This window comes from Thamnophis elegans, chromosome 2, assembly GCF_009769535.1.
Source record: "Thamnophis elegans isolate rThaEle1 chromosome 2, rThaEle1.pri, whole genome shotgun sequence".
Lineage (NCBI taxonomy): Eukaryota > Metazoa > Chordata > Lepidosauria > Squamata > Colubridae > Thamnophis > Thamnophis elegans.
The window spans coordinates 173,854,864-173,999,042 of record NC_045542.1 but is presented as its reverse complement, the minus strand read 5'-3'; the positions used below and the strand labels follow the sequence as shown (position 1 = coordinate 173,999,042).

The 144,179-nt window shown below is 44.1% G+C and overlaps 3 protein-coding genes and 1 long non-coding RNA gene across 4 annotated transcripts in view; 1 reads left to right on the top strand and 3 right to left on the bottom strand.

The window, feature by feature from the left end:
- Window positions 1-9,445: 9,445 nt before the first annotated feature.
- On the bottom strand, window positions 9,446-12,506 carry LOC116502962. The gene is made up of 3 exons (XR_004254632.1): window positions 12,423-12,506; window positions 10,515-10,639; window positions 9,446-9,644 (listed from the first exon to the last, which is right to left on the bottom strand). It is a non-coding gene; the product is annotated as an uncharacterized LOC116502962 (long non-coding RNA).
- A 46,171-nt stretch (window positions 12,507-58,677) lies between these two features.
- On the bottom strand, window positions 58,678-101,055 carry LOC116502614 (vomeronasal type-2 receptor 26-like). The gene is made up of 10 exons (XM_032208484.1): window positions 100,747-101,055; window positions 99,458-99,649; window positions 99,086-99,143; window positions 95,906-96,032; window positions 86,149-86,440; window positions 82,812-83,600; window positions 81,083-81,281; window positions 74,157-74,295; window positions 67,151-67,233; window positions 58,678-59,432 (listed from the first exon to the last, which is right to left on the bottom strand). The coding sequence occupies exons 1-10, from the start codon at window positions 101,053-101,055 to the stop codon at window positions 58,678-58,680; spliced, it is 2,943 nt and encodes a 980-aa protein (XP_032064375.1).
- Window positions 101,056-105,315: 4,260 nt separating this feature from the next.
- On the top strand, window positions 105,316-125,788 carry LOC116504724 (putative zinc finger protein 66). Its single transcript, XM_032211930.1, has 6 exons — window positions 105,316-105,399; window positions 118,388-118,942; window positions 119,134-119,254; window positions 119,388-119,470; window positions 122,124-122,253; window positions 123,511-125,788. Exons 2-6 carry the CDS (start codon window positions 118,532-118,534, stop codon window positions 125,187-125,189), a joined length of 2,424 nt encoding a protein of 807 aa, XP_032067821.1. The 5' UTR covers window positions 105,316-105,399; window positions 118,388-118,531; the 3' UTR covers window positions 125,190-125,788.
- Window positions 125,789-137,484: 11,696 nt separating this feature from the next.
- Window positions 137,485-144,179, bottom strand: part of LOC116504473 (zinc finger protein 660-like) — an 8,291-nt gene continuing 1,596 nt past the window's right edge. The window contains exons 4-5 of the mRNA XM_032211486.1: window positions 142,026-142,155; window positions 137,485-139,621 (exon numbers count right to left, since the gene is read on the bottom strand). Of these exons, the coding sequence (XP_032067377.1) occupies window positions 138,264-139,621; window positions 142,026-142,155 (1,488 nt within the window). The 3' untranslated portion in view covers window positions 137,485-138,263. The remainder of the gene's footprint in view (window positions 139,622-142,025; window positions 142,156-144,179) is intronic.

Here is a 144,179-nt window from a genome sequence, read left to right as displayed (position 1 = left end):
GTTATCTTGTGGTGAGAGAGAAACTTTTTGCTGGGGCTGCTGGCGCTCCTAATAAAAGAATCATGGATTTAAATACTGAGGGTTTGTTGCGTTTAGGGAGACGGATCAGAACAGTCAAGTCTTAGTTGCTAAAAATCAGAATTTTTTTTACTGGATTTTGTTCATTTAGCTCTATCAAGAAACCATAAATATTTTTCAGAAAATTTGGTATTTTTTTAAAATGTGGTCAAAACAGATTTTTTTTTTTAAGTGTTGGTATAAATCTTCCATCATGGAATCATAATTTAGCAACTCTACTTGTCTCTCTTAATGACAAAATAAAAGAATAGATGACCAAGGACGAATCGTTATCCATATCTACCCAGTTTTACAAGAAGGATTGAAAACCATTTGAGTACAATTTTAAAAAGTTTTTATCACTGTTTTCAGGATTTTATAAATGATCTCTTTAATTATTTGTTTAGTCGAATTATTTTTGATCTGCTCTCAACCATGTGGTTGAGATTCTCAGTCATCCAGGTCATGGTTGTCTCGAAGGTGCTTTTTCCAAAAGGCAACTGGACTTTCTGGTGTCAACTCATAAAGCATTTTCATGTCTGTTATCAAATTGCCATGGTGAGGAAAGGGGGGGGAGCGCATTCCACACATACCTTTGGCTAAAGTCAGGTCTCAGATTATTACAGCAGCCGTGAGGCATGCACCTATTGGAGAATGTGATTTATGACACAGACTGAGGGGAGGGAAGAAACAGCAAAGGTCAGCCATACTTTAAATGAGGTCAGATGTGACTGCAATGGGGTATTGCCGAAATGGTGTTCCTAATAAATGACTGGATTTCTTTTTAAACTTGGCTTGAGGTTCATGAATTAATTAGGTCATCTTTCAGAAACCTGACATCTGTTTTTTCATCCAAGAAGCTTCTTCAGCTCCGGCTGGATGGTGAGGAATAGGAGGATTTATACTCCTTGCAGAGAGTTGGTCATTTGCATTCTTTTAGAAAGTCATTGAGTCCACCTGGAAATTTAGCAATGTGGCCTCAATGACTCTCTAAAAGAATGCAAATGACCTGCTGTCTGCAAAGAATATACATCCTTCCATTCCACACCATCCAGCCCAGAGGTGGCATTCAGCAGGTTCTCACCAGTTCTGGACAACTGGTAGCAGAAATTTTGAATAGTATGGAGAACTGGTAAATAACACCTCTGACTGCCCCTGCCCCCATCTATTCTCTGCCTCCTGAGTCTCAGCTGATTGGGAGGAAATGGGGATTTTGCAGTAACTTTCCCCTGGAGTGGGGTGGGAATGGAGATTTTACAGTATCCTTCCCCTGCCATGCCCACCAAGCCACACACACAGAAACAATAGTAAAAATGTTTGAATCCCACCACTGATCCAGCCACAGTTGAAGACGCTTCTTGAACTTAAAGTACCTGATATCACTTATCAAGGATTGCTTTCGCGCAGTATTGGAAGAATGATAGTATTCCACCAGAGCGATTAGTAATCCAAAAAATATATGATTGTGCAGAATTAGAGTTATGGGGAAAGGATGATTCGGAATACTATGCAGTATGGGAGAAATGGTATGAATGGATAAACAATAGAAACAAGAAATGGAAATGTACATAGTGACAGAATGTTTGGAAATAGAATGTATATATTGTATTGAATATTGATTCCAGATCTGTTTGTTTATGTGATAGAGATATGTGTGGGGGAAAATGTGCAATTAAAAAAAGAAGCTTCTTGAAAAAGAAGCAAAATATCTTCAAAGAAAAACCAGAAAGTCCAGTGGCATCTTGAAAAAGCACATTTGGGATATATGTGGTTGATAATTTTCGATGAACTTCTGTTTTTCATTTTTGAAGATAATAGTAATTATGTTCTCCTAACTAATTATATTTGCATATTAGACAACTGTAGAAGAAAGAGTCAAACGTGATAAGTTAAGGGAGAAGGAACCAAGGTTTCTGCTTTTAAATTCCTGGATATTTCCATTCTAGTTCCATCCCTTTCTGAAGAAGAATGAGTTTTGCAATTTTTCCCAGGAGAAACTCTACTTGGATCAAAATGGAGATGTAGCAGCAGATCTGAACATCATGGGTGTGGTGGTTCTCCCCAATGACCATCCCATCAAAGAACAACTGGGGAGTTTTGAAGGACAGAAACTTGTAATCAACCAAAATGCTCTTTCACATCTAAACTTGCTCAACAAGGTTGGGGAAATATGAATATCTTTATTTTCCAAAGATTTAGGATGTCAACTCGCAAAGCATCCTTGGCCTGCTCTTGAGTTGCCATAGGCAAGGGGGATGGGGAACTGACGACGCAGTACGGCACTCACAAACAGAAGTACATTTCATGCATATCTTTCTCAAGGCTGTCTCCCAGGTTATCCGCAGCAGCAGGGGGGGCATGATCTCTACAGCCTGTGAAAGTGCTCCATTGGAGAATGTGATTTCTGATGCACCCTGGGGGGAGGGGGGAAACAGGGTCATAATTGGGTCATAAATTGCATGGGGTCAGAGTTGGCTTCACTTGAGTACGTGCCAACATGTTGCTCCTAATAAATAACTGGACTTCTTTTAAGCTCGGCTGAAGACTCATGGTTTAATTGGGACATGTGTCAGAACCCTGACATAGGGTTCATTTAAAGCAGGCTAGGCCTACTATCCAAGAAGGATCACCTTCACTTAGAATTAAATGTGGGGTGGATAAAACTTATAATATTGTTCATCAGATCATCATACTTTAAAATCACACATATATAAGGAATGGAGGAATTAATGTTAATAAGGTCCTGAGAAGAAACCCACAGGTTGTCATAAATCTTCTCTTATTTTCATTATTCCAGAATTTATTAAACAGAAAAAGTCCTATATTCCAATGTAATATGTAATAAACAAAATAGAGGAACTAAATGAAGTCCTTGTCAGTAGTTATACCTCCTCCAACCATTTGGAACTAACAAAATTTCATATTTACCTGAGAGAAATCCAAAGACTATTTGCTAATGTCAGTGTCTATCTCCTTTTCCCAAGGATGGTTAATGCTCAGATATTTTCTTCACTATTCCTTGTTTTTTCTGCTTAGTCTCTTCCTGAGTCCAAATGTGTGGGAAAATGTCAGCCTGGATTTGTCAAGAAGGCTCGGGAAGGAGAGCCAGTTTGCTGCTATGACTGTGTTCTTTGTCCAGAGGGAACCATCTCCACTCAGGAAGGTGGGTAATACCAAAAAAAAGGCAGATCTTGTGGAAATGGGTTAGAACCAGAATAGAGTTGGAAGGGACCTTGGAAGTCTTGCAGTCTATGGTGTCAAACTCAAGGCCTGGGGACTGGATCTGGCCCACGGGGCTGCCCTGGAAACAGCGAAAAACTGGCCTGCAGTGCCTTTGCCAGTGAAAACGGAGCTCGGGAAGACTGCAGGCAACTGGAGGCAATCGCAGGGGAAAACAGAGCTCGGGAGCCTGTTTTCATTGGCAGATCACTTGGGTCACCACAGGCACCCCTGGCATGAGTAACGTTCAGCTGGCTGTGCCCACTCTGGCCAGGCCTACCCTGGTCCCCCCAAGGTCAAACACAACCCTGATACGGCCAGTGCCGGATTTTCCTATAGGCTAACTAGGCTTCAGCCTAGGGCCTCAAGATCAAGAGGGGCCTACATTCAAATTGTTAGCAAAATTAAAATTACACTATTCTAAAAACAGTGAACACTAAAACACTGAACCGAAAATAAGGAGAAATTCTACGCATATGACTAATAAACAAACATAAAAATGCATTGGTTAAGATCGTTCCAGCGCCGCGGCAGTTGGGGAGCCCGCCCACGTTCCCGGCACCGGCGGTCGGGCGAGAGGCACGGCCGCTCCCAGTAGCCGCCCCGTCGATGAGGAGCCCACCAGCAGCCAGGCAGGTGAGGGCGAGGGGTCGAGCCGGGCAGCTGAGTGCAGCAGGGGAGGCGGCTGGCCTTGCTGCCTTTGCCGCAGAGTAGAGCCTCCCTCCGTCTGGAGGCCAGCTATATATATTGATATATATTGATATATATCACAGTAATGATGTATTTTATTGTCTCTCATGTAATTTACAAACTTAAAAATGGGAGGTGAAAGGGCCTCATAAGTGGAATAGCTTAGGGCCCCTTTTCATCTAAATCCGGCCCTGGATGCAGCCCTTAATAAAATTGAATTTGACACCCCTGTTCTAGCCCAATCTCCTGCACAACCAAGAGACTTGACTTTCCATACAGTGTGTGAAAGTGCATGCTAAAAGACATAGAGATTCAATTGTTTCCCTGTTTATTTTGAAACTGCGTAATTTCTTATGTAAAGGAAAGTGTTTGAAAACAACCTCTCATATAAGAACAAGTAGACCATGAACAGTAAAAAGCATATTTATTTTAAAATACATTTGTATATAGACTTTTGCAAAAGATTCTCAATCATGAAAGATAGAAAGGAATGTTGGATAGGTCTGAAGGCATGGCTTAAATACATTTTGGAGTAATAGCCCACCATCACCTCTTACATATCTGTGTTATATAGCAATAGCAATAGCAGTTAGACTTATATACCGCTTCATAGGGCTTTCAGCCCTCTCTAAGCGGTTTACAGAGTCAGCATATTGCCCCCAACAACAATCCGGGTCCTTTTGGCTATTCAACAAACATTCTCCAGACCAAAAATCCCCTTGTAGAATTCCCCCTTGTCCTCATGTTACCATAATAGGACATAATAGGATCATAACAATGATAGACAGTTAAGGGTGCATTTTGTTGCATCCATATTGCTACTGTTCCTAGAAGCCATTCCAAATTGTTTGCTGAACTAACTTGTGAGTCCACTATAGTAAGAAGTGCAATATGGCAAGACTCAGAATATTTGACTAGAAAGATGAATTGATTCATTATTAACCTCTAATAAAGTAGTTTTGTATAAAGGTTTTGCACATTTCTCAGGAAATCATCTGGGTCCTAGGTCCTCTCCCAATTTCATATATTAGCTATGTATATACAATGGGAGAGTGTATGTATACACACATACACACATGCAGTAGCTTAGTGGCTAAGATATTGAGCTTGTCAATCAAAAAGGTTGGCAGTTTTGCAGTTTGAATTCCTAGTGTCGCATAACGGAGTGAGCTCCCGTGACTTGTCCCAGCTTCTGCCAACCTAGCAGTTCGAAAGCACGTAAAAATGCAAGTAGAAAAATAGGAACAACCTTTGGTGGGAAGAAAACAGTGTTCTGTGCACCTTGGCCATTCAGTCATGCTAGCCACATGACCACAGAGATGTCTTCAGACAGTACTGGCTCTTTGACTTTGAAACAGAAATGAGCATCGCTGCCTAGAGCACCGCAACTAGCATGTAATACAATACAATGGGAGAGTGTATATACTGTATATATGTGAATGTTGAAGAAATATTGCTTTTTTGTTTTCTCAGATACCCAAAAATGCATCAAGTGTCTGGATGATAAATATACAAATGAGGACCGAGTCCAATGCATCCCAAAAGTCATAACCTTCCTGAGTTATGATGAATATCTGGGCATCATCTTGGTCTCTTTTGCACTACTTTTGCTTCTAATCTCAAGCCTTGTTTTAATCCTATTCATCAAATACCTAGAAACTCCCATTGTCAAAGCCAACAATCGAGACCTGTCTTATATCCTCCTTGTCTGCCTCCTGCTTTGCTTCTTATCTCCTTTTCTCTTCATTGGTCAACCAAGAAAAGCCACCTGCCTTCTCCGACAAACGGTTTTCAGCATCATCTTCTCAGTTGCCATTTCTTCTCTCTTGGCAAAAACAATCATGGTGGTACTGGCCTTCCTGGCCACAAAACCAGGAAACCGAGTGAAGAGATGGTTGGGGAAGAGCTTGGCCAACTCTATCATCATTTCCTGTTCTGCTGTCCAAGTTATCATTTGCTCCATCTGGCTGGGAGTTTTTCCCCCATTCCCTGACTCTGATATCTACTCCCAACATGGAGTGGTCATCCTGCAATGCAATGAAGGATCTGTTGTCCTTTTTTACATCACCCTTGGGTATTTGGGTTTTCTGGCTTCCATCTGCTTCATAGTGGCTTTCCTGGCCAGGAAACTGCCTGGGGCCTTCAATGAAGCTAAGTTGATCACCTTCAGCATGCTGGTTTTCTGCAGTGTCTGGGTGACTTTTGTGCCCACCTACCTGAGCACCAAGGGGAAATACATGGTGGCTGTGCAGGTCTTCTCTATTTTAGCCTCCAATGCTGGACTGCTAGGCTGCATCTTCATCCCCAAGTGCTACATTATCATTCTGAGGCCAGACCTGAATACCAAGGAGCAGCTTATGATCAGAGCCAATGATTTTGCTTGAAATAATTAAAGGACAGCAGGAAAATAGTGTCCCCCATACCGATCCATTAGAACCACAATTTGGCCACTAGGATTTTTTGATCTACTGCAGTGATTCACTTAAAAATGTGGCAAGAAAAATCATAAAATGGGGCAAAACTCACTTAGCAAATTTCTCATTTAGCAACAAAAATTTGGGGCTCAATTGTGATTGTTAGTCGAGGGCTACCTGCATTTTTTGTTATCCCTAAGCCTTGAGTGCAATGGCTGAGTGGTTAAAGATGCTGAGCTTGTAAACTGGAAAGCTGACAGCCTGGATGTCAGGTTTCCGAAAGATGCCCTAATTAATTCATTAGCCTCGAGCCAAGTTTCAAAAGAAATTCACTCATTTATTAGGAGTATGGTTTTGGCAATACCACTTTGCAGTCAGATCTGAGCCTCATTTGAATTATAGCTGAACTTTACCCCTGTTCCTTCCCTCACCTCAGTCTGTGTCATAAATCACATTCCCAAATGAGGTGCACCCCTCACAAGCCTGCTGTAGTAATCTGAGATCCGACTCTAACCGAAGGTATGCGTGGAATGTGCTCCTCCTCTTTCCTCACCATTACTATCTCACACCGGGTCTGAAATACACACACCACAAATCAGAGTGAGCTCCCATTTCTTTCCCCAGCTCCTGCCCACCTAGCAGTTCAAAAGCTTACAAATGTGAGTAGATAAATAGGTACCATTTTGATAGGAAGGTTAACACTGTTTCATGTACCTCAGCAAATAGCTACATGACCATGGAAATGTCTTCGGACAATGCTGGCTCCCTCAGCTAAGAAACAGAGATGGGCACCATTCCCTAGATCAAATACAACTGGACAGTGGAAGCCTTTACTTTTAACCCTCTTAAACATCTTTCAGATTTGGAAAAGTTGGCTTTTCCAGCAAGCCGCCCTGGCTTGAACAAAATAAAATAAATGATTGATTATTGTTAATTTTAATCGAATTCTTTTAAATGTTATTGTTAATCTTAATTGGGTTTGTTTTTTGGATACTCTATCTAATTTTTTTTAACTTTTGTAATATGTGTTTTTTTTTTAATGTTGTATGCCGTCCTGAGTCCTTGGGAGAAGGGTGGCATATAAATCCAATAAACAAACAAACAATCAGGATGGTTCAGATCCAGTGATGGGGTTCAAATAATCTAACAACCAGTTCTCTGCCCTAATGATCAGGTGGGTATGTGTGGCCAACTCAACCTCACTCACATAGAGGGGCACCTTGCCTGGCCTCTCCTTGCTACACCCAGCCCCGCCATTCCCCACCGCTCCTTGCCACGCCCCACCTGTCAGGCCTGCAGTCATCTTTTGTTTTGGATCTTTGGCCTGCCACACTTTCTATTATTCTACTATGCATTTTCTCCGAAAACATAAATATTATGAATTCATTTATTTTATTACCACACAGAATGCAGAATAATAAAGTTGGAAGGGACCTTGGAGGTCAACTAGTCTCTTCTTAAAAGCCTCCAGCAATGGGGCACCATTGTTTCCACCCATTGCTTCTTGTCCTGCCCTCAGGTGCTTTGGAGAATAGCTTCACTCCCTATTCTTTGTGGCAGCCCCTGAGATATTGGAACACTGAAATCATGTGTCGACTGTCGGTCTCGACTGTCCCATAGACACAGAAAACAAGAGGATTTGGTATACCCAGCTTGTTGCCCGAGCAGCATGCATAAGACCTTCAAGACCCCACACACTTGCCAACCATGGTCTTCATATTTAAGTTTACAAAGAACCAATTCCACGTTCTCATAGGTTTCCTTCAAGTTTCACAAAGTCTGTAATATTCTGCTGTTACTTCAACACTGCATATTCACCACAGATGAAATAGAAACTGCCTGGGAAATTAATACACTTTTGCAGAACCATAACATAACGGTTGAAGAATGACGAGCTAACATGAATTGCGATGAAAAAGTGTGAACAGCCTAGAACCAAGAACCTGATGATGATTCGTGCACAAGTGTGGCATGCAGTAGAGAGCAGCTCTGTGTCTGTACAGGAGACGTCACAGTGCTGGCCACACCGCCTGCACTGACCAGAGATGCTGCTATCTACCCTGTGTCTCCCTCCCACTGGATTCTTCAGGAAAGATTAACCCCTTCTGCCATTAGAAGCACAGACTTAAAACTTGCTTAGCTTATGTATATATTGCTGATCATCAGATTTACAGTGCTGTATTTTTTTTTACATAATTCGGACAAAGCCTTTAAGGGGGGGTTGCATTTTATATCTTAAATGCACTTATGTGAATTAATTAATAGTAATTTGGACTTTAAATTTGGTTAAAAACCCATAATATAAAAAAATACCAAAAATTAAAAAAAATTGATAAATTTGAAGACAATTTTGCATGTTGTGGCAAATCTTGACGTCTAGGAGTTTTTTCAATATTTTATTTATTTTCAGCACACCAAAATAATGGAAATTAGATGAAAATAATCAAACAGCTTTTTAGTCACAAACCTGTGACTCCTTTTCACGATGTCTGAACCAGGAAGATGACACTCCTGGCAACAATAAATTCCTGCTTTTCAGCCTTGATCCGAGTAACTCAGCGGCATCTTTGGGAAGATTCAAGTCTCTTACCAAATCATTCATATCCTCCTGAGAAAACAATTTTGGTCTTGTATCATTTTCTAAGTCAGAATGTGATTCGTCATCTGGTTCAGGTATGACTTCACCTTCATCGGAGCTAGGTATCTCTTCCAAGGTAGCAGGGGGCTTGGGTACTGGTATATCTGTGCTATGGGGGATGGGACGAATTGCTGAGTGAAGATTGGGGTATGAAATGGACTGCTTCCATTTGGAATTAAACCCTTTCACATCGCATGAACAAAAGTAACAGTCATCACTATGGTTCTTTTGCTCTCGCCATACCATAGGAATCCCATAACGGAAAGATTTTTTCTTACCCTTGAACCAATTTCGGAGGTCCTCAACACACCGTTTGCACACTTTATGAGGCACCCAAACTTTATCTTGATCTCTAATTTTTAGTCCAAAATATGCAAAGTATACTTTTTTCACAAAGTCTGTAATATTCTGCTGTTGCTTCAACACTGTATATTCACCACAGATGAAACAGAAACTGTCTGGCGAATTAATACACTTTCGCGGAGCCATATACTGAAGGTGGTATTCCTCGTGTATCTTTGAGCTCCACTGGTATTCAGAAGTCTCCTGTCCCACTTCTTCCTCCAATGTTTCTGACATCGCTATATCTAGTTTCTGATCGTTCACAATTTCCTGCTCATCTCCTTCTATGGGGGGAATGAGTGAGAAAAAGAAAAAGAATATATATATATATATATATATATATATATATATATATATATATATATATATATATATATATATATATATATATATATATATATATAAAAGAAGTGTAAATCTTTTAAGACCTTTCACACAGGAACTGGGTGGGGCACTGAAGATCAACTTCCATTAGTTAATCAGTTACTTCTAATGGGAGTTGATTAGCATCTGCAAGATTCTCTTCCTTCATTGTTAAAACCAGTGATGTGCAGTGAGGTTTATGGCTGGTGAGGCACTGACGTCATCTACCCAAGATGCTGAGGAACAGAAACATTTTACATTTACAAAATATAACAAAGACATTTCAGTACTTCAACCAGCATACAGGTAGTCCTCAACTTACAACGGTTCATTTAGTGACTATTCAAAGTTACACCACTGAAAAAAGTGACTTAAGACAGTTTTTCACTTATGACCGTTGCAGCATCCCCATGGTCACATGATCAAAATTCAGATGCTTGGCAGCTGGTTCATATTTATGATGGTTGCAGGGTCCTGGAATCACGTGATCACTTTGTGCGACCATCTGACATTTTGCAACCTTCTGACAGTAGACTAGCAAAGTCAATGGAGGAAGCCAGATTCACTTAACAACCGTGTTAGTAATTTAACACCTGCAGTGATTCACTTAACAACTGCAACAAGAAAAATCGTAGAGTGGGGCAAAATTCACTTAACTGTCTTGCTATGCAAAATAAAATTTTAGATTCAATTGTGGTCATAGGTTCAGGACTACCTGAAACACGATAAATGATCATCATGAAGGGAGGACTGTGACATCTTTGAGCTTTCGATCTTTGATAGTCACGTACCTGGTGATCTATCTTGAGCGTCTTCCTTCCAAGAGGTCTTCCTAAAAAAACTTCACCCGAGAAGGAAGCGATTGTTCTCCCTTTGCTTCGCTTTGGTGGGGTGGGTCCACCTGACTGGAGCCTCCCTGCTCACGAAGACCGAAAAGGAAAATTAGGGGGCTGGATGACAACAAACGGAAGATTCCTCATCTTCCGTCACGGACAATCCATCCCCACCATCTCTAAGTCCCATCCATCCCAAAAAAAATTCTAAAATTCAATGATTGTGTAGCTCCCCGTTGAACTGTGGGAGTTGGTGTTCTCTGAGCTTGGTTGTTTTCTTGCAGCTGTTTCATTACCAAACTACCGTATTTTTCAGAATATAAGATGCACCTCCCCCCCCCAAAAGATGTTGGTGTGTCTTATACACCAAATACAGCCATTTTTCGCAGGAGCCCCTCAATGGCCGTTCCTGACGGACACCCTTCGGGAGAGTTCCTCCTTCCACGATCTCCTGCCGGGCCTGCTGGCCAAGCTTTTCCCGGCTCACCACCCTTTCTGCTTTGCCCGCCACATCATTGGCTTCTATCTTCTCTGGGAGAACCAAACTCTAGGAAGTCCTCAGAATCTGTGATGTTTGTCCCTGACGGACCATCCTGGCAGAGGTCCTCCTTCCAGGATCTCCCTTCCGGCCAAACTCTTTCCAGCTACTTGCCACCTTTTCTGCTTTGTCCGCTACATTGTTGGGTTCCATCTACTAGGGAGAACTGAAATCCTCCTGACCACCACTCTCCTTCTTCCCCCCCAAATCCTGATAGACCCCCACGCTCCTTCTCCCCCAAAATCATCCTAGACCCCCCACTCTCCTTCTCCCCCAAAATCATCCTAGACCCCCACTCTCCTTCTCCCCCAAAATCATCCTAGACCCCCACTCTCCTTCTCCCCCAAAATCCTCCTAGACCCCCATTCTCCTTCTCCCCCAAAATCCTCCTAGACCCCCACTCTCCTTCCCCCCAAATCCTCCTAGACCCCCACTCTCCCTCTCCCCCCATATCCTCCTAGACCCCCACTCTCCTTCCCCCAAATCCTCCTAGACCCCCACTCTCCTTCCCCCCAAATCCTCCCAGACCCCCACTCTCCTTCTCCCCCAAAATCCTCCTAGACCCCCACTCTCCTTTCCCCCAAATCCTCCTCGACCCCCACTCTCACTCTCCCCCAATATCCTCCTAGACCCCCACTCTCCCTCTCCCCCCAAATCCTCCTAGACCCCCACTCTCCTTCTCCCCCCAAATCCTCCTAGACCCCCACTCTCCTTCTCCCCCCAAAATCCTCCTAGACCCCCACTCTCCTTCTCCCCCCAAATCCTCCTAGACCCCCACTCTCCTTCTCCCCCCAAAATCCTCCTAGACCCCCACTCTCCTTCTCCCACAAAATCCTCCTAGACCCCCACTCTCCTTCTCCCCAAATCCTCCTAGACCCCCACTCTCCTCCCCCCAAATCCTCCTAGACCCCCACTCTCCTTCTCCCCCCAAATCCTCCTAGACCCCCACTCTCCTTCTTCCCCCCAAATCCTCCTAGACCCCCACTCTCCTTCTCCCCCCAAATCCACCTAGACCCCCCACTCTCCTTCTCCCCCAAAATCCTCCTAGACACCCACTCTCCTTCTCCCCCCCCAAATCCTCCTAGACCCCCACTCTCCTTCTTGCCTCCCCCTCCCCACCCCAGGCCCCCAGCCAGGCCCGGGCAGAGGGGCTTCTGCCGGAGGGATCCGGGTCCAAAGGGGGCTCCGCAGTCTTGCAAGCAGACACGGGCCCTTCCAACTCCCCCCTCCTCTTTCTCCCGCAGACCCCTCCAGGGAGGGCGGCCCTCCAGCAGCACCTTCCCCCACCCCGTCCCGTAGCTGATCATGCAAAAGCCTCGCCGACCCACCTCCGGAGGGATCCGGATGGCAGCCCCGCTTTCCGCGTCCCCTCGCACGCCCCGGCTCCGATCTTTCGGGGAGGCGCCCCCCGGGATTCTCCCTTGGCTAAGGGGTTAAAGGCAGGAAGCGGGGCGTCCTAGAGAGGCGGAGTCGCCCTTCCCAGCGCCTTCTCTTCCTCCCGCCGCTGCAGCCACATCTGGCCAACGGCCACCAGGTGGGCGCCGCCTTGCTGATCCGGGGATTTCGCTCCTCTTTCAATGAGCCTTTGGGGAAGCCGCTCCCCCCCCCGCGTCACTTAGGGTAAGGGAGGGGAGGCAGCCGTGGGGATTCAAAGAGCCCCCTCCCCTACAGCCCCTTCCCCTCTCCGCAGTGGGGGCATTTGGTGAAGAGGAGGCTGGCTTGAGGAGGGGGCGGGAGGAGCGCTTTCTTTCTTCTGCTTTTCTCGCCGCCACACTGTGCATTTGTCACACGTGAAAGAGAAGAAAGGGAGGTGGGAGAGAAAGAGAAAGGATGGAAAGAAAGGAAGAGGAAGGAAGAAGAAAATGAAAGGAAGAAAGAGAGAGGGAGGAAAGTTTGAGGAACACGGGGAGGGAGGAAGAAGGAGGGAGGGAGTGGGGGAAGAAAGAAAGATAAAGGAAGGAAAGAAAGGAAGGAAGAAGGGAATGAAAAAAGGAAAGAAGGAAGAAAGAGAGAAGGAGGGAGGGTTGAGGAACATGGGGAGAGAGAGAGGAAGGAAGAAAGATGAAGGAAAGGAACAAAAGAAAGAAGAAAGAGAGGAAGGAAGAAGGAAAGAGAACGATAGAAAAAAGAGAGGGAGGGAGCGTTGAGGAACACTGGAGAGGGAAGAAGAAGGAGCAAGGGAAGGGGAAGGGAGGAAGAAAGAAAGAGGAAAGAAGGAAAGACAGAAGAAAGTAAGGAAGGAAGAAAAAAGAAAAGAACAAAAAAAGAGGAAAGAGAAAGAAGGAAGGAAGAGGGAAAGAAAGAAGGAAGGAAGAGGGAAAGAAGAAAGAAAGAAGAAAAAGAAAGAGGGAGGTAGGGAGGGTTGAGGAACATGGAGAGGAGGGAGGAAAAAAGATGAAGGAAATAAATAAATAAAAAGAGTAAAAAAGGAGGGAAGGAAAAAAGGAATGAAAGAAGAAAGAAAGAATGAATGAAAAAGAAAGAGAGAGGCAGGGTTGAGGAACACGGGGAAAGGGAGGAGAGGGGAAGAAAGAAATGTAAAGGAAGGAAAGAAAGAAATAAAAAGAGGAAGGAAGGAAAGAAAAAAGGAAGGAAGAGGGAGGGAGGGTTGAGCAACGGGGAGGAGAAGAAGGAGGAAGGGGAGGGAGAGGTAGGGGGAAGAAAAAAGAAAGATGAAGGAAAGGAAGGAAGAAAAAAGGAACAAAAGAAAGAAGGAAGAGAAAGAAGGAAGAGAAAGGGAGGGAGGGTTGAGGAACACAGTGGTGGAGGGAAGACAGAAGGGGGAGGGAGGGGGAAAGGAATAAATACTGGAATATTTAAAATGGTGCTAGAACTGGAATTGGAATTCTGCATCCAGTTCTGGTCGCCACAACATAAAAAAAGATACTAAGACACGTGCAGAGAAGAGCAACCAAGATGATTGGGTGGGGCTGGAGGCTAAAACATACAATGAACAGGCATTGGGCCTGGCTAGTCTAGTGAAAAGAAGGGCCAGGGGAGACATGAGAGCACTCTTCCAATATTTGAGGGGCTCCTACAGAGATTGGGGGTGTGTGTGTCAAACTATTTTCCAAAGCACCGGAAGGCAAGACAAGAAACGATGGAAACTAACCAAGGAGAGAAGCTACCTAGACTAAGGCAAACTTACCTTAAAGTTGTGGGTTCTCTATCACTGGAGTCTTCCAGTCCAACCCGCTACCCAAGTAAAAGACTCAATACCAGTGATGGCGAGCCTTTTTCGCCTCGGGTGCCAAAAGCATGCGTGCTATCGTGGTGGTTCCTGTGGCCACCCCATAATTTAACACCCCCCTATTGAGACATGCCTCCTGCGCATGCACACAGCACCCCCTGCTTCCCCATGCATGCGCGCATGGCTTTCTTGGAGCCTAGAGAGGGAGAAAATGTGGAGGCCCTCCATTGGCCAAAAACGGCCTGTTTTCCAACTTCTGGTGGGCCCGGTAGGCCCATTTTTCACCCTCCCCAGGCTGCAGGGGCTTTCTAGGAGCCTGGGGAAGGCGAAAGCGATCTCGTCTCTCTCCCTCCCCCAACCCCCGGAGGTGCTCCGGAGGCCAGAAACGGCCCATTTTCCAACTTCCTGTTTGCACGTTTGGCAAACAAAAGCTTCAGGAGGGCGAAAAACAGCCCAAACTGGAAGTCTCTGGCCTCCGGAGGGTGAAAAACAGCCAAAAATCAAGACCGAAAATTGTATTCTATATTATGAAATTGGATTAAAGAATGGAAATAAAAAAGAAATCAAAGTATTGTCTTAAAAAAAATAAAGAGAGGAAATTGTACAGCAGCTGCCAAAAAAGCCAACACAGTTCTAGGCTGCATCAACAGAGGAATAGAATCAAGATCACGTGAAGGGTTAATACCACTTTATAAGGCCTTGGTAAGGCCACACTTGGACTACGGCATTCAGTTTTGGACGCCATGAAGTAGAAAAGATGTGGAGACTCTAGAAAGAGTGCAGAGAAGAGCAACAAAGAGGATTAAAGGACTGGAGACTAAAACATATGAAGAACGGTTGCAGGAACTGGGTATGTTTAGTTTAAGAGAAAGAAGGACTAGGGGAGACATGATAGCATTGTTCCAATATCTCAGGGGTTGCCCCAAAGAAGAGGGAGTCAAACTATTCTCCACGGCACCTGAGGGTAGAACAAGAAGCAATGGGTGGAAACTAATCAAGGAGAGAAGCAACTTAGAACTGAGGAGAAATTTCCTGGCAGTGAGAACAATTAATCAATGGAACAGCTTGCCTCCAGAAGTTGTGAATGCCCCAACACAACAAATGTCTTTAAGAAGATGTTAGATAGCCATTTGTCTGGAATGGTATAGAGTTTCCTGCCTAGGCAGGGGGTTGGACTAGAAGACCTCCAAGGTGCCTTCCAACTCTGCTATTTTATTGTATTGTATTATCTAAATTCCTAATTATCACATCATAAAGTTGTTTCCTAATACTAATATTCTAAAATATGTTATATCACCAGAATTGCCACAATCTATTAATGAAGTATAATGATATGTGGAAATGACCTTGGGGACAAGGGGAAGAGATGCTGCCTAAAACATAGATGACCCCCCCACTTGGTCAAGGACCTTGGAGTACTCATATCAAATGATCTAATTGTCAGAGTTCCCTGTATCTGCATTGCCAAAAAGGCATTATGAGTTGTTAACCTAATCTGCTCTGATAATATTGTACTGCAAACTAAGGCATACAAAACATTTGCTAGACCAATCTTCAAATACAGCTCCTCTATCTGGAATCCGCACTGTATATCGGACATTAACCCGATTGAGAGAGTCGAGAGGTATTTCACGAGAAGAGTACTCCACTACTCGCAACCGAATACCTTAGGCCACTAGGCTTGTAATTTTGGGCTTGGACAACCTAGAATTACACCACCTACTGTCTGACCTAAGCGTAGTACACAAAATTATTTGCTACAATATCCTACCTGTCAATGACTATTGAGCCAAGGTGGCGCAGTGGTTAAATGCAGCACTGCAGGCTACTGCTAGATCAGCAGTTCAGCGGTTCAAATCTCACCGGCTCAGGGTTGACTCAGCCTTCCATCCTTCCGAGGTGGGTAAAATGAGGACCCAGATTGTTGGGGGCAATATGCTGACTCTCTGTAAACCGCTTAGAGAGGCCTGAAAGGCCTATGAAGCGGTATATAAGGCTACTGCTATTGCTATTGCTATTCAGCTTCACCCGCAATAATACACAAGCACACTATAGATACAAACTCAATGTAAACCATACAAAACTCAATTACAGAAAATATGACTTCAGCAACAGAGTGGTCAAGGCCTGGAATGCACAACCTGACTCTGTTGTTATATCCACAAATCCCCAAAACTTTAACCTTAAACTGTCTACTGTTGACGTCTTCACCCCATTCCTAAGAAGTCAGGAGGGGCGTGCATAAGTGCACCAGCATGCCTAATGTCCCTGTCCTACTGTCCCGATTTATTTCTACCCATTTCCTGTGTTCTTATTCATGTTTATTCTTATTCCTGTTATCTTGTATGTGAGTGGCAAACTCAACAAAATAAATAAATAAATAAAGGGGTGGAATTCACAGTTGCAAAACAGGCATAGGACAAAATGTAGAAAGGATCCTCCCCTAACTTTTCAGGCTGTCAAAAGTGGCAGATTTGTCCTTGCAAAATTCTCTTACGGTATTGGGTATCAACATGAACTCTCCTTTAGCTACGTCTGGTATAACCTGGGCCCATAACCAGTGTTAGGTAAGCCCCCTGTTAGTGTCCGTGCAGAGAAGCGTAGTGAGAGTGGTATAGAAGAACGCATAAACCAGCATACGGAGACACTGAATTGTGAAGCAGATAGTGTTTTACTTCGGTGGGAATAGAGGTATGCAGAGCCCAATTCATACACGGTTAAGACAGTTAATCATCAACGTTCGCAGTTAAGGGACAATCCCACAAATACAGTCCAGAACCATATAAACAGTTCAGTACACCAAAATCATTGCAAAACTCACAGTAATTCACACTGCTCAATACACGACACATCTACAACCATCATCCAACAATCAGCATCTAACAATCAGCCTGTCTCCATCTTATGGCCGCTTGAGGAAACAGCAACCAATCACATTTACAGAGGTAATTAAAGATACAATATTACTATCATGGTTTATATATTGTCAACCCAACTGTTAGATTACATTCCTAACAACTGTAAGCTCCTGAATCAAGAAGTGACATACTGTATTTTTCAGACTATAATTAATCTCCCCAAAGGGGTGAAAATGTCTGTGCATCGTATACACCGAATATTGTTGAAGCACCACACACCCCCTGGCCACATTTTGGCCTCTACAGACCCCTTTTTCAGGCCTTTCTTTTGCCCATTTTGGAAGCTTTTTTCAGACTGTTTTGGAGGCTTTTTTCAGCTCACTTCGGATGGGGGTTTTTTTGGCCCATTTTTGAATTTTTTGTGGCCCATTTTCAAGATTTTTCTTGGCCCATTTTTTGAGGCTATTGTTGGCCCATTGAACAACTTGAACTAATATCTACGATTGGGCAATTGGAGCATGTTGAATGATAACATTTTTCATTTTTCTACATTTCTCCTTGTTGTAAGTTGCTCCTTTGTATTCATGTCTGGCCTCAGAATAATAACATAACACTTGGGGATGAAGATGCAGACCAGCAGACCAGCACTGGAAGCCAAGATGGAGAAGACCTGCACAGTCACTGAATATTTCCCTTTGGTGCTCAGGTAAGTGGGCACAAAGGAGATCCAGACACTGCAGAAAATCAACATGCTGAAGGTGATCAGCTTGGCTTCATTGAAGGTCCCAGGAAGATTCCTGGCCAGGAAAGCCACTGTCAAGCAGATGGCAGCCAGGAAGCCCATGTAACTAAGGGTGATATAGAACATGACAACAAACCCTTCATTGCATTGCAGGATAATTTCTCCAGGCTGGGAATAGAGGTCAGAGTCAGGAAATGGAGGAGAAACTCCCAGCCAGATGGAACAGATGGTAATTTGGGTAGCAGAACATGAAAGGATGATGGAGTTGGCCAAGCTCTTCCCCAGCCATCTTTTCACTCGGTTTCCTGGTTTTGTGGCCATGAAAGCCAGCACCACCGTGATGGTTTTGGCCAAGAGAGAAGAAATACCAGTTGAGAAGATGATGCTGAAAACAGTTTGTCGGAGAAGGCAGGTGGCTTTTCTTGGTTGACCAATGAAGAGAAAAGGAGACAAGAAGCAAAGGAGGAGGGAGACCAGGAAGATGTAGGAGAGATCCCGGTTGTTGGCTTTGACAATGGGAGTCTCTCGATATTTAATGAATAGGATTAAAATTAAGCCTGTGATTAGAAACAGGCATAGGGCAAAAGTGACGAGGATAATTCCCAGATGTTCTTCATAGGATAGGAAGATTATTCTTTTGGGGATACATTGGACTCTGTTCTCAGTTGGATACTTATCTTCTGGGCACTTGGTGCATGTTTCAGTATCTGGGAAAACAAAAAGTAATGCTATTTTTATCATCTGAAATGAAGCCATTCCTCAATTCAAAGAATTCAGAGGTTCCTAAGGATGCAAAATGGAAGGACACTTCAAAACTGACAAGTAGAAAAGAGATTTCCTTTGACAAAGTAAGCTTGGTCAATTGACGATATCCTTCTATATCTTGCTTTCTCATCCTTCAAGATATTTTTGTTATTTCTACCATTATGGAAGAAATTGGGCATGTTAGGAATATAATCAAACGGTTGGGCATGATGAAAATTAAGTACAATCAAATAGTCATGTTTCAATGTTTCTCTTTTAACATGCACATTGATCAAAATACTCTGGATGAATCCAGCACCTTTTCCTCTGCTGTCACCCACCTTCCTGAGCTGAGATGGTCCCCTCTGGACAAGGAACACAGTCATAGCAGCAAACTGACTCTCCTTCCCGAACCTGTTTGACAAATCCAGGATGACAATTTTCCACACATTGGGACTGTGGAAAAGACTAAGCAGAAAATCAGGGATCATCAAAGAAAACAATAACAAATTATTGATGGGAAACGGTAGTTACATTTATTAATTACATATTCTATTAGTGTGATTAAAATAGAATAAAATTGTAATGAAAGAAGAAATCTGTGACTGATTTCTTTTAGACTGCATGTCAGATCTGCCATTGTCAGCTCTGCATTTTACTGTCATCCTGTCATAAATTGTTAGAGGGGAGAGGGGGAAAATTGGAATATAGAGATGAGAAATGAGAGGGAAGAGGGGTGATAGGTTTGATGGAAACAAGAAGTGCTTCTGGTGTTCAAGGTCACCTAACTTGGGAAAAGAATGTGAAACTCTACCAAGTGGAGCCCATCTCCAAGCTGTTCCTGTCAGCATCACTCCATTACATAATTAGGAAAGAAAGACTAAGAGATTCCATGGGTTGGAAATCAAAAGTACTTTTACTAATTATAAATGGTAAGCGAGCAGTTGCGAAGCAAAGTCTACTTAATTAGGCGCGAAAGCGATTGATATATAGAATAGTCCATTCCCCACCCCTTAGGATCATAGCTTCAGGCCAATCATAAGTCCTTCAAATGTCAGGTGTGAGATAACTTCAAAAAGACATCATGAAGATGGAATGTCGAGGCCGTTGGTCTAGGCGGGAAGCAATCACGCATGCGCTATCCAAGCATCTTGTACATCCTAGAACATTCCTCCAGCACATCAATTAACCCCTCCCAAATACCAGCCCTCCCTCCCCGTTTCATGGCAGCTGAAGCAACAGCAAGGCAGAAGCTGACATCCGGCCGTCCCCCGGAAAAAGGCTGTTAGGCCTGGGAAAAAAAACAAACAAAACAGACAAACAACAAAACACAAAAAGAAGAAGGGGGAAAGAAAATTAAGGCTTGTCGGGATAAGCAGCATAAAACTTCTGAAGCAGGCGGGGAGCACGAACATGGGATTTATCAACCCATTCCATGTGGGAGGGAGGAAAATGCTTCCAAGCCAGCAGGTATTGGATGCGATTACGGTGCTTGCGGGAATCAAGAATTTCACGAACTTCGAGATGACATTCCCCATCGACTAGTAACGGAGCAGGCGGAGGATCATCAGGGGGACGCAAGTGGGAAACCCGAACAGGCTTGATGAGGTTAATGTGGAACACCGGGTGGATCCGGTTGAGGTGTTTGGGCAATTGTAAACGAACAGAAACAGGATTGATGACCTTCACAATGGGGAACGGGCTGACATATTTGGGCCCCAACTTCTTTGATTTCTGCGTAGTGTGCAGGAACTTTGTGGACAAATACACCAAATCCCCAGTCCGGTATTCATAGGGCTGAGAGCGCTTTTTATCTGCTTGTTTCTTATGGGCCTTATGTGCAGCGTCCAAAGTGGAGAGGGTCAATGGCCAAACTCGACTGAGACGCTCACTCCAGTCCGCAATTGAAGGAACCTGCGGTTGGTCACGAGGCAATTCAGGAATAGGAACAAAATCCTGACCGTAAACGACCCGAAAAGGGGTGAAACCCATGCTGGAATGAACCGAGTTGTTGTAGGCCACCTCAGCATGTGGTAACAAGTCTACCCAGTCATCCTGTTGATAATTGATGAAACAACGTAAATATTGCTGAAGAACGGAATTAGTACGTTCACAGCCGCCATTAGTCTGAGGATGGTAGGCGGAGCTAAGGCCCTGGGCGGAGCCAATGCGTTTGAGAAATTCCTTCCAGAAATTAGATGTGAATTGGACACCACAATCGGAGATAATACGGTCGGGCACTCCATGCAAATGGTAAATGTGGGAAATGAAAAGTTTAGCCAATGCCTTAGCGGAAGGAATTTTGTGGCAAGGCACGAAATGAACTTGCTTGGAAAACAAGTCAGTGACCACCCATATGACCGTATGCCCCTGGCTTTCGGGGAGCTCAACAATAAAGTCCATAGAAATCTCCTTCCAAGGGGCAACCGGCCGAGCGACAGACTGGAGCAGTCCTTGTGGTTTCCCCGGCGGTCTTTTGGCGGTGGCACAAACTGGGCAACTGGCTACATAAAGTTCAATGTCCTTTTTTAAAGAGGGCCACCAGAATTGCCTCTTCACTAGATGTAAAGTTTTGACGAATCCAAAATGACCCGCCAACCTAGAATCATGTGCGCGACGAAGGACCACGAGTCGTAGGGACGCGGGGATGTACAATTTGGCGCCAATCCATGGCAGATCGTCTCTCATAGTGTACTCGTCCCGATGGTTCAGGAACCAGTCGTCGTGAGGAAGCGCTTGTTTGAGGTCAGAAAGAAGATCTTGAGGCACCTCCTTTTTTGCTCGGGTCTGCTGGCGCGTGACTACTGGAGCCGCTAGGAGCGGTTGGACGATACTCAGTTTAGAGCAATTATATTGAGGTAGTCTGGACAAGGCATCTGCCATGAAATTTTTTTCCCCCGGGATATACTTAAGTGTGAAATTGAAACGGTTGAAATATTGGGCCCTTCGCATTTGCTTGGGGGATAGACGACGTGGCGTTCTCAAAGCTTCCAAATTCTTGTGGTCAGTCCACACCTCAAATGGGTGTTTAGCGCCTTCTAGGAAATGGCGCCACGTGGCTAGGGCCCAACGGACCGCGAAAGCCTCTTTTTCCCAAACCGCCCAACGTCTCTCCGTGTCAGTGAGCTTTCGGGAGGTGTACGCGCAAGGTTGTAGGTTACCTTGGTCGTTGGCTTGCAGCAAAATGGCCCCCACGGCGACATCGCTGGCATCAGCCTGGATGATGAAAGGCCAGTCTAGGTCAGGATGCTTTAGCACTGGCTCAGCGGCAAACAGACGTTTAAGTTTTTCGAACGCCGCCTGGCATTCCATGTTCCAGTCTAGAGGCTTATTAGGTTTAGGTTTCGGGTCCCCCTTCGACTTGAGCAAATTAGTTATAGGAAGAGCAATTTTAGCAAAAGAGGGAATGAACTGACGGTAGAAATTAGCAAAACCCAAAAATTTTTGTAACTGTTTACGAGTTTTGGGCGCGTCCCATTCAGTGACCGCCCTCACTTTCTCAGGGTCCATTTCAATGCCGTCTGGTGAGATGCGATATCCAAGATAGTCAATTTTAGTTTGGTGAAACTCACACTTAGACAATTTGGCATAAAGATCAGCGGCACGGAGTTTTTTCAAAACAGTGCGCACAAAAGCGACGTGTTGGTCATATGTGCGAGTATAGATAAGGATATCGTCCAAATATACGATAACTCCTTTGTAGAGGTGGTCGTGCAAGATCTCATTGATTAGTTGCATGAAAACTGCAGGAGCCCCCTGTAGGCCAAAAGGCATGACCCGGAACTGGAAGCAACCAAGAGGGCAGTTGAAAGCAGTCTTCCATTCATCTCCTTCCTTTATGCGGACCCTATAGTAAGCTTCCCGGAGGTCCAATTTAGTAAAAATGCGGCCCTTCCCTAGCTGGGCCAACATGTCTTTCATCAACGGGAGTGGGTAGAGATTCTGAGTTGATATAGCATTCAGATTTTTAAAATTGCAGCATAATCGAAGAGAGCCATCTTTTTTTTTCACGAAAAAGTACAGGGGCAGCCACTTTGGGTCGAGCCGGTTCTATGAAACCACGTTTCAAATTTTTATCAATGAAAGTCCGCATTTCCTCCATCTCCCTGGGTGACATGGAGTAAATTTGGGGTTTTGGCAGTTTAACCCCGGGTAAGATGTCTATGGAGCAGTCAGTAGGCCTGTGGGGAGGCAGTTTGTCGGAAGACTTTTCGCTGAAAACCTCCTTAAGGTCCCAATACTCTTTAGGAATTTTCTCCTCTCCTGCAATCCTCTCCTGCCCTCTAGCGGCCACTTCAGGAGTGTCAGTCATAGGTTGCTCCGGAGTGCCCTCCCCCACTGGAGGCTCCTTTGTGCGAATGCGCAAGTGGCCTGTTCGCCAATTTATGTGAGGGTTCCACTTCCGGAGCCACGGTACACCCAAAATTAGTGGTCTGTCCATGCCAGGCGCAACCACAAAGGAAATTAGTTCAGTATGGGAACCCATCTTCATCTCCAAGGGCTCCGTAAAGAAATGGGCGGGTCCCCCCCTTGCAATGGATCCATCTATCTGGCAAAACACAATTGGGGTTTTCAAAGTGCGCAATTTGAGGCCCAATTTTTCCACCATGGCTGGATTGATCATGGACCGGGAACAGCCCGAATCGAGCAAGGTGGCTGGTTGAGCCTCAGGGGGAACTTTTAACTCTATGGGGATTAGCAGGGGCCCTTTGTTTGGACTCACCCAGTGAGGCGATGTGTTGTCATCGGAGTCCTCAGAAGAAGAGGAGTTGGCGTTCGCGTCTCCCTCCAACGCCTGGGCGAAACGGGGGGGCTTGGAGTCCACAGCGAAAGCAGCTTCCTTCTTCTTCTTGTCAGAGACTCTGCCAGACTTTTCCTCACGTTTGGGAGGGGGTTGGGCGGAGATGGGCAATTTAGCACGACAGTCGGGGGCGGTGTGCCCTAACTTCCCGCAACGGAAGCATGTTAAGGGTCTGGAGAGGCCTGAAGGAGGTCCCCTCCCCTCCCCCCGTCGTTTGAAGAGCGATTTTTCGCCTGGAGGGGGGGGTGGACTTAGCAGCTTTCTCCTTCCGCTTCTTTCTTTCCTCTTTAGCATAACGGAGCCTGGTTAAGTCGAGTTCAGCATCCGCTGCGTGTTCAAATCAAGTGATCAAACGTCTGGGCAGGTTATGATTGACACATTGCTGATAAATATCTTCATCTAAGCCCGAAGCAAATTTGTCCAAGAGGGCGTCCTCCCCCCATCCTCTCATGTATTGTGACAGACACTGAAATTCCTGGATGTATTGGGCGACAGGTCTATCGTCCTGCTCAAGGGTTATAAATTTCAATTTGCTCCGCTTCTCCGTCAAAGGGTCATCAAAACGTTGTCGGAAGGCCTCCATAAATCGGTTGAAATTCCCCAAGAGGGGGGAGCCAGACATATGTAAAGCCGTGGACCACGTGGCAGCTTCACCGTCCAAGGATAAGAGAACCATTCTGACTCTCATGCCATCAGTCTCAAAATCACGGCCATAAATTTCCATGTAATTAAAAACTTGCATAATAAAAGAGGCCAGGCTAGCAGAATCACCATTGTATCGCACAGGCAGGGGAGGGATTTTTGCCATCCGGTGCCTTCGGGGAGGTGGGGCCCCGGGTCCAGCAAAACCTCTAGCCACAGGGGGTGACGCAGGCCGAGGGGGAGGGGGTGAAGGCGCGCGTGGGTATTGTTGCTGCCAGCTCCTCCAGTCTTTTTCATCTTCCCCACTCCTTTCCCCAAAATACCTTTGACCCCAATAATCAGGTAATTCACTCCTCTGGGGTTTTCTCACGGCTCCCGTCTCCAGCGTTGGTTGTCGGGGTTGCCTTTGGGTGATCCCTGCATTCCAGCTTGTCTCTTCTTCTCTTTGTCCCACCGAAGTGGACCATCGTGGGGGAGGGAGGGTCAGGCTGGCTGGAAATTTGCAGTTGAAATAAATCTTCATGAAGTGAGAGGTCGGGAGGCCCAGGCTCGTGAAGCGAAAGTTCGGGAGGCCCGGCTCCGCTGGTATCCACATCGCAAGCGGCCCCCTCCTCTTCCCTGATCGGTGAAGACATTCCTCCCTTCACGGTAGACGTAGATCTCCTGGAAAGGGTTTAAGTAGACTTTGCTTCTTGTCAGCATCACTCCATTACATAATTAGGAAAGAAAGACTAAGAGATTCCATGGGTTGGAAATCAAAAGTACTTTTACTAATTATAAATGGTAAGCGAGCAGTTGCGAAGCAAAGTCTACTTAATTAGGCGCGAAAGCGATTGATATATATAGAATAGTCCATTCCCCACCCCTTAGGATCATAGCTTCAGGCCAATCATAAGTCCTTCAAATGTCAGGTGTGAGATAACTTCAAAAAGACATCACGAAGATGGAATGTCGAGGCCGTTGGTCTAGGCGGGAAGCAATCACGCATGCGCTAGCCAAGCATCTTGTACATCCTAGAACATTCCTCCAGCACATCAATTAACCCCTCCCAAATACCAGCCCTCCCTCCCCGTTTCATGGCAGCTGAAGCAACAGCAAGGCAGAAGCTGACAGTTCCCAAAACACCTAAATGACATGCTATTTGACAGAGAGGGACCCAGGGGTAAGATGCTACCAGTTCGGACCAGTTTGCCTGAAACAGTAGTAAAAAAAAATGCTACCGGTTTGCCCAAACCGATATTTCCAACAATCAGCTGTGACACGTGATTTATATTAGCTAGAAAGCAGGATTTCCTGCTTTCTAGCTAATTTAAATCGCATAACACAGCAGATTTTCCCCCTTGCTGTTCTACTTACCTTTGCAGGCATGCTTGGTAGCAGGCTCTGCCCACCCACCCAGATGTTTTTAACGCTCTGTGCATGTTCAGAAGATCCTGCGCATGCACAGAGATGGGGCATGTGAGTGGAGCGAGCTCACACATGCTCACATTTGCGAACCGGTAGTGAAGGTAAGTAGATTTTACCCCTGGATGGACCCATCAATGGGGGAAGGCTGGGGAAAGAGGAGGAAAATGTAATGTTTTACATGGGAACTTCAGATCTTGCCTTGCTTTTGCTGTAACCACTAATCCTTAGTAAAACAACCTATCACTTCAACCAAATGAGGTTAACGTTCTTTACTTCTTAGGGATCTAGCTGGGGCAGTTCTGACACTATATAAAACGTTTCAAAAGCATTGCCTTATAAAAGTAATCTAAAATTATCTCTCAGCTAAGGTGCAAAGAAAAATTTCTTACAAATTACCAAAGACGTTCTTTGTTTCTTTTTATATTTATATATTCAATTCATAGGGCCGCCATCCTGATGAACTAAAATTAAAACTAAAACCAACTGTCTCAGGGGTAGGTTTCAGCAGGCACTACTGCCGGTTTGCTTCTGTGCACGCCATGCACACGCTTGATGCGCACTATACAATAAATATTGTTCTGCACATGCGCCGAAGTAAAAAACAAGATGGTGGTGCCTATGGTGCTCCAGGAGAACTAGTTCAGGGGCATGTCAGGCCTGGTTCCAGTGACCCAACCCACCAAACCACTACCAGTTTGGCCGAACCAGTCCAAACCGATAGGAACCCACCACTGGACTGCCTATTTTGTAAAATTGAAGTGAGATGAGATAGAGGTGGGGTGATGAGAACGTGTCCCTCAAAAAGGGCAAGCCAGGATCTTTTGATGCTGCACATTAGCTCACTGGAATTATAAGTGTTCTACTCCACATTCAATTCTTTGTGAAGGTTATCCACCTTGGATAAGGTGGATAACGACACACTTCTCTCTTACTCTTTTGTTGGGAAATAACCATGGCTTCAGCAGCTTTAAAGGCTGTCTCGTGACCACCAGCAAGAAAGGCTTTTTCCCAGATCATCAAAGACTTTGCGATATCTCTGGGATCAGCAAGATGTACCCTTCCCTATCACCATCTCTCCAGGACGGTTTAGGTCCAAAAGGACCGTCCAGCGACCAAGGTATCGAGGGTGATCTTGGAGCTACAAGATTGCCCATCGTTTCGCACCATCTTAGCCCTGCCCCTCTCCTTTCAATATTTCATGCACCTTGTTGAGTAACTTTAGCCGTGAAAGAACATCTTGGCTGATAATAAGTCTCTGCCGTTCAAACCTCCCAAGTTGCAGTCTGAAGGAATCCTCCTTGGGGAGAATCACAATGCTCCAGATGTCCAGATCTGCTGTTATGTCTCCATTTTTCTCCAAGTAACATTTAAACGTGGAAACATTGCAAAACTCATTCTTCTTCAGAAAGGGATGGAACTACAATTAAAACATACAGAAAGAGCAGAAACCTTGATCTCTTATCCCACCTGGTCTTTTCAACCTTTGAATGTTCTCCAATTGCTTAACCTGCAAATATTCTTAGGTCATTCCACCTATGGATTTTCTACAATTGTCTAACTTGCAACTCTTCTTCAGGAGAACAACAGTATCTTCAGAAATAAAAGCCAGAGATTTGCTGGCAAACATTGTCAGCCATGTTTTACAAAATATATGTTGACAAAATATGATTCACAAAATTTCTTAATCATCAGGAATATTCCAGAGAAAATAGATTCATAAACTCCTTCAGAATAAATGGGTGATTATGAGAAAGAATGGATTTATTAGGAGGAAATTGCCAGACCAATCATCTCTGAAATAGACCAGGCAGGAATCATGACTAGATGAGCGAATTCAATTTTATTGGGAAGCGACGTTAAGAGAATTTTGCAAGGACAAATCTCCTACTTTTGACGGCCTGAAAAGTTAGGGGAGGATCCTTTCTACATTTTGTCCTATGCCTGTTCTGCAACTGTGAATTCCACCCCTTCATTTATTTTTTATTTATTTCGTTGAGTTTGTCACTCATGTACAAGATAACAGGAATAAGAATAAACATGAATAAAAACACGGGAAATGGGTAGGAATAAATCGGTACAGTAGGACAGGGGCATTAGGCATGATGGTGTACTTATGCATGCCCCTCCTGACCTCTTAGAAATGGGGTGAGGTCAACAGTAGACAGTTTAAGATTAAAGTTATGGGGATTTGTGGATGTAACAACAGAGCCAGGTTGTGCATTCCAGGCCTTGACCACTCTGTTGCTGAAGTCATATTTTCTGCAATTGAGTTTTGTATAGTTTACATTGAGTTGTATCTTTTGTGTGCTCATGTATTATTGCGGGTGAAGCTGAAATAGTCATTGACAGGTAGGATATTGTAGCAAATATTTTTGTGTACTACACTTAGGCCAGACCGTAGGTGGTGTAATTCTAGGTTGTCCAAGCCCAAAATTTCAAGCCTAGTGGCATAAGGTATTCTGTTGCGAGTAGTGGAGTACTCTTCTCATGAAATACATCTCGACTCTCTCAATTGGGTTAATGTCTGATATACAGTGCGGATTCCAGATAGATGAACTGTATTCGAAGATTGGTCTAGCAAAGGTTTTGTATGCCCTAGTTTGCAGTACAATATGATGGGAGCAGAAATTTTGCAAGGTTAGCTCTGGCATTTAGATCATTTGATTTGAGTACTCCAAGGTCCTTGACAGAGTGGGGGTCATGTATGTTTTAGGCAGCATCTCTTCCCCCTGTCCCCAAAGACATTTCCACATATCATTATACTTCATTAATAGATTGTGGGAATTCTGGTGATATAACATATTTTAGAAAAGTATTAGGAAACAACTTTATGATGGGATGATTAGAAATGTAGTTAAAAGAGCACTGGGTGATATAGCAATAGGACGTAGACTTATGCCGCTTCACAGTGCTTTACAGCCCTCTCTAAACAGTTTACTGAGTCAACATATTGCCCCCAACAATCTGGATCTTCATTTTACCAACCTCAGAAGGATGGAAGGCTGACTCAACGTTGAGCCAGTGAGAATCGAACTGCTGACAGTCTGCAGAATTATCCTGCAATACTATATTCTAACCACTGTGCCACCACCGCTCTTATATATAATAAATTAAGATATTAAAATTTTCTTTGAAACTGTACTCAAATATTTTTTTCATTTTTCTCAATAAATTAGGTAGCTATTGGAAGAGTGCTGCATCCTCTCTTCTCCAAACTTCCTAAAGGGGTGCTAAACATCCTAAAAGGAGGAGCAGTTTTAGAATTGAGCCAAGGAACCAAACTTCAGTTTTTTTTTTCACTGATTGTCTTAATTCAATTTCTGAGTAGCAGCACTTTGCCTTCCGCAAAGCCCTTAAAACCTGGCTGTTCCAACAGGCCTGGGGCTAAAGAACTGTTGCCCCCGTCTCGAATGGTATGACTGTTGTGTGTTTTAAATTATGTATTGTTCCGTGTCATTTTATTTTTTGTTTCTATCCCCCTCCCTTGGTTTGAGTTGTGAGCCGCCCTGAGTCCCCTTCGGGGGAAAAGGGCAGCATATAAATAAAATAAACATTCAACATTCAAACATTCATTAAATGAACTTTTCAGTCAGAAAAGCTTCCACCAGGATGCCTGCAGTCACCTCATTGGTCTCATTTAAGTGTCATTCAAATTTTAAAATGTAGAATTCTATGATGCTAATCACAAACCTATAAATACAGGAATTTATTTAACCTGCATGAATCTTTTTCTAAAGTGATTGGTGTTTGATATTAAAAAATTAAATGAGGGACTTGGTAGCTCAGTGGATAAAGACACTGAGCTTGTTGATCAGAAAGGTAGGTCCAATCCCTACCATGTAACGGAGTGAACTCCCGTTACTTGTCACAGCTTCTGCCAACCTAGCACTTAAAGGAAGCATGAAAAACACACAAGCAGAAAAATAGGGACCACCTTTGGGGGGAGGAGGTAAAAGCATTCCATGTGCCTTCTGTGTTTAGTCATGCCGGCCACATGGCCACGCGGATGTCTTCAGACAGAGCTGGCTCCTTGGCTTTGAAAAAGAGATGATCACCACCCCCTAGAGTCAGGAACAACTAGCACATCTGTGCAAGGGGAACCTTTACCTTTACCTTTAATATACAAAATATAGGTCACAGTGCCTTATGTTTGTAACTGCAAGCCCGGAGCAATTAGATTGACTAAACCTGATGTCCTTTTGTGGCACAAGTAGGTTGACAAGGTTAGCCTCCTTCTGTGTTGGATTCCACCTAAAAGGGAACTAAGTTTGATGGATCCATATTGGGATCCCATACCTGCCATGGATGCAGCCTTGGGGCATCCAATCTCTCTTCAACCCCCTTTCTTCTCCTCCTCCAAGATCTGGATGAATATGCAGCGTGCAAGGCATGGGCCAGAGTCTTAATGACACTGTAAAAATGGTGGTAAGTTTTGATCTTGATCCTGTTCCTTTCCTCTTGGGTCTCCAGTGGTGCTTTCTGCGTACATCTTTTCTGGCCTTTGATGGAGAAGATGTGCTTTATAAAAGAACAGTGAAAAGATTGGACTCCAAATGGTGGCTCTACAAAGAAATTGGCTTCAAAGGTGTCATCTTTCAGCTTTTCTTTTCCTGAAAAAGAAAAGGTCCAGACACTATGGATGTACTTGAGAAGTTTGTGTTTTTTCATTGTTCGTACTCCAACCATTGTCATGATCCAGACTTTCCTTTCAATGTATCCAGGCAAAAGTCTAAATGTTAAATGGAGAGGAAGAATTATGTCCCAAAAGGAATCAAGTTCAACAAACAGAAAGAAGACATTGACTTGTCTCCAGTTAGAGAGAGCATCCCTGAGAGATGCTATGTGTCTAGTTTTTGAGAATCTTTGTACTATCACAACATAGATCCCGTTCCTGACAAGCATAGGAGTGAAAGTCCTCAGGAAATTGTCTCCCCCCTCTGTGTCCGGAGCAAAGAGACCAATCAAGGTCCATCTGAAATGGAGGAGCAGTTGAATAGTCGCTGGGAAGAGGATCCTGTTTTTGGGGAAAAGTGGATGGTAAAAAGGCAACTGGCTTTTATCATGCAGAGACTCTGAAAAAATTTCAAAACAGATCTGAAAAAGCAATGAAAAGTTCTGTGTTATATTTCCAGTCAGATCAATTCCAAAATATTATCCTTTAATAAATCCAACTTGGCTCTCGTGAACATCTTAGAATAGGTTATTGGCAATCCTTAGCCATGACACCTTAAATGCTCATAGGGAAAATCAGTTCTTGAATTCTAAAGGGAACATACAGCTGAACCCATTACTCAACCACCACCGCCACCCAGTTCGCTTTGCCTATAGAAAAATACAGATGCAAACCTGAGGGACTTTGTAAGTGCCTACTAATGTCGACATCTGAATGGAGATGTCACTGGCAGCTCCATCAATAAGAGCCAAAATGTTGTCCTTCCTTCCACAGCTGTAGTTGGGAACATTGGCTTCCCCAACAGAGAACATGTCCAGCACGGCATCTGAAGTGCCAAATGTGTTCAAATAGTTGTCATGAATGTTGTAGCCAAGTGTGAAATTGTGCAGGAGTTGGCGATCCTTGTTGATTACTTGGATAGCAAAAATGTAACGTAGTATTCTTAGCTTGTCCAAAGGTAAACTATTACAAAAATAGGTTCATCTTATTATTATCATTATTGATAGCAATAATAAAATACTCTTTTAAAAATTTAAACTTTTGTTTCCAACAGATCTCAGAGTATTAAACCAATTCTGATTCAAACCAGAGACAAATTATGTTTATCCATTACCATTTTATTTTAATGACTGTTGAGAAGATGAGATGAAAATTAAGAATAACAAATACACCATTATTTATAGCAGTACTAATGTTCACCTTCCCAGGAACAAGAATTCAAAATCAATCAATCATTAAAGCAGAACCATCAAAGAAGAAAGAGGCAGTTACATAATTGACTCAGAATAGCAGTTCTAGAAATAAGTCATCCTTTATTTGCTGTAGTGATCAGGTATTGAATGTGAATGAGCTGTTGTAAAAATATTGAAACATCTGGACAGATGTTAACCTATAATCCTTTCAATCCCTATTTTAGACATTCAACTGATGAACTGGGGTTTTGATGTCATCTGCACTTCTTTCTTTTTTTTCAAATCCATCTTTGGATTTGCTTCTCTTCCTCAAAATGAGGCAAAAGAGGGAAGCGGTGGAAATGAAAGCAATTCAAGAAATTTGACAGATCTTGCAATTTAAAAGGAAGTAAATAAGAAGGAAAAAAAGAAGATTGTTACAAATGCAGTAGGAGGGGATGCAATAGCATCACACTGAACGACTTACAATTGTGTCTGACTATAAGGAACCATGTTGAAAGACAACATTGTACGCGATATTTTTGTTGCAGAAAGGACTGCATTAATGAGATGGTCTCCTGGCCTGTAATAGCTCCATGGTCTTTTTCCATCCTGGTGCTCCAAATGTAGTGGGCACTTCATTTTTAGTTTCCCAGAGACAGGCTGGGACATCAACAGCAGTAGAAGCAGAAGCAGGAGGTCCATTATTTTTGGAGTTGAATCAATCCTGTGTCTAAACAGGCACAACAAGAGATTTCTAAAAAGAATCAAAGCTCTTTCAGAATATGGAAATCCCAATGACTTTCCTAATTCAGGCATAGAGAAACTGAGTTTCATACGGAAAGGCGAGAAAGAAATATTAAAGGCCACAGTCTCTCTCGAAACCTTTGCTACACAGAGCATGACACATTTATCCTTTTCTGATTCAATATCCCTTCCATGATGTTTTACATCAATAGCAGTCACTGGAGAAGCAGAAGATGGTGCTAATTACAGCCAGAACCACCTTTTCCTCTTGGGACACCGAAGTTCTTTGGGACAACCAATACCAAGGGGTACCAGAAAAAAAACATGTTATTGTCAAATCACAGATATATTCCCAGGAGGCAATTCTGTAGTAGTTGTGATATTTCCTGTCAAGACATGTAACGCTAGGGAAAAATAGTTCAATACCCATGGAATAAACTTCTGTTGTCCATAAACTATGTCCCTTGTCTACAGAATCTGTGTTGTGGCCCACCAGTGGAGCTAGCAACAGATTTGGACAGTCAGGAGGTTGGGGAGGAAGATGGGCCAGTCCTGGAGTCTGGGAAGGCTCTGATGAGGGCTCTGTCTCAGAGGCTGAGAGCGGACCAAGGCCGTACGCTAGTTATCATCTGCCTTCAGAGTCAGACATCAGTGAGGCAGACGAACAGATAGAGCCTGTTCCCAGTATGCACATGCACACGTTGCCATACTAAGGGAACAGCTAAAGAATAGGGGTCAACTTAGGAGTAAGGCCACAGGTGGACAATGAATGCCCCCCCCCCGAGGAAATAAAAGAGGAGCAAAAGAGGAGTGGAGTTGCAGGAGACAATTACTTTGCTTAATTGGTTCATGATTCTCCAAGACTCCTTGCCAAGTTTTGCAGATATCAGCCTGGCGGCCCTCCAAACCAGATAAGGTCTGTGACTGTAAATCCTCCCCTGAAAGACTTTGCCTATTGTGAATGAGCACAATGTGAATAGAATATTATTCTACTCCATGACACTTCAAAAATTCCATCTGAAGACCTGTCCATCATCCTGATCTTCTTTGCCCTATTGTTGTCCTTTAAAGGCTTTGTTTTAACCATACTTATTAAATATCTGAGAACGTCTATTGTCAATGCCCACATCTGGAATCTCCCTTACATCCTCCTGGTCTCCCTCAAATAAGCCTCATGTCCTCCTTCTTCTTCATTCAGCAACCCTCCTTTTTAAGATAGTGTTCAGTATCATCTTTTCAGTTGCCATGTCATCTGTCTTGACTAAAACAATCATAGTGGTGCTGGCCTCAGGATCAGGGAGCAAGATAGGGAGACAGTTGGGGAAAGGACTATGTTCTAAAACAGGAGAGATTTTGAGAAGGAATAACTTTATTGTCACTTTGAATGTACACTAATCGGCATACATTAAAATAAAATTTCGTTGCATGCAGCTCTCAAAGGGTCACCACCTCCAATATACACTACATCAACATGACAAAATCGATAAATTGATAATGAATCAATGAATCAATGAATCAATGAATCAATGAATCAATGAATCAAAGATATACCCAGATATATTATGTGACACAGAGAAACAATACAGTCTAGTTTGGATGTATAAATGTACATGCAGAGTTTGGCTGCTGCTGTTTCGGACTGAATCTGAACTGGTTGTTACGATTCTGCACGGTTTGGAGAACCAGCAAATCAAACCACTGGTTGGCCTCACCCCCACTCATTTTTGGAGCATTTTCAGGCAGTTTTGTCCGGCCAAAATCAACCCCAAAAATGGCCTGAAAACAGGCAAAAACTGAGCCATTTTAGGCTGTTTTGTGGGCTTTCAGGCCGTTCATCAGGCCATTTTTCCAGAAAAAATCAGCTCAAAAAACAGCCTGAAAATGCCCTGAAAAACAGCCCCAAATCAACCTCCAAAAATGGCCTGAAAAACAGCATAGACCCCTAGATTCCCTCCCCAACCCTGCCTGTCCCATACAGGTACCACCCACACAAGTGATATAGAGTTGGCCATGCCCACTCAGTCACATGACCCACCCAGCCATGCCCACCCAGCCACTACCACCCAGCCAATCATTAGGGAAGAGAACCGGTTGTTTAAAAATTTGCAGCCCATCAGTGTGTACATGGTGAGGAAAAAAAATGTTGTGGGTTTACTTTCTGCTGTCTGCTTTGACCAGCTCGGTGTTTTTAACCGCTGAACCATCACACTCCCAGAGTATCATTAACCTTTCCTTTTATTGAGTTTTTGAAGTAAAGAATCAATGTTTTTACAAATTAAGTTTGGATCAGATCCTCTGGAATAGCATCACTGTTGTGTCACTCTAAGTTAAGGAAAGAGCTTTAAAGGTGGGGACTTATTAATGACTTGGAGAGGCAGAACTTGAAGGCAGAACAATAAGAGGATCATGAAGATGATTCCCACAGGAGTTTTCCACCTTTTTAAAGAAATTTCCATCACCAATGTCAGCATATTGTCCCAACTATCAGGGTCCTCATTTTACTGCCCTCAAAAGGATGGAAAGCTGAGTCAACCTCTAGTCCATCAGGATTTAACTCCAGACTATGGGCAGAGTTAGCCTGTAGTATTGCATTCTACCTGATGCACCACCAGGGCTCACATATAGCCACTCTAACAATGAGAGCGTAACTGTGAAATATGGTCATAAGTCACTTTTTCAGGTCCATTGTAACAGTTCAGTCGCTAAATGAACTTTTATAAGTCGAGAACTACCTTGATTATTTTCTCCTCCAGCTTTCTGCTTATGTATGCATTTCTTTAATACATCACCATTGTATACTCTGCCTAAGGACTGCTTGGCAATTTTAATTATTAATTTATTTATGAGTCTTACATGTTTCATATTTTCATATTCTTCAGGTTTAAATAACCTTGTCAAACAGATTCAAAACACTATTATAAACCCAACAATACCTGCAATGAATTAAATGTTATCAGCCTAAGAAACAATTTCATAGTCAGTTCCCTACTTTTATCATTAGATGTTCCTTAGTGTTTACATCTGGTCTCAGGATGATAATGTAGAACTTGGGAAAGAAGATGCAGCCTACCAGTCCAGCGCTGGAGGCCAAGATGGAGAAGATCTGCACGACCACCATGGACATAGTAGAAGAATGTGGGTTAGACAGCATCACCACCAGATGGATTCTTAACTGGCTGACCAACCGTACTCAATGTGTAGTCCTCAATGGAACTGCATCTTCATGGAGGGAAGTATGCAGTGAAGTACCCAATGCTCTGTTTTGGGCCCAGTACTCTTCAACATCTTCATCAATGATTTGGGTGAGAGAATAAATGGGGAACTCACTAAACTTGCAGATGACACCAAGCTGGCAGAAATATCATTAACCTTTCCTTTTATTGAGTTTTTGAAGTAAAGAATCAATGTTTTTACAAATTAAGTTTGGATTAGATCCTCTGGAATAGCATCACTGTTGTATCACTCTAAGTTAAGGAAAGAGCTTTAAAGGTGGGGACTTATTAACGACTTGGAGAGGCAGAACAGCTTGCTTCCAGAAGTTGTGAATGCCCAACACTGAAGTCTTTAAAAAGCTGTTAGGTAGCCATTTGTCTGAAATGGTATAGGGTTTCCTTCCTAGGCAGGAGGTTGGACTAGAAGACCTCCAAGGTGCCTTCCAACTCTGCTATTGTATTGTATTGTATTGTATTAACTAAATTCCTAATTATCACATCATAAAGTTGTTTCCTAATACTTTGCTAAAATATGTTATATCACCAGAATTCCCACAATCTATTAATGAAGCATAATGATATGTGGAAATGATGTTGGGGGACAGGGGGAAGAGATGTTGCCTAAAACATAGATGACCTCCACTCTGTCAAGGACCTTGGAGTATTCATATCAAATGAGATAAGTGCCAGAGTTCACTGTGACAGCATTGCCAAAAAGGCATTATGAGTTGTTAACCTAATCTTGCAAAGTTTCTGAGAGAGTCGAGATTTATTTCATGAGAAGAGTACTCCACTACTCGCAACAGAATACCTTATGCCACTAGGCTTGAAATTTTGGGCTTGGACAACCTAGAATTACACAACCTACGGTCTGGCCTAAGTGTAGAACACAAAATTATTTGCTACAATATCCTACCTGTCAATGACTATTTCAGCTTCAACCGCAATAATACACAAGCACACAATAGATACAAACTCAATGTAAACCATACGAAACTCAATTACAGAAGATATGACTTCAGCAACAGAGTGGTCAAGGCCTGGAATGCACAAAGAATAGAGAAAAGAAAGAATAGAGGAATATGGAGAAGTAGCAGGCTTGAAAATAAACAAAGATAAAACAAAGATCATGACAAAGAATATCCCAGCAACACAAAAGGAAGAGTTGTCAGAAATGTTGCAGATTCAAAACACAAGTAAGGTTAAATATTTGGGGATATATTTATCACCTAGATGTAGCACTCTTAAAGAGGATAACTATACCAGATTAAAACGACAAATAGCAACTGACTTGGAGAAATGGGAAAATTTGCATTTATCAATGATGGGAAGAATCTCTACAATTAAAATGAACATACTACCTAGAATTTTATATCTGTTTCAGACAATCCCAATCAGATTGGGAAGCTAAAAGATACTGGACTAAAATCCACATGTGGTTGGAGAAAATGACACACAAACAAATAGACTTTAAACCAGAGGTCTTTTTATTGGGGATCATACCAGAAACCTATAACAAAGACTTAAAATATCTGATTGTAAATGTGTTAACAGCAGCCAGAATTGTATTTGCAAAAAACTGGAAAAACGAAACAATACCAAAACAGGAAGAAGTTATCCGAAAAATAATGGACTGTGCTGAAATGAGTAAATTGACATTTGAAATTAGAGAGCAAGAGGATGAACAATTTTATAAGATATGGGATTTGTTTTATCGGTGGCTAGAGGGGAAAAAAAACTTTGGAAATGAAAAATGATATACTTATGCCTTAATTGAAAAAAGTAAATGATGATATAATTATGCTGTGAAATAATCTAATAATAACACAATGAAGTATTAACATAAGGTCTGGGGATATAATGTATAAGGTTAAGAACTTATTATAATGATATGTCGCTGCTGATAAAGCAATTCTAATAGGGGAACAAATGAAAACTGGTATATATAGGCAGTGATGCTTTGTTGAACAATGAAGGAATAAGATCTCTGTTTGAAGGTATGAAATGCAAGATTAACAATAAATAGAAGTATACTCTCTGGGGGAAAATAATGCTAATGTTAACTAAATATATATTGTAGAATGAAAATAAGGCCTTTAGTTATATTAGATGAAATATCTGAGACGGTAAATATTATTTGAAGATGCAGAGGTTAAAACAAATGTAACCAAACGACATGCTGCATGTGATGATTTTTTTTTCCTTTTTGTCTTTTTTGTCTTCCCCCTCCCCCCCTTTTTTTTAAACCCTAGCTTATTGTGGTGTTTATTAAATATACAACAGAGAGATATGGGATGTATAAACGTAGTAGGGATGCACCTGTGATCAAATGACATATTGTATGTGATGATGGGGGGTTTTTCCCCCCTTTTTTTTTCTTCTCCTTTTCCCATTGTTTTTTTTTCTATTGTTATGTGATGTTGTCTATGTAATAAAAAATAAAATTATAAAAAAAAAAAACCTTTGCTAGACCAATCTTCGAATACAGCTCATCTATCTGGAATCCGCCCTGTATATCGGACATTAACCCAATTGAGAGAGTCGAGAGGTATTTCACGAGAAGAATACTCCACTACTCGCAACAGAGTACCTTATGCCACTAGGCTTGGAGTTTTGGGCTTGGACAACCTAGAATTACACCACCTACGGTCTGGCCTAAGTGTAGTACACAAAATTATTTGCTACAATATCCTACCTGTCAATGACTATTTCAGCTTCAACCGCAATAATACACAAGCACACAATAGATACAAACTCAATGTAAACCATACTAAACTCGATTACAGAAAATATGACTTCAGCAACAGAGTGGTCAAGGCCTGGAATGCACAACCTGACTCTGTTGTTATATCCACAAATCCCCAAAACTTTAACCTTAAACTGTCTACTGTTGACATCTTCACCCCATTCCTAAAAAGTCAGGAGGGGCGTGCATAAGTGCACCAGCATGCCTAATGTCCCTGTCCTACTGTCCCGATTTATTTCTACCCATTTCCTGTGTTCTTATTCAGGTTTATTCTTATTCCTGTTATCTTGTACATGAGTGACAAACTCAACAAAATAAATAAATAAATAAAGGGGTGGAATTCACAGTTGCATAACAGGCATAGGACAAAATGTAGAAAGGATCTACATCAGGCTGTCAAAAGTGGCAGATTTGTCCTTGCAAAATTCTCTTACGGTATTGCGTATCAACATCAATAGCTACATCTGGTATAACCTGGGCCCATAACCAGTGTTAGGTAAGCTCCCTGTTAGGAGAACGTGTCTGTGCAGAGAAGCGTAGTGAGAGTGGAATAGAAGAACGCATAAACCAGCTTACGGAGACACTGAATTGTGAAGCAGATAGTGTTTTACTTCGGTGGGAATAGAGGTATGCAGAGCCCAATTCATACACGATTAAGACAGTCAGTCATCAATGTTCGCAGTTAAGGGGCAATCCAACAAACACAGTCCAGAACGATATAAACAGCTTAGTACACAAAAATCGCTAACAGTTGCAAAACTCACAGTAATTCACGCTGATCAATACACGACACATCTACAACCATCATCCAACAATCAGCATCTAACAATCAGCCTGGCTCCATCTTATGGCCGCTTGAGGAAACAGCAACCAATCACATTTAAAGCAGTAATTAAAGATACAATGTTACTATCATGGTTTATATATTGTCAACCCAACTGTTAGATTACATTCCTAACAAATGTGAGCTGCTGAATCAACAAGTGATATACCATATTTTTCGGACTATAATTTATCTCCCCAAAGGGGGTGAAAATGTCTGTGCATCTTATACACCGAATATTGTTGAAGCCCCACCCACCCACTGGCCATTTTTTGGTCTCTGCACAACCCTTTTTCAGGTCTTTCTTTTGCCCATTTTGGAAGCTTTTTTCAGACTGTTTTGAAAACTTTTTTCAGCTCATTTTGGATGCTTTTCTTGGCCCATTTTTTATTTTTTTGTGGCCCATTTTCAAGGCTTTTTTTGGCCCATTTTTGAGGCTATTCTTGGCCCATTGAACAACTTGAACTAATATCTACAATTGGGCAATTGGAGCATGTTGAATGATAACATTTTTCACTTTTCTACATTTCTCCTTGTTGTAAGTTGCTCCTTTGTATTCAGGTCTGGCCTGAGAATAATAACATAACACTTGGGGATGAAGATGCAGACCAGCAGACCAGCACTGGAAGCCAAGATGGAGAAGACCTGCACAGTCACTGAGTATTTCCCTTTGGTGCTCAGGTAAGTGGGCACAAAGGAGATCCAGACACTGCAGAAAATCAACATGCTGAAGGTGATCAGCTTGGCTTCATTGAAGGTCCCAGGAAGATTCCTGGCCAGGAAAGCCACTGTGAAGCAGATGGCAGCCAGGAAGCCCATGTAACTAAGGGTGATATAGAACATGACAACAAACCCTTCATTGCATTGCAGGATAATTTCTCCAGGCTGGGAATAGATGTCAGAGTCAGGAAATGGAGGAGAAATTCCCAGCCAGATGGAACAGATGGTAATTTGGGTAGCAGAACATGAAAGGATGATGGAGTTGGCCAAGCTCTTCCCCAGCCATCTTTTCACTCGGTTTCCTGGTTTTGTGGCCATGAAAGCCAGCACCACCGTCATGGTTTTGGCCAAGAGAGAAGAGATACCAGTTGAGAAGATGATGCTGAAAACAGTTTGTCGGAGAAGGCAGGTGGCTTTTCTTGGTTGACCAATGAAGAGAAAAGGAGACAAGAAGCAAAGGAGGAGGGAGACCAGGAAGATGTAGGAGAGATCCCGGTTGTTGGCTTTGACAATGGGAGTCTCTCGATATTTAATGAATAGGATTAAAATTAAGCCTGTGATTAGAAACAGGCATAGGGCAAAAGTGACGAGGATAATTCCCAGATGTTCTTCATAGGATAGGAAGATTATTCTTTTGGGGATACATTGGACTCTGTTCTCGGTTGGATACTGATCTTCTGGGCACTTGGTGCATGTTTCAGTATCTGGGAAAACAAAAAGTAATGTTATTTTTATCATCTGAAATGAAGCCATTCCTCAATTCAAAGAATTCAGAGGTTCCTAAGGATGCAAAATGGAAGGACACTTCAAAACTGACAAGTAGAAAAGAGATTTCCTTTGACAAAGTAAGCTTGGTCAATTGACGATATCCTTCTATATCTTGCTTTCTCATCCTTCAAGATATTTTTGTTATTTCTACCATTATGGAAGAAATTGGGCATGTTAGGAATATAATCAAACGGTTGGGCATGTTGAAAATTAAGTACAATCAAATAGTCATGTTTCAATGTTTCTCTTTTAACATGCACATTGATCAAAATACTCTGGATGGATCCAGCACCTTTTCATCTGCTGTCACCCACCTTCCTGAGCTGAGATGGTCCCCTCTGGACAAGGAACACAGTCATAGCAGCAAACTGGCTCTCCTTCCCGAACCTGTTTGACAAATCCAGGATGACAATTTTCCACACATTGGGACTGTGGAAAAGACTAAGCAGAAAATCAGGGATCATCAAAGAAAACAATAACAAATTATTGATGGGAAATGGTAGTTACATTTATTAATTACATATTCTATTAGTGTGATTAAAATAGAACAAAATTGTAATGAAAGAAGAAATCTGTGACTGATTTCTTTTAGACTGCATGTCATTGTCAGCTCTGCATTTTACTGTCATCCTGTCATAAATTGTTAGAGGGGAGGGGGGAAATTGGAATATAGAGATGAGAAATGAGAGGGAAGAGGGGTGATAGGTTTGATGGAAACCAGAAGTGCTTCTGGTGTTCAAGGTCATCTAACTTGGGAAAAGAATGTGAAACTGTACCAAGTGGAGCCCATCTCCAAGCTGTTCCCAAAACACCTAAATGACATGCTATTTGACAGAGAGGGACCAGGGGTGAGATGCTACCAGTTCGGACCAGTTTGCCTGAAACAGTAGTAAAAAAAATGCTGCCGGTTTGCCCAAACCCATATTTCCAACAATCAGCTGTGACGCGTGATTTATATTAGCTAGAAAGCAGGATTTCCTGCTTTCTAGCTAATTTAAATCACATAACACAACAGATTTTTTCCCCCTTGCTGTTCTACTTACCTTTGCAGGCATGCTCGATAGCAGGCTCTGCCCACCCACCCAGATGTTTTTAACGCTCTGTGCATGTTCAGAAGATCCTGCGCATGCACAGAGATGGGGCATGTGAGGGGAGTGAGCTCACGCATGCTCACATTTGCGAACTGGTAGTGAAGGTAAGTAGATTTTACCCCTGGATGGACCCATCAATGGGGGAAAGCTGGCGAAAGAGGAGGACAATGTTATGTTTTACATGGGAACTTCAGATATTGCCTTGCTTTTGCTGCAACCACTAATCCTTAGTAAAAACCACCTATCACTTCAACCAAATGAGGTTAACGTTCTTTACTTCTTAGGGATCTAGCTGGGGCAGTTCTGACACTATATAAAACATTTCAAAAGCATTGCCTTATAAAAGTAATCTAAAATTATCTCTCAGCTAAGGTGCAAAGAAAAATTTCCTACAAATTACTGAAGACGTTCTTTGTTTCTTTTTATATTTATATCTTCAATTCATAGGGCCGCCGTCCTGATGAACTAAGATTAAAACTAAAACCGACTGTCTCAGGGGTAGGTTCCAGCAGGCACTACTGCCGGTTTGCTTGTGTGCATGCCATGCACACGCTTGATGCACACTATACAATAAATATTGTTCTGTACATGCGCCGAAGTGAAAAACAAGGTGGTGGTGCCTATGGTGCTCCAGGAGAACTAGTTCAGGGGCATGTCAGGCCTGGTTCCAGTGACCCAAGCCACCAAACCACTACCAGTTTGGCCGAACCAGTCCGAACTGATAGGAACCCACCACTGGACTGCCTATTTTGTAAAATTGAAGTGAGATGAGATAGAGGTGGGGTGATGAGAACGTGTCCCTCAAAAAGGGCAAGCCAGGATCTTTTGATGCTGCACATTAGCTCACTGGAATTATAAGTGTTCTACTCCACATTCAATTCTTTGTGAAGGTTATCCACCTTGGATAAGGTGGATAACGACACACTTCTCTCTTACTCTTTTGTTGCGGAAATATCCATGGCTTCAGCAGCTTTAAAGGCTGTCTCGTGACCACAGGCAAGAAAGGCTTTTTCCCAGATCATCAAAGACTTTGCGATATCTCTGGGATCAGCAAGATGTACCCTTCCCTATCACCGTCTCTCCAGGACGGTTTAGGTCCAAAAGGACCGTCCAGCGACCAAGGTATCGAGGGTGATCTTGGAGCTACCAGATTGCCCATCGTTTCGCATCAGCTTAGCCCTGCCCCTCTCCTTTCAATATTTCATGCACCTTGTTGAGTAACTTTAGCCGTGAAAGAACATCTTGGCTGACAATAAGTCTCTGCCGTTCAAACCTCCCAAGTTGCAGTCTGAAGGAATCCTCCTTGGGGAGAATCACAATGCTCCAGATGTCCAGATCGGCTGTTATGTCTCCATTTTTCTCCAAGTAACATTTCAATGTGGAAACATTGCAAAACTCATTCTTCTTCAGAAAGGGATGGAACTACAATTAAAACATACAGAAAGAGCAGAAACCTTGATCTCTTATCCCACCTGGTCTTTTCAACCTTTGAATGTTCTCCAATTGCTTAACCTGCAAATATTCTTAGGTCATTCCACCTATGGATTTTTTACAATTGTCTAACTTGCAACTCTTCGTCAGGAGAACAACAGTATCTTCAGAAATCAAAGCCAGAGATTTGCTGGCAAACTTTGTCAGCCATGTTTTTACAAAATATATGTTGACAAAATATCATTCATAAAAATTCTTAATCATCAGGAATATTCCAGAGAAAGACTCATAAACTCCTTCAGAACAAATGGGTGATTATGAGAAAGAATGGATTTATTAGGAGGAAATTGCCAAACCAATCATCTCCCAAATAGACCAAGCAGGAATCATGAATAGATGAGCAAATTCAATTTTATTGGGAAGCTACGTTAAGAGAATTTTGCAAGGACAAATCTCCTACTTTTGACGGCCTGAAAAGTTAGGGGAGGATCCTTTCTACATTTTGTCCTATGCCTGTTATGCAACTGTGAATTCCACCCCTTCATTTATTTATTTATTTATTTTGTTGAGTTTGTCACTCATGTACAAGATAACAGGAATAAGAATAAACATGAATAAAAACACAGGAAATGGGTAGAAAGGACAGGGGCATTAGGCATGGTGGTGCACTCATGCACGCCCCTCCTGACCTCTTAGGAATGGGGTGAGGTCAACAGTAGACAGTTTAAGATTATAGTTAAGGGGATTTGTGGATGTAACAACAGAGTCAGATAGTGCATTCCAGGCCTTGACCACTCTGTTGCTGAAGTCATATTTTCTGCAATTGAGTTTTGTATGGTTTACATTGAGTTTGTATCAACTGTGTGCTCGTGTATTATTGCAGGTGAAGCTGAAATAGTCATTGACAGGTAGGATATTGTAGCAAATAATTTTGTGTACTACACTTAGGCCAGACCGTAGGTGGTGTAATTCTAGGTTGTCCAAGCCCAAAATTTCAAGCCTAGTGGCATAAGGTATTCTGTTGCGAGTAGTGGAGTACTCTTCTCATGTAATACATCTCGACTCTCTCAATTGGGTTAATGTCTGATATACAGTGCAGATTCCAGATAGATGAACTGTATTCGAAGATTGGTCTAGCAAAGGTTTTGTATGCCCTAGTTTGCAGTACAATATTATCGGAGCAGAAACTTTGCAAGGTTAGGTTAAGAACTCATAATGCCTTTTTTGGCAATGCTGTCACAGTGAACTCTGGCACTTATCTCATTTGATATGAGTACTGCAAGGTCCTTGACAGAGTGGGGGTCATCTATGTTTTAGGCAGCATCTCTTCCCCCTATCCCCAAGGTCATTTCCACATATCATTATACTTCATTAATAGATTGTGGGAATTCTGGTGATATAACATATTTTAGAAAAGTATTAGGAAACAACTTTATGATGGGATGATTAGAAATGTAGTTAAAAGAGCACTGGGTGATATAGCAATAGGACGTAGACTTATGCCACTTCACAGTGCTTTACAGCCCTCTCTAAGCTATTTACTGAGTCAACATATTGCCCCCAACAATCTGGATCTTCATTTTACCAACCTCAGAAGGATGGACGGCTGACTCAACGTTGAGCCAGTGAGAATCGAACTTCTGGCTGTCTGCAGAATTATCCTGCAGTACTGTATTCTAACCACTGTGCCACCACCGCTCTTATATATAATAAATTAAGATATTAAAAATTTCTTTGAAACTGTACTCAAAATTTTTTTTCATTTTTCTCAAAAAATTAGGTAGCTATTGGAAGAGTGCTATATCCTCTCTTCTCCAAGCTTCCTAAAGGGGTGCTAAACATCCTAAAAGGAGGAGCAGTTTTAGAATTGAGCCAAGGAACCAAACTTCAGGGTTTTTTTTCACTGATTGTCTTAATTCAATTACTGAGTAACCAGCTTCAACCAGGATGCCTGCAGTCACCTCATTGGCCTCATTTAAGTGTCATTCAAATTTTAAAATGTAGAATTCTATGATGCTAATCACAAACCTATACATACAGGAATTTATTTAACCTGCATGAATCTTTTTCTAAAGTGACTGGTGTTTGATATAAAAAAATTACATGAGGGACGCGGTAGCTCAGTGGATAAAGACACTGAGCTTGTTGATCAGAAAGGTAGATTCAGTCCCTACCATGTAACGGAGTGAGCTCCCATTACTTGTCCCAGTTTCTGCCAACCTAGCAGTTAAAGGAAGCATGAAAAACATACAAGCAGAAAAATAGGGACCACCTTTGGGGGGGAGGAGGTAAAAGCATCCCATGTGCCTTCTGTGTTTAGTCATGCCGGCCACCTGACCATGCGGATGTCTTCAGACAAAGCTGGCTCTTTGGCTTTGAAAAAGAGATGAGCACCACCCCCTAGAGTCAGGAAAAACTAGCACATCTGTGCAAGGGGAACCTTTACCTTTACCTTTAATATAAAAAATATAGGTCACAGTGCCCTATCTTTGTAACTGCAAGCCCAGAGCAATTAGATTGACCAAACCTGATGTCCTTTTGTGGCACAAGTAGGTTGACAAGGTTAGCCTCCTTCTGTGTTGGATTCCACCTAAAAGGGAACTAAGTTTGATGGATCCATATTGGGATCCCATACCTGCCATGGATGCAGCCTTGGGGCATCCCATCTCTCTTCAACCCCCTTTCTTCTCCTCCTCCAAGATCTGGATGAATATGCAGCGTGCAAGGCATGGGCCAGAGTCTTAATGACACTGTAAAAATGGTGGTAAGTTGTGATCTTGATCCTGTTCCCTTCCTCTTGGGTCTCCAGTGGTGCTTTCTGCGTACATCTTTTCTGGCCTTTGACGGAAAAGACGTGCTTTATAAAAGAACAGTGAAAAGATTGGTCTCCAAATGGTGGCTCTACAAAGAAATTGGCTTCAAAGGTGTCATCTTTCGGCTTTTCTTTTACTGAAAAAGAAAAGGTCCAGACACTATGGATGTACTTGAGAAGTTTGTGATTTTCCATTGTTCGCACTCCAACAGTTGTCGTGATCCAGACTTTCCTTTCAATGTATCCAGGCAAAAGTCTAAATGTTAAATGGACAGGAAGAATTATGTCCCAAAAGGAATCAAGTTCAACAAACAGAAAGAAGACATTGACTTGTCTCCAGTTAGAGAGAGCATCCCTGAGAGATGCTATGTGTCTAGTTTTTGAGAATCTTTGTACTATCACAACACAGATCCCATTCCTGACAAGCATAGGAGTGAAAGTCCTCAGGAAATTGTCTCCCCCCTCTGTGTCCGGAGCAAAGAGACCAATCAAGGTCCATCTGAAATGGAGGAGCAGTTGAATAGTCGCTGGGAAGAGGATCCTGTTTTTGGGGAAAAGCGGATGGTAAAAAGGCAACTGGCTTTTATCATGCAGAGACTCTGAAAAAATTTCAAAACAGATCTGAAAAAGCAATGAAAAGTTCTGTGTTATATTTCCAGTCAGATCAATTCCAAAATATTATCCTTTAATAAATCCAACTTGACTCTCATGAACATCTTAGAATAGGTTATTGGCAATCCTCAGCCATAACACCTTAAATGCTCATAGGGAAAATCAGTTCTCGAATTCTAAAGGGAACATACAGCTGAATCCATTACTCAACCACCACCGCCACCCAATTCGCTTTGCCTATAGAAAAATACAGATGCAAACCTGAGGGACTTTGTAAGTGCCTACTAATGTCGACATCTGAACGGAGATGTCATTGGCAGCTCCATCAATAAGAGCCAAAATGTTGTCCTTCCTTCCACAGCTGTAGTTGGGAACATTGGCTTCCCCAACAGAGAACATGTCCAGCATGGCATCCGAAGTGCCAAATGTGTTCAAATAGTTGTCATGAATGTTGTAGCCAAGTGTGAAATTGTGCAGGAGTCGGTGATCCTTGTTGATTACTTGGATAGCAAAAATGTAACGTAGTATTCTTAGCTTGTCCAAAGGTAAACTATTACAAAAATAGGTTCATCTTATTATTATCATTATTGATAGCAATAATAAAATACTCTTTTAAAAATTTAAACTTTTGTTTCCAACAGATCTCAGGGTATTAAGCCAATTCTGATTCAAACCAGAGACAAATTATGTTTATCCATTACCATTTTATTTTAATGACTGTTGAGAAGATGAGATGAAAATTAAGAATAACAAATACACCATTATTTATAGCAGTACTAATTTTCACCTTCCCAGGAACAAAGATTCAAAAATCATTCAATCATTAAAGCAGAACCATCAAAGAAGAAAGAGGCAGTTACATAATTGACTCAGAATAGCAGTTCTAGAAATAAGTCATCCTTTATTTGCTGTAGTGATCAGGTATTGAATGTGAATGAGCTGTTGTAAAAATATTGAAACATCTGGACAGATGTTAACCTATAATCCTTTCAATCCCTATTTTAGACATTCAACTGATGAACTGGGGTTTTGATGTCATCTGCACTTCTTTCTTTTTTTTCAAATCCATCTTTGGATTTGCTTCTCTTCCTCAAAATGAGGCAAAAGAGGGAAGCGGTGGAAATGAAAGCAATTCAAGAAATTTGACAGATCTTGCAATTTAAAAGGAAGTAAATAAGAAGGAAAAAAAGAAGATTGTTACAAATGCAGTAGGAGGGGATGCAATAGCATCACACTGAAAGACTTACAATTGTGTCTGACTATAAGGAACCATGTTGAAAGACAACATTGTACGCGATATTTTTGTTGCAGAAAGGACTGCATTAATGAGATGGTCTCCTGGCCTGTAATAGCTCCATGGTCTTTTTCCATTCTGGTGTTTCAAATGTAGCGGGCACTTTATTTTTAGTTTCCCAGAGACAGGCTGGGACATCAACAGCAGTAGAAGCAGAAGCAGGAGGTCCATTATTTTTGGAGTTGAATCAATCCTGTGTCTAAACAGGCACAACAAGAGATTTTTTTTTAAAAAAAAATCAAAGCTCTTTCAGAATATGGAAATCCCAATGACTTTCCTAATTCAGGCATAGAGAAACTGAGTTTCATATGGAAAAGCAAGAAAGAAACATTAAAGGGCACAGTCTCTGTCAAAACCTTTGCTACACAGAGCAGGACACATTTATCCTTTTCTGGTGTAAGATCCCTTCCATGATGTTTTACATCAAAAGCAGTCACAGGAAAAAGAGCAGAAGATGGTGCTAATTACAGCCAGAACCCCCTTTTCCTCTTGGGACACCGAAGTTCTTTGGGGCAACCAATACCAATGGGTACCAGGAAAAAAACATGTTATTGTCAAATCACAGATATATCCCATGAGGCAGTTCTGTAGTAGTTGTGATATTTCCTGTCAAGACATGTTCATAAAGTAACGCTAGGGAAAAATAGTTCAACACCCATGAAATAAACTTCTGTTGTCCATAAACTATGTCCCTTGTCTACAGAAACTGTGTGGTGGCCCACCAGTGGAGCTAGCAACAGATTTGGACAGTCAGGAGGTTGGGGAGGAAGATGGGCCAGTCCTGGAGTCTGGGAAGGTTCTGATGAGGGCTCTGTCTCAGAGGCTGAGAGCGGACCAAGGCCGTATGCTAGTTATCATCTGCCTTCAGAGTCAGACATCAGTGAGGCAGACGAACAGATAGAGCCTGTTCCCAGTATGCACATGCACAGCATTGCCATACTAAGGGAACAGCTAAAGAATAGGGGTCGACTTAGGAGTAAGGCCACAGGTGGACAATGAATGGGCCCCCCCAGAGGAAATAAAAGAGGAGCACAAGAGGAGTGGAGTTGCAGGAGACAATTACTTTGCTTAATTGGTTCATGATTCTCCAAGACTCCTTGCCAAGTTTTGCAGATATCAGCCTGGCGGCCCTCCAAGCCAGATAAGGTCTGTGACTGCAAATCCTCTCCTGAAAGACTTTGCCTATTGTGAATGAGCACAATGTGAATAGAATGTTATTCTACTCCATGACACTTCAAAAATTCCATCTGAAGACCTGTCCATCATCCTGGTCTTCTTTGCCCTATTGTTGTCCTTTAAAGGCTTTGTTTTAACCATACTTATTAAATATCTGAGAACTTCTATTGTCAATGCCCACATCTGGAACCTCCCTTACATCCTCCTGGTCTCCCTCAAATAAGCCTCATGTCCTCCTTCTTCTTCATTCAGCAACCCTCCTTTTTAAGATAGTGTTCAGTACCATCTTTTCAGTTGCCATGTCATCTGTCTTGACTAAAACAATCATAGTGGTGCTGGCCTCAGGATCAGGGAGCAAGATATGGAGACAGTTGGGGAAAGGACTATGTTCTAAAACAGGAGAGATTTTGAGAAGGAATAACTTTATTGTCACTTTGAATGTACACTAATCGGCATACATTAAAATAAAATTTCGTTGCATGCAGCTCTCAAAGGGTCACCACCTCCAATATACACTACATCAACATGACAAAATCGATAAATTGATAATGAATCAATGTGTGAAGTTTCCGCTGTTCGCCCATGAAGCCAATGTTGAGAAAAGACAGGAGACAAATTTTCTCGGGATGGAGCGACCCAGATTGGAACCTGAGAGCCCCTTTTATTGAGACAGGACAAAGGCAGGAGGAGCAATAGCATGTGATACAAAACAACCTGTAAAAGTACAATTTCTAATCTACTGCTTCAGGAAAGTTCTCTCTATATATGGTCAAATCCTGGACGTCAATGGTAGAGCACATCTCAGAATGTTATGTTATTCACTATCAGGTTGTTATGGCTTTCTCGGAGCCAGTTGTCTCCTGTGTGATTCAGCGTGGCTCTGCAGGCCTTAATATGAACTAGGCCATGGAGGACACACACCTACACAAGGAGCCATATTACAACATCTCCTACTTTTTTATTTTCTTTTTGTCAAAAAGACTCTCCCTCTTCATCTACCAGAGTTGTCAACAGTGCCTTTTGTTGCTGCATATCAAGGCTTGTTAATGCCATGTTGATACTCCTTTTCTGCACTATACCCTCCACTGTGGACTGGATTATACTTCGGATGACAGGGATAAAACAAGGTAGTAGTAGGAGGCCTAGGAAGATGCTGCCTGCCATAAAGGCGGCTTGCTTCCAGTTTCGGAAGATGCCCCCCAAGAACCCCGCATCATCCATAATCCCTGTCCACGTTTGCACGGGCACGTGCACTAATCTTCTCAAGTCAGCAGTGAGATCAGCTACCACTTTGCCGGTTTCATCAATCTGTAGGCAGCAATTTGTCAGGTTAAACTTCCCACATACCCCTCCCTCTTTTGCAAGTAGATAGTCCAAAGCTAAGCGGTTTTGATAAACTGCAGTGCGCAGCTTATCCTGTGCTGTGGCAATGGCGTTAAGCGCCCTATCAATACGATTACCAGCTAATTCTAGCACAGCTTGCAGCCTAATTATTCTATTAAGCATATAAATTGGGGTACGGTAACCCCACGACCCATCTTCTGCCCATGTCGCGGGGTCATAATAAGCAATAATGCGTTCGGGGGGCCAATCATTATCCTTCCAATTCCCAACCTGCACCCCCCCAAAACCCTCTCCCTTGTCTAGGGCCCTTTTCCTTCTCCAAACATCATACACGGAGATTCCCAGGTGTTGTCTAGCAGTGAGGGGTAGCAAGAAAAAGGAGGGTTTAATCCATGCTAAAATGCAGGTGCCTCCCCAATTGTGAGGGAGGTACTCATAAGCAAAATTTCCACACACCCAATACATCCCCACCGGGGCAGTCCAGTTTCGTGTTGAGGAGGAAAAGTAGGAAAAAACCGTGGTGTTCAACTGCTCCGGCTTGGAGATGTTGGCAGCCGAGGTCCATGAGGAGTTGACCCACTGGCCTTTGCAGAAGAGGGTGCCCACTGCAAAGGAACCATTGCGGAAATAACAGTGGGTCCCCACAATGTTAGTAGTCAATGTCCAGGTGGTATCAGAAGCGTGGGGCCGTAGTGTGAGATTCCCAGCCCGGGAAAGGTTGTTTAGTAACACTGGGTCAGCTTCTAGGGCTTCCCAGGGCCATTGTTCACCCATGTTTGTGCCCCCACATACAAAGCAATTTGTTACCCCCAGGGTTTGGGCAATTTCGGTGGCAAATTCCAGGAACAGGTTGCGGGCTTTGTCAGAGATGATTGGTTTTGCGTTGGTTCCAAGTCTTTCGATGGTGTCATAAACGGACCATTGTATGCCTCTGGACTTTTTGAGACTGTCAATAGTGATTGTAATATAGGTAAGTGGATCACTGCCCGTTCCATCAATTCCCAGGCCGTAGACTGCAATTTTAGGATGGTCTTTTGAGAGGGTGAAAGAGACCCTGTTGCTGTTCGGTATCTGACGGAACGATTCAATAGTCTGCTTTGCTGCGTTCAAAGGGTTGTAGCATCCTCGGTAGCCGCCACCAGTGTGATCACAAACTCCGCGCCAAACGGTCTTTTGCGGGTCTCCCCAAGATGCGCAGGGGTGAAGAAAGTATTCAGGGGGGTTTGGCTTGTTACGGGTGCAAAGGTATTTATGGTCGTGTTTGTAGGTTTCTCGCCAGGCGTGGGAGCCACACGAGCGGAAGGCTTTTTTGTCCATGGCCAGACAGACATCAATGTCAATAGTCCATTGTTCTGCTTTTGAGCGAATGGTGTGGTTAAGGTATGCAAGATAGGCTGCTCCTGCGTTCCCAGCAACAATGCCAAGACCGGCCCATATGGTGATGTTGTATTTGGTAAGTATTTCTGGGCTGTGGCATGTCACTGTAGTGCCTTGTTGACAGACACTGTATTCAGTCTTGTTAAGAATGCACTTAGGGAGATCCTGAGTACATCCCTCGGGAGGGATATTAGAGTAGATCAGCGTGCTGATGGTTGCCGACCCTTTGGATACTTTGATGATGCATTGGCTACAGTTAAAGTTGCTTGTAGGGAGGGTGTTTCTGCGGGACACATGGTGTGGAGTGGAAACGCTGGCGGTACGGTGACTTAACAGGAACAGGAGGATGAAGACAGCAAACACGAGGATCAAAGTGGTGCCAAAGTTAGGGCGTGAGGTTGTTGGTTTTTTGCAGCACTGGATCCAGCGGGATGGCAGGTGGTCTGGCGGGGGTGTGTCCGACAGCAGGTGGGTGGTACGGGCGGACACCTCGTCCAGGAACCCAGAGGATGGTGTCGTCATGCTGAACAGCAGCGTAGCCTCTCCCCCAGGCAAGTAGTTTCGCGGGGCCTTTCCAAGTCGGATCGGGAGGCTGACGGAAGTAGACGAGAGGTTTAGCTGGGTTGGTGTCTGGAGGCGCGTAATGTCGTTCTGCTGCTGTTGCTGGAGGTTGGCCTGAGACGTTGAGGAAGTTAAGTGTGTGAAGGCAAAGATTAAGGATGTTTTGAATGGCCGGTAAATTAGGGGGAGTTATTTTGCCTTCCCCGGCCGTGTAGCGTGCTAGGGCATCTTTTAAGGTCTGATTAGCCCTTTCTACCATTGCCTGGCCTTGGCTGTTATATGGAATGCCAAATTTATGAATAATGTTCCATTTTGCTAGGAACGAGGCAAATGCCGAACTTGTATAAGCGGGTCCATTGTCAGTTTTTAGTTCTTTTGGAGAGCCAAGCACCGAAAAGGTTCGCAGGCAATGGTTAATAACATGTTTTGTGGTTTCTCCCCTCTGGGGGGTAGCCATGATGAAGCCAGAATAGGTGTCAATAGTGACATGGAGGTACGACCAGGGCTTAAAGAGAAGATATCTGGTGACATCCATCTGCCAAATTTGGCACGCACCTATCCCCCTAGGGTTAACCCCAATGGGGAGGTTGTGTGCTTGTTTGCTGCAAGTGGGACACTGTTGGAGAATTGCAGCGGCTTCTGCTATTGAGATGCCAAATTGCTTAACCAAAGCTTTTTTGTTTTGATGAAAATATGCATGGCTTTCCCAGGGGGTGCATGATGCTTTTTGGGTGAGAAATTCCAAATTGGTTGCCGCAGTTGCGGCTGCGTCAGCGCGATCATTCCCTTCCTGTAAAGGGCCAGGAAAGGGCTGATGGCTGCGAATATGAGTGGCAAAGAAAGGATAGGCACGCGTAGCAATAGCCTTTTGCAAGGCTAGAAAGAGAGACATAAGCGGGGCTTCCGTGGCAGGTGAAAGATAGGCGCCATGGACAGTCCTGACGATCTGAGTGACATATAGGCTGTCCAAGATGAGATTGAAAGGGGTATGCGAAAACCTGTCGAAAGCCAAGATGGCGGCAGCAAGTTCAGCCCTCTGCGCGCTGGATTGTGGGCCTGTGGTTTGTGTAAGCCACACCCCTTTTTCCATCCAGGCACAGGCGCCGTGCGTCTTGCTGCCATCAGCAAAAACAGTCGGAGCGCCACAAATAGGTGCAGTGGCAGAAAGCGAAGAAAAAGACATAGGAATTTGTGAAATAAGTTTAAAGCGAAAGTCAAAGGGGGGGGTGGCAGGAGACCGTCCCATTCCACCCGGCAACGGCTCCCTGCAAAGACTCTGAGTGGATCATGTACTGCTCCCAAGCATGTAGCGGCATGGGAACATACAAAGTGGTTGGTTCAAGGCCCATCAATGCTTTGGTGCGAAGTCGCCCCTTGACAACCAGCTGGGCAATTTGCTCTATTTTTTGTACAATTGTATTTTTTGGAGTATGTGCCAAATGTAACCATTCCAGAATTAAAGTGCGATCTTGCGGTTTTTGAATGATCGCACCAGTGGGGAGGGATGGTGTATTGAGTATCACTATGCACAAGGGGGCGCTCGTCGCACATCGGTCCACCCAAACCATCCCTAGAGCCTGTTGGACCGTTTGCAACGATTGCATTTGTGCATCATTGAGCGCTATGGGATCGGCAGGGTGCTTGCCTGCGCTAAGAGCCGAGAACAGGGGGGTCAATTGAGCAGTCGAAAGGCCCATGTAGGGGCGTGCCCAATTAACAGAGCCAAGATATTGTTGTAACTGCACTAGCGTGGTTCGTCGGGGGAGGGTTAAGGAAGGAAGAACAGGAGTGGAGAAAGAGCATGACAGTTTATGACCCAAGTACGAAAAAGGAGGAAACATTTGTATTTTTTCAGGAGAAATATGCAAACCAGCTTGTGTTAGCAGATCTCTGAGAACTGGGAATTCCTTCAAGACTGTCCCCCTGGGCCCAGGGGCTGCCACTAAAATGTCATCCATGTAATGGAACAATCTGAAATGAGGATAAAGTGCCCTGAATGGTTGTAAAATCTGGTGCACAAAATATTGGCACATGGTAGGGCTATTCAACATGCCTTGTGGCAAGACTTTCCACTGGAACCTGCGATTAGGATATGCATTATTGTATTCTAAAAGAGTGAAAGCAAAAAGTTGCCGGTCTTCTGCATGCAGGGGAATGGAGAAAAAGCAGTCCTTTAAATCAAGTACTATCAGATCATAGTCCAGAGGGATAAGATTGGGATTCGGGAGGCCACATTGCAATGGGCCCATGGGCTGAATGATTTTGTTAATGGCCCTTAGATCTTGGAGGAGGCGCCACTTTCCAGTTTTCTTTTGTAGCACAAACACCGGAGTGTTATAAGGGCTAAAAGAGATTTCCAGGTGGCCTTTGTCTAATTGCTCCTGGACTAGCATTTTTAATGCTGAAGATTTGTGCTCAGGCATGGGCCATTGATCAACCCATACTGGAACCGTGGTGGTCAAAGTGAGGCGGATAGGGGGAGGAATCATTCAATTGTTAGTGTGGTAGTCAACCGAGACAAAAGGTCCCGTCCCCATAAGTTGACATGAAGTGGTAGAACAATAGGTTTGATGAAGATAGTAGTAGAAAGCTTAGGAGAGGAAACAGAAAGCCAGTGACGACTGACTCTTGCAGACTGGGAACCGCCCACCCCACGAACTGAGGGGGAAGCTTCCGTCTCCCAGTCCGGGGGCCACTCATCAGTACGAATCACTGTGACATCCGCCCCAGTGTCAAGCAACCCAGCAAAAGAGCGGCCGTTAAGATTGAAAGAAGCCATCGGGCGGGTTGCTTGTACAGACTGCTCCAAGGCAAGAGCAAAGGGTGCAAAGGATGAAACAGGCATAGGAGAAGAAGCAGAATAAATAGCAGGCGACAATGGAATGGCAGTAGCGATCGGGTCACCTGCCGTCACCGTAAGAGGAATGTTGCAAGAGAAAATAAATCCTAAAGAGGAAAAATCCTCAGCATCCCTCAGAAATGGGGATGTCAAGACACCTCGGGAAACAAAGTCCTGGAGTGGAAAAACTAAAAGAGGAAACGGAGGCAGGGGACGGTCCGGTTGCAAAGGCAGAAAATAATTGTTAGTAGGAAGAGGAGCGGTGATAGTCTCTGCTGCATATAGAAGAAATTGAATCGGCAGCTTGACTGACTCAGCCTTTGGGGCGGGGCTGGCTGAAGGCCCCTGCTCTAGTTTCCCTGCTCTGAAGGAGGAGGGGGAGGAGGGGGAGGAGGGGGGGATTAGAGCGGCACTGATTAGCCCAGTGAAAACCTTTTTTGCATCGCGGGCAAACAGTGCGAGGCTTGGCCCCAGGCTGACGAGGGGGAGGATTAACAGAGTTTTGCCATGGGGCTTTGCACTGAGTCCAGAAATGACCTGGCTTCCCGCAATTATAACAATTTCCAGTTTTACCAGCAGTTGTTTGTTGGAGGGCAGCCGCGAGGCTTTCCACCTTAAAAACTTGGGTTCCCACCACCCTGCAAGCCCTCAGGAAATCAGCTACAGTGGAGGAGGGATTGGCTGCCACAGGCTGCAGGACTTTCTGACAATCCGCATTAGCATTTTCCCAAGCCAATTTCCGCACCAATTCAATCTGAGCGTCCTCGTTGTCAATCTGACGGACCACTGCCTTTTGCAGGCGATCAATGAAATCTGAGTAGGGTTCGCTAGGACCCTGCATAGTTTTTGCAAAGGACCGCCGGGCGGTGCCATCCATAGGATCATCCACCTTTTCCAAGGCTTTAACAGCTGCCCGTCCCACTATATCAAGGGCTTCCCGGTGGGTCGTAGCCTGCAGAGCCCCTGTCTCAAACCCAGCCCCTCCCTGTAACTGAGGAGCGGTAACATTGTTGGGCAGACCTCTGACAACTTCCTTGTTAATCTCTTTAAGGTATTCAGAGGCCCAAATGGCATATTGAGAGGGGGTAGGAAGCATGCCGAGGAGAAGTTTCCAATCCTCCAGCACGTAGGGATCCCCTGACAAAAGGTTTCGGAACAGTCCTTTGCAATACGGGGATTGCACCCCATAGGCAGAAACTGCTTGCTTAAGATCTTTAAGAGCTCTATAGGGGATTGAGATATAATTAGGCACAACCACCCCAGCCGCATTGGTTTGAAAGGTTACAGGGAAACAATCCTCTGCCAATTCCATGTCCCCTTGATTGTAAGCATCGCGCAGAGCGTCTTGGAGAGCGCTACGCCACACTTGCGGGGCGGGGGAAGGGGCGGAAGGGAGAGGAGAAACCTTCTCTTCCGGAGGGGCCGGGGGAGTTGGAGAAGCCGGGGGAATTGAAGAGGCCTCGGAGAGGGCCATCGCCTGGCAAGCAGGAGAGGCGATCTCCTCATAGCGTGGAGGAGATAATTCCGAGGGCTTACAAGCAGCCCCCAGCATACCTTCCTCATGAATTTGAAGGCATCTTACAAGAAGCCTCCAGGTAGTGAGAACTTCTGGCGGGGCTCGAGGTTCCTTATGAAAATAAACACCCAATTGAAGCCATAAGGAAACTTAAAGAGAGCCCTTCTCTGGGTAAATGGGACAATTCTCATAGATGTAAGCCAATAGAGAGAGGAAATGTTTTTTCGGGGGAATGGGAAGCGGATGACCTGTCGCCTGAGCGATTGCAACAGACGATTTAACGATTTCCCGAAGCTCCTGCAGATGTGCAGTCTGAGCCTTCGAGAAACCTGAGCCCATACTCACGATTGGGAGGGTGCTCTGTTCGCTAACAGCAGGCCCTGGTTGCGAGACTTTGCCAAGTCGGGGATGAGTGAAAGGCTGGTGACACAGGTAGATCACGTCGATCACGTTGCATCACGTAGGGTTGATCACGTCAATCACATCACGTCGGGGTCACCAAATGTGAAGTTTCCGCTGCTGGCCCATGAAGCCAATGTTGAGAAAAGACAGGAGACAAATTTTCTCGGGATGGAGCGACCCAGATTGGAACCTGAGAGCCCCTTTTATTGAGACAGGACAAAGGCAGGAGGAGCAATAGCATGTGATACAAAACAACCTGTAAAAGTACAATTTCTAATCTACTGCTTCAGGAAAGTTCTCTCTATATATGGTCAAATCCTGGACGTCAATGGTAGAGCACATCTCAGAATGTTATGTTATTCACTATCAGGTTGTTATGGCTTTCTCGGAGCCAGTTGTCTCCTGTGTGATTCAGCGTGGCTCTGCAGGCCTTAATATGAACTAGGCCATGGAGGACACACACCTACACAAGGAGCCATATTACAACATCAATGAATCAATGAATCAATGAATCAATGAATCAATGAATCAATGAATCAATGAATCAATGAATCAATGAATCAATGAATCAATGAATCAAAGATATACCCAGATATATTATGTGACACAGAGAAACAATACAGTCTAGTTTAGATGTATAATCGTACATGCAGAGGTGGGCTGTTGCCAGTTCGGACTGAATCTGAACTGGTTGTTACGATTCTGCACGGTTTGGAGAACCAGCAAATCAAACCACTGGCTGGCCTCACCCCCACTCATTTTTGGAGCATTTTCAGGCAGTTTTGTCCGGCCAAAATCAATGCAAAAAAATGACCTGAAAACAGCCAAAAACTGAGACATTTTAGGCTGTTTTTGGGGCTGTTTTCAGGCCATTCATCAGGCCATTTTTCCAGAGAAAATCAGCTCAAAAACACCCTGAAAATGCCCTGAAAAACAGCCCCAAATCAACCCCCCAAAATGGCCTGAAAAACAGCATAGACCCCTAGATTCCTTCCCCAACCCTGCCTGTCCCATGCAGGTACCATCCACACAAGTGATATAGAGTTGACCATGCCCACTCAGTCACATGACCCACCCAGCCATGCCCACCCAGCCACTACCACCCAGCCAATCATTCGGGTAGAGAACCAATTGTTTAAAAATTTGCAGCCCATCAGTGTGTACATGGTGAGAAAAACAAATCTTGCGAGTTTATTTTCTGCTGTCTGCTTTAACCAGCTCAGTGTTTTTAATCGCTGAACCATCACACTCCCAGAGTATCATTAACAACTTGGAGAGGCAGAACTTGAAGGCAGAACAATAAGAGGATCATGAAGATGATTCCCACAGGAGTTTTCCACCTTTTAAAAGAAATTTCCATCACCAATGTCAGCATATTGCCCCAACAATCAGGGTCCTCATTTTACTGCCCTCAAAAGGATGGAAGGCTGAGTCAACCTCTAATTCATCAGGATTTAACTCCAGGCTATGGGCAGAGTGAGCCTGTAGTATTGCATTCTACCTGGTGCAACACCAGGGCTCACATATGGCCACTCTAACAATGAGAGCGTAACTGTGAAAAATGGTCATAAGTCACTTTTTCAGGTCCATTGTAACAGTTCAGTCACTAAATGAACTTTTGTAAGTCTAGGACTACCTTGATTATTTTCTCCTCCAGCTTTCTGCTTATGTATGCATTTCTTTAAGAATACAGCACCATTGTATATTCTGCCTAGGGACTGCTTGGCAATTTTCATTATTAATTTACTGATGAGTCTTACATGCTTCATATATTCATATTCTTCAGCTTTAAATAACCTTGTCAAACAGATTCAAAACAATATTATAAACCCAACAATAACTGCAATGAATCAAATGTTATGTGCCTAAGAAACAATTTCATAGTCAGTTCCCTAATTTTATCATTAGATGCTCCTTAGTGTTTAGATCTGGTCTCAGGATGATAATGTAACACTTGGGAAAGAAGATGCAGCCTAGCAATCCAGCGCTGGAGGCCAAGATGGAGAAGACCTGCACGACCACCATGGACTTTCCTTTGGTGCTCAGGTAGGTGGGCAGGAAAGAGACCCAGACACTGCAGAAGACCAGCATGCTGAAGGTGATTAACTTGGCTTCATTGAAGGCTCCAGGGAGGTTCCTGGCCAAGAAAGCCACTGTGAAGCAAATGGCAGCCAGGAAACCCATGTAGCCAAGGACAATATAAAACATAGTGACAGACCCTTCATTGCATTGAAGGATGATCTCTCCAGGCTGGGAATGCAAGTCAGAGTCAGGGAATGGGGGAGAAACTCCCAGCCATATGGCACAAATGAGAATCTGTACAGCAGAACAAGAAAGGATAATGGAGTTGGCCAAGCTCTTCCCCAAACATCTTCTCACCTTGTTCCCTGGTTTTGAGGCCAGGAATGCCAGTACTACTGTTATAGTTTTGGCCAACACAGAAGACACAGCTACTGAGAAGACAGTGCTGAACATTGTTTGTCGGAGAAGACAGGTAGCTTTCCTTGGCTGGCCAATGAAGATCAAGGAGGACAAGAAGCAAAGCAAGAGGGAGACCAGGAGAATGTAAGAGAGATCCCGATTATTGGCTTTGATAATGGGAGTTTCTAAGTGTTTAAGAAATATGATGAAAACAAAGCCTGTGGTTAGGAACAAGAGTAGAGCAAAAAACACAAGGATTATGCCCAAATATTCTTCATAGGATAGGAAGGAGATTCTTTTGGGGATACATTGGACTCTGTTCTTGGTTGGATATTGATCATCTGGGCATCTGGTGCATTTTTCGGTATCTAAGAAAATGTAATACAATATTTCTTTTATAGTCTTTTCTTTCACTTTTCAAGAAAGACCTTCTTTTTATAATATAAACCCCTATGGTGGTATGTGTCTTCCCCAATCTCACATCCTCTACCAGAGGCCTGGGAGTTTGAGGGTTCTGTGCAGTATTTTAGCTATTCCTAAAACTATTTGTACACCTACGTGGATGAGAGAAAGAGAGGTGATATATAGAGACAGATAATAGATAGTGGAGAGAGAGAGAGAGAGAGAGAGAGAGAGAGAGAGAGAGAGAGAGAGAGATGATAAATAGAGATGAGAGATGAGGTATGTGAGAGGGGGAGAATGAGAGAGAAATGAAATACTTGTCTGGTTTGCCCATCTTAAATTTTCGGCAGCTTATAGCCCACCACAAAATCCACAATATGTACAACTATAGAAAACAACAACAACAAATAAAACCCAAAAGAGAAACACCTAGTGCCACAACCACCCTTCACTGCACTTCTCATCCTGCACTGACTTCACCTTACCCCAACACCTGGGAGAAGAAGCAGGTCTTCACAAGTTTAGGAGGATGTGGGCCTATTGGATTTCAAGTAGGAAGGAGTTCCAGAGGCGGAAGCTGCAACAGAAAAAGCAGGTTTCCAAGAACCAGCAAAGTACCAATATTTCAGGGAACAGACCTGGAGTCTTCCTATTATACTTGTTTTGGTGGAACAAGCAGACATCCTATGTGGAAAGGTTAGAGTCGACTAATGGTGGGTTCTGGATCCTGGTGCAACTGGTACGGTGCAATGAGACCCGGCGTCCACCACATGAACGTGTGCAGCATGCATGCACACATGCACACATGCACAGCGCGTACATACGTCCTTACCTCCTGTGATGCTCCGCAACGCCTCCGCAATGCTCCAGCTGCTCGGCAGAGCATTGCGTAGGCACCGTATGCTCCGTGGGCAGAAGCGCCGAAGAGCTCAAATATAGGTAAGGAGGGCAGGCGGGCATGTGGGCCCTCTGGAGCACCGTACCGGAATAGTACCTGGTGCTCCTGGCAAGGACCAGTACACCCGTACCAGGGCATACCACCTGCAACCCACCACTGTAGTCAACTCTACCTTGTAGCAATAAGAGTAGCAAAATGCAAGTACGTCTCCAACTTTATTGCATCTGCAGGTAATCAACTAGCAGCCCTATTTGGGTAAGCAGGACTCCCCTGAGTAAGGAGAAATCAGGAGAAACTTTGCAGGGTCACTGTAAAGAATGGTTGTCCTTGAGAACTGAATGCAACAAACTTTCATTTTAATGTATGCTGATTAAAGTGACAATAAAGTTCTAGTCTAGTCCATCAGATAAAGTGGCTTGTTGTCACTTTATTCCTAACCATGCAATTATATTCCTTTTAGAATTTTGGCCTGCCACACTTTCTCTTATTTCATTATGCTGTTTCATTAGTATAGTTGATGGGAGAGGGGAATAGATAGGAGTAGGATTGTGGAATGTATTGTTGTCATTCTTTTCTAGAAGACCAAGGTCATCTTTTATCTCCGCACTTTTACACCTGACCGGAAGCAGCTGGGTGGAGATGACAGCGTGGAAGAAGAAGATTGGACTATGTGATGGATTTGTGGGTGTGGGGACAAGATCATGAACTTTTAACTGGGTGGAATCCCAGGAACCCCTTTAGAATTCGGATTCCACAGATGTGCTAAGATGTCTGCTTTATTAAATTGGAACTTTAAGGATCGTTTTGCCTTGGACTCTGATTTAATTCTACATGATACTTGGAACGCTGACAACCATCTGATAACCTGGCATTGCCCAGGAATTTATTTATGCCAATCCTATATTAGGAAAAGGAATGAATTATATCTATAGTGTCAAGTTAAAGTATGCTGGAACACACAAACATAGACACACACAGAGAGAGACACAGGCAAACACACACATGAACTTGAATCTAGAATGCACGCGTTCGCTGTCAAAAGTACTGTGATTTGATACTATAGATATAATTCATTCCTTTTCATTTCAGCAGCACAAGCATTCTAGAGTTATGCTGGAACACACAGAGAGACACAGACACACAGACACACACACACCAAGGAGTGTTAGGGATGCCTTACCCCCATAGCATTTGTTTCCAGAGAGTAAGTCATCTGTGTATGTATGCGTGCGTGTGTGTGTGTGTGTGTGTGTGTGTGTATATACATACATATATATATACATATACACATACATACATACACACATACACATACATACATATGCTGGTCTTGTTGTATTCGGGTCTTTTCCTGTGTAAGATTGAGATTGTCTTGGCAACGTTTCGGTGAAGTCTCACTCGCCATCTTCAGGCTGGGTTTTGGGCTTAAAGCGTGGTCGGAGCTGCCATCTTTCTATAACTCTTGGTGGAGGTATGTGGAGTGCTGGCATTGTTTCGGTAAGTGGAATGATTGGTTGTGTGGTTGTATCATGATTGGTAGATTGGTGCTGATTGGTGCTGGCTTTGTGTCCATTGTTGTTTCGTGCTGGCTGTGTGTCCATTGTTGTTTCGTGTTGTAACAGGCTGGGTGGTGGGTGGGGCTCATTTGTTGATTAGGGCTGGTTTCCAGATGTGTGGTAGGTGGGAGGTATCATCACGTTTATTCATGTTGTGGGGGTGTTTCTCTATTTCGATAGCTTCCATAATTATTCTTTTGTTGAAGTGTTCAGCTTTGGAGATTAACCTGGTTCCTTCAAAATTAATTTCATGTCCTGTAGCTTTAAGGTGCTGGAAAAGGGAGGAAGTTTTTTCTTTTTTTCTTACTGCGTTCTTGTGTTCTGCGTTGTACGCATTTATTCTCCTGTTCGTTTGTCCTATGTATATTGCAGGGCAGATTTTGCATGGTATTTCGTAGACTCCTTGGTTTTCTAGCTGGATTTTATCTTTGGGGTTTCTTAAGAAGGTAAGAAACCCACCAAGGTTTGTAGAGGGACGGCAGCTCTGATTATATATACATATATATGTATATGTATACATATATATATACATACATACATATGTATATGTATGTATGTATATATATATATATACATACATACATACATACATACATACATACATACATACATACATACATATATATATATACTTAAAGTCACAACCCCTGGTATGCCCAAGTGTGGGAGGAAGGTCACACTTCCACTCTCTGTCATTAGGCTCGTCACAAGAGTCCATCCAGACAGAAACCCAATATTTTTACTGTTGCCTTTGTTATATTTGTGTTTTTATTTGTGCTGATAAATAAATAAAGGGAGACTAGTATAGATCTATTTCAAGCTATTTAGCTCTCATCAGCTAGCCATATCCTTACTGGGATTCGAACCTGTGCTCTATTGCCTCCCAGGCAGGGAGTTAACCATTTGAGCTACAGAGATCATTCTGACAGAGAGTGGAAGTGTGACCTTCCTCCCATACTTGGGCATACCAGGGGTTGTGACTTTAAGTATATACCTCCCACCCTGGCTGGCTGATAAAGGAGTCGTTCTCTGTAGCTCAAATGGTTAACTCCCTGCCTGGGAGGCAATAGAGCACAGGTTCGATTCCCAAAAACTTGGGTATGGCTAGCTGATGAGAGCTAAATAGCTTGAAATAGATCTATACTAGTCTCCCTTTATTTATTTATCAGCATAAATATAACAAATGTAACAAAAAAGGCAACAGTAAAAAATATTGGGTTTCTGTCTGGATGGTCTCTTGTGACGAGCCTAATGACAGAGAGTGGAAGTGTGACCTTCCTCCCATACTTGGGCATACCAGGGGTTGTGACTTTAAGTATATACCTCCCACCCTGGCTGGCTGATAAAGGAGTCGTTCTCTGTAGCTCAAATGGTTAACTCCCTGCCTGGGAGGCAATAGAGCACAGGTTCGATTCCCAAAAACTTGGGTATGGCTAGCTGATGAGAGCTAAATAGCTTGAAATAGATCTATACTAGTCTCCCTTTATTTATTTATCAGCATAAATATAACAAATGTAACAAAAAAGGCAACAGTAAAAAATATTGGGTTTCTGTCTGGATGGTCTCTTGTGACGAGCCTAATGACAGAGAGTGGAAGTGTGACCTTCATACATACATACATACATACATACATACATACATACATACATACATATATATATATATATACATACACACACACACACATACATATATATGGAGGGAGAGGGAGAGGGAACTCTGGCTGGGCAGACCTCATTGGAGGCAACGGAGACTTATATGAGCCTTGTTATCTGGGAGCAGTTCAAGCCAATTATTTTGAGCAATTGGACAGGGTCCTTGGACCTGTGACTCCAATCATCTGTTTCCTGGGAGGTAGCATGTGACTGTGTCCAAGCAGTGATCAATGCCTCCCTAAGGGAGTGGGTGGTACTGCCTGTTGTGAAGGAGGCAGTGGCATTCCTGCTTCTCAAGAGCCTATTCTCGGACCCAATAGCAATAGCAATAGCAGTAGACTTATATACCGCTTCATAGGGCTTTCAGCCCTCTCTAAGCAATAGCAATAGCAATAGCAGTAGACTTATATACCGCTTCATAGGCCTTTCAGGCCTCTCTAAGCGGTTTACAGAGAGTCAGCATATTGCCCCCAACAATCTGGGTCCTCATTTTACCCACCTCGGAAGGATGGAAGGCTGAGTCAACCCTGAGCCGGTGAGATTTGAACCGCTGAACTGCTGATCTAGCAGTAGCCTGCAGTGCTGCATTTAACCACTGCGCCACCTTGGCTCAACAGTATTGGATAACTTTTGTCCAATTTCCCAATCTTTCGTTTTTAGGGAAGGTTGTTGAGTGTGTGGTTGAAGGCCACTGGATGATGCAGATTACCTGAACCCTTTTCAGTCTGGGTTCAGGCAGGGCAAAACACTGAACCAGCATCAGTCACATTTGACAATGACATTTGGAGGACTCAAAGGTAGTGCAACCATTCTGACTTCCTGGACTTCTCAGTGGCTTTTGTTACCATCAGCCATGGTATCCTTCTATGCTCACTTTGGGACCTGGAACTGACCTAGGCTTCCCCAAAAACCACAAAGCAGATTCCTGGTCCCAACAAAATCCACTTATTAAACAAATGTGAATTCCTCTCATTCACATTCAGCAAAGGCCCCAGACTTTCAAAAGTGAAGTTATTACCATAGACCTTATCTAGCTTGGAAAGCTGCCATGTAAATATTTTCCAAACTCAGTGCAGTGCAAGGAAAGACTTGGCACAGAGTCTCTGAGATTCACAGACAGATCTTCACACTCCTGAAATGAACTAACAAACGAATTGTTTCCTGCAAAAGCCCACTCCCCTTTCGCTCCCTTTTTATTTCCTATGGGAGGGGCCATTCACGGTCCACCTATGGCTTTACTCCCAAGTCAACCCTGATTTCTTAGCTGTTCTTTTCTTCTGACAGCTCTGCGCATGCGCACACTGAGAACAGGCTCCAGCTGTTCCTCTGCCTCACTGCTGTCTAGCTACGAAGGCAGCTGAGAACTGCCAGATGGCCTTGGCCTCATCTCTGCCTCCAGTGCAGAGACTTCATCTGAGCCTTCCCCAGCCTCCATGACTGTCCCTTGTTCCTCCCCAACTTTCTCACTGTCCAACTCAGTTGCCAGCTCCACTGGCCACTGGCGGGCCACAACAGGAACCTCCTGGGGCCTCCTCTTTCCATGGTATGATCCAGTCAGTATTGTTAGAAGAGGAGAGGATGAACCTAGGCCCCTGCAGTATAAGGTGCTTCAGACTTGAGCCTCTCGCTGCTCCTTTTTAACATTTACCTGAAACTGCTAAAGAAGATCATCCATCAGTATAGGGTTAAATATCTCCACATCTAACCAGACGAGTGATGTGTGGCAGTGCTGATATGGATGGGAAGGAACCAGCTTCAACTCAACTCTGGCAAGAAGGACTAGCTATGGGGGGTTTTTGGTCCTCCAGGATCAGATGACACTTTATCTTTGGCTCTGGACAGGGTGGGGCTTCCCAGGACTCAGCTGGTGCATAATTTGAGGGTCTTTCTGGATTCACGGGTCCTGCTAGAGAAGCGGTTGGTAGCCATGGCTAAGAAGATCTTTGCACACATTTGTCTGGTGCACCAGTCATCTCGTCTCTTGACCAGGAGGCCTTGTTCATGTTCATCCATGTCTTGGACATCTTCCTTCTTAATTATTGCAGTGTATTCCATATGAGGCTATCCTTGAAGATGACCTGGGAATTTCAGCAGTCCAGATACACAGTTATGGAGGGTGGGGCTAGGTTTGAGCAGGTAACACCTCTGTTGTGTGGGCTGCATTGGCTTCCAGTTTCTTTCCAGATGTGATTCAAGATGTTAGTCATCACCTTTAAAGCCCTATATGCAGGGGTGAAATCCAGCAGGTTCTGACAGGTTCTGGAGAACTGGTAGTGGAAATTTTGAGTAGTTTGGAGAACCGGCAAATGCCACCTTTGGCTGGCCCTGGAGTGGGATGGGAATGGAGATTTTGCAGTATCCTTCCTCTGGAGAGGGGTAGTAATGCAGATTTTGCATTATCCTTCCTCTGTGGTGTGGAGGGAATGGAGATTTTGCAGTATCCTTCCCCTGTAATGCCCACCAAGCCACGCCCACCAAGCCACACCATGCCCACCAAGCCATGCCCACAGAACCGGTAGTAAAAAAAATTGAATTTCACCACTGCTTCTATGGCACAGGGCCAGGCTATTTGCAGAACTGTCTTTCCCTGAGGCCATGTACCTGTCCGGCCAGATTAGATAAGGTGGGCATCCTCCTAATCCCTTCCCCTAAATATTGCCTCTAACGGGGGTTAGAAAGTGTGTAGCTCCTGGAATACAGAACAGTGAAGTGTGGCATCTCCACCACTCTTTTAGCCTTCCATAAGGCTCAAAAGACCTGGCTTTTCCTCCAGGCTTTGGGAGAGTATTAAATGATGGTATGTAACCATGGCTTTGCACCACTTTTTTGTTTAAATGTTTTAAATATTAACTGGCTTTTTTATGGCTTCTGAAATGATTTTATGTGTTTTATTTTAAAAATCTGACTAGCAGCTGCTCAGAGCATGGCTAAAAGATGGGCAATTATACAAGTGTTTTAAATAAATAAATATATTAGAAAAATGATTGATGATAGATAATAGATGAGAGAAAGAGAGAGATAGGGCTAGATTAGATAGGATGGATGGATGGATGGATGGATGGATGGATGGATGGATGGATGGATGGATGGATGGATGGATGGGATGGGATGGGATGGGATGGGATGGGATGGGATGGGATGGGATGGGATAGGATAGGATAGGATAGGAAGATGGATGGATGGATGGATGGATGGATGGATGGATGGATGGATGGATGGATGGATAGATAGATAGATAGATAGATAGATAGATAGATAGATTATTTGCTTGTTTGTTTACCATTCAAAAGTAACCTTGCCCACCCCATTTATCTTCTTCCTTTCTCATCCTTCAAGCTCTTTCTCTTATTCCTCCCGTTATAAAGAGACTGGGCACATTGAAAACAAAGAACCACAAAATTGTCAAGCTTAGCTGTGTCTTTTACCATGCACACTGTTCAAAAGACTCTGGATGAATTCCGTACTCTTTTCTCCCATGTCACCCACCTTCCTGAGTGGAGATGGTCCCCTGTGGACAAAGAACGCAGTCATAGCAGCAAACTGGCTCTCCTTCTCGGGCCTTCTTGACAAATCCAGGCTGACATTTTTCCACACATTTGGACTGAGGCAGAGACTGAGATAATGCCAAAGGAAATGTGTTAGGAGTCCCCATCCATTAGATACGATACTTAGCCAATTTGTCTACTTAGATCAATTTGAAATCTCTAACTAGGTCCAAAGGGTTGGAGGAGATACAACTATTCTCAGAGTCTTTAGAGATTCCTTTTTGCTTCTGCCATCTCACATTGCAAAGATAGACTTTCAACCAAACTTGCTACACAGATGACTTAACCTCTGAAACAAATACTGTGGGGGTAAGATACCCCTAACATGGTGTGTGTGTGTGTGTGTGTGTGTGTGTGTGTGTTCCAGCATAACTCTGGAACACCTGGGCTGCTGAAAATTTTCAACCAAACTAGGTACACAGATGACTTACTCTCTGAAAACAAGATACCCCTAACATCCCTCAAGGGTGTGTGTGTGTTTGTGTGTTCCAGCATAACTCTGGAATGCCTGGGCCGCTGAAATGAAAAGAACTGAATTATATCTATAGTGTCACGTCACAGTACTTCTGACTGTGATAGTGTGCATTTTGGATTCAAGTTCTGTTAAGATACAGCCTGTTGTGTCTTAAAATGGCTTCTACTGTACAGCACAGTGAAATTGTCATGGTAACGGCTTTGCAGTACTCCACAAGAGGGCTCCCTCTAATACAGGATTGGGATAAATACATACCTGAGCTACACTGGGTTATCAGCTAGTATTTATATAAAGTCTTCCAAGCAGTTTAACAAAACTTTAAGGGTTCTACTCCCCCCTCAGTGAATTCTTAGCCCTCTACCTTGGTGAATAGGCTTAGGCCACTTGGAACGGATCCTAAAGCTTTAGAAAACATAGAAAAGACGCAAAGATTTCACCCACCTTGTTTAGCAGTTTTAGCTTTGAAATAGCATCTTGGTTCATAATAAGTCTCTCTCTTTCAAAACTCCCCAGTGGCTCTTTGATGAGATCCCCCTTGGAGAGGCCCACCAACCTCACAATGTTCAGATCTGCTGCTACATCTCCACGTCGGTCCAAATAGAGTTTGTTCCAGGAAAAATTGAGAAAATCATTTTTCCCCCAAGGCAGATGGAACTAGAATGGAAACATCCAGAAATTTTAAAAGCAGAAATCTTGGTTTCATATCCCATGTGGCTGTTTTACATCTTTCTTCTACCATTGTCTACTAGACAAATATTTTCAGTTGGGAGAGCAAGTGCTATGAAGATCTTTAGCAAAAATATATATTGACAAAATATACAATGAAAATATTATAATTGACAAAAATTTGCCAGTTATAGGGAACATGCTAGAGAAGGTTACAAATAAACTGAACAAACAAATAAGGTGATTGTCAGATTTCCTAAAAATGCCCTAATTGATTCAAAAGTACCGAGTCAAGTTTTCAATACAAAACCAGTCATTTATTATGAGCACCATTAGGCAAGATCTGTTCGCAGTCAAGACTCTGCTTTGTTTGATTTATCTCTGAACTTTACTCCTGTTCCTTCCCTCTCCTCAGTCTGTGTCATAAATCACATTACCCTATAAGATGCACCCTTCCCAAACTGGTTGCAGTAATCTGAGATCCGACTCCAGCTGACAGTATGTGTGGAATGCACTCCCCCTCATTCTGTCCCCATGACAACACTGAGAGTTGACAGTGGTTATTCATAAACTGGGTAAAAACAATAAGGTGATTGCTAGAAAGCATGTACACACACAATCAACAGTTCTCAAAACAACTTCATACCTATGGATTGTCTTGCCCTGCTCCGGACTGAGGGGAGGGGTTTCCATCTCTTTTAACTTAACGGATATGCACGGGAATCCTCAGATCCTGCCTTCTTTGACTTGCTATCACTTTCTCTCAATAAAAGTTTCCTTTTGAAACAATGCCTGTTTCAAGAGTTCTGCTTTCTTGGTGAAAGGAGAGGCAGGTCCATACAGTGATAATCATTAATAGCAGTAAATAATAATAGTATTTAATGATTTGATAATAACCATATATTTAATTTGATGATAATGCCCTTATTGACATTAGAAAGGAAAAAGGATGACGAATGTCAAACGTGATAAGAACATTTGTGAAAGTAGTAGTTGTTCAGAAACCGAATGTGACTTAGCAGTATCATGCTCATGGTAAGAAGGTAAATACATCAATAAGAATCTCAGGAAGTGACCATTCTGATCTGGGGAGATGCTAATTCAAATTCCAGACCCCCTTGCAGGTCCCACATTTGGAGAAAGCCTAGCACAAAAACTAGATCAGGTTAGGAAAAGGCAAGGAAACCAAGGACAAAAGCAAAGAAGCAGCTCTTCGTTTTGAGAAAAGATGCAAGGAGAAGAACCATTTTGGTCTAGGGGAGTTGAACCGCAGAAAGTGTGTGAAAGCACCAATTTCTCAGTTAGAGAAAGGAGCATACGGTATTCTTCCAATAAATGAAAGTTGCTATACAAAAGCTTAACATCTCTTCACTGTTATTCCGGCGGACCATGAATGGAAAACTGAATTTAGTCACAAAAAGTGGAGATCCTGGCTGAATGAGATTGATTCCACCAGAGAAGAATGTATGAAGGTAAAATTCTATGATGCTCATTACAACTCTATACATACATGTCAGTAGTGGGTTTTGCCTCCCATTGCAACCGGTATGCTGCAACGGGAGCTGGACGTGCACCACGGGCACATGTGCTGCACACACATGCTCACTCACTACCTGCGATGCTCCAGCTGCTCAGCAGAGCATCTCGCAGGCGCTGTACGCTGCACGCACATGCACAGATAACCCATTTCCTTCAAATACAGGTAAGGAATGAGGGGAGGCAGGTGGGCCCTCCAAAGCACCGTTCCAGTACGGTGGCTGCTGCTTCCGGCAGGTACTGGTACGCACATACCACCTGCAACCTGCCACTGATACATGTACAGTGGAACCTCCGGTCACAACCATAATCCATTCCAGAACTTTGGTTGGCACCAGATTTGGTCATGACTGGAAGCAAGACTGACTGCGCATGCACGCACAAATATAGGTGCGGAAGGGGAAATCGCAGGAGCCGGGAAAATCGCTGCGGCTGTGTTTGATTGCCACCCAAGCAGAGGTGGGTTGCTGCCGGTTCGGCCCGGATCGGCGGTGGGAGGCTCCACCCACCACCCAGATGCTACTGCGCACCCGAACTGGTAGTAAAAAAATTAGCTACCCTCCACTGCACCCAATGATGTATTCGTGAACAGGGTGAAACATTTAGTGGATTTTTTTGGTAGGTACCCAATTTGGTCGTGGTCAGAAGTGTTTATGACCCAAGGTTCCAATGTGTTCATTTAAAAATTCATCCATCCATGTGCATATTTGTTTATATATTAGCACATATTTGTTTTTATATAGAGAGATAGAGATAGAGATAGAGATAGAGATAGAGATAGAGATAGAGATAGAGATAGAGATAGAGATAGAGATAGAGATAGAGAGAGAGAGAGAGAGAGATAGAGATAGAGATAGAGATAGAGATAGAGATAGAGATAGAGATAGAGAGAGATAGAGATAGAGATAGAGATAGAGATAGAGATAGAGATAGAGAAGATAGTGATAGAGATAGAGATAGAGATAGAGATAGAGATAGAGATAGAGATAGAGATAGAGATAGAGATAGAGATAGAGATAGAGATAGAGATAGAGATAGAGAAGATAGAGATAGAGATAGAGATAGAGATAGAGATAGAGATAGAGATAGAGATAGAGATAGAGATAGAGATAGAGATAGAGATAGAGAGAGAGAGAGATAGAGATAGAGATAGAGATAGAGATAGAGATAGAGATAGAGATAGAGATAGAGATAGAGATAGAGATAGAGATAGAGATAGAGATGATAGATAGATGGAGAAGGAAAGGGAGAGATAGAGAGAGGAAGAGGGAGAGTGGGGAAGAGAGAGATACGATGATGATGATTGATGATGATGATGATGATGATGATGATGATGGTGGTGATGATGATGATGATTGTATGTTTCTATGTGTAACATCTTGGATGCCTAGAGAGCACACTGCTCACCATAGAAATCTATGATATACAACAATTACAAATATTTTTAAAATAAAAAAATAAAATAAGCTGTATTCAATATCAAAATGTATAATTCATGGTCCTCGCTCTTTGGAGCATGAGATGCCATGAGAAATAAATTTGGCCAAACCTGTAGGCCTTTTGTGGTGCATGTGGGTTGAGATTAATTCTCCTCCCTCTCCTTAGAAGATTCCTTCTTCAAAGGAACTAAGTTCAATGGATCCTTCTCAGGACTCCATACCTGCCACGGCTCCAGCTTTTGAGCCCCCAAACTCTCTTCGCCTTCCTTCCTCCTCCTCCTCCTCCTCCTGGATCTGGAGGAATGCCCATTATTCAGGACATAGGCCAAAGTCTTAACAATGCTGTACACATGGTGGTCATTTCGGATCTGGATCCTGTTCCGTCTCTCTCGGAACTCCAGTGGCGCTTTCTCAATGCATCGGCTCCGTCCATGCACAGAAGAGGCATGCTTTGAAGAAGAACAGTGAAAAGACTGGTCTTCAAATTGGGGTTCCACAAAGAGGTTTGCTTCAAAAGCATCACCTTGTGGCCTTTGCTTTTCCTGAAAAGCAAAGGTCCAAATACTATGGATAGGTTTAAGATATCTCTTCCTTTTCTTTGGAAATTTTCCCAAGACTGAAATGATCCAGATTTTTCCTTCAATGGGTCTTGGCAAACCTTCAAGTGTTACATCAACAGGGCCAATTCCATCCAGGATGCTACCATATTTTATAAAGTACACAAAGACATTGACTTGTCTCCACTTAGAGACAGCATCCCTGATAGGTCCTATGGGACTAACTTTTGAGAAGTGCTGTGATATAACAACACAAATTCTATTCCTGACGAGCATAGGAGTGAAAGTCCTTATGAAATCCTCTCCTTCCTCTGTGTCTGAAGCAAAGAGACCAACCAAAGTCCATCTAAAATGGAGGAGCACTTGGACAATCGCCGGGTAGTGGAATCCTTCCCGGGGGAGCATCCGGTAGAAAAAGGGGAAATGAGTTTTATCACTCAGAGCCTCCGAAACAATTTTGTAACCAGTCTGAAAAAGGAATGGAGAATGCTGGGTTGTATCTGACATCATATCGAACAGCAATAGCGCTTAGATTTATATATCATTTCACAGTGCTTTACAGCCCTCCATAAGTGATTTTACAGAGTCAGCGTATTGCCCCCAACAATCTGGGTCCTCATTTTACCGACCTCGGAAGGATGGGAGGCAACCTTGAGCCTGGTTAGATTCAATCTGCCAAACTGCTGGCAGCCGGTGATCAGCAGAAGTAGCCTGCAGTACTGCACTCTAACCACTGCGCCACTGCAGCTCATCCAAATCCAGAACATTAGCTTTTAATAAATCCAGCTTGGTTTTCATGAACATACTAAAATAATTTATTGTCGATAAGTGATTAGGCCACATTAATGTACAGATAAGACATAGAATATTAATAAGATCATATATAAAAAGAAAAGAAACAACGTACAAAACAATAAGGTTAAAAAATGCAAGTCATATTTCTCTCTCACCCCAACAATCAAACCCACATGTGTGAATCTCAACTGAACAGCTGTGTTTAAATAAAGAGCCCTACTGTATGTAATTTTTGAATTCTGACTGCACAGGTAATATGTTGTTTTAATATAAGGCTCCCAAAAGGTTGTTTGATGATTAATGGGCGATCCAAGATACAGCACATCTTTCTTATACAACTGATATTCAACAAATAATTCATCAGTATTTTCAATAGCACAGAATAACATAGATTAATAGAGTTGGAAGGAACCTTGAATGTCATCTAGTCCAACCCCCCACCCAAGCAGGGGACCCTACACCATCCCCAACAAATGGCAGTTCAATCTCTCCTTGAAAGCCTCTTTGATCAACTCCCACAACTTCTGAAGACAACCTCTGTTCCATTGGTTGATTGTTCTCATTGTCAGAAAGTTCCTCCTTATTTCTAGGTTGAATCTCTCTTTGATCAGTTTCTGTCCATTATTGCTCGTCTGGCCTTCAGGTGCCTTGGAAAATAGCTTGCCCCCTTCCTCTCTGTGGCAGTCAAATATTGGAGCACTGCTGTTATGTCTGCCTTAGTCCTTCTCTTCACTAAACTAGCCACGCCTGGTTCCTGTAACTGTTTTTCATATGTTTTAATCTCCAGTCCCCTAATCATCCTGGCTGCTCTTCTCTGCACTCTTTCTAGAGTCTCAACATCTTTTTTATAGTGTGGTGACCAAAACTGGATGCAGTACTCTAGGTGTGGTCTTATAGAATGGCATTAGAACCTCACTTGATCTTGATTGTATTCTTCTGTTAATGCAATTTAGAATTACATTGGCTTTTTTGGCTGCCGCTGCACACAACAATAGCACTTAGACTTATATACCACTTCACACTGCTTTACATACCTCTCCAAGCAGTTTACAGATATTGCCCCCAACAATCTGATCCACATTCACCAAACTCGGAAGGATGGAAGAACCGATCAGAATCGAACTACTGGCAGTTGGCAGAATTATCCTGCAATACTGCATTCTAATTATTGTGCCACCACAATGTAATGTTAGTGGTCACTATGAGACCATAATCATATGCATTTTATCAACTGCATTTAAGATAATCCATTGGAATTTTTTTTAACAAACCTAGAATTTGTTAACCATTGAAAATATAGCTATACATACACACAAACCTGTGGGATTTTGTAGATGCCTCCTAATGTTGACATCTGGATGGAGATGTCTTCAAGAGCTCCATCAAGAAGGGCCAAAAGGTTGTCCTTCTTTCCACACCTGTAGTTGGGAACGTTGGCTTCCCCAGTCGAGAGCATGTCCAGCAAGGCATCCAAAGTGCCAAGGGCGTTCAAATAGTTGTTGTGCATGTTGTAGCCAAGTGTGAGATTGTGCAAAAGCTGAGGGTTCTTGTTGACCTCTTGAATGGCAAAAATGAAGCGGACAATATTTGGCACACCGGAAGGTAACCTACTATTTTTAAAAATGTTTGTGTTGTTATCATCATCAACAACAATAACAACAACAATAGCACCAGCAATTTTTTTAAAATTTATTGCTCTTTGTCTCCATAAGCATAATAGCAATAGGTATGATGAGCCTAAAGCCAATATTGTTCCAAAACCGGAGGCAAATGAGTCACCCACTCATCAATTAATTTTTGTGAGAGTTGAAAAAATGGGATGGAGATAGTCTTCCACCAGGGATAAGAATCACAAATGCATTACAATTTTTCATGTCCCAAGTAACCAGGGTTCAAAATCATTCCATCACTAAAGTAGAACTACAAAAAAAGGAAGAGTGTGCCAGGGAAGCCATCCAGAATAACAGAGCTGGAAGGAACTTTAGAGGTCTTCTAGTCCATCCCCCTGCTTAGGCAGGAAGCCCTATACCGTTTCAGACAAATGGATATCCAACATCTTCTTAAAAACATCCAGTGTTAGAGCATTCACAACTTCTGGAGGCAAATTGTTCCACTGATTAATTGTTCTCACTGTCAGGAAATTTCTCCTTAGTTCTAGGTTGCTTCTCTCCTTGATTAGCTTCCATCCATTGTTTCTTGTCCTGCCCTCAGCTGCTTTGGAGAATAGGTTGATTCCCCTCTTCTTTGTGGCAGCCACTTAATTTATTGCTTTTTATTTACTTCTTATCATCTAAAAAGAATTCAGTCTCTATTTCTATTAGGATCAGGCATTAAATACCAATGCACATTTATAAAAAATATGGAAATTGATTGGGAAGAATGCACTACCCCTTTCAATAACTACTTAATAACAAAGATTATTAGGGGACTGGAAGCTAAAACATATGAAGAATGGTTGCAGGAACTTGGTATGTCTAGTTTGATGAAAATAAGGACTAGGTGTGATATGATAGTAGGGTTCCAACATCTCAGGGACTGCCCCAAAGAAGAAGGAGTCAAGCTATTCTCCAAAGCACCTGAGGGTAAAACAAGAAGCAATGGGTGGAAACTAATCAAGGAGAGAAGCAACCTAGAACTAAGGAGAAATTTCCTGACAGTTAGAACAATTACTCAGTGGAACAACTTGCCTCCAGAAGTTGTGAATGCTCCAACACTGGACGTTTTTAAGAAGATGTTGGATATCCATTTGTCTGAAGTGGTGTAGGGTTTCCTGCATAAGCAGGGGGTTAGACTAGAAGACCTTCAAGGTCCCTTCCAACTCTGTTATTCTATTGTACTTTAAACAAACATTGGTATTCAAATGACACTCACAATTGGATCAGGAGGGGAAAATGATCTGGAATTCTTTCATGTTCCCCCCCCCCTTTGACCCAATCTTTGGATCTGAATCTCTTCCACAAAATAAGACAAAAGAGGAAAACCATGGAAATCAAAACAATACCAAAAAAAATTATGATTAGACGAAAAAATGAAAATAATAGTAAAAGAAGAGTGTTAGAACTGTAAATGAAGGGAATCAAACTCCATCCCACTGAATGACTTACAAGTGAGACTGGCTAGAAGGAGCCGTGTTGAAAGGCAATGTGACATAGAATATTTTTGTTGCACTGATGATCACACTTATGATATAGTCTCCTGGCCTGTAATAGCTCCATAGATTGTTTCCATCCTGGTGCTCCAAACTCAACGGGCACTTTGTTCTTAGCTTCCCAGAGACTGGCTGGGACACCAGCAGCATCAGGAACAGAAGCAGAAGGTCCATAATTCATAGGGACTGAATCAATCATCTTCCCATTTCTAAGCAAGAACAACTAGAAGAGTTATACTCAAAGCATTCTCCCAAGGTGGAAATGAATCAGTGGCTTTCCTGATTCAGACAGAGAGAAACTGAGCTCCATCTGGAAATGAGAAATAGATCCATTCAAGAAGCACAGTCCCTGTCTGTCTCAAAACTTGTCCCACAGAGAGTACAAGTTTATTCATGCACCTTTTTGTGAGATAACATCCTTTGCACCTTGCTTCAATCTGATGTTTACAGCAAAGGCAGCCACTGGAGAAATGATGGAGGAGTTTCCAGAAATCAGGATGGGATAATTACACTGAGAGGCAATTTCTTCTCTGGGGATCATGAGTTCTTTTGGGGACCTATGTGCAGAGATCTATGGAGGTTGTCATTCATCCACATCACGTTTGTCCCAAAGGTGCTTTTATATCAAAGGCAACTGGACTTTCTAATTTTTCTTTAAGGCATTTCGCTTCTCATCCAAGAAGCTTCTTCAGTGGCAGTGTAAGATTTTGGGGAATGTGGAGTCATTACTATACTTATTTATGAACTAGTTGCCTCGTGGACCTCACTAGATCTTGATGTCAATCACACACTTGCTGTTGCCCACACCCAATCATTTCACTTGCTTCTGTTCTCAATCCCTTGTATGTGTTGTGGCCCGCCAGCAGCCAGCAGAGCTGGCAGCAGGTTCGGACAGTGAGGAGGTTGGGGAGGAACATGGGCCAGTCCTGGAGTTTTGGGAAGGCTCTCGTGAGAGCACTGTGTTGGAGGCAGAGAGAGGGCCAGAGCCATATGCCAGCTGTCAGCTGCCTTCAGAGAGGGCATCAGTGAGGCAGATGAACAGCTGGAGCCTGTTCCCAGTGTGCACATGCCCAGAGTTACCAGAGGAGGGAACTACTAAAGAACAGAGGTCAAATTTGGAGTAAGACCAGATAATGAATGGCCCCTCCCAGAGGACATAAAAGAGGAGCGAAAGGGGAGTGGAGTTTGCAGGAGACAATTAGTTCGCTAATCAGATAGTGACTCTCCGAGATTCCTTGCCAGGTTCTGCAGATATCCGCCTCCAAGCCAGATAAGGTCTGTGACTGTAAATCCTCCTTTGAAAGACTTTGCTGTCTGTGAATGAGTAGAATTCACTGTAAATTAATAAAAGTTTTTTTTTCTGGGACAAGGAATTTGTTTCATGCTCTTGGGAAGCCCTGGTCAGAAGAATATGCATCAATTTACATAATATAAAAGGTGGGGAATCCTCCCTTCTTTAGGCCCATCCTTTTGTCCTGAACATCAATAAGAAAAAATGTGCTTCAACAGAAAGTTATCCTGGTCTCTGGTTCAAATGTATCTTTAGAAAATACAGAACACACACAGCCATAGCATCCATGCATACCCACACCAGTGGTGGGTTTCTTCCAATTTGGGCCAGTTTGGACTGCTTTGGCTGAACCAGTAGTAGCTTGGCAATCTGGGCCGCTAGAACCGACAGTGGCCCAGGCCTGCTACACCCCCAAACTGGTTCTTCCAGGTGGCACAGTGGTTAGGGTGCAGTACTGCAGGCCCCTTCAGCTGACTGTTATCTGCAGTTCAGCGGTTCTAATCTCACCGGCTCAAGGTTGACTCAGCCTTCCATCCTTCCGAGGTGGGTGAAATGAGGACCCAGACTGTGGGGGCGATATGCTGACTCTGTAAACCACTTAGAGAGGGCTGAAAGCCCTATGAAGCAGTATATGTCTAACTGCTATTGCTATTGCTATTCTGTGCATGCGCAAAGCAGTTTTCGTTGTACTGTGTATGCGCGCAAAGCAAGCCAGAACCCACCACTTTCCCACACTCTTTCCCATACACTGAACAGAAAAAAGAAAGGGGGAAAACACATTTATTATAACTGGGAGTCCATTTCTACCAACATAAAGAAATGACTCATTTTTTTATTTAATTTAAAAAACATTAAAGTATCATTTGGTGCATTTATTAACTGACATTTCTGGGAAACACATACACAGAACTCAATTTTACTATTTTATTTTGACATCATACGTTCTTTTGTATTCAGATCTGGTCTTAGGAAAATAATGTAACATTTGGGGAGAAAAATTAATAGCAAGAGGCTAGCACTGGAAGCCAACATGGAGAAGACCTGCACAGCTACCATATACTTCCCCTTGGTACTCAGGTAGGTGGGTACGAAGGATATCCAGACACTGCAGAAGACCATCATGCTGAAGGTGATCAATTTAGCTTCGTTGAAGGCCCCAGGTAGATTCCTGGCCAGGAAGGCCATCGTGAAGCAGATGACAGCCAGGAAGCCCATGTAGCCAAGAGCAAGGTAGAACATGGGGACAGAGCCTTCATTACACTGCAGGATGACCTGAGAAGACTCTGAGTACATGTCCGACTCAGGGAATGGGGGAGAGGTGCCCAACCAGATGCTGCAGATGACCACTTGGACCCCAGAGCAAGAAAGTATGATAGAGTTGGCCATGCTCTTCCCTAGCCATCTTTGTACTTTGTTCCCTGGTTTTGTGGCCAGGAAGGCTAACACCACCATGACAGTTTTGGCCAAGACAGAAGAAATGGCAACTGTAAAAATGTTGCTGAATGCTATTTGTTGGACAAGACAAGTGGTTACTCTTGGCTGGCCAATGAATAAGAATGAGGTCAAGAATGAAAACAGGAGGGAGAGGAGGAGGATGCAAGACAGATCACGATTGCTGGCTTTGACCATGGGAGTTGCTTGAAATTTAATGAACATTCCGAAGACAAATCCTGTTGCCATGGACAGGAACAAGGCAAGGGAAGCTAGGATGATCCCCAACATTTCTTGGTAGGATAGAAAAGTCTCAGTCTTAGGTATACAGCCATCTCGGTTGATGCTTGGATGCTGATCCACTGGACATTTTGTGCATTTCTCAGCATCTGAAAAGAGCAAGATTAACATCTACCATAAAGCAGATTCTTCCATCAGATGCAGAGTTGGAATAAAACTAATGATAATGTGGAAGAATTGTCTGCAGAGAAAGGAAGTATGCAGCAATGGTTAGCAAGTTTAAGCAATCTATTGCAAAGGACAAATATCTATGGAGAAGAGGAGAGGTGAAAGCATCAGTAGTTCTCCTTTTATAGGGGGATGTAGATAAAGCAATTAATATGAAAGATGTTTATTAGAATGCAATTATTAATACCATCAATATTGAATGAAACTTGCTTGAACGCTGAAATACACCATGCAAACTAAGTGGAGAGAGTGGAAAGGAGAAAGGGAGAGGAAAGGAGGAAGGGGGGGAGAGGAGAGAGGGAAACAGAAGGGAGAGAAAGAGTAGGAGAGAGAGAGAAGGAATGGGAAGAGGAGAGAGGAGAAGGAGAGAGGAAAGGGAAGGGGAAGTAGAGAAGAGAGGGATGGTAGAGGGAAGAAAGGAGGTGGGGGAGGAGAGAGAGGGTGGAGGTGAAATAGGGTATAATATGGTGTATGGAAAGCAGAAGAGCAAACAACAGTTGTTGTGGATTGATGGCAAGGAGAATTGGTATAATACTAGATAATACAAAATAGTGATTGTTAAGATGAAATGGTATACTTGTGGCTACATGTTTGAAAATAAAAATTAAAAAAAAAACTTTTTCAAAAAGGAGTTCTCCTTTTATGCAGAGACACCAAGAAAAATGCCAGAGGTTCACCAATAAATAAGATAAAGAAAAAGAAATGAAATTTCTCTTTTAATTCCAATTCTTGATTGATCTGCTGTTTTTAATATATTGCTCTCTATTTAAATTACCAGAATATTTCTTGTAACTCCCTAAAAATTATACGTATTAAAAGAAAATATTTTTTAAAGTCAAGTTTAAAACATGCTTCCATGAGCAAGTCAAAGGCCATGGTCTTCCCCAAAGTGTGCCTCTTCTCTCTTTTCAGCTATCATTCACCTTCCATGGTGGAGATGGTTCCTTCTGGACAAGGAAGACAATGGTAGCAACAGATGGGCTTCCCTTCCAAAACCACCTTCATGAATCCAGGACGACAACTTTCCACACACCTGGAAGTCGGTAGGGTCTGAGGAATGAAACGAAGTACCATATTTTCTAGATTATAAGATGCACTTTTTCCCCCCCTAAAAGAGGGTGGAAATTTGGGTCCGTCTTATACACTGAATGTAGCTCCACCCACCTACCGGCCCCCAACCTTTGGCCTTTGCTTCCTAGCAATTTACCTCCTTGCAAGCAAACAGGGAAAATGGGGCTTGTGGAGGCGACAATAGGCTATGGCAATCCCTGCAGCCTGAAACAGCTGATTTTTGGGAGGCTGTGCTGAAACTGAAAGTGAAACAGGCTGTTTGCTGCACGAGGCAAATTGCTGGGAAGCAGAGGCAGATTTTTTTTCTTGTGCTAATCAGGCTGTTTGCTGTTTGCTGCAAGGAGGTAAGTCAATAAATGCCTATAAAATGTTCAAATTATTAGACTTATTTTTAAAGACTGCTTTATTATTGTTCTAGACAACTTAACAAAATGAAAAAGCTTTTTAAAATAAGAAGAGGTCCAGTGCTATTGTATCTCCTTTTAAATAGCAGAGAAAAACTATACTTCCAGAAAGCCACATCAATTAACAGCATCTATACAAGTATAGTCTGAAAAGTAACACCACAAGGAGGCAAATTTCTGGGAAGCAGAGCCAGATTTTTTTTCCCTTGTTCGTTTCCCCCCCCCCCAAAAAAAAAAACTAGGTGCGTCTTATACTTTGGAGCGTCTTATACTCTGAAAACTATGGTACATCTAGAAAGAGGTGTGTGTGTGTACGTAATGAAAATTGAACATTTTATTTTTCATGACCAACTGAATATCTCATAAAGATGATATTTGGACCCTTGCGAACCAGATCAGCTGACATGAAAACTCAAAAGCAAAGAAAGAAAACACCCACCTACCTCAAAAATTGTAGTTCAGTTTTTGCCACATTTAATAGAATAAAAAAATATTAGTCCCAGATTGTCAGAATTTCTACCTTTCCAATACTCTTCTGGTCAATGGTAACTTTTAAATCCTGCGTTGTCTGTTTTTCTAGACTTCCAGTTTTCATTCTCTTAACAGATTTGTTTGGGAAAACAATCCAGTTCAAAATGTCCAGGTCAGCCGTCAGATCTCCTTTCTCATCCAAATATACCCCAACTATGGAATTATTGCGAAACTGAGGGCTTTGAAGGGAAGGGTGAAGCTGGAAAGGGAAGGGAAAGAAGACTTTAGAAAGGACATCGGAAGTGTTTATTTGTGTGTTTGTTTGTATTCTAAACTTTTCTTTCCTCCATTTTCCCTTCCCCATCTCCCTATTTTTATTTGTATTCTATATTATGAAATTGGATTAAAGAATGGAAATAAAAAAGAAATCAGAGTATTGTCTTAAAAAAAAATAAAGAAAGGAAATTATGCAGCAGCTGCCAAAAAAGCCAACACAGTTCTAGGCTGCATAAACAGAGGGATAGAATCAAGATCATGTAAAGTGTTAATATCACTTTATAATGCCTTGGTAAGGCCACACTTGGAATACTGCATTTAGTTTTGGTCACCATGATGTAGAAAAGATGTGGAGACTCTAGAAAGAGTGCAGAGAAGAGCAACAAAGAGGATTAGGGGACTGGAGGCTAAAACATATGAAGAACGGTTACAGGAACTGAGTATGTCTAGTTTAATAGAAAGAAGGACTAGGGGAGACATGATAGCAGTGTTTCAATATCTTAGGGGTTGCCACAAAGAAGAGGGAGTCAAACTATTCTCCAAGGCACCTGAGGGTAGGACAAGAAGCAATGTGTGGAAACTAATCAAGGAGAGAAGCAACTTAGAACTGAGAAGAAATTTCCTGAGAGTTAGAACAATTAATCAGTAGAACGACTTGCCTCCAGAAGTTGTGAATGCCCCAACACTGGAAGTCTTTAAGAAGATGTTGGATAGCCATTTGTCTGAAACGGTATAGGGTTTTCTGCCTAGGCAGGGGGTTGGACTAGAAGACCTCCAAGGTCCCTTCCAACTCTGCTATTGTATTGTATTAATTATTGCAAAAACGCAGATCAAGACGGAAAGGAAAAAGAAAGGAAAGATATATTGCAATTAGGTTGGATCTGAGTTACAGGATAATTTAATTTTTCAGAATAAGTAACCAAGGCACCCAATTACAAAACTGATAATACATCCGCAGAAGATACGGTACAAGCTTTATACACGGGTGGGTTCCAGCAGGCACTACTGTCGGTTCGCTCTTGTGTGCACTTTGCGTGTGCACACTTAATGCGTCCTGCACGCGTATGTGTAGTACAATTAAAATTGTTCTGACCGTACGCAGAACTGAAGAACAAGATGGTGCCGGTGCCTGGGGAACCAGTTCGGGGGGGGGGGGGCAGGCCTGGGTTGCTGCCAGTTCCAGCGACCCAGGCTGCCAAACTACTACCCTGTTTCCCCCAAAAATAAGACAACCCCTCCCCTGGAAAATAAGCCCAATCAGGCTTTTGAGCTCATGTGCTAAAATAAGCCCTGCCGAAAATATTGCAACACAGCAACAGCCATGAGGTGACAATACTTAACACCTCCTGCACCTCAATAATAATAAGACCTCCCTGAAAATAAGGCCAAGTGCTTATTTCGGGGGTCAAAAAAAATAAGACCCTGTGTTATTTTCAGGGAAACACGGTACCTGTTCAGCCGAACTGGTCCAAACCGGTAGGAACCCACCAATGGCCTGAGGGAAAAGAAATACCTGCCAAGCTGTCAGCTTTGGAGTTTCTACCTTCATGCCTCTGTGCTTCACTGATCTCTTGAATGTGGAGATATGAGCCAAATTTAAGGCCTTTCCCACAGCCCAGATGGTGCTGTAAGTGAGATAACTGTCCATAGCCAGGATCTGATCCATCTCCTCCTCCCTGAGGGCCACCAGTTCTTCTTTCTGTCTGCACCGTCTCCAGACCTTCACCGAAAAGTCATCCTTAGTGGCGGAACACGTAAAGGTTTTCTTTGAAAAGTTCATAACTGAGTCAATAAAGAGGCTAAAAGCATCATAGTTTGCCCATTTACTTTTCTGTATTAGGAAGGAAAATAAGGCACCAATGTATTTAAAGGAAGCTCTAGTCATCATTAACTCGAGGCTCAGGTCCCAGTGTGCTGTGGTGATCCAGACTTTCTCTACAAAAGGTCCGGGAAACTGTTGAAATACTGTTTCTAGAATCAACAATCCAAGATGGAAGGAGATTAACTCTGAACTATAAACAGCGACGTTGACTTCTCTCCACTTGTAAAATTTGCTCAAGGTTAAAACTAGCCGATACAGATTTAGTGGAAAGCGTTGATGGATAACTGCACAAATGCTGTTCCTTAACATCAAAGAAGACATTGCCCTCATGAACCTCTCCCCCTGGTCAGTTTCTGGAGCAACGAGACCAACCATGGTCCACTTGAAATAGAGGAGAAGCTGGACCATCCCTGGGTACTGGACTCCTTCATCAGGGAGCATCGGGTAGAAGAAAGGAAACTGGGATTTATCCCTCAGAATCTGGGAAGCCAAATTGTGACTGATCTTAAAAGAATTAACAGAATAACAGAGTTGGAAGGCACCTTGGAGACCCTCTAGTCCCACCTCTGCTCATCTCGGATTGATATATATATATATGTTGTATTTGTGCTGATAAATAAATAAAGGGAGACTAGTATAGATCTATTTCAAGATATTTAGCTCTCATCAGCTAGCCATACCCTTACTGGGATTAGAACCTGTGCTGTATTACATCTTAGGCAGATGTGTTAACCGCTAAGCCACAAGGTTCTCCTCCTTTATCAGCTGAGCCAGGGAAATAGTTATGTATTTAGTGTCACAACAACTGGTATGCCCAAATATGGGAGGAAGTCTACTGCTTCCATTCTGTCTATCGGCTCATCACAAGAGATCATCCAGACAGAAACTAAATTTATATCAATTTAGACAAATGGCTGTCCAATCTCTTCTTTAAAACCTCCAGTGGTGAAACACCAGTGGTGGGATTCAGTTCACACTGGTTTGGGCAAACCAGTTGTTAAATTACCCATCCCCCACTACCAAAGTGGATTGTGGGCACTGTGCTATGCTCCACTGCAATGGAGAAACAGGCAACAGAACAGCTGGTGCCAGGGAAGGAGAAGGCTGCTTTCCCTTTTTCTTCTCCCTGCTCTACCTCCTTCCCTTACACCACCTGCTCCATTGCCCGTTTCTCCATTGCAATGCAGCGCAGCACCCAGGATCCGAGGTGGCGCAGTGGTTAGAATGCAGCACTGCAGGCTACTTCAGCTGACTGTTAGCTGCAGTTCGGCTGTTCAAATCTCACCGGCTCAGGGTTGACTCAGCCTTCCATCCTTCCAAGGTGGGTAAAATGAGGACCCAGATTGTTGGGGGTGATATGCTGACTCTGTAAACCGCTTAGAGAGGGCTGAAAGCCCTCTGAAGCGGTATATAAGTCTAACTGCTATTGCTATTGCTATTGCTATCCACTTTGATAGCGGAAGGTAGGTAATTTAACAACTGGTTCACCCAACTGGTACGCCCCGGTACGGGCATACTGGTGCCTGCCGGGAGCACTGAATACCGTTCCGGTATGGTGCTCAAGAGGGCCCATCCGGCTGCCCACCCTCCTTACCTGCATTTGAGCTCTTTGGCACTTCTGCACATGCACATGGAGTGTATGCGGCCTACGCGATGCTCCGTTGAGCAGCTGGAATGTTGCGGAGGCATCACTGAGTGTGGCAGGAGGTAAGGATGCATGCGTGCACTGCACACGTGTGTGTGCCTCCTGCACGTGTTCATGTGGTGGATGCCGAGCCCCGTTGCACCGTATCGGTTGCAACGGGATCCAGAACCCACCTCTGGGTTGAGCCATGCCTCCCACAACAGCCAACCTGATCCTGGGTGAACCAATTGTTAAATTATTTGAATCCCACCACCGTGAAGCACCCACAATTTCTGGAGGCAAGTCATTCCACTGATTAATTGTTCTAACTCTCAGGAAATTTCTCCTTATTTCTAGGTAACTTTTCACCTTGTTTAAAGATTGAATTGAAGACGATGTTCTTTTAAATGTAACAAGCAAAATGTAATTCCTCCCATTTCCTTAATAAAACTCTGCTTGTCATTTATAGCAGAAAAGAACAAGAGCTGGAAGGGACCTTGGAGTCTTCTAGTACAAATCCTTGCTCAGTCAGGAAACCCTACACCATGTCAGCATTCCAAGTAGCATCCAAAAGTAAATCAGAGTCCGAGGCCAACTATTGCTCAAAGTTCCAATCTATTAAGAGAGCCATGTTGCCACATCTAGGAAAACCCAAATCTGAAAGTTTCCTGGTTTTCCCCACCCAGTTGAAAGTTTGAGATCTTGCCCACACACCCACAAATCCATCACATGGTCGAATCTCCCACTGCCATGCTGGCAGTTCCACCCATCCATTTCCAGTCAGGTGCAGAGGTGCAGAGACAAAGGATGACCTTGGCTTTCTAGAAAGAATGTTGTTATGGCTACATAGTATGTGACTCCTTACAATCCCCCCTCCCCTTTTCCCACAATGGAAAATGCATAGTAGAATAATAGAAAGTGTGGCAGGCCAAAGACTCAAAAGAAAGATGGCTGCAGGCCTGACATACTATTTCAGACAAACGGTTATCCAATCTCTTCTTTAAAACTTCCAGTGTTGGAGCATTCACAACTTCTGGTTGCAAGCAGAGGGTGTTTGATTCCAAATTGCATGAAAACGAAGAAAAGGAGGTCAACATATTTACCAAAGCACCAGAAGTCAAGACAAGAAACAATGCATGGAAACTAATCAAGGAGAGAAGAAACTTGGAGTTAAGGGGAAACTTCCTAACAGTGAGGACAATTAACCAGTGGAACCTCTTGCCTCCAGAAGTTGTGGGTGCTTCATCACTGGAGGTTTTTAAGAAAAGACTGGACAGTCACTTGTCTGAACTGGTATGGGATCTCCTGCTTGAGCACGGGATTGGATTAGATTAGAAGACTTCCAAGGTCCCTTCCAGCTCTATTCTGATTGACCTCCTAACAGTTCCCCCATGAAAGACATACCTGAGGGATTTTGTATGTGCCCAACAAGGTTGAAATTTGGATGGAGATGCCAATCTCAGCCCCTTCCAGAACAGCCACCGTGTTTCTCTGCCGTCCACACCTGTAGTTGGGAGTATTGGCCTCCCCATCTGAAAGCAGATCCAGCAATGGATCTGAAGTCATTTCTACCTTGAAGAAAACTTGATAAATATTGTAACCCAGAGTGATGTTAGGCAAGAGATGGGCATTCTTGTTGATCTCCTCAGTGGCAAAAAGGAAGGGCAGAAATTTCCAATAATGATTGGACGATGGTCTGCAGATGCAGGGGAAAAAAAGATGAAAGTAGCATGCAAGTTTCTTTTATGATAATACTGTATTTTTCATCCACTCATGACCATTATTCTTCCAAACAATCTGCAAACTTTCAAACTATTACAATGAAAGGAGGGAATAAAAGCAATTGAAAATTTTGAATCCCATACTAGTTTTAGGAACTATCCTAACCCTAGCATCACTTCAATTTCATTTATTTGGTCTTCAAGCATTTTATCCCATATTTGATGGGCTATTTCCTCTCTCGGAGTGAAGGTGGATGATATACTCAGATAGCTTTCATGTTTGGGTACAGCTCTAGGATTCTATCAAATAATATTAAATTCTAAGATACTGAATGGGTAAAAAAAATCTTTACTATTAGCTCTTGTTTATTTTTCATATGATAAATATTTGTGGAGTTGGACCAAACTTACTGAGAATGGTTCAACCTGGATGATGTTCAGAAGCTTGTAAAGACCAAATTATTCTGCCAACCTCTGAGGCAGTAGGTAAAGAAAGAGGATTTTTTGTGTTGTGTCTGTTTTGAAAACTAAAACTAAAAACTTTTAATAAAAAGAAAAGAAAATGAAGTGGTTCTCTTTCCATTCATAATATTTCTCTCCAGTGCATCTTTGCCTCTTTTTTTATTCTGATTAGTAGATATATATCTACACCACATACTGAGGAATGCCAACTCCTTCCTTTTTTATTTTCTAAAAATCTTTTTTAGAGATGATGGGACATTCTTGGAAATAAAGCAAGTTCTGGAGTTAGATGTTTGCTTTGCATGACTGCATCCTCTCTGTTTTTTTGTTGGTTTTAGATATGGAAATACAGAAGAGGGCCAGACAGATATAAGCTTCCGGCTCTCGTTGAAGCTGCTGCCTGTTCAGCCTTTGGAAAATACCTGTCTCTGCTTATGGCACGAAATGTGAGGGAATAATGAACATGCACTCATTTAACCTAAGCATGTGAAAGATTCTTTTGGTATTCAGCCAAAAGATGAAAGAATGAATGCATCTGACTTTTTAAGAGAGAGGGAGGGAGGGAGGGAGGGAGAGGGAGAGAGAGAGATGCACTCATTTAACCTAAGCATGTGAAAGATTCTTTTGGTATTCAGCCAAAAGATGAAAGAATGAATGCATCTGACTTTTTAAGAGAGAGGGAGGGAGGGAGGGAGGGAGAGGGAGAGAGAGAGATGCACTCATTTAACCTAAGCATGTGAAAGATTCTTTTGGTATTCAGCCAAAAGATGAAAGAATGAATGCATCTGACTTTTTAAGAGAGAGAGGGGGGGGATGGAGGGATGGAGGGAGGGAGAGTGGGAGAGAGAGATGCACTCATTTAACCTAAGCATGTGAAAGATTCTTTTGGTATTCAGCCAAAAGATGAAAGAATGAATGCATCTGACTTTTTAAGAGAGAGGGAGGGAGGGAGGGAGGGAGAGAGAGAGAGAGAGATGCACTCATTTAACCTAAGCATGTGAAAGATTCTTTTGGTATTCAGCCAAAAGATGAAAGAATGAATGCATCTGACTTTTTAAGAGAGAGAGGGGGGGGATGGAGGGATGGAGGGAGGGAGAGAGAGAGAGAGAGATGCACTCATTTAACCTAAGCATGTGAAAGATTCCTTTGGTATTCAGCCAAAAGATGAAAGAATGAATGCATCTGACTTTTTAAGAGAGAGAGAGAGAGAGAGAGAGAGAGAGAGAGAGAGAAAGAAAGAAAGAAAGAAAGAAAGAAAGAAAGAAAGAAAGAAAGAAAGAAAGAAAGAGAAGAAAATGATGTGGCTCTAATGCAGCGGAGGACTTACGCAAGGAACTTTATTGAAGGACTTTGGTCAAAGCTTAATGATTCAAACCTAGTGTCCCTTGAAGAGATTATGCCACTAATGAAATAATCTCCCAATTTGTAATGGTTGTCTGGGTCCACTTCACTCTGCTCCAGAGTCAGCAAGCATTTGGCTTTGCGTATCTCACAGGCTCCTCTTGGCCACAGAAGCAGGATGAGTTGAAGCAGCAACATGATTTGAGCCTTCTCTGTGGCACCTGGTTTTTAACAATGAATGAGATGAAGAAGTGGAAGAAAGTAAGTATAAGTAAGTATAATCTTTATTGTCATTGTATTTAAATACAACGAAATTGGTTTTAACCTCAGTTTAACCTCAGAAGAGTTTTAAGCTCTTCCAGGGAAGTAGCTTCAGATCCAGCCAAGAGACATAAACACAGCACCTGCCTGTACTGAATCCAGCTCCAGATTCTCTTTTTTCCTCCAGTCAGGTATGCATCTAGTATTTCTAATATGGGCTCCACCCAATTGATATCATTGGTATCAAACCAACTTCTGACATGTTTGTGTAAAACGTTCTGAAAGTTTGCAGAAAGGTCTCTAGAGTCCTAACAACAAAATCACTATAATTTGGACAATTGCAAGGAAGAGAACCACCTGAGTCCTGAATGGGTCAATAGGAGGTGCTCAAAGGGAGAACTCAAAGTTGTGGTTCCAAACTTTGAACATGGGACAATGTGGGAAACTGGATAAGTTTTTGCACTCTGCAGACCTCCCAAAAATGGTCCATTTTTCGTGAAAATGGGCCTGGTTTTTTTTTCAAAATAAGGGCAGGAATAGCCTTTAGGAGGCTTATAGAGTGCTCCTTGGGGGAGGGAGCAAAACCAAGAAAAAAATGGCCCATTTTTCATGAAAATGGGCCCTTTTTTAATGGGCATGAATAGCCTTTCGGAGGCTTATAGAGTGCTCCTGAGGGCTGTGGGGGGGACAAAATGGAGCGAAAAACAGCCAGTTTTTCACTCATTTCTGCCCTCCCCAGCCCCCAGAAGCACTCTGAAAGCCTAAAGTCTATGCACGGCCAGTTTGGTGAAGGGGGTGGGATTTCAGGAGGCAAAAGAAAATGCTGTATTCAGTGTATAAGACGCAGTCAGATTTTCAGCCTTTTTTTTTTTTTGAGGGAAAAAGGTGCATCTTATACTCTGAAAAATATGGGGGGTCTGTTTGCGTGTGTGTTTGTGTGTGTGCCTCTGCAGCTGAGAAACCAGTTCTGGCACACCCTGGCTTCCATTTCACCATCAATGGTGTTCCGGAAAGACCTCTGCAGCCGATAAAAGAGCTTGACATCAATGTATGTATGTGTATATGTGTCATGCCCTCATCAGAGCCTGACTCTTTGGAGGAAGATGAGCCAGAAATAGAGCAGACAGAAATCGAGGGGGTGGCTTCATTGGCTTGGGAAGAAAATGGGGAGGAGCAGGCCTAGTCAGGCCAGGACCTTTCAGGATTGGGAGGGCTTGTAGGTAGGGAGGAAGGTGGTCAGTATGACCAAGAGACGTTAAGCAGTGAACATGAGAGAGAGAGAGCTCAGGCAATGAGCAAGGACAACCCCCTCCTGATCCTCAAGCACAGAGAGTGGAGAGAAGGCGAGAACAGTGCAGACTGACCCAACTACTCTGGAGGAGAGAACCCCACCCCTCTTCACAAAGCACACCTGGGAACTGAGACTTAAAGATACACTGAGGAGAGGGGCATTTTTCGAGAACAAATGCTGAATTCCTGGAGTGTGGAGTGCTGACGTTTGAACTTTCCAGGATTCCTTGCATTCTTTCTGGATTTCTGGATTACTTGCCTTGCTCCTTTGCTTCCTGGACTCCTTGATTTGCCCTGCTGGATTGCTTGTTTTGCAGCCATGGTGCTCACAGCATTGGGCTGGACGATTTGCAACCAGAGGCTGCTTGAGGTGTTTCTGTGTGTGGGTGTGAGCCCTTTGGTCTGGGACTTGCCAGAAACGTTGGGAGGGTTTGGAGCAATAAAAGGGCAGTTTGAACTGGCAGCTGCCTGTGTGAACTCTGTGCCATTCATCACATGTATATGTCTGTGTGTGTGAATGTGTGAATATATATTTTGTGTGTGTGTGTGTATGTACGTACGTACATATATTATATTATACTATATTATATTATATTATATTATATTATATTATATTATATTATATTATATATTATATTATATATTATATTATATTATATTATATTATATTATATTATATTATATTATATTATATTATATTATATTATATTATATTATATTATATTATATTATATTATATTATATTATATTATATTATATTATATTATATTATATTATATTATATTATTATTATATTATATTATTATATTATATTCCTTTTTTCTCCCAACCATTCTTAAATCCAATAAATAAATAAATAATTCTGCCTCCTGTTTTCTTCTATCATCTTTTCTTCTTTTTGAAATTCTTATTATCTTTAAATCTACTTGTACTTTCCATGAAATAACTTCAAATATATATATATATATAAATCCGCAATATCCTGTTCAATTTTTAAGTGGTCATCCAAATGCATTTCTAACTCCATTAAATCTACTCCAGTTGTCCCCTAAAGGATTTCTTTGCCTTCACAAGTAATTTCTGGATGTAGTAAAGTGTTAAAAAATTCAAGCACTTTACCGGGCCATAAATCACATGATCCCTTTAAAGTAGTCATCTTGTGTTCTGGTAATCCACTTTCAAGGTTTTATTTTTTTCAATTGAACAATTTTTTCCCCACACCAGAAATTCTTTGTAATTAGCTACATAGTTTCAAAAAGCATTTATAAAGTTTTCCAAATACTACTCACCTCTTTGCTGTACATTACAAAATGTTACAAAAAAAAAGTAAATGTTTTTACCAAGATTGAAAGATGTGATGTTTTCTTTTTAAATGGACAGAAGAGGATCCCACTGACTGACAGAAAAGCTTGTTTCAAACATTTGGTGTGGGTTTTTTTTATTCATTCATTCATTCACTCACTCACTCATTCGGCTTCTTTGCCACTCACCTTGTTTCGAAACGACTCTGGGAGGCTTACGCCATTAAAAGCATTAAAATCATAAAAGAAAAATATTTCTAAAACAATGAAAATGGAAACTACATTCAAAATAGAATTATAGTTAAATGATGGGGAGGGAAGGAGCTAGATCAGTGATAGGTACCTTTTCCAGACTGAGTGCCCAAAGTATATGCACATGCGCAAATGCACACACCTGAACCCCCCCCAAAATGCAATGCATATGTGGCCCCCTGAGCATGCCCTGCCCCCTGTGCATGCATGTGCATCCCCCCCATACATGACCCATCCCTGCACATGCACATGTGCCCCCCACATGTGCTCCACTCCCAACGCATGCATGTCAGAGACTAGTGGGCTGGTGGGAGGCACACAGTGGTGAGTTTCAAAAAATTTTCAAACCTACTCTGTGGGTGTGGCCTCCTTTTTGGGAGTGGCTTGCCGGCCATGTGCCCTGGTGGGAGTGGCTTGCCAGCCATGTGTTTTCTTTCTCTCTCTCTCTCTCTCTCTCTCTCTCTTTCCTTCCTTTTGTCTCTGTCCCTTTTTCCTTTTTTTCTTTCATCTCTCTCACTTTCTTTCTTTTTTCTTTTTCTTTCTTCCTTTCTTTCTCTTTCTCTCCCTCTCTCTCTCTCCCTCTCTCTCTCTGTCAGTGGTGGGTTTCAAAAAAATTTGGAACCTCTTCTGTAGGTGTGGCCTGCTTTCTGGTGGAACCTCTTCTAACCGGTTCGGTAGATTTAACGAACCGGTTCTACCGAACTGGTGCGAACTGGTAGGAACCCACTTCTGGAGGCACAGGTACATGCGTGGCAGAGCTGAACTATGGAGATGGCTCATGTGCCCACAGAGAGGGCACTGTGTGCCACCTCTGGCATGCGTGCCATATGTTCATCATCACGGAGCTAGATATTTGGGGGAGGGGTTGCCTCTTAGTTCATCAACCATCTCCATTGTGATGGTCCATCATTGGGATCTGAAGTTATCTACAGAAACATATCTTAAGGCTTAAGGAACAAAAGATCGTATATATTTGATGTGCATAATATCCAAAATTTGAGGTACTGTCCACAGTGATTTGGAAGTTCCACCCCTTGCAATGAAGGGCTGTCTGCTCACCCTGTGCTTCGTTTTGTTCAATTTCGTCATCATTTGAGACTACAGTTGAAGTGTAGCTTTGTAGTATGGTGATGTCCCACAGATGCTTTTTTCAAGAGGTACCTGGACTTTCTTGTTTTTATTTAAAGACATTTCACTTCTCATCTAAGAAGCTTCTTCAGCTCTGAGTGGGGAATGGAAGGATTTATAGTCCTTGCAAACAGCTGGTCATTTGCATTCTTTTAGAGAATCATTGAGGCTGCTTGGAGATTTATCTGTGTCCTCTAAGTCACCGAAGTAGTGCAAATGGTTATGAAGCCTTCTTGGGACTGCTGACTGGAGATAGATGATGTCGTATATCTCCCCCTCACCCTAATCTGGGAAGTCTTGTCTCCTCTGGAGATGCATTATGCTAATATTATATAATATATATAATAATAAAATCTTATTTCTTGTCTTATCCTTCCCTAATTTCATGACAATTTAAATTATTAATTAATTCATTTTACACTTTGAGGGTTATCTTAAGTTAAACACATTCATTGTATGTTTATTTCCTTTTATTTTAAATTGTCAAAACAAGCATACAAACTCAATAATAACTGCAATAAATAATTAAGTGTTATGAACCTAAGCAACTACTTCATGATCAGATACCGACTTTTATCATTAAATGTTGCTTAGTATTTAGATCTGGTCTCAGGATGATAATGTAGCACTTGGGGAAGAAGATGCAGCCCAGCAGGCCAGCACCAGAAGCCAAGATGGAGAAGACCTGCACGGCCACCATGTATTTCCCTTTGGTGCTCAAGTAGGTGGGCAGGAAGGAGATCCAAACACTGCAGAAGACCAGCATGCTGAAAGTGATCAGCTTGGCTTCATTAAATGCCCCAGGGAGGTTCCTGGCCAGGAAAGCCACTGTGAAGCAAATGGCAGCAAGGAAGCCCATGTAGCCGAGAACAACATAAAACATGGTGACAGAGCCTTCATTGCACTGAAGGATGATCACTCCTGATTGCGAGTGCAGATCAAAATCAGGAAATGGAGGAGAAACTCCCAGCCAGATTGAGCAAATTACAATTTTTCCAGCAGAACAAGAAAGAATGATAAAGTTGGCCAAGCTCTTCCCCAACCATCTCCTCACCCTGTTCCCTGGTTTTGTGGCTAGGAAGGCCAGCACTACCATGATTGTTTTCGCTAACACACAAGACACAGCTACTGAGAAGATTATGCTGAACATGGTTTGTCGGAGAAGGCAGATAGCTTTCCTGGGTTGCCCAATGAAGAGAAAGGAGGACAAGAAGCAAAGCAAGAGGGAGATCAGGAGGATGTAGGAGAGGTCACGGTTGTTGGCTTTGACAATGGGAGTCTCTAGGTATTTAAGGAATATGGCTAAAACAAAGCCTGTTGTTAGAAACAGGAGTACAGCAAAGGAGACCAGGATGATGCCCAGATGTCCTTCATAGGACAGGAAGGAGATTCTTTTGGGGATACATTGGACTCTGTCATCAGTTGGATATTTATCATCTGGGCACTTGGTGCATTTTTCAGTATCTGAGAAAACAGTAAGTAATATTATTCTATAAAAATATCAACAAGAATAAATAAAAGAGATATAAGAGAAATCATTGACACCACAACCACTCTTCACTGAACCAATATGCCTTGTTGTAATCACTTCATCCCAAAGCCTGGAAGAACAATCTCCAGAGGTTTATGAGTGGAGGTTAGGGTTTCAATTGGGAGAGTGTTCAATAGGGCAGGAGCTGCAACAAATAAGGACAGGTTTTGGAGTAACCGTATGGTGTCAATGTTTTAGGGAACATACAGTGTGTCTATTATATCTGCAATGGTGGGACAAGTTGGTATCCTCAGGGAGAAGAGGCCCCAGAGATACCTGCTCCTACACCTAGTAGGGCTTTCAAAGTGAATTTAATTGCACTTGGAGAGAAACTGAGAGCCTGTGTAGCTTACATAGCAGTTGTCAACTCTCCATGTTATCATGGGGACAGAATGAGTGGGAGTGAATTCCACGCATACTGTCGGCTGGAATGAAATCTCAAATTACTGCTGTCTGGTTGGGAGAGGTGTGTCTATTGGGTAACATAATTTATGACACAGACTGAGGGGAGGGAAGGAACAGGGGTAAAGTCCAGAAGCAGATAAACAAAGCAAAGATTTGGCTGCGAACAAACCTTCCCTAATGAAGCTATCAATAAATCACTGGTTTTTGTACCGTGTTTCCCCGAAAATACGACCTGTTCTAAAACTAAGGCCTTGCCACATTTTTCTGGTGGGCAAAAATATAAGCCCTCCCCCGCAAATAAGCCCCCTGGATAACCCCCCCACCTCCAGCCAGGCAGAGTGTCGCTCACCAACCTAGCGGTATCCCAATGATGCCAAGCCGCGGGAACCGGGGGAGCGAAGATGATCATGTTACTTGGTGCCTTCAGGATACCCTAGGTTGGTGAACAGCTCTGTGCCCAGATGAAGAGGGGGGTTGCCTGGCAGCTGCTCTCTTGCGAGCGGGCTCCCAAAGAGCCGGGCACAACCTCAGGGGCAAACAGTTCACCCCTGAGACTGTGCCCGGCTCTTTGGGAGCCCGCTCGCAAGAGAGCAGCCACCCAGCAACCCCAAAACAATAAGCCCTCCCCTGATAATAAGGCCCAAGCCATATTTTGTGGGTAAAAAGAAAATAAGACCCTGTCTTATTTTTGGGAAAACACAGTATTAAAACATTGTTTCGATTATTATGAATCAGTTATGGCATCGTTAGGAAACTTGACAGTCATGGTATAGTATGGAACAATGTAGGAAACCCAACAATTTGAGCAATACAAATTTTCATGTGCCAAGTAACTAGGATTCAAAATCATTCAATCATTAAAATAGAACCACCATAAAAGGAAGGGAGTGCCAGGTAATCAATTCAGAATAACAGAGATGGGAGGGACCTTGGAGGTCTTCTAGTCCAACCCCCTACTTAGGTAAAAAATCCTATAGCATTTCAGACAAATGGTTATCCAACCTCTTCTTAAAAACTTCCAGTGTTGGAGCATTCACAACTTCTGGAGGCAAATTGTTCCACTGATTAATTATTCTCACTGTCAGGAAATTTCTCCTTGGTTCTAGGTAGCTTCTCCTTGATTATCCTTGTTTCTTGTCCTGCTTTCAGTTGCTTTGGAGAATAGGTTGACTGCCTCTTCTTTGTGGCAGCCCCTTATTTTATTGCTTTTTATTTACTTTTTATCATCTAAAAAGAATTCAGTCTCTATTTTTATTAGGATCAGGCATTAGATATCAATGAGCATTTAGAAAAATATAGAAATGGACTGAATCTTAGTCAAGATCTTATTCCTCCCGTTATGGAATAAATTGGAGATATTGAAAAGAGTAATGAAGAATAAAAGAGTCACATTCACACATGTCTTTTAACATGCACTTTGATCAAATGCTCTGGTTGAATCCAATGCCTTTTTCTCTGGTGTCACTCACCTTCCTGTGTGGATATGGTCCCTTCCGGACAAGGAATACAATCGTAGCAGCAAATGGGTTCTTCTTTCCGACCCCGTTTTACAAATCCAGGGTGACAATTGTCCACACATTTGGACTGAGGCAGAGACTAAGCAGAAAAACAAAAATCATTCCAAAATATCTGCCAAAATTTTTATAAAATTAAGCTGTGTTTAAGAAAGAAACTTCTGAGCAGTAGATGAGGAAAAGGTTTCTTCTGTACTACATAAAATGAGCCAAGGTGGCGCAGTGGTTAAATGCAGCACTGCAGGCTGACTGCTAGATCAGCAGTTCAGCGGTTCAAATCTCACCGGCTCAGGGTTGACTCAGCCTTCCATCCTTCCGAGGTGGGTAAAATGAGGACCCGGATTGTTGTTGGGGGCAATATGCTGACTCTGTAAACCGCTTAGAGAGGGCTGAAAGCCCTATGAAGCGGTATATAAGTCTACTGTTATTATTATTATAAAATACTGCAAAGCTACTTCTTCTTTTAATGACCCATAATCCCCTGCGGGGTGGAGTCTGGTCAACTGAATGGAGCTAGCAGAGTTTTTACTGGCCGGATGCGTTCCTGTTGCCAATGCAGAGTTTTGTTCAGGAGATATATTCTCAGTGTTTCCAGAGAGACAAATATCTGCCTCTACCTGGGATTGAACTCACAGCCTCCTGATTTGTGAGGTGAGAGCTTCACCTCTAGGCCATTGCACCACTCCAAAGCCACTTCCCTTTGAAAATAATCCAAATCCTTGTTCCAATTAAAAAATAAAGAAAACATTCCTAACAAACTAGGGCTGTCAACCTCAAATCAGGTATTTAGTTATATCTGTATGTTTATATTTTCAATTCATGCAGTTGGCATGCTGGTGAAAAAAGACTAAAGATTACTGTCTAGTTTCTGGAATTATAGTGAGGACAACTGGAGGTGAAGTCATGAGAACATGTCCTTCAAAAAAAGTCAGGCACCTTTTGCTGCAGCACATGGAACGTGAGTATGAGCCCTGTGTGGGAATATTTCTAAGGCCAAGTGAGGTATTCAAGAAAATGTCCTTTCCATTGAAGAATTAGTTTTGTTGTTAATTGCTAATTGTGTCCAACTCTTTGACCCCTCAAGAACAGTGGTGGGATTCAAAAAAATTTACTACCAGTTCTGTTGGCGTAGCTTGGTGGGTGTGGCAGGAGAAGAATACTGCAAAAATCCCCATTTCCTCCCAATCAGCTGGGACTCGGAAGGCAGAGAATAGATGGGGGTGGGTCCAGTCAGAGGTGGTATTTATTGCTTCACTAAACTACTCAAAAATCTGCTACCATTCTCCAAAACTGGTCAGAACCTGCTGAATCCCATCTCTGCCCAAGAACCACAGCACTACAGAACCACTTATCCTCCACCGTCTTTCAAAATTAGAACTACAAATAGGTGATATGGAAACACAGACCCACATTTATTTATTACTTAAATTTAGATCATTTTTTGTTTCAGTGGAAGACTTAAGGTAGCTGACAATCAAAATAAACAATTGCATTCAAAGGGTATTTAGATGGCTTAGAAGCCAAAGATCAAATCTAAGTAGCATTTCATTACAAATTAACTCTCATTATCTCATTATTTCAAGAGTCAAGAAAGTTTTTTGGAGGGGTCAAAGTAACTTTCAGTCCTTCATTTTTCTAGATTAAGGCATTATCTCTCATCAGACGGTTTTCCCAGATGTTCCAACATGGCTCTTTTAATAAATTGGAACTTTGAGCAATACTTTGCCTCTGACTCTGATTTACTTTTGGATGCTATTTGGAATCCTGACATCATTATGGTTCCTCTTTGCCTGAACATATTGGATCACTTTCCTAGCAGCAGGAGGCCTATCCCAGTCAGGTGAGACAGAGGCATAAATAACTCTGGTCAGTTATGGGCTCTTTAAAAATACCTGAACTTGCTCTTTCAGGGGATACTAACACCAACTATACAGACAGAGAAAAGTTGCCAATATTTTCAACCACCTTGTTGAGCAACTTTAGCCGTGAAAAAGCATCTTGGTTGATAATAAGCCTCTGTCTTTCAAAACTCCCCAGTTGCTCTTTGATGGAATCCTTCTTGGGGTAATGCAACCAACTTATGATATTCAGATCTGCTGCTACATTTCCACTTTGGTCCAAGTATAGTTTCTCCCAGGAAAAATTGCAAAATTCATTCTTCTCCAGAAAGGGATGGAACTAGAATGGAAACACCCAGGAATTTTGAAAGCAACTTGAAACATCCTACAAGAAGGAGCAATTTTAAAGCTGAGCCAGTGAACACCTTCATTATTTGCCTAAATAGCAGTAGCACTTAGACTTACATACTGCTTCACAGTGCTTTTACAGCCCTCTAAGTGGTTTATAGAATCAGCATATTGCTCCCATAATCTGCGTCCTCATTTTACCGACCTCAGAAGGATGGAAGGCTGAGTCAACCTTGAGATTGTCAGGATCAAACTCCTGGCAGTGAGCAGTGAGTTAGTCAGCAATATTTGCATTCTAACCATTACGACTCACAGGTGGTATTCAGCAGGTTCTGACCAGTTCTGGAGAACCGGTAGCGGAAATTATGAGTAGTTCGGAGAACCAGTAAATACCACCTCTGACTGGCCCTGCCACCATCTATTCTCTGCCTCCCAAGTCCCAGCTGATCCGGAGGAAATGGGGATTTTACCATATCCTTTCCTGCTATGCCCACCAAGCCACCATCCACAGAACTGGTAGAAAAAAATTTTGAATCCCAGCATTGCTGCGCCACCACGGCTGAATGCAAAGTCTGAGCAGCCATCAGCCTGGAAAGCTTTAGTTAGTTTCCTAGAGAGAGGAGGAGATAGGCTTAATCCTTCCGGGTCTGGCTGAAATTGATGAATATAAAATTCTATCATGCTAATTAAAAACTCTTAAGTACAGGAATTTATTTACAATGTATATATTTTAAATGATTTTATAATAGCACTGTTTAATATCAAAATATAATCCTCACAGTGCCTGCTCTTTGGAACATACTCTTGCAAACTAAATCTGGCCTCAGCTTGGGCAAACTTGTTGGTGTTTGGAAGAACAAGTATGTTGTAATGGCTCCCCTACATGGGCATTGGATTTTTTTTTCTAAGTAGGAACCAGGTTTGTTGGATCCTTGTCAGGAGCCGTTACCTGCCATGGCTCTAGCCATGGTGCTCCCAATCTCTCTTTCTTGTCCGTTTTTCTCCTCCTAGATATAGAGGAATAGGCAACATTCAAGACATTGGCCAGAGTCTTAACAATATTGTAAAAATGGTGGTCGCTTTTCATTGGAATTCTGTTCTTTTTCTCTTGTGTGTCCAGTGGGGCTATCTGGGTACACCGTCTTCGGGCCTTGACTGAAAGGACATGCTTTGAAAAAAAACAGCGGAAAGTTTTTTCTTCAAATTTGGAATCCCTAAAAAGGCTGGATGGAAAGGCATCATCATTTGGCCATTTTTTCTCCTGAAAAGCAAAAGCCCAAATACTATGGATATGTTTGAAAAATGTGCTCCTTGTCATTGCCACTTTCTCCACGATTGTGGTGATCCAGACTTTCCCTTCAATGGGTCCTGGCAAACCTTCAATTGTTAAATGGATATGGCGAACTCTATCCACAAGGGAAACAAATTCTATGAAGTGAACAAAGACATTGACTTGCTTCCACTTAGAAATGGCACTTCTGAGAAGTTCTACACCTCCAGCCATTGAGAATTGCTGTGAGATAACGACACAAATTCCATTCCTGACAAGCATAGGAGTGAAAGTCCTCATGAAACTCTCTCCCTCCTCTGTGTCTGTTGAAAAGAGACCAATCAAAGTCCATCTGAAATGGAGGAGAATTTGGATAGTTCCTGCATATTGGAACCCTCTTTTGGGCAGTATCTGATGGAAAAAAGGAATTTGTCTTTTATCACTCAGAGCCTCTGAAACAATTCCATAACTGATCTGAAGAAGCAATGAAGAACAGTGTATTATATTTAGATCAGATCAAGTCCAAAATGTAAGCTTTTAACACATCCGGTGTGGTTCTCACAAACATATTAGAATAGTCTATCTTTCTTAACCCTTAAGCTGTATCAAGATAAAGAATACAAAATGTGGAATATTAGTAAGATTGAATATAATCATTTGTCTAATCCGGGGTCTAAGATATTGCCCTTTCTCTTTTCTAATAAAATTGACATTCAGATAATAGGCGTCTTACGTCTTCTATCTCTAAGATAAAGGTTCCCATCACACATATGTGCTAGTCGTTCCTGACTCTAGGGGGAAGTGCTCATCTCCATTTCAAAGCCAAAGAGCCAGTGCTGTCCAAAGACGTGGTCATGTGGCCGGCATGACTCAATGCCGAAGGTGCACAGAATGCTGTTACCTTCCCACCAAAGGTGATCCCTATTTTTCTACTTGCATTTTTACATGCTTTCAAATTGCAAGGTTGGCAGAAGCTGAGACAAGTAAGGGAGCTCACTCCGTTACGCGGCGCTAGGGATTCGAATAGCTGAACTGCCAACCTTCTGATCGACAAGCTCAGTGTCTTAGACACTTAGCCACCAATCCCTATCTTCTATCTCTAGAGCACTGCAATTGCAAATCAGTTCATTTTAGAGATTTGCTTAAATGTTCCATATTTAACGTTGTGTCCAGTTGCTCAAGTCTTACTCAAGTCAATGTTAAGGCTCCCTCACCACTGTGGATCCCAATCCTTAGCCATGGCAATGGCCATGGTGAAAATCAGCTTGTGAATTCCATAGAAAAGATATGATTGAATCTATTACCCAACCACCAACAGATAGAGAAACACAAAAACAAACCTGTGGGACTTTGTAGGTGCCTACTAACGTTGACATCTGAATGGAGATGTCATCCAGAGATCCATCAAAAACAGCCATTAGGTTGTCCTTCTTTCCGCAGCTGTAGTTGGGAATATTGGCTTCTCCAGTAGACAGCATGTCCAGCAAGGCATCAGAAGTGCCAAGGGTGTTCATATAGTTGTCGTGGATATTGTAGCCAAGGGTGAGATTGTACAAAAGCTGAGAATTCTTGTTGACTTGTTGAATGGCAAAAATGAAGCTTAGGATTCTTGCTGGATAATTAAATGAACTACTGTAAAAAATGTTCATGATAACATCATCTCTAACAACAACAAAACATATTTTCATTTGTTCCTTGGAGATTTTATATTCACAAAAATATCATTATTTGTAATAGTGCTCATTTTTCATTTGTGCAATGACCAAGATTCAAAATAGAATCATCAGCAAAGAGGATTTATAAATGATCCAGAAAAGCAATTCTAAAAACAAGCCATTCTCTATTCTTACTAGGATCGGGCATTGAATGTCAACACAATACAATAAACCCGACACAATTTCAGACAAATGGCTATCCAACATCTTCTTAAAGACTTCCAGTGTTGGGGCATTCACAACTTCTGGAGGCAAGTTGTTCCACTGATTAATTGTTCTAACTGTCAGGAAATTTCTCCTCAGTTCTAAGTTGCTTCTCTCCTTGATTAGTTTCCACCCATTGCTTCTTCTTCTACCTTCAGGTGGCTTGGAGAATAGCTTGACTCCCTCTTCTTTGTGGCAACCCCTGAGATATTGGAATACTGCTATCATGTCTCTCCTAGTCCTTCTTTCTATTAAACTAGACATACCCAGTTCCTGCAATCATTCTTCATATGTATTAGCCTCCAGTCCCCTAATCCTCTTTGTTGGTCTTCTCTGCACTCTTTCTAGAGTCTCCGCATCTTTTCTACATCGTGGAGACCAAAACTGAATGCAGTATTCGAAGTGTGGCCTTACCAAGGCATTATAAAGTGATATTAACATTTCACATGATCTTGATTTTATCCCTCAGTTTATGCAGCCTAGAACTGTGTTGGCTTTTTCAGCAGCTGCTGCACACCACTGGCTCATATTTAAAGGGTTGTCCAATAGGACTCCAAGATCCCTTGATAACCATTCATATCAATGAATGGTTATTAAAATAGAGAAATGGGTTGGGTGGGACAGCTACAAACTTTTCAATAAGTTAGTTGTGATTAACTCAGGATTGTACAAGGGAGGAAAATAGTTTATATTTTGGGGGGGGGGGGGTTGCATTTGACTGTCTTAAAATCAGACATAAGAGAGAAGCTATGGAAAACCAAATGATTCAAGAAATTAAACACGTCCTGCAATATAGGAGGAACTGAAAGAAAAGAAGAAGAGTGCAAATGGAGAGAATGCACCTCCATCCCACTGAATGACTTACGAGGGAGATTGAGTATAAGGAGCTGTGTTGAAAGACAGCATTATGTGGGATATTACAGTGGCAATGGAGACTATGCCAATGAGGTGGTCTCCTGGCCTGTAATAGCTCCGTAGTTTTTTTCCCTCCTGCTCCTCCAAATTCAGCAAGCACTTCATTCTCAGCTTCCCAGAGACTGGCTGGGACATCAGCAGCAGCAGCAGAAGTAGAAGGAGGAGATCCATAATTCATGGGGTGAATCAATCCCCTTCCTGTTTCTAAGGAGGAACAAGAGAGTTCGAAGAATTCAAAACACCATTTAAAGATGGAAATGAGAGTGACTTTCTTGGCTGAGAGAGAGATACGTTCACCTGGAAAAGAGAGAAAGGAAAGGTACATTCAAGAAGTCCCTGAATGTCCCAAAATTTCTGCCACACGGAGTGTGACCTGAGATATGTATCCTTTCCTGTTGCAAGATCCCTTTCAAGTTGCTTCAGTGTGATGTTTACGTCAAGGGCAATCACTGGGGAGATATCAGGAGAGATCTCCCAGACCAGGATTTTCATAATTACTGTAAGAAGCAACATCTCCTCTGGGGAACCTAAACTACTTCTGGGCCTCCATATGCAGAAAAACATGGTGAAAAATCATAGATATACCCCTAGAGGGCATTGGTTTGAAGTAGTTGTGGTCCTTCCTTTCTGGACATGTCTAGAAAGTGATGCTGAAAGAAGATAGTTCAACACTCGGGAAATTGGGTGTTGTCCTTCAATGTACTCTCTTGTCTCCAGAGACTTCTGGGCAAGGTCACCCAGAACTATAGAACACTACGTTGCTGCCACCTTAGGTTGTTGAAGTTTAGTTCTAGTGTTCCCTGTCTACTAATGCTAAGAAAGAAATCTGTAACCTTGAACCCTGCCTAATGTTAAGAATAGGACCTGTTTGTGATTCACTTTTCCATTAGATATCCATATATTAATCGGGGGCTGGATTCAGCCGGTTCGCACCTGTTTGGCCAAACTGTTTGTTAACTTTTTGCCCAGTTCGGTGGCTAATCACACCACTGGCTCTCCCCGCCCTGTTCCTTCCGCCCTGTCCCTCCCAGCCACTCCTTACCTTGCCCATCTTGGCCACTTGCCTAGAGTAACACCCGAGGCCCAGCTGCTCTCCGGTTTTTTTCTTGCTCCTGCTCCTCACCCACTTGCCTGCCATCACGGCTCACAAGTTGTTCTGACTACGAGAATTGTGATGGATGCAGAACCCGAGGCGGAGGGGAGGGCAAATGGGTGGCAGTTGCTCAGAGGGCTGGCAGAAGCCTAGAACTGGGCCCATTCTCCGCCCGTTTGTGGCAGAACAACTTCTCCCTGAAGCAGGGTGCAACAGGGAAGCGTTGCGCAAAAACACACAGGCCAGGGAGGCGAGTTGTGACGGAAGAGGGTGGCCTGGGAGAGCTTCACTCTCACCGATCCCCAGTTTATTGGGGAGATGGAAGGGGCAAGAAGCAGGGCGGAGAAGAGAGCAGGTGGCCAGTTTCCTTTTCCATGGTTGGAAGCAGCTGAAGTCTGCTTCCTCCTCTGCATGGTCCCTGCATTGCAACATCTGGGGGAGCCGTGCCCGAGAGAGTTTGGCGTTGCCCTGGAGCACAAAATCGGTTTTCATTTGTTTCCATGAAGTGGGGGGGGGAGCGTACAGGATGCAGACCGGCTAATGCATGATCCCCAAAGCAGCCAGATTGTGGTTTGGTGCAGCCCTCTAAGCCAAAACAGCTGGTTTCCCAAGTTTTTTGAGCTTAACCTAACACGCAAATAGAGGCACGAAGCTAGACCGGCTGCATATCAATCTGGCTGCGGTTAGGAATCCAGCCAGGGCTAGCTGTCTGTCCCCAATGGGGCACTCTCCAGTGGCAAGGAGTGGCGGGGAGGGGTGGGGGCAGGTGCATGACTTCAAGTTGGCCATGTCCACCCTGTCATATGACCCCCCCCCCCAGGCACACCCACCCAGCCGGTCATTAGGACAGAGCCGGTTGCTAAATTATTTGAATCCCACCACTGTCTGAAAGGGTGTTGAGTAATTCCTATTGTGTCTCAATGACTTGGCCCTGGTTTGGATCTTGAGTGAGGACTGAAGGTCTTTTCTCTTGTAGATAGGCTGGCCCAGTCCTGCTACGGCTATTAAGAAAGGCGGGGGCTGCTCTCCAAGAGCATGTTTCTCCCTTATGGGAATATAATATTTTGTCTTTTTAATATTTCCATTCTTCTAGGAGAGGGGTGGGTGCTAATTTTCTACACTACCTTTGTTGGATCTTAGGTGAGGGTATTTTCTATGAATAGAGCTATCTATCTCTTTATCTCTTAAGTGCTGACATCTGCCGTTGGCTGTTAACGAAGTTGGGAGCTGCTTTCCAAGAACATTTTTTCTCCATTTCTCATCCAGGGAAATATAATATTCTGCCTTTTTAATATTTCTCAAAATATTTTACTCTTTGAGAGGGGTGGGTGCTAAGTTTCTGCAGCACATAATGGTGCACGAACTGTGACATTTCTGAGGTAAAACTTTTGGAGTTGTGTCACTTGGAGTGCTTTTCCCGCTTCAAGGCTATCTTCTTGAAATATGACTTCGCCGCTGAGGGAATTTTCGTGCCCTTCGTAATACTGTCACCTGTCACCATCACCATCTTGTTCTGCACTTGGCACCATGAGGGCTCCTCAATAATCTGCTTTCTTAATCTGGGTCCATCCTTCTCTTTGACAAGATCCTGGAGCGAAAGGATTTCTGAATGAAAAAGAGTGTCTTTGAGGGTTCATATTTATGATTTATTATTTAAATTCCTTCAGTCAGTCAATATGTCTTAACTCTCCACAGATAAACACGGTCTCCACAGACCACCAGGTTACGTTTTATGAGGTAAAAGCGAGTCCTTTCTCCACTCCATCACGCCCCGCCCGCTCTTAAGCAAAGCCTGCATTCTGCAGAGAGCCCACCAGGGGGCACACTCTGCCCTCGTTATAAAGGCAGGCAGCCTCCCAGCGTCATACTGGGAGAGCATGCGCCTCCCCGTTTTGCATGGGGAAAAGGGAAGAATCCTTTCTCCTATCGGTTTTCGGGGGAGGGAAGGATGGGAATGACGTAACCGGACGTCCGGGCCTCTTTAAAACCCTGCATTCCTTCGCCTTGGAAGCTTTCACGGGAGCTTCTCCGCTTTGCAAGGAGAGCAATCCAGACGCGCCTCAGCTGTGAGTTGGGGGTGCAAAAGCGTGCAAGCGGAAACTTGCAAAATCTTCATCCAGAGTCGGAATCCTGGGAAGAGGGGGGAGCCCAAGGTCCCATGTTGCACTGCCACTCCTTTGCATGCAGGGCAAGGCAGGGGGAGGAGCGAGGGGGAGAATCAAAGCTCCAGACTATCCATGCCCCCCCCCCAGGAATAAATGCAGAATCCCCCTCCCCAAAAGAAGGCAATCAGGGGAGCCATTTCTCCTCTATTTCCCGGCGGGGGGGGTGGAGGAAAGCAGCTGCTGATGGAGCTGAGGTTGCATTGCATGAATTCATCCGTGGTGGTTTGTCATCCTGTGTTTTGGTTTTAGTTGTGTGTGTGTGAGAGAGAGAAAATGTCAGTGTGTTCATATAAAAAAAAAATGGAAAGCTTCCTATCATCCTGGAGCCAAAGAAGAAGAGTTTCCTAAATCAGTGTTTCCCAACCTTGGTGACTTGAAGATGTGTGGATTTCCAATTCCCAGAATTTCCCAGTCAACATAGACAGCTGGCGAATTCTGGGAGATGAAGTCCACACATCATCAAGTTGCCAAGATTGGGAACAGCATCTTTAATCGTCTTGTGGTGTTCCGAGGGTTTGATCAAGGAGAGATTCGACCTAGAATTAAGGAGAAATTTTCTGACAGTGAGAACAACCAACCAAGTTGCCTTCAGAATATAGAATAACAAGAGTTGGAAGGGACCTTGGAGGTCTTCTAGTCCAATCCCCTGCTTAGGCAGGAAACCCTACACCACTTCAGACAAATGGTTATCTTAAAAACTTTCAGTGTTGGGAGTATATACAACTTCTGGATGCAAGCCGTTCCACTGATTAATTGTTCTCAATGTGAGGACATTTCTATTTAGTTCTATGTTGCTTCTCTCCTTGATTAGTTTGCATCCATTGCTTCTTGTCCTGCCTCCAGGGGCATTGGAGAATAGCCTGACTCTCTCTTTGCGGCAATCCCTGAGATGTTGGAACACTGCTATTATGTCATAAATATGCAAGTTAACATCTTCCTTTACCTAGGAGTAGTTTTCTCTGAGACTCGATCTTAGAGAAAGAGTGTAAGTGAATGTATTGCTTAAATGAAAACTCATAACCATTCAGTCCCAATTATAAAAATATATCTGGCCAAGGTATCCCCATTCTCTCATGTGGAACAGATGCTTGGGGCTTAAAAGAACTGTCTGTTTGTTTGTTTGTTTATTGGATTTATATGCCGCCCTTCTCCGAAAGGACTCAGGGCGGCGTACAACATTAAAAAAAAAAACATATTACAAAAGTTAAAAAAGAAATTAGAGTATCCAAAAACAAACCCAATTAATATTAACAATAACATTTTAAAAATTAGATTAAAATTAACAATTAAATCAATCATTTATTTTATTTTGTTCAGGCCAGGCCGGCTTGCTGGAAAGGCCAACTTTTTAGGGCGCGCTTGCTGGAAAGGCCAACTTTTTAGGGCGCGTCGGAAGGACCGGAGGGCAGGGATTATGCGAAGCTCCGGGGGGCAGCTCATTCCAGAGGGAAGGCGCTTCCACAGAGAAGGGTCTCCCCCTGGGGGTCACTAGCCGACACTGTCTGGCCGACGGCACCCTGAGGAGGCCAACTCTGTGGGATCGCACTGGACGGTGGGAGGCTACCGGTGGCATAATCAGATCATTTGAGAAGTGTCTTGGTTGGTTAAAAGGACTTCAGGTGCCATCAGAGCTGAATTGTGAATTTGGACAAGCTTTTAAAATTGACAGATTCCCCCCAAATTCTGTCTTTTAGAATAAAAAAAATTTCAATTAAGATGTAAATTAGATTCGAAGCTGTGTCTGTAGAGATTCTCGATCATCCAGGTCATGGTTGTCCCAAAGGTGCTTTTTCAGGAAGCAGCTATATTTTCTTGTTTTTTGAAGGCTTTTTCGCTTCTCATCCAAGAAGTATCTTCAGCTCTAACGCCTTATTATTATTACCGATCAATCAGAATAGAACTGGAAGGGACCTTGGAGGTCTTCTAGTCCAGCCCCCTGCTGAAGCAGGAGAACCTATACCATTCTCCAGTGCACTGCTCAGAGAGCCCAAATGCTGGGTTAACACAGCCTATCTGCCCTTGGACTGAGTGATGTTTTTCTTGACCACGCCTCCCTTTGCCTGCACATGCTCAATTCGAAAACTCAGTCCGCCCGAGTTAGGGCTGTTTTGGGAGAGCTCCAGTCTAAGAGCAGAAAGGCTGGAAAAAGTTTCCCAATTTGGACCACGTTTAAATTCTCAGATAGAGGAAATCACGCTTCTACATCAGGTCTGTCTATTTGCCTCCAGTGAGGCTTCCGTCGCTTTAAGAGAAGGGCTGCCGGGTTTCCCTGCTGTTGCTAATTGCAAGCACTGCAGGGGGTTGAAAACGCTTGCACAGCGGGGGCTGGCTAGCAAGGGAGCAATTAGTGGGATAAACCAAGTTCCCTGTTGGAACAGGGGCATCCCAGGGGGAGGAAAAGTCCAGCAAGGCTCTGAGAAGGCTCTAAAGCAGGTGAGCCGGATTGCTAGGATTCCCTCGCCTGCTCCATTTTGCCCGGCAACAGCAGCGACGGCTGGAGCCTTCGCACACCTTCAGGGCTGGAAAGAGCGGGAAGCGGTTGCGTGCGCACCCCCCGCCATTTTGGATCGCTCCGACTCACTGGGCAGAGCGGCAGAGCTCAGAGCGTGCTAGGAACAAGGCAGCAAGAAGAGCCCAGCCAGCCAACGGAGCGTCAGCGAGCCCTCAACGACTGCAGAACGCCGCGGGGAGGCTGGGGGCTAGTCTGGGAAGCCAGCTAGTCTCTCCCTCCGGAAAATAAGCTAAGTCTCGGGGAACCGAGGGTGGTGGGAGGAAGGAAATCCGACCCCAAGGCGGCCCTTCCCTCCTGGAGATTCTGCCAGCGCTTTTGGACTGCAAAGGCCAGCGCGTGCCCATCCCAACTCCAGCTATCTTCCAGACCTCGTGGGGACCTGAAATGGCTGAGGAATGCAGGGAGGCCTTAGGGGATCAGGTGGGGCCCTCCAGCAAGCGCTGCAAGCTGGATCCCTCTGCAAATAAAGGCAAAGGGCACAAAGGCTCACTTGAAAGGTCTTCTCCAAGAGCCACAGTGGATCCCAGGGAGGTTTCAAGGCCCCTTCAGCCAGAACCTAGCCCAGACCGTCGCAGCAGGGAGTCAGCTTCCCCTGATCGTGAGGCCCAATCCCCCGGGGACAGTGAATTCTTGTCTGGGGATAACTATGCATCCAGGGATCCATCTCCTGAAGCATCTTGGGGGTACCCCGACTCCCCTAGCTCCTCCATCGGAGAGGAACGAGATTCTGTCCAGAATTCCCCCTTTGGGAAGGGTGGATCCAGCTCAGGCAGGCCTAGCCAGCGCAGGACCAGTAAGCAAAAGAAAAAAAGGGGGAAAAGTCCTGCTCTCTCGGATGAAATGAGGGAGGTAATTGCCTTAGCCATCTCCCAAGGGATAGCTGAAGGCATTAAGCGCAAGGGCTCTCGCAAGGGCAAGGCCCCAAAGGAGAAATGCAAACCTCGGGCCTCCACCTCTAAGGAGCCTGTATCCTCCTCCCCATCTTCAAGCCCCTCTCACTCTGGGTTATCAAGTTCTGAGCAGGAAGAAGGGGAGATTTTCGCCCTTTCCGAAGATGAAAACCCCACCCCTGACAAGCCAAAATTCTCTGGCCTATTTCAACCGTCATTATTCAAGTCTCTCTTGCACAAAGCCATGACGGCCACAGAGTTAGGCCCCACCTCCAGGCCTGAGGCCTCTCAGGCTTCCACTTCCAAGGATCTTAAGCATGGGTTGTTCAAAGAGACAAACCCCAGTGGGGGGGATAGAACTCTATATGCAGTAGAAGATAAAATGGAGGAAATCCTCAAATTCCCAGAAGTAGATGCCCCAGTCGTGTCTCTGACTTCCAATTCCAACCTGCCAGCTGAGCTCCTAGAGGGACTTAAGGCAGAAGATAAGAGGTCAGAAAAGGCATGTCAGAAAACACACATGGCGTCTGCCTGGGCCATCAAGGCATCCACCTCTGCCTCCTTTTTTATTAGGGCCACCCTATTCTGGCTGCGCCAACTCAGGTCCAGACCCCCGCCCAGGAAATCTAGGTGGCGCCATGAGCTAACCAAGATTATTACCGCTGTCGAGTATTCGGCGGATGCCACCTTGACAGCAGCAAAATTCTCTTCCAGAGCTCTAGCTTCCAATATCACCTCCCACCGCCTCCTATGGCTCAGGCACTGGCAGGCCGAAATGAAGGCTAAATGGAAGCTGGCATCGGCCCCATTTAAAGGGGGCTTTCTGTTTGGAGAGGCCCTGGACAAGTTTGTCACCGAAACCAAGGACAAACGCAAGATCCTTCCGGCAACCTTTAAAAGGGGTGACCGGAAACGGGCGGGGTCCTTTCGTAAGAGACCCTACAGGAGCCAGGAAACAGGGCAATCTTCTCACCCTTCCCCCTATCAGAGGCCCTTTCAGGCAGGGGGGGGATAGGCACCAAGACAGATCCTTCGGGGCTCGTGCCAACCAATCCCAGTCTTCCTTTCGGAGACCATTCCGAGGAGGAGGAAACAACAGTGGTGGATCCCGGCCTTTTCGTAAGGGAAAGTGACGGTCACAGGGATCCCCCCATCGGGGGTCGGCTACGGCTGTATGCCGACAGGTGGGAGGAGATAACATCGGACAAGTGGGTCCTCAACACCATTCGCAAGGGCCTTCTCCTGGACTTCCTATCCTTTCCCCAAAGAAAGGTTATCCGCTGTCCTACCCCCAGGAACCCAGAAAAGAGGGAACGCATGAGGGCAGAAATCTGCCATCTCCTAGAGATAGAGGCGATAGAGCCAGTCCCCAGGGATCAGCAGGGGAGGGGCTTCTATTCGATCCTCTTCCTAGTGCCCCAAAGTTCAGGGGGGTGAAGGGCCATCTTGGACCTCAAGAGCCTAAATCAGCATCTGGCTTACAAGAGGTTCAAGATGCAGTCACTCCACTCCATCCTGGGCTGTGTGAGGGAGGGGGACCTATTGACATCAATAGATCTCAAAGAGGCCTACCTGCATGTCCCCATCCATGTGGCCCACAGGCGGTTCCTGAGGTTCTACGCGGAAGGGAAGCTTTTCCAGTACAGGGCTCTTCCCTTCAGGCTATCATCTGCACCCAGAACATTCACCAAAATTCTGGCAGTGCTAGCGGCTCATCTCCGCAACCATCCGGTTCGTCTGGAATGTTATTTAGACAACATAATCATTAACTCTCTCACCACCAAGCAGGCACACCGCGATGTTTCTCTAAATGTGCAGACCCTGCAGTACCATGGCTTCTCTGTCAACATGGAGAAGAGCCAGTTCCGACCATCCACCTGTATACAGCACCTGGGTGCGGTCATCAACTCCACCTCCTGCCAGGTATTTCTTTCGCCAGACCGGCTGTCGAACCTGAGACGCAGAGTGAAGCACTGCAGCCTTGCCAGGTCGGTACCCATCATTCAGCTGTCCCAGCTCCTAGGGATAATGATCTCGTGCCTGGGGGTGGTTCCCTGGGCTCGCCTTCACGCCAGGGAGCTGCAGTGGTTTCTGCTGCCAGTGCAGAGGGCCAGGAACAGCAACTCACTCAGGCGGGTTCGGCTCCCACGAAAGGTGATCCGGTCTCTGGCATGGTGGAGGTCCAAGGCAGTCAGGAAGGGCTGCCTGTTCAAGGAGCCGGAGAGACTAGTTGTCACCACGGATGCCAGCCTCCTGGGGTGGGGCGCTCACTGTCAGGGCCACCTAGCCCAAGGCCGATGGACTCAGAGGGAGGCCGCCCACAGCATCAATTGGCTGGAACTGAAGGCAGCTCACCTAGCGCTGAGAAAGTTCGCATCTCTAGTAAGAGGGGCTCATGTACTGTTGATGACAGACAATGTGGCGACAAAAGCGCACATAAACCGGCAAGGGGGCACTCGATCAAAGGCCCTCATGCTCGAGGCAGAAGCGCTGGGCAGGTGGGCGGAACGTCATCTGGCTTCTCTCAGTGCAGATCACATCTCCGGCGTAAGCAACCGGGAAGCAGACTGGCTGAGCCGCCAACGCATCGACCACTCGGAGTGGCGCCTGCACCCGGACCTGTTCCAGCAGATCGTGAGGAGGTTCGGCAAGCCACAGGTAGACCTGTTTGCCACACACAACAACACACAGCTCCCACGCTTCTTCAGTCGCTACCACTCGCCCCAGGCGGAGGGAACAAATGCTCTGAGGTCAGCGTGGCCTCAGGGACTTCTGTATGCCTTCCCTCCACTTCCGCTCATCCCTCAAGTGGTGAACAAGCTCCTGACCGAAAGGCAGACCTCATTCTGGTGGCTCCCTTCTGGCCCAGAAGGCCCTGGTACGCAGACCTGGTCAGCCTCTCAGTTCAAAGACCTTGGAGAATCCCCCGGGACAAGATTGCCCTCAGCCAGGGGGCCATCACCCATCCGGAGCCCCAGTGGCTGCAGCTAGCCGTTTGGCACTTGAAGGGGAGCTCCTGAGAAAGCAAAAATTCTCTGACCAGGTCATTCGAACAATCCAAGCGTCCAGGAAGCCCTCTACGACTAGAATCTACGATGCCACCTGGGCCGCCTTTCTCACGGTGGTGCAAGACTAGGAACATAGAGGCCTCCTCAGCCTCGATCCCCCAGACCCTAGACTTTTTGCAAGAGGGTCTGGATAAGGGCCTTGCAGTCAGCACCCTCAGACGCCAGGTTGCAGCGTTGTCTACCATCCTGGCAAAGGGCTCCTCTCGCTCGCTGAGTCAGCTCCCCCAGATCAAGAGCTTTCTCAAGGGAGCAGCGAACATCAGCCCTCCAACTGTTCACCGGTATCCGTCATGGGATCTTCCATTTGTGCTTAAGGCCCTGACCAAAGCCCCATTTGAGCCTTTGAAGAAGACCAGTCTGCGCTACCTCACCATCAAAACCGCTTTCCTGGTGGCCATTACATCCGCTCGCAGGGTAGCCGAGCTTGCTGCGCTCTCTGTCAGGGAGGATTTGTGCGTAGTTCACCCGGACAGAGTAATATTGAGACTTGATCCGTTATTTGCTCCGAAAATTAACTCCCTGTTTCACAGGACTCAAGAACTTATTTTGCCCAACTTCTGTCCCCATCCTTCTCACCCTAAGGAGCGTGAGTGGCACAAGCTGGACGTGAGACGGGCCGTGCGCACGTATGTAAAGAGAACAAAGGACTACCGCCGGTCAGAGGTTTTCTTTGTCTCCTTCCTCCCTGCGTCCCTGGGCCGCATGGTCTCCTCTCACACTGTGGGACGTTGGCTACGTGCTTGCATCAAACTGGCATATGAGCACCAGGGCAAGACGGCTCCGAGACGAATCACCGCTCACTCCACCAGGAGCGCTGCAACGTCTGCAGCCTGGGCAACCCAGGCCTCTATCCTAGACATTTGTAGAGCGGCCACCTGGGCTTCCCCCACGGCCTTTATTGGAAACTATAAGATTGACACCTTTGCCTCAGCCGAAGCCTCCTTGGCAGAAGAGTATTACAAAGAGTGGTTGAAATGCCAGAGGCTTCGGCGCTTCCCCACCCTGGGACTCAATAGCTTGGGCATGTCCCAGCATTTGGGCTCTCTGAGCAGTGCACTGGAGAAAGACCGTTGGCTTACCTGAACGGTCGTTCTCGGGGCACTGCGAAGAGAGCCCAAACCCACCCGGGTGTTTGTATTTTGAACGATGTGGCTGTATTGACTGTAATTGATTACAGGACGGTTCCTTCGTTTTCGAATTGAGCATGTGCAGGCAAAGGGAGGCGTGGTCAAGAAAAACATCACTCAGTCCAAGGGCAGATAGGCTGTGTTAACCCAGCATTTGGGCTCTCTTCGCAGTGCCCCGAGAACGACCGTTCAGGTAAGCCAACGGTCTTTTTAGATAGGTGGCTGTTCAGTCTTTTCTTAAAAACTTCCCGTGATTAAGCACCCACAACTTCTGAAAGCAAACTGTTCCACTGGTTAATTGTCCTCAGTTGTTAGGAAGTTTCTCTTTAATTCCAGGCTGCTTCCCTCCTTGATTAGTTTCCATCCGTTGTTTCTGGTCTTGCCTTCTGGTGCTTTGGAAAATAAGTTGACCCCCCTCCTCTTTGTTTGTTTGTTTGTTTGTTTGTAGTTTATTTATAGGCCGCCCTTTTCCCTGAGGGGACTCAGGGCGGCTTACAATCAAAAAAGGAAGGGGAGTGTAGGACAATACAAAAAAAGAAATGTGCACAAAGTAAATTAGACAATAAAACTCAACATTCACTCAGCATTCGGGAGGGGCGAAATAAGATTATCCCCAGGCCTGACGGGTTAGCCAGTTCTTGAGGGCTGTACGGAAGGCCTGGACGGTGGTGAGGGTACGAATCTCCACGGGGAGATTGTTCCATAGTGTCGGAGCCGCAACAGAGAAGGCTCTCCTCCGAGTAGTCGCCAGTCGGCACTGACTGGCGGATGGAATACGGAGGAGGCCAACTCTATGCAATCTGATGGGACGCAGGGAGGTAATTGGCAGAAGGCGGTCTCTCAAATAGCCAGATCCACTACCATGGAGCGCTTTATAGGTGGTGAGTAAGACCTTGAAGTGCACCCGGGGACCAACAGGTAGCCAGTGCAGCTCACGGAGGATCGGTGTTATGTGGGCGAACCGTGGTGCGCCCACGATCACTCGCGCGGCCGCATTCTGGACTAGCTGAAGTCTTCGGATGCTCTTCAAGGGCAGCCCCATGTAGAGCACATTACAGTATTCCAGCCTAGAGATCACAAGGGCTCGAGTGACTGTTGTGAGGGCCTCCCGATTCAGGTAGGGCCGCAACTGGCGCACCAGGCGAACCTGGGCAAATGCCCCCCTGGTCACAGCTGAGAGATGGTGGTCAAAAGTTAGCTGTGAATCCAGGAGGACTCCCAAGTTGCGGGCCCTTTCTGAGGGGTTTAAATTTTGTCCGCCCAGCCTGAGTGATGGTATAGTGGTCAAATTTTTGGGAGGGAAACACAACAGCCACTCGGTCTTGTCTGGGTTGAGTATCAGCCTGTTCGCTCTCATCCAGTCTTTAACGGCTTCCAGTCCCCGGTTCATCACGTCCACCGCTTCATTGAGTTGGCACGGGGCGGACAGATACAACTGTGTATCGTCCGCATATTGGTGATATTTTATCCCGTGCCTTCGGATGATCTCGCCCAGCGGTTTCATGTAAATGTTAAATAGTAGGGGGGATAGGACCGACCCCTGCGGCACCCCATAGGTTAGGGGCCTCAGGGACGATCTCTGCCCCCCCACTAACACCGACTGCGACCTGTCCGAGAGATAGGAGGAGAACCACTGCAAGACAGTGCCGCCCACCCCTATCTCCCGCAGTCGTCGCAGAAGGATACCATGGTCGATGGTATCGAAAGCCGCTGAGAGGTCCAGGAGAACTAGGATGGAAGCATGGCCTCCATCCCTAGCTCTCCAGAGATCATCAGTCAATGCGACCAAAGCGGTTTCTGTGCTGTAACCGGGTCTGAAGCCAGACTGGAAGGGGTCAAGATAGTTAGCTTCCTCCAAGGTACGCTGAAGCTGGAGAGCCACCACCTTCTCAACAACCTTCCCTACAAAGGGAAGGTTGGAGACTGGACGATAGTTATTAAGAATAGCTGGATCCAGAGACGGCTTCTTCAGGAGGGGTCTCACCACCGCTGTCTTAAGCGCGGTGGGAAAGTACCCCTCCTGAAGAGAAGCGGTAACAACCGCCTGGATCCAGCCTCGTGTCACCTCACTGCTGTTGGCAACCAGCCAGGAGGGACACGGGTCCAGTATGCAGGTGGAGGCACTCACAGCTCGCATAGCCTTGTCCACATCCCCAGAGGCAACTTCCTGAAACTCAACCCAGAGATGGTTTGCCAAGTTTTCTCCTTGTGTCTCGGCTGGATCTACTGGGGTGGAGTCCAGGTCCGCTCGAAACCGGGCAACTTTGTCCGCCAAGAACTGGACATATTCCTCAGCCTTACCCTGTAAGGAGTCCCCCGTCTCCCTCCTATTTAGGAGGGAGCGGGTTATCCTAAACAGGGCGGCTGGGCGGGACTCGGCGGACACTACCAAGGAGGCAATGTATGTTCTTTTTGTTGTTCTTAGGGTCCGAATATACTCCTTGGTGCATGCTGTCAAAAGTGCCCGTTTCGACTCGGACCTATCGGACCTCCACGAGTGCTCTAGGCGTCTCCTCCGGCGCTTTACCTCCCGGAGCTCCTCAGTAAACCAAGGAGGCCTCCGGGGGCCGCTGACCCGGAGGGGCCGTAGCGGCGCAATCCGGTCGAGAGACTCCGAAGCTGCCAAGTGCCAGGCAGCGACGAGAGTCTCCGCCGAACTGTGGGCGAGGGTATCAGGAATAACCCCAAGCTCCGTATGGAACCTAACAGGATCCATCAGTCGCTTGGGGCGGAACCAGCTGGTCGGTTCCTCCTCCCTACGGTGGAGGTTTGGCCTCCGGAAGTCTAGCCTCAGTAGGTAGTGGTCTGACCACGACAGGGGTATGATCTCATTACCCCTCAGACCAAGATCGTAACTCCACTGCTCCGAGAGGAATACGAGGTCAAGCGTGTGACACGCTGAGTGAGTTGGGCCTCGAATTACTTGAGTCAAGCCCATGGCTGTCATGGAAGCCATGAACTCCTGCGCTCCATCAGAGTGTTCACCGAGCGAAGGCAAGTTAAAGTCCCCCAGAACTATAAGTCTAGGGAACTCAACCGCTAGCTCGGCTACTGACTCGAGGAGCGAGGGGAGGGCTGCTGCAACGTAGTTGGGAGGCAGGTACGTAAGCAGCAAACCCACTTGACCCTTGAGGTCCAGCTTCACTAGCAGGGACTCACACCCGACAAGCTCCGGAGCAGGGATCCTACGAGGTACTAAAGACTCCCGGACTACAATAGCCACACCGCCACCCCTTCCCTGGGCTCTCGGCTGGTGTAGCACCTGAAATCCGGCTGGGCACATCTCGACGAGGGGGACTCCTCCCTCAGGGCCCAGCCATGTTTCAGTAATACATGCCAGGTCTGCGCCCTCATCAGTTATCAAGTCCCGGATGAGGGGGGCCTTATGAACAACAGACCTGGCATTTAGCGACAGCAGCCTGAGACCAGGGTCCTGAACACCCGCGCCATCTGACCTTGGAGTTGGACTCCTAGGGCCGGAAGGAGGGATCTCTATGACACAGCGAGCCCTCCTTCCCCGATGATGGCCTGCCCTAAAGTCCCCGCCGTATCTGCCTCTCCCTGTCATGACCGCAATGCTCCGACCCTCACCCGTGGTTGTGGTCCCCCCAACCACCCCGATGACCCCCGTATACCCCGGCAGGTCCTCCGAATCAGTCATACCCAAACTCTCACTCAAACAATCCTCACGAAATAATTAAAACACAAAGTTACAACAGTAATAGTAATAAAAGTGAGATCATTCATATCATCCCAAGCAGTCCCATGCACTCAACATACCGTATTAAAGTAAAATTTAAAATTTAAAAGTTTAAAAATTGCACGGGCTCATAGACACAATGTTCAGTTTAAGGTAGTCCAGAGGTGTCTTCTGCCCTCTCCTAAGGGAGGGCCTACCTTGAGGGGGGGCTCTTCTGAAAAGTTCAGTGTAGTCCAGGGGGGGGAGGGGCTGGGGGGGTAAAGTGAGTTCGGGAGTCAGCTGCAATGGTACGAACCGGGGAGTTAACCATAGTAGCAAGAAGTCTGGTAAGTGTGTTCATTTCAACAGCTTCTTTTGATGACATTTCCAGGATCAAAGGAGTCCAAAGAGTCCAAAGAGGGAGGGAGGGAAGCCTATCTCTGGTAGAAGGGGAGGGGGGGGCGCTCCATTCAATAATCGGGCCCGACGTTCTTGGGGCCCAGCGCATCAAAAACAAGTCCAAGGTGGTCAATTTCATTAGCCAACAATGCTGGCGTCTATGGAGGCTGGCAGCTCGGAAATTAAAGTTTGCCGGTCCGCTGCCAGCTGTGAATCATAGGACTCTCCACCTTCCCTCAACTCTGTCCCAGGGGCCAATTTCCCCCTCACCAACTCTCTCTTAGTTCTCTTTTAATCTCCACGGTCTCCACCAGTTCCTTCTGTTCAAGCCGCGATGTTAGGCGGCATTAGATGGTAACCACGGCCGGCAATGTCGGTGGCCAGCAACAGGCAGCGTCCCTCTGCGTCCCTGACGCTTCCCAAACTCCCCTCTCTCACCAGCTCTCTCGTTGTTTGTTGTTTAAGTTAGTTCCAATCTCCACCGTCTGCTACGCTCGTTCGTTCGAGCCGCGATGTTAGGCGGCTCAGATGGAAAGAGACACAACGCTTCCACAACCAGCGAGCCAACAGACAACGGGGGCCGCGGCACCAACAATAGTCGGGGGAAGATCAAAGTTTCCCAGGCAGCTTGGCCATGAAGTCCCAAAACAGCTGAGCTGAGCCGCGGCGTTTTTCAAGCCGGCAACGGCAGGCTAGCGGCACAGCGGAGGTCGTAGTCGCGGCGGTCAGGCAGCAAACACGAAGGGGGAGGTCGGGCTTCTCAAACCAGCTGGGCCGCGGTGTTGGGCGGCGTCAGCGGCTTCAACTGTGCCGGCGTCTTTCGGAGCTGGAAGCTCGGAGAAGTAGAAATTTGCCGGTCCACTGCCAGCTCCCGGACCGCAAGAAGTTCACACCACCCCCAGCCTCCCTCGGCTCAGCTCCAGAGCACAAATTCCTCCTCTCCACGAGATTTTCTTTCAGTGCAAAGCCAGAGCGGCGAACTCAGCAGCCATGTTCCTTGCCCATGCGCAGAAATGGCAGCCTTTGTGGCAGCCCCTCAAGTACTGGAATACTGCTATCATGTCACCCCTAATTCTTCTTTTCTCCTTTTATTAGTATCATTGTGGTTATTATTACTCTGTTGTTTTGCCTGTACACTGAGAGCTTCAGCACTGGAGAAAAATCCCTTCTGTTTTGGCCGAAGTATTTTATTCTATTCATTTCTCCTCATACAGGTACTTGTGAGCAAAGAGGGGATGAAGAAGCTGTTGAGGCATCTCCAGGGCTTCTGCACAATGTAGTTTCTTGGAATGAAAAGAACCTTGGAGAACCACAAGATTTCTTAGCTACCTTTGAAGTTGTGCTAGAGGATAGAGAAAATGGAGGAATATCTAGCATTTGATGGAAACGAAAAAGGCCCTCCAGATGCTCATTCTTGGACCTGTGAGGATATCTGGGCAAAAACTGAGCAGAAGGTCCTAGAGGAGGACACTATCAGTTCAGAAGTCCAGCACCGGCTCTTTGGGAGCATCCAGTACCAAGATTCTAAGGGGCCCCGGGAAATTTGCAACCACCTTCACCACCTATGCCATCAGTGGCTACAGCCAGAAAGGCACACTAAAGCTCAGATGTTGGATCTGGTGATCCTGGAGCAGCTCCTGGCCGTCCTGCCCCATGAAATTGAGAGTTGGATTCGGGAGTGTGGAGCAGAGACCAGTTCTCAGGCAGTGGCCCTGGCCGAAGGTTTCCTCCTGAGCCAGGTGGAAGTGAAGAAAAAGATGGAGATGCAGGTGAGAGGCCTTCATTTTGAGACGTAAAAGGGGGTGTTAATGTTACAATGTTGGACTCCTTAAATGTCTCCTCAGCGTAATATGAAGAGATGCCTAACAGTGGTTCTTCCGCTGCTTGCTCCTTTCTTCCTTCCTGCCTGCCTTCCTTCCTTTCTTTCTTTCTTTCTTTCTATCTGCTACTTCCCTTCCAGAAATCATTCTTGGACATAGTCCCTGACGATTCCAAGGGAATGCAAGATCCTTCCAATTCCTCTCCGAACCACCTTTCTAGGAAGTTCTCCAAGGAAATTCAACATGAGGACACTTCACCGGGTAAGAATGTATTCCGTCCAAGCACTGTGAAACTCCACAGAAAGATTGCAAGTACCTCTCATGGTCTGAATCTTCTCATCCATTAATTCAACTTTTAAAAACTCTTCTTTCGTCATTTTTGTCTCCTTTGCAGAAGATAGAACAGTTCCACTGATATTCCTAGAATCCCCTCCTTGTACTGGTGGAGCTGTAAAAGTAACTGAACCAGCTGCTCAGGTAGGAGGAGGCACTTCAAAGGAGCTACAAAGAGCCGTTGTGAGGCCTCCTGATACGTTGTGGGGTTGACGTATAACATTGTTGCTTCTACTCAACAAGGAAAGAGAAAATGTGAATTCAGTACTTGACCAGTTACCCAATTCTCTGTTGGGAATCATCAGAAGTTCTGTTGGGAAGTACTGACAGCATTCCACCCATCTCCTAGATCTGCAGAATTCTGAGAGTTGAAATCCAGATGGCTTAAAAGTTAAGCTCTGCTCTAGGGGCTGCCTAGGCAGATTCATGTAGCTCTTTGAGTGAGGAGAGAGATAATCCCAGCTAAGATACAACAGGCCACATGTGATGCGTGTATCGAAAAGATTAGGGCTTTGATTTCTTTTTTGCCCTTCCCCTTCAAATGCCCTATTACCAGTGGTGGGATTCAAAAAAATTTACTACCAGTTTTGTGGCTGTTGTTTTTTGGGTGTGGCGTGGCTTCGTGGGTGTTTCGGGAAGGATACTGCAAAATCCCCATTCCCTCCCCACTACTAGGGTAAGGTTACCGTGAAATCCCCCTTCGTTCCCTACCCCACTAACCTGCTTTCCAGCTCTGTTCTCCTGTTCAGGGCAAAAAAAGATCAGCTGGGAGGCAACGGGGGTGGGTCCAGCCTATTTGCCGGTTCTCTGAACTACGCAAAAATTCCGCTACCGGTTTTCCAGAATCTGTCAGAACTGGCTGATTATCACTTCTCCCTGTTACCCAGTTTTGCTGTAAGACACATCTTTGCTTTGGTTTTTGAAATTCTTCATTTAATGTCTTCGATATGGCTCATTATTGGTTTTATATTGCTTTAATTTGGTTCTGAATTTTTTTTGCCGTAGATTCTTTGTTCTGTTCTTTCAGTACAGTTTATTTCTGTACAGTTTATTTCCTGCTAGCTTTGGGGCATTAGTTAAAATTGTAAAAGAGCGGTGAGGTGGCCTAGTGGTAAAGACACTCGCCTCCCACTTGGAAGGTTAAGAGTTCAGTCCTAGGTAGCAGCAGTTGTTTCTCTGTTAGGGCACAAAGAAAAATATCTGCTGTGAATTCCATGTAGGCGTCAGAAAGGGATCTGGCCAGTAAATGCTCACCTCCGTCCGGCCTCCTCCACTCTACTCCAAATTAAATGTCTACAGGGTCATAAGAGGGACATAGAGGGATGTGGTGGCTTAGCGGCTAAGACTCTGAGCTTGTCAATCACAAAGGTCAGTGGTTCGGTGGTTTGAATCCCTAGCACCACGTAATGGAGTGAGCTCCCGTGATTTGTCCCAGCTTCTGCCAACCTAGCAGTTCGAAAGCATGCAAAAATGCAAGTAGAAAAATAGGAACCATCTTTGGTGGGAAGGTAACAGCGTTCCGTGCACCTTCGCCATTTAGTCATGATCGCCACATGACCACGGAGATGTCTTCAGACAGTGCTGGTTCTTCAACTTTGAAACTGAGATGAGCACCGCCTCCTAGAGTCGGGAATGACTAGCACATATGTGCTAGAGTAAAAATGCTTGTTTATGACCATAATGAAGATCGATTTGAGTTTTGATCTGATATATAAAGGAGTTCCTCACAGATGTTTTATTTTCTTCAAAACCTAGTCAGGATAGAGACTTTAGAATACCAAATTCCTTTATTTTGAGCCAAGGTGGCGCAGTGGTTAAATGCAGCACTGCAGGCTACTGCTAGATCAGCAGGTCAGCGGTTCAAATCTCACCGGCTCAGGGTTGACTCAGCCTTCCATCCTTCCGAGGTGGGTAAAATGAGGACCCAGATTGTTGGGGGCAATATGCTGACTCTCTGTAAACCGCTTAGAGAGGCCTGAAAGGCCTATGAAGCGGTATATAAGTCTACTGCTATTGCTATTGCTATTTTTCATCTGGTTTAAACACATCTTTCCATTTGTCTCCACCTAAAATGTCACACAGTAATCTTGGGGCACTTCATTCATCAACTCAGAATTGTTGCAAACGGCCTCAAGTGCATTTGAGATAGTTGTCTGAATAAATCAAAATAGCAAACGATCAGGAAAAGTGGAGCCACTGAGAAGTGGCCAGATTTGGAGAGGGATCCAGAATAATATAAATATTTTTTTCACTGAAATTAGTTTTGTGTTTTGAAAAATTAAAAGCAGCAAAGAAAGAAAAAAATGGCAGAGTTCACTCTTTTCTATATCCAGTTTTTTTCTACTTATCCAAAGCACAAATCAAGTGCACTTTTTTTTCACGTTATACAAAAATGAGTTTCCAGCAAACCATAAACATAGGGGTTCTTTTTACTCAAATCAAGCAAGTTAATTTAGCCATCTTCACAAGTCCCATCATCTTTGCCACAAATGTTTCATGCTATCCATGCCATTTTCACATACAATGTTTTATTTATTTATTTTATTTAGTTTGTCACTCATGTACAAGATAACAGGAATAAGAATTTACATGAATAAGAACACAGGAAATGAGTACAAATCAATGGGGGCGTTAGGCACGCTGGTGCGTTTATGAACGCCTCTATTGACCTCTTGGTCTCATCTTTCAGAAACACCTATGCGCGAATCTCTGCTTTCAAAATTGGTTGCCAAGGGAGAGAACTAGAGGTAATTCCTTGAGATGTTGATTAACATGTCCCTGTTTTTTCCATGTTCAGGAGAATCTTGTGTCGTTCGAAGAGGTGGCGGTGTATTTCTCTGAAGAGGAATGGTCTCAGCTGGACCCCCACCAAAAAGCCCTCCATAGAGAAGTCATGCAGGAAAATTCCCAGAATGTGGCCTCTCTAGGTAAGGACCTCTGCTGGGCCTTTAGAGCAGACATTTTGTGATGGGATGAAATTGGCTATTTCTGGTTAAAAGGCACCCCTACTTCTAGAGAGAAGTATATATATTATAAAACGTATAAAGAACAGTTGCTGGAATTGAGTACGTCTAGTTTAATGAGGGACATAATAATCAAGGGACGTGGTGGCTCAGTGGCTAAGATGCTGAACTTGTCAATCAGAAAGGTTGGCAGTTCAATGGTTCGAATCCCTAACGCCACGTAACGGAGTGAGCCCCATTACTTGTCCCAGCTTCTGACAATCCTAGCCATTCAAAAGCACGTAAAAAATGCAAGTAGAAAAAATAGGGACCACCTTTGGTGGGAAGGTAACAGCATTCCGTGTGCCTTCGGCGTTTAGTCATGCTGGCCACATGACCACGGAGACGTCTTTGGACAGCATTGGCTCTTTGGCTTTGAAATGGAGATGAGCAGGGCCCCCTAGAGTCAGGAACCACTAGCACATATGTGCGAGGGGAACCTTTACTTTAGTTTAATGAAAAGAAGCAGTGGGTGTGACATGATAGCAGTGTTCCAAAATCTCAGGGGTTGCCACAAAGAAGCGGGAGTCAAGCTATTCTCCAAAGCACTTGAAGGCAAGACAAGAAGCAGTGGATGGAAACTGTTCAAGCAATCTAGAACTAAGGAGAAATTTCCTGACAGTTAGAATTTGCCTCCAAAAATTGTGAATGCTTCCAATGCTGGGGGTTTTTAAGAACAGATTAGACAACCATTTGTCTGAAGTGGTATAGGTTTCCTGCCAGAGCAGAGGGTTGAACTAGAAGATCTCCAAGGCCCCTTCCAACTGTTATTCTATTAGAATGAAATGAGGCCAGTAGCTTAGGTTAGAGTTATGGTTAGGGCTACATCAATGTTTCTCAACCATGGCAATTTTAAGATGCATGGATTTCAATTCCCAGAATTCCTTTCAATTCTCGGCGTTGCAGTCTACACATCTTAAAATTGCCAAGGGTGAGAAACATTGGTTTGTATCAGGCATGAAATCCTCTTACCTTTGCTACCGGTTCGGAATTTTCACATATGAATTTGATCTGTTATTAGAAGTCGGAGTTCAGTAAATTTTAGACTATTGTTGGTCAACATGACTGATGTTGAAAATGCTGCTTATGTCAACCTTCTATCCAGATGTTTAGAATCATTTCTTAGTCCTTAACTTTTATTTCTTTGTATCTCACCACATCTTACTTTTGTTTCCTTGTAAGGAGCGAATGAGCAGCAGTTCGAGACTTGTGAGATAACACAACAGACAAGTTGGCCCATGAAGGGAGTAGAAAAAATGGCAAATCAGAAGGAAACAGAATGCCGCCAAAGAAATTTATCACAAATTGGAAATCAGAAAAGCTTAATTTCCCAGCCTTTTTGGTGTATAAATGATTTTACTGCACGACAAAATCAAACTGGGTGGAAAAACGAAGAGTATTTTGAGAACAGAGTGAAAACATTCGAAGAGAAATCAGATATAAAGAATGATTACCAAATTCACTCTACAGAACAATATGGATACAAGGAGGGCGGAAACGGTTACAGTGGAACCCTTGTTCTTCCCTTACCTGGAAAGGAAAATATGGGAAATAAACCCTATAAGTGCACAGAATGTGGAAAGAATTTCAAATGGAATTGTCTGCTTATTTCCCACAAACGGATACATACAGGTGACAAACCATACAAATGCACAGAGTGTGGAAAAAGCTTCAACAAGAACTGTTTCCTTATATATCATAAAAGGATCCATACTGGAGAGAAACCCTACAAATGCACAGAGTGTGACAAGGCCTTCAGTCGGAGGAGCACCCTTACTCTCCATAAAAAGATCCATACAGGAGAGAAAGGCTACAATTGCACAGAATGTAAAATGATGTTCAGAAAGAGAAGCCAGCTTATTTCCCATAAAAGGATCCATACTGGGGAGAAGCCATATAAATGCATAGAGTGTGGAAAAAGCTTCCAGCTAATTAAGTCCCTTACTTCCCATAAGAAGATCCACACAGGAGAAAAACCCTATAAATATACAGAGTGTGCAGTAAAAAGCTTTAGTCAAAGCAATCAATTGATCTCCCATAAAAGAATTTACTCAGGGGAGAAACCGTATAAATGTACAGAGTGTGGAAAGAGCTTCACTAAGCGGAGTCGTCTTGTTTGCCATAAAATAATTCACACGGGGGAGAAACCATTCAAATGCATGGAGTGTGGGAAAAGTTTCAGCCAGAACAGTTATCTTAGGTCCCATAAAAGGATCCATACGGGAGAGAAACCCTATAAATGCACGGAGTGTGAAAAGACCTTCAGTTGGAACTGTGACCTTATTTCCCATAAAAGAATCCACACAGGTGAGAAGCCATACCAATGCTCAGATTGTGGGAAAAGCTTCAGCAAGAACAGTTCCCTTACATCCCATAAAAGGATCCATACAGGAGAGAAACCCTATAAATGCACCGAGTGTGAAAAGACCTTTAGTCGGAGCAGCAATCTTATATCTCATAAAAGGATCCACACTGGAGAAAAACCCTATAAATGCATGGAGTGCGGGAAGAGCTTTAGCGAAAATAGGTCACTTAAAATTCATATGAGGATCCATTCAGGAGAGCAGCCTTATAAATGCACAGAGCGTGGAAACACTTCTAGTCAAATCTCTACACTCATTTCTGTCCCACAGAGTACAGAAAACTACATATGTTTTGAATATGGAAACAGTTTCTGGTGGAATAGTCATCTTACATCTGATAAAGAAATCCATACAATGGAGAAATCATATCAGTGTGGGGAATATGGGAAAATATTTCAACAAAGCAGCTCACTTATTTCCAACCAAAGTATCCACCCTGGAGAAATGTTTGGAATGTGGAAAGAGTTTCAGGGGGAGCACTCAGCTTACTTCCCATAAAAGGATCCATTCTGTACAAATGCCTGGAGTGTCGAAAGAGCTGCAGTCACAGAAGTAATCTCATTTCTCATAGAACAACCCGCACGGGGAAAGCTATATAAATGTCTGGAATGCTGAAAGACCTTCCATGAACACAGGACCCTTAATATCCATAAAAGAATCCACACAGGGAAAAACCATAAAAATGCCTGGAATGTGAAAGGGCTTTCCATGAAAATGGGTCCTTTATTTCCCATAAAAAGATCCACACAGGAGAAAGTGTGGGGTGAGCTTCATGAATAGTAGTAACCTTAATTCGCATACATGATCCACATAGGATAAAAACTGTAAAAGTGCATGAAGTGTGGAAAGATATTCCGCCAAGAAATCACATACAAGGATCCACTTGAGTACTAATCTATAGAAGTACTAGGATTATTTTCTTCAATTGTACATACTCAAATCTTACAAGCCTTGGAGGGTTTGTGCCTTAAATTTCTCATGAGTTTGATTCTGATGCACAGGTGAATAAAGGTTAAAGGGTTGAGTATGCTGGTATTTCAAATAATCAAGAAAAGGAAGAAAAAGAGATGCTTGGAAATCCATGGGCCCAACGTAAATAAAATAACATAAAAATCAAGAAAATCAGATCACTCCTAAATGGTCAAGGCATTTCTTCTGACTATAAACTCGATATTAGCCATTGATTTACAACATTTCTATAAAAGAAGGAAGCTTACATCAGTTTTGCAGATGGGGTGGGATAGGATAGGGTAACCTTTATTGTCACTCTTTTGTGTGAACACCCTGAAACACATTTAAAAATGAAATGTTGATGCCCATTCTCAAAAGAAAAACATATAACCATACACATATGTGTACACATACATATGGTATAGATCAGCACATGTATATATGTATATTAATCACAGTCCATTTTGAATACATAGAAGAAAAATGTCTTGAGAGTTAACAAGATTGATACTATATGATAGGAGATATATAAGACATGTGTCCAACTTTGGCAACTTAAGACTTGTGGACTTGAACTCCCGGAATTCATCAGCCAGCATGGCTGAAAGTTGAAGTCTACAGATCTTAAAATTGCCAAGATTGGACACCTCTGCTGCAAGACCACTGATGGGTTCCTGTACCAGTTGGAACCCCCTGGCATCACCCACATGGACGAGCGTGGCGGACGCACACGTGTCATACCTGCCTGTGATGCCTCTGCGATGCTCCAGCTGCTCGGCAGAGCATTGCACAGGTGCCATACGCGCCATGCACATGTGTGGAAGTGCCAAAGGCTTAAAGGACAGGCAAGGAGCTCAGGCGGGCGGGTGGGTCCTTTGGAGCACCGTACCGGAATGGTACCCGGTGCTCCAGGCAGGCTCCGGTACGCCCGTACCGGGGTATACCACCTGCAACCCACCACTGCAAGACAAATATATATTTGTAAAAGAATCCAGATAGATCCATGTTTCTCAGCCTTGGCAACTTCAGGATGTGTGAACTTCAACTCCCAGAATTGGCAACACTGGGATACACTAATAGGTTTCCCATAAAATTAATCAGTTACCTCTTTTTCTTTCCTTTTCTCCTTTTTCTCTTCCTCTTTTTTCATTTGCTTTTCAAAAAGACACTCCTTTTGTAGTCTTTGTTGTGCCAGCTAGAGCTAAATTTCACATTGAGGCAGACTGCTTTGAACAGTTTCTATTCCTCCAACTAAAAGATGCCTTTGAGGATAACTCAGAAGCTACTTCAGAGCCACTGTTTAACAGAATAGTAGAGGTGGAAGGGACCTTGGAGTTCTTCTAGTCCAACCACTTGCTCAGGCAGGAAACCCTATACCATTTTAGACAAATGGTTGTCCAATCTCCTCTTTAAAACTTGCTCAACCTTTGCTGCTTTAACATGTGGAAACAATTCCCAGCCAGTCCAGAATTCTAGGACTTAAATTTTGGACTGGCTGGGAATTCTGGGAGTTGTAGTTCACACATTTTAAAATGGCTAAGGTTGAGGAACACTTTGGCTAGATTGTTAGCAAGTGAAAGCAGCTTTTGCTGAATGATGACTCTTGGAAGATGGGGGTAAATCTACCACAGGCCTGTCAAACTGGTGGCCCATTGGACAGCTACATCATGTGCTGGGCATACCTACCCCTGTTACGTAAAGGCAAAAAACATATGTCCCATGACTCGATCAAGTTTGACACCCCTGATCTATAGACTGTCAGGCTTGATTCAAGGTGTGGGTTATTACCTACAAAGCCAATTCAGAATGGCCCAGGGTTATTTTAGGAATCACTATCTAAAATGTGCCAGCCCATTTATTAGGCCAAGAAAGGACCTAGTTAGGGTACCATACCTATATCAAGTGGGAATATGGGCAAAAAACAGTGGTGGACCTAATGCTGTGAAACATGGGTCCTTGGCACTCTCTGACCTTGTATATGTTGCTTCTCTCCTTGATTAGTTTCCATCCATTGCTTCTTGTCCTGCCTTCAGGTTCTTTGGAGAATAGGTTGACGACACTCTCCTCTTTGTGGCAGTCCTCAAATATTGAAACCCTGCTATCATGTCACCCCTAGTCCTTTTCACTATATTAGACATATTCAATTCCTGCAACCATTGTATCTTTCAGCCTTCAATCCTCTTAATAATTTTTGTTGCTCGTATCTGCACTTTCTAGAGTCTCAACATCTTTTTTACATCATGGTGACCAAAACTGAATGCAGTATTCCAAGAGTGGCCTTATCAAGGCATTATAAAGTAGTATTAACACTTCACATGATCTTGATTCTATTCCTCTGTTAATGCAGCCTAGAACTGTGTTGGGTTTTTTTTGCAGCTGTTGCACACAGCTGGATCATATTTAAATGATTGTCCACTAGGGGACTCCAAGATCCCTCTCAGTTACTACTTTTGAGTGAGATACCACCTATACTGTACTTGTGCATTTTGTTTTTTTGCCTAAATGCACCACCTTATTTTTTTCACTGCTGAATTTCATTTTGTTACATAGTGCCCAATGTTCAAGTTTGTCAAGATCCTTTTGTATCTTAAGCCTATTTTCCAACGTGTGTTGGCTACTCCTGCCAGCTTGGTGTCATCTGCAAATTGGATGAGTTTCCCCATCCATCTAAAAAAAAAAGTTTCCGCATCCTATTTAGATTGTGTCAACCAAAACTGGATGCAGTATTCCAAGTATGGTATTATCATGGCATTAGAAAGCAGTACAAACACTTCATGTGATCTTGATTCTATGCCTCAGTTTATACAACCAAGGGTTGTATTAACCTTTTTGGCAGCTGCCACACACTGCTGGCTCATATGTAAGCGAATGTCCACTAGGATTCCAAGATCCTTCTCAGGATTACTGCTTTTGAGCCAGGTACCACCCATTCTATACCTATATAAGCCTAGTTTATTTCAATTTATCAATATATGTGTCTCCACAGACCAACATGGAGAAACAAAATTACGTTTTATGAGGGGAAAGCATCTTTCCTCCTTGTCCACAGAAGGACCTCCTACATTCTGCAGCCAGCCCACCATGGGGCTCCCTCTGCACCTACTAGACTATCTGGCAGTCTCCCAACTTCAGTGAGGAACTGAGCATGCGTTTACCCGTTTTACCCGAGGAGAGGGAAGAAGCTGAGCATGCGCTCTCCCGTTTTACCGGGAGCGAGATGAAAGATCCTCTTCTCCTGGGGTGGGGGAGGGAGAGGTGACGTCACCAAACGTCCAGCCTCCCTTTCTTTTTATCCCGATAGTGCTAAAAAGTGAAATGTGCTGCTATGGCAAATAAATTGTGCACAAATTCTGACATTTCTGAGGTAAAACTTTTAGAGTTTCGTTGCTTGGAGTCCTTTTCACGTTCTTTTCTCGAAATATTCGTTCGCCTCTGTGGGAATGTTAGCCTTTGCGTGACTCTTCCCCTATCACGGCCACCATCTTTTCCCCCCTCTTGGCGCCATGACGGCTCATCAGTAATCAACTTTTTTAATCTGGGACCATCCTTCTCTTTGACAAGATCCTCGAGAGAAACGGATTTGTGAGTGAAAAAAGAAGCCTTTGGGGGGTTCATATTTATGATTATTTCAATTTCTTCAGTCGGTCGATATAAGCTTTAAGTCTCCACAGACCATCGTGGAAAAACATTTTATGAGGCGAAAGAGAATCCCCCTTTCCACTCCCCCCCCCCGCCCTCGCCTGCATTCTACAGAGAGCTCGCTAGGGGGCTCCCTCTTGCAGCCTCCCAGCTTCAGTGGGCAACTGAGCATGCGCCTGCCCGGTTTACAAAGGGAAAGGGACGATTCCTTTCTGAAGATTCTCCTGGTACAAAAGGAGAGGAATGACATGACCGAAAAGTAGCAATAGCAATAGCAGTAGACTTATATACCACTTCATAGGCCTTTCAGGCCTTTCTAAGCGGTTTACAGAGAGTCAGCATATTGCCCCCAACAATCTGGGTCCTCATTTTACCCACCTCGGAAGGATGGAAGGCTGAGTCAACCCTGAGCCGGTGAGATTTGAACCGCTGACCTGCTGATCTAGCAGTAGCCTGCAGTGCTGCATTTAACCACTGCACCACCTTGGCTCTTACGACCTCACTGGGATCACCCAAGGCGAGTTGAAGGGTGAGAATCGAAACTCCAGACCAGTCATGTTGCCCCTACCCTCCCCAAGCTGGAAGGGACCTTGGAGATCTTCTAGACCAACTCCCTGCTAAAGCAGGTGACCCTGTATCATTTCAGATGGTGGCTGTCCAGTCGTTTCATAAAAATCTCAAATGATGAAGCACCCACAACTTCTGAAGGCAAACTGTTCCACTGGTTAATTGTTCTCACTTATTAGGAAGTTTCCCTTTAATTCTAGGTTGCGTCTCTCCTTGATTAGTTTCCATACATTGTTTCTTGTATGTCTTCTGGTGCTTTGGGAAATAAATTGAATCCCTCCTCTTTGCGGCAGCCCCTCAAACACTGGAAAACTTCTAGCATGTCACCCCAGCCCTTCTTTTCTCTAGGCTGGCCGTACCCAATTTCTTATTAGTATGGTTATGATTATTACTCTGTTGTTTCCCATATACACTGAGAGCTGCTGCACTGGAAACAAATTTCTTGTGTGTCTAATCACACTTAGCCAAATAAAGTATTGTTGGAAGAAATGTCCTTCTGGGTTCAGTTCCAAGTGAGGGGGGGGGGGGAGATACTGGAAACATGGAGGCTGCTTGGAAAGATGGTTTTAATGTTGGACAGGATCACATGGCTTGAGCTCCTGAACAGAAAAGGGGGATCACATGCTTCCAGATGTTGAGTGAAGAAAATGAAGAAGCTGAAAGTTCCTGGCTTTATACTCTCTGATCGGCCCCACCTCTCTGTTTCCTGTTCCTATGTAAGAAATGTATTCTGATTGGTTGTCAGGCTCCCATAGGGCCATGCAGGGGTAACTCTCTAGGCTGTTTTGAGTCCAAGTTTGGTTGAGTTCCCAGATGCCATGTGGTGAGTTTCTGTAGAAAGCTAATCCTATCTTTGTTATATAAACTAGCTCAGAGCCCCTAATGGCCGATTGAGAAAGGTGGGGGTTATTAAGAGGTGGTGGCTATTAAGAGTGAGTTTGTTTCCTACCTGTTTCTCTATTTATGATCTGGGTAAATATAATATTCTGCCTTTTCAATATTTCCCAGGATATTTCATTTTTCTAGGACGGGTGGGTGCTAACTTCCTACAGTATTATATTCCATCCATCCTGGACCCGTGTCCCTCTTGGCTGACTGCCAACAGCAGAGAGGTGACACGAGGCTGGATCCAGGCGGTTGTTACCGCCTCTCTTCGGGAGGGACACCTCCCCACCGCGCTTAAGGCGGCGGTGGTGAGGCCCCTCCTGAAGAAACCGTCCTTGGATCCAGCAGTTCTTAACAACTATCGTCCAGTCTCCAACCTCCCCTTTGTGGGGAAGGTTGTTGAGAAGGTGGTGGCCTTACAGCTTCAGCGTACCTTGGAGGAAGCTAACTATCTTGACCCCTTCCAGTCTGGCTTCAGGCCCGGTTACAGCACTGAAACCGCTTTGGTCGCATTGACCGATGATCTCTGGAGAGCCAGAGATGGAGGCTACGCGTCCATCCTGGTTCTCCTCGACCTCTCAGCGGCTTTCGATACCATCGACCATGGTATCCTTCTGCAACGACTGCGGGAGGTGGGGGTGGGTGGCACTGTTTTACAGTGGTTCTCCTCCTACCTCTCGGACAGGTCGCAGTCGGTGTTGGTGGGGAGGGAGAGATCGTCCCCGAGGCCCCTAACCTATGGGGTGCTGCAGGGCTCGGTTCTGTCCCCCCTGCTATTTAACATATACATGAAACCGCTGGGCGAGATCATTCGGAGGCACGGGATTAAGTACCATCAATATGCGGACGATACGCAGTTGTATCTGTCCGCCCCGTGCCAACTCAATGAAGCGGTGGACGTGATGAACCGGGGCCTTGAGGCTGTTAAAGACTGGATGAGAGCTAACAAACTGGTACTCAACCCGGAAAAGACCGAGTGGCTGTTGTGTTTTCCTCCCAAAAATTTGGCTAACGTTCCATCAATCAGGCTGGGGGGGCAAAATTTATACCCCTCAGACAGGGTCCGCAACTTGGGAGTCCTCCTGGATCCACAGCTGAGTTTTGACCACCACTTGTCGGCTGTGACCAGGGGGGCATTTGCCCAGGTTCGCCTGGTGCGCCAGTTGCGGCCCTACCTGAACCGGGAGGCTCTCACAACAGTCACTCGAGCCCTTGTGATCTCTAGGCTGGAATACTGCAATGTGCTCTACATGGGGCTGCCCTTGAAGAGCATCCGGCGACTTCAGCTAGTTCAGAACGCGGCCGCGCGAGTGATCATGGGCGCACCACGGTTCGCCCATATAACACCAATCCTCCGTGAGCTGCGCTGGCTACCTGTTGATCGTCGGGTGCACTTCAAGGTCTTACTTACCACCTATAAAGCGCTCCATGGTAGTGGATCTGACTATTTGAGAGACCGCCTCCTGCCAATTACCTCCCTGCGTCCCATCAGATCGCACAGAGTAGGCCTCCTCCGAATTCCATCCGCCAGTCAGTGCCGACTGGCGACTACGCGGAGGAGAGCCTTCTCAGTTGCAGCTCCGACATTATGGAACAACCTCCCCGTGGAGATCCGTACCCTCACCACAGTCCAGGCCTTCCGCACAGCCCTCAAGATCTGGCTATCCCGTCAGGCCTGGGGATAGGATTACTCTCACCCCGCCCGAATGTTGAGTGAATGTTGTGTTTTTATGGATAATTTTCTTTTATTCACGATTCTTTTTCTTTTTAAGTCTTGTCTTGCACTCCCTTCCCCTCATTGTTGTAAGCCGCCCTGAGTCCCCTCAGGGAAAAGGGCGGCATATAAATCCTCAATTATAAATCCTCAATAATAATAATCCACATACAGGTGCCAAAATAACTTGTGAGAAAAGAGAGGGTGAAGAAGCTGTTGAGTCTTGCACAGTGTAGTTCCTGGGAACTACAAGATTTCTTGACTATATTTGAAGTTGTGCTAAAGGACAGACAAAATGGGGAAACATCTAGTATGCGATAGAGGTGGAAAAGACCCTCCAGGTATTCATTCTGGCACCTGTAGGGATATCTGGGCAAAAACCGAGCAGAAGGTCCTAGAGGAGGACATTATCAGTTCAGAAGTCCAGCACAGGGTCTTTGGAAGCATACAGTATCAAGATTTTAAGGCTCCCAGAGAATTTTGTAGCCACCTTCACCAGCTTTGCCCTCAGTGGCTACAGCCAGAAAGACACACTAAAGCTCAGATGTTGGATCTGGTTACCCTGGAGCAGCTCCTGGCCATCTTGCCCCCAGAAATTGAGAGTTGGATTCGGGAGTGTGGAGCAGAGACCAGTTCTCAGGCAGTGGCCCTGGCCGAAGGTTTCCTCCTGAGCCAGGTGGAAGTGGAAAAAAAGACAGATATGAAGGTTGTGTTTGACCTGGGGAGGGGCGTGGCCAGCTCGATGTGCCTTTTGTCGAGATGACATGACTCCATGAGTTTGACACCTCTGGTTTAAAGGAAGAAATTCAATCATCGCTTAATTTAATGAAGTCTTTTTCCAGGTCCATAAGAATGCTAAAGATAAACAAGGAAAATTGTTACTAGAGCTTTCCCCATGTTGTAGCCTAGCTTCTAGAGCAGTAGTTCTCAACCTGTGGGTCCGGACCCCTTTGGGGGTCGAACGGCCCTTTCACAAGGTTCGCCTAAGACCATCGGAAAACATTTTTGATGGTCTTAGGAACCGAGATACCAATTTTATGGTTGGGGGTCACCACAACATGAGGAACTGTATTAAAGGGTTGCGGCATTGGAAAGGTTGAGAACCACTGTTCTAGAGGCGGATTTTCTGAAAAATAAACCACCTTTCAAGTAGCATGGCCAGCATATTTGTGTTCACAGCTTGAAATCCGGACCAGATTTACTTCCACAGCTTCATCCCAGCAGGAGCTTCTGAAATCCTGAAAATTGTCATTTCCCCCCCCCCCAAAAAAAAAATCCTCCAAATATTTTCATACATTAGTAATTTTTGATGCAACCAAAGAGAAAGGGGCTTTAATACATGCCACATCATTGTTATTTAATTTTATTTAAATAGATTATTTTTCTTAGTTTTTGGTTTCAGATGGTTTCTATTACCCCAGGACTGACACTGGCAACCCATTTGGTCCTCTTTGTACAAGGGACAATTTTGTCTCTATATGCAAAGATGTATAAATAACTTGCAGTTTGTAGATCTGACCTGGAAAATATATTCCGAGAATTGGAAACCTGCCAAACACAAAACAGGTGAGCTGTGAAAGATCAGTTCACAACCCACGAAATGCCAGGAAATGCCCTTTTCTCTTCTTAAGGGTGGCCGAGTCAACCTCTGACACACAGGTAGATTCACACAACCTGCCCGGAGCCCAAATGGATCATCCGAACACAGAGCAGAAGTTCCCCCTGAGCAGGGAAAGGGACAGCTTGCCTTCAGACATTGTGGGCGCTTCATTTGGACAATCATGTCTCAAATAGAATTGAGCTATCCACTCCAGTGCGCATGCGTGTACCGGCCGGCTGATTTTCAGCCTTCCGGAGGGCCTAAGGAGGCCATTTTCGCCCACCCCAGGCTTCAGGCAAGGGCGAAAAATGGGCCGAACATACCAACTGGAAGTTCGGAAATGATCCGTTTCCGGATTCCAGAGGGCCACTGGGGGAGGCTGTTTTTGCCCTCCCCAGGTTCTAGAGGCTTTCCTGGAGCCTGGGGAGAGTGAAAACAGCCTCCCCCGGAGGAAATACCAAGCTCAGCTTGGAGGCGAGCAGTGTGGCTTGCGTGGGGGGGGGGAGCGCCAGGGGGATTGTGCACACATGCGCATGTGCGCTTTGCATTATGGGTGCCGGCATGTGCAGTAGCCAGCATGCCCTCCCATTTTTCACACTCAACAACAAAAAGGAATATAGAGTTCTTTATTGGCCAAGTGTGATTGGACACACAAGGAATTTGTCTTTGGTGCATAAGACTAAACATACATCAAGAGTAAAAGGACACAACACTTAGTCAAGGTAGCCAAGGTTACTAATAAGCTATCAATACAATACAATAGCAGAGTTGGAAGGGACCTTGGAGGTCTTCTAGTCCAACCCCCTGCCTAGGAAGGAAACCCTATACGGTTTCAGACAGATGGCCATCCAACATCTTCTTAAAGACTTCCAATGTTGGGGCATTCACAACTTCTGGAGGCAAGCTGTTCCACTGATCTAACTGCCAGGAAATTTCTCCTCAGTTCTAAGTTGCTTCTCTCCTTGATTAGTTTCCACCCATTGCTTCTTGTCCTACCCTCAGGTGCCTTGGAGAATAGTTGCTGGTTCTGCTGCTCTGCCCTGCCCTGCATAGATAGAGCGGCTGGGGAGCATGTGATCTGGGGTTGGACCGGGCGCGGGTCTCTTCCTCCTCTGCCTCCCTTTGCACCAGAAGAGCCCCCCCCCCCCCAGGGCCCGTCTGGATCTCCCTCCACCAGACTCTCCGCCTCCTGCGGAGCCACGAGGGTTAAGGAGAGTGAGTGCAAGATCCTAGAGCGGCAATGTTTGTAACATCACACCTCATCTGGAAAGCCAGCTATGACATTCACCCTCGACTGGACCAATGGGGAAGCACCTGACATTGCCTTCTCTTAGCCTGGCCACCCCCTGGAGGATTCTCCTTGCAATGCAACTGCTCATGCCAGGAATGGAGAGAGGAACCGTTTTTTCCATGAAGTTGGGAGGGAGGAAGAAGGAAGTTATCCCCCCCCTCCCTCCCAATCCACAGTCTTCTCAATCCAGCAGCATTGGATAACTTTTGAATGTATCCATCCTTCCATTTTCAAGGAATTGTAGACTCTGTAAGGTTGGAAGAAATTCAGATACTTTGGCCACGTAATGAGAAGGAAGGACTAACTGGAGAAGAGCCTCATGCTGGGAAAGATGGAGGGCAAAAAAAGAAGGGGACAATAGATAATGACGTGGCTGGATGGACTCATCGAAGCAGTCAGCATGAGCTTAAATGGACTCCGGAGGATAGTAGAGGATAGGAAGGCCTGGAGGAACGTTGTCCTTGGGGTCGCGATGGGTCAGGCACAACTTCGCAACTAACAACAACAAAGGTTGGAAAGGACCTTGGAGATCTTCTGGTCCAACCCCCTGCCCAAGACTTTGTATACCATCCTAGACAAATGGTTGACAAGTCTTTTCTTGAAAGCCTTCAACAATGGAGCATCCATGACTCCAGGAGATAAGCTGTTCCACTGATTGTTATCGCTGTCGGGAAATTTCTTATTTCCTGGTTGAATCTCTCTGACCAGCTTCTATCTATTGACAGCCTGTCAAATATTGGAAAACGGCTATCATGTCACCCCATCCTTCTCTTTTAATAGGCTAAACCTAGATGTAGTTCTTAGCTGCTCTTGTAGAAAGCCCCCACCCCGGGAGAATGAAATATTTTGAGAAATATTTTAAAAAATAAAGGCAGAATAGAATATTTCCCCTAAAGGAAAAATATGGGGGGGGGGGATCTTGAGAGGCAGAAAACAGTATCAGTCTTCCTGCCCCCAAGCAGAAACTGAGGCCAGCTTTTAGAAAAGCAGATTTGGTCATCCAAATCTGATACCCCTCTTGTTGGTATTATGATTGTTACTCTGTTGCTTTGCATGTACACTGAGTTTCTGCATGGGAGACAAACTCATTGTGTATTTAATTGCACTTGGCCAAATAAAAGTATTTGTATACAACGGTTTCTCCATCATCAGAAGCTTTTAAGAGACTGGACAGCCATTTGCTTGAAATGTTATAGGATGTCCTGCTTGAGCATGGGGTTGGACTAAAAGACCTCCAAAGCTCCTTCCCATTCTAATATTCTATGAGAAAATGTGCCTTTGGAAAATCTAAAGCCGTGATGGCAAACCTATGGCACGCATGCCAGAGGTGGCATGCAGAGCCCTCTCTGCTGCCACGTGCACCATCGCTCCATGGCGTTTCTTTCGTGAACTTCTGTTTCCCTGCAAACGACGAAACAGAAGCTCACGAACAAAAAACAAATCTTACCTCTTGCCGCACTGCCAGTGCTGGGATGCCTCATCTCCCGTCGGCCAGCTAGTCTTCGGATCTTTGCTGCGCATGCACGCATGTCCAAACTGTGTGCACGCACTTTCAGTTTGGGCATGTGCACGCGGTTTGGTCACTCAGTCTCTAAAAGGTTCCCCATCGGCTGATCTAAAGGATCGATTTAGGAACAGTTCTACCTGGAGAAAATCTGTCTCTGTGGTTATAAAGAATTTTTACAAACATGGTATCTCATAATCAGTAGACCTTCAAAAAGGTTGGGTACTAAGGCTAGCATTGTCCTTTTAAGGTTAGTCTCATTATTTATGGCATGCTTTTCCATATATCTTCTATGTGTCTTATAATATCACATTTGTGTTTCTGATTCATGAAAACTGACTCTTGCATGCTTGGTGAGATATCTTTCTTCCTCTACAACAGTAATGGCCAATCAATGGCACTCTGCCCTCTGCCATTGCCCAGCTCAACTTTGCCGCGCATGTGCATGCACCTCCTGGCCAGCTGATTTTCGGGTCTCTGCCATGCATGCAGAAGACACTCTTGCATGGGGGGGGGAGGTCACCCCCCCCCCACCCTACTGCTAAGCTGCGTTTAAGTAAACAATTTCAACCTGGACTCCCAAACCCTCACGATTGTCATTTTTAATTGCGTCCAAGGACAATAAAATACGATACAAACAAAATCATTATATATTTGATTTAATCTAAGGTTACAGGTAAATGTTTTGTGGGTGTTTTATTATTTTAACGTCTTTTAAATGGTTTTAAAATGTTAAGACTTCTAAGCTTCTCAGAGTCGCTAGGTTGAGTTAGGCAGCCATACAAACTAAACAAAAAAAAAAAAGAAATGCAATGCCTATTAGCTTTGGTCGTACCCTTGACATTCCCTAGCAAAGCAGGCCTCGAATCGCTCACAGGAGAAAAGGCTGTTCATATGCAACTGTAGGCCTTCCCATCTCCTTTAATGAGAAATATGACCTGTATCTTCACTGATCCTCATTTCGGCCTTGGAATTTGCTACTTCTCAAAAGTCGCAATCAGGAATTAGGATTCCTTGTCTTGTTTGGACCGGAAAGGCAAGATATGCAGGTGTACTGAAAGAGACATATCATTTATATGGATTATTGCCCAAGTAGATCCTTGCAAGTGATTTTAGATGACTCTTCAAATCCAGGCTCTTCTCACATTCCCTGCATTGATATGGCTTCCCCCATGTGGTTCCTCTTACAGCAGGTAAGATGACTGGTCTTAGTTAAAGCTATTTGTGCATTGCATGAAATTATTTGATTTCGTCCATCTAGATCTCCTGTTGCAAAGTCATATCTGCTCCGAGCAAAGATCTTTCCACATTCCATACATTCATAAAGCTCCTCCCTTTGCAAGCATCCTTTTATGAAAAACTAATCCATCTAAAGCCCCTTTCACATTCCATGCAATTATATGGTTTTTCCCATGTGGGTCTTATGTGAGGTAAGAGTACTCCTCCGAGCAAAGCTCATTCCACACCGCATGCATGTACGTAGCTTTTCCCATATGTACCCTGTTATGGGCAGTAAACTCACTGTACCATCTAAAGTCCCTTCCACATTCCATGCATTTATATGGTCTTTCCCCTGTGTGGATCCTGTTATGGGAATTCAGGGTACTGACCCGAGTGAAGGTCTTTCCACACTTCATGCACTTATAGGGTTTCTCCCCTGTGTGTTTCCTCTTGTGGAAAATCAGATAGCGGTTTTCCAGAAAGGTCTTTCCACACTCCATGCATTTAAAGGGCTTCTCCCCCGTGTGAATCTTCTTATGGGAAAGAAAGGAACTGCGTTCACTGAAACACTTTCCGCACTCGATACATTTATATGGCTTCTCCCCCGTGTGTTTCCTTTTATGGGAAAGGAGATAACGGCTCTGAACAAAGGTCATTCCACACTCCATGCATTTATAGGGCCTCTCCCCACTGTGGATACGGGTGTGGCAAATCAGATAACTGATAGTGCTAAAGCTCTTTCCGCATACCACGCATTTATGCTCCTTCTCTCGTGCGTGGGTCCTAATATGGGAAGCAAGGGATCCGCTTTGAGCAAAAGACTTTCCACACTGCCTGCAGTTGTACGGCTTCTCCCCTGTGTGGACTCTCTTGTGGCGAGTAAGAGAACTGCTTGTCGTGAAACCGTTTCCACACACCATGCATTTGTAGGGTTTCTCCCCTGTGTGGATCCGTTTGTGACTTGTAAGATGGCTGCTCTGAGCAAAGGTTTCTCCGCACTCCATGCATTTATATGGCTTTTCCCCTGTGTGGATCCTTTTATGGGAAATAAGTTCACGCTTTCCCCTAAAGTCCTTCCCGCACTCCATGCATTTGTATGGCTTCTCCCCTGTGTGGATCTTGCGATGGGAATTAAGATGGCCGATTCTTCTGAAGCCTTTTCCACATACCAAACATTTAAACGGCTTCTCCTCTGCGTGACTCCATTTTTGCGATGCAAGAGAAATATTTTCATGAGAAAGAGTGAAAGTCAAAGTTTCTCCATCATCTCTGAATAGATCGTCCTCTTCTTTAATTTGATATTCTTCATTGGCATCGAATACACCTTCATTTAGCTTCCCAGAGTTCCCAATATATTCTTTATCTATTCTGTCTCCTGGGACAAGAATGTTTTGCATCTGAGCATCAATGGAAGACGAGCTTTCCGAATTCCAATTTTCTGACGGGTTTCTCTCATAGGTTTCCAGTTGCATTTGAATTGCAGGCTCCTCTATTTCCTTTCCAGCATTGATCACTTGGAACAGTTCACAGAAATCCTGGTTCCCCTGGCCGTTATTATCTTCAAAGGAAAAGGAAAAATAAAAATAGCAAGGTTAAGCAAAAGATCAAACTGTAGGACGTCGTATGAATTTCCTTCTGAATTTTGGCCAAATACCAATATATATAGTCCACTACTGACAGCACTTCATTTAGTGATCATTAACATTACAAATCTGAAAAAAAAATGGATTTATTTCTGTTTTTTACAATTACAACCATAGCAGCACCTCTATGGTCACATGATCAAAATGGTTGGCAACTGGTTCATATTTATGACCAATATATTCATATTTAAACTACACTGGGTATGTCTAGTTTAATGAAAAGAAGGACTAGGAGAGACATGATAGCAGTTTTCCAATATCTCAGGGGCTGCCACAAAGAAGAGGGAGTCCAAAGCACCTGAGAGTAGAACAAGAAGCAATGGGTGGAAATTAATCAAGGAGAGAAGCAACTTAGAACTAAAGGAGAAATTTCCTGATAGTTAGAACAATTAATCAATGGAACAACTTGCCTCCAGAAGTTGTGAATGCTCCAACACTGGATGTTTTTAAGAAGATGTTGGATATCCATTTGTCTGAAGTAGTGTAGGGTTCCTGCCTAAGCAGGGGGATGGACTAGAAGACCAAATGTTTTTCACAGTTATGACCTTTGGATTATCCCCATGATCATGTGCTCAAAGTTCAGATGCTTGGCAACTGGGATGAGCATTGCTGTGTCCCAAGGTCATGTGATTATCTTTTGCAACCTTCTGACAAGCAAAGTCATTGGAGAAGACAGATTCACTTAACAACCAAGTTTATCAACTGCAGGGATTCGGCTATATGTCTTTCCACTTTTATACTTGTCCTTTCTATTAACTGGATCCTATGGACTACCTTAGGTTGCTACCAGAGGTGGTATTCAGCAGGTTCTGACCAGTTCTGGAGAACCAGTAGCAGAAATTTGGGTAGTTTGGAGAAACAGTAAATACCACCTCTGATTGTCTCCGGCCCCATTCTCTGCCAGCTGATCGGGAAGAAATGGAGATTTTACAGTATCCTTCCCCTGGAGTGGGATGGGAATGGAGATTTTACAGTATCCTTCCCCTGCCATGCCCACCAAGCCACACCCACAGAACCAGTAGTAAAAAAAATTGAATCCCACCACTGGTTGCTACATAAGTCATACAAGATCTTTGTTATTGAAGCAACATCTGAAGAATGCTCTTACCTAAACCCTGCAACCTCTGAAAACTACATGAATAATGTTAGATGCTCCAGAGCTCAAAAGAGAGTGCAGTTCTCTCATTCAACTTTTGGAGACCGCATAAAAGCAGCCTCCAAAAAACATGCAAAAATGAGGAGCATTTCAAGAATAGTTGTTGGGTAACGGCGAATGCTGACCTGTTCCCCATAATTTCATGGCGTCACCTTTGACACCGGTGTCATAAGTTTGTCATTGCTGATTTAGACCCCAATCCCAAGGCTCAAGATATAAATTAAAAGGTGGAAAAGTGATCTACTCAACAGCCTGAAGAAATGAAAGTGTTGTTGTGGCCTGCTGGCAGCCAGCAGAACTGGCAGCGGAGTCAGACAGTGAGAAGGTTGGGGAGAAACATGGACCAGTCCTGGGGTCTGAGGGAAGCTCAGACAAGGGCTCTGCATCGGAGGCATAGAGGGAGCTAGACAGCAGTGAGGCAGAGGAACAGCTAGAGCATGTTCCCAGTGTGCACATGTGCAAAGCTGCCAGAAGATAAGAACAACTAAGAAATCAGAGTTGACTTGGGAATAAAGCCACATCTTGAAGGTGATTGGCCCCTCCCATAGGGGCGAATGGAGAGTGAGCTTTTGCAGGAAACAATTTGTTTCTTCCGTCGTTTCAAGAGTGGAAAGTTCTGTTTGTGATTATAAGAGACTCTGCCAAGAGTTGCCTTGCCCTGCGTTTGGAAACTAGTTATCTGGCAGCTCTCCAAGCGAGATAAGGTTTGTGTTAATAAATATTCCTCTTAAAGACTGCTTGCCAAGCCTTGCAGATTGTGAATGAAAGGAATTCACAGTCGTGTAAATAAAAGAGGTTTTGCCAGGACCAAGACACTGCTTCATGCTTGTTAAGGAAGCCTAGGTCAGAACAAGTCATTCGTAACAGAGATGGAGCAGCATCCGGGCCCAAAAAAGCTGAAATCGATATGATACAATTCAGCAACTCTTGAAGCCAAGAGGTTAGGTTCTCACTGATAGGTCAACTAGAAGTAGAAAAATACAGATGAGAAAAGGCACAGGGTGCATTAAAGCAGAGAGGCAATGAGCTCTTTCCTTTGTTGAAGTATGAGAAGGACAGATCTTTTCCTTCTCTCCGAGGAGATGACATAACAAGTAACTTGACATTATCCGATTTCAATCTATCTTCCCAAGTTCTCTGATTGGGGAGTAGCAAACCCTTACCCAGAAAGGCCACGTTCCTGTAATTTTCCAGCATGACTTCCCAATGCAGTGCTCTTTGGTCAGGATCCAGCTGAGACCACTCCTCCTTAGAGAAATACACAGCTACTTCCTTGAAGGACACAACAGCCTCCTGCATAGGGGGGGAAAAAGAACAGAACTAACCCATGAGGATCTGAAAGTTCTGTGTTCCGTTGTTCACAAATGCAATAAGTTAAATGGCTGTGCTTTGTGAGATTCCAAGGTTTGGCTGAGAATTTGCCTTTAACTAATTCTACAGCAGGTTTCATCAACTTCCTTGATTCTGCAGGACTTTCAGTCCCCTTCAGGGAAAGAAACTCCATTTCTGTCTGTCTGTCTGTCTGTCTGTCTGTCTATCTATCTATCGCCAAAAAAGCTAATGCAGTTGTAGATTGCATCAACAGAGGGATAGTTTCAAGATCACATGAAGTTCTACGGTAGTACCACTTTATACTGCATTAGTGAGACCACACTTGGAATGCTGCATCCAGTTCTATTCATCAAGGTACAAAAAAGATATGAGGCCTTAGAAAGAATGCACAGCGGAGCAAAAAATATGATAAGGAATCTAGAAGCTAAACCATGCAATAAAAGATTGAAGCACTAGGTATATCCCCTCTAATGAAAAGAAGGAATAGGGGTGATAGGATAGTAGTCTTCTGGTACTTGAGGGGCTGTCACAAAGAAGTGGGGATCAAGCTATTCTCCAAAGCCCTGAAGGCAGGACAAGAAGTAATGAGTGGAAGATCATTAAAGAGACCTTCAACTTGGACCTTCAACCTCTATCTATCTGTCTGTCTCTCTATGTATCGTTTCTCTCTCTCTCTCCCTCCATCATCCATCCGTCTGTCTGTCTGTCTATCGTCTCTCCATCATTTGTCTATCATCTATCTATCGTCTGTCTCTCTCTAGCTCTCTCTCATCTATCTATATCTATCTATCATCTGTCTATCATTTTATCTATCAATCATTTCTCTATCTATTGTATGTCTCTCTCTCTCTCATCTACCTCTCGTCTGTCTGTCTGCCTCCCTGCCTACCTATCTATTTATCTATCGTCTATCTATCATTTTGTCTCTCTCTCTAGCTCTCTCTCATCTATCTATCTATTTATCTATCTATCATCTCTCCATCATTTGTCTATCATCTATCATCTGTCTCTAGCTCTCTCTCTATAGCTCTCTCCCATCTATTTATCTATCTATCGTCTGTCTATCTATCGTTTTGTCTCTCTCTAGTTCTCTCTAGCTCTCTCTCTCTCATCTACCTCAGTTGTCTGTCTGTCTGCCTATCTACCTACCTATCTATCTACTGTCTGTTTCTCTGTCTCTCTAACTATCTTATCTATCATCTGCTATCTATCTATCTATCTATCTATCTATCTATCTATCTATCTATCTATCTATCTATCATCTGTCTCTCTCTCTTCTTCATATATCTACCTACCTACCTACCATCCTATTCTATTCTATTCTACCCTACCCTACCCTACCCTGCCCATCTTCTTGTAATCTGGCTGAATGGATGAAAAGCAGAGAAAATTCCCCGGGAAAGGCATTTCTCAGCCTTTGCAAAACTGGATTGTTTGGCCTCCACATCCACGGACAAATCAGAGGATTATAAATTATTTTGCAGGCCAAAAGTGCCTTGATTACATGTACTTTCAATAGCAATAGCAATAGCAGTAGACTTATATACCGCTTCATAGGGCTTTCAGCCCTCTCTAAGCGGTTTACAGAGAGTCAGCATATTGCCCCCAACAATCTGGGTCCTCATTTTACCCACCTCGGAAGGATGGAAGGCTGAGTCAACCCTGAGCCGGTGAGATTTGAACCGCTGAACTGCTGATCTAGCAGTAGCCTGCAGTGCTGCATTTAACCACTGCGCCACCTTGGCTTTCAGAACCATTTTCACTGAGTTTCCCATTAGCACTACTCATTGGGGTTTTTTAAAATAAAATACAAAAAGCTTGTTTTATCAATGATTGTGAAGAATGTTTTATAAAACAGTAATGCACCGATGTTTTTAATTATTTACCAGTCTTGCACAATTCAATGACCAAAAGAAATGGTCTCTGTTTAGCAATTGCTGCCATTGTGAGGTGTTTATTCCTACTTCTTGAAGGAGTTTACTTAT

What these genes read in the sequence shown, in the direction of transcription:
- LOC116504724 (XM_032211930.1), top strand. Translation starts at nt 118,532, where the DNA reads ATGGAGGAATATCTAGCATTTGATGGAAACGAAAAAGGCCCTCCAGAT. An exon ending in AGAAAAAGATGGAGATGCAG is followed by an intron (nt 118,943 to 119,133) that starts GTGAGAGGCCTT and finishes CTTCCCTTCCAG; the next exon opens with AAATCATTCTTGGACATAGT. An exon ending in TAACTGAACCAGCTGCTCAG is followed by an intron (nt 119,471 to 122,123) that starts GTAGGAGGAGGC and finishes TTCCATGTTCAG; the next exon opens with GAGAATCTTGTGTCGTTCGA.
- LOC116502614 (XM_032208484.1), bottom strand. Translation starts at nt 101,055, where the DNA reads ATGAACATTTTTTACAGTAGTTCATTTAATTATCCAGCAAGAATCCTA. An exon ending in AGTTACCATTGACCAGAAGA is followed by an intron (nt 74,296 to 81,082) that starts GTATTGGAAAGG and finishes TTGCCATTCAAG; the next exon opens with AGGTCAACAAGAACCCTCAG. An exon ending in GCCAACGTTCCCAACTACAG is followed by an intron (nt 67,234 to 74,156) that starts GTGTGGAAAGAA and finishes CTTTGTCCACAG; the next exon opens with GGGACCATCTCCACTCAGGA.